At 37.5% G+C, this 144179-nt stretch overlaps 2 protein-coding genes and 1 non-coding gene across 3 annotated transcripts; 2 read left to right on the top strand and 1 right to left on the bottom strand.

Annotated features, from left to right (window-relative positions):
* The first annotated feature begins 41444 nt into the window (after positions 1 to 41444).
* On the top strand, positions 41445 to 53998 carry LOC132641456 (disease resistance protein RPV1-like). The gene is made up of 5 exons (XM_060358458.1): positions 41445 to 42316; positions 47784 to 48891; positions 49540 to 49917; positions 51684 to 53288; positions 53377 to 53998. The coding sequence occupies exons 1-5, from the start codon at positions 41847 to 41849 to the stop codon at positions 53893 to 53895; spliced, it is 4080 nt and encodes a 1359-aa protein (XP_060214441.1). The 5' UTR covers positions 41445 to 41846; the 3' UTR covers positions 53896 to 53998.
* Positions 53999 to 71327: 17329 nt separating this feature from the next.
* On the top strand, positions 71328 to 71433 carry LOC132643009 (small nucleolar RNA R71). Its single transcript, XR_009583470.1, has one exon. It is a non-coding gene; the product is annotated as a small nucleolar RNA R71 (small nucleolar RNA).
* A 14387-nt stretch (positions 71434 to 85820) lies between these two features.
* Positions 85821 to 91389, bottom strand: LOC132639760 (uncharacterized). Its single transcript, XM_060356183.1, has 4 exons — positions 90817 to 91389; positions 90606 to 90732; positions 90274 to 90491; positions 85821 to 86693 (listed from the first exon to the last, which is right to left on the bottom strand). The coding sequence occupies exons 1-4, from the start codon at positions 91387 to 91389 to the stop codon at positions 85821 to 85823; spliced, it is 1791 nt and encodes a 596-aa protein (XP_060212166.1).
* Positions 91390 to 144179: the final 52790 nt, after the last annotated feature.

The following is a 144179-nucleotide window of genomic DNA, read 5'->3' on the forward strand; positions in this document are numbered from 1 at the left end:
ACTCTCATTAGACGGAGATGGCAGTCGTACTTCCACAAACTCTTGAACGATGAAGGGGACAGAGATATTTTGTTGGGAGATTTGGAGTACTCCGAGAGGTGCCGTGATTTTGGATATTGTAGGAATATAAAGGTTGAAGAAGTTAAGGGTGCTATTCGTAAGATGAGTAGAGGAAGAGCGACCGGGCACGATGAGATTCTGGGGGAATTTTGGAAGACTGCAGGCAGGGCAGGTTTAGAATGGTTGACTCGACTCTTTAATGTCATCTTTAAGACGACTAAGATGCCCGAAGAATGGCGATGCAGTACAATGATTCCTTTGTACAAGAACAAGGGCGACATTCAAAGTTGCAACAACTACAGAGGGATCAAGCTGCTAAGCCACACTATGAAAGTGTGGGAAAGGGTGGTGGAGATGAGGGTGAGGAGAGGCGTGTCTATCTCAGAGAACCAGTTTGGATTCATGCCGGGGCGCTCAACTATAGAAGCTATTCATCTTGTACGGAGACTGATGGAGCAATACAGGGAGAGGAAGAGGGACTTGCACATGGTATTCAACGACCTAGAAAAAGCATACGACAAAGTGCCGAGAGAGGTTCTATGGAGATGCTTGGAGGCTAGAGGGGTACCTGTGGCGTACATTAGGGTGATCAAGGACATGTATGATGGGGCCAAGACCAGGGTAAGGACTTTGGGAGGAGACTCAGAGCACTTCCCAATGGTGATGGGGCTGCATCAGGGATCAACTCTTAGCCCATTTTTATTCTCCTTGGTGATCGATGGATTGACGCGACAAATTCAAGGTGAGGTGCCATGGTGTATGTTATTTGCAGATAACATAGTCCTGATTGACGAGTCTCGCAGCGGGGTTAACGCTAAGCTGGAGGTTTGGAGACAAACTCTGGAGTCTAAAGGGTTCAAGTTGATTAGGACCAAGACAAAGTACTTGGAGTGCAAGTTCAGTGATATAGTACATGAGGCTGACGTGGAAGTGAAGCTTGGCACCCAGGTTATATAGAAGAAAGATAGTTTCAAGTATCTTGGGTCTATTATACAAGGAAATGGGGAGATTGATGATGACGTCACACATCGTATTGGTGCAGGATGGATGAAATGGAGGCTTGCCTCCGGAGTGTTGTGTGACAAGAAGGTGCCACCGAAACTTAAAGGCAAGCTCTACAAAGTGGTGGTTAGACCAGCTATGTTGTATGAGGCGGAGTGTTGGCCAGTCAAGAAATCTCATGTTCAGAAGATGAAAGTGGCGGAAATGAGAATGCTGCGATAGATGTGTGGGCACACAAGGAGTGATAGGATTAGGAATGAAGTCATTCGAGACAAGGTTGGAATAGCCTCAGTGGAAGACAAGATGCGGGAAGCGAGGCTGAGATGGTTTGGGCATGTGATGCGGAGAGATGAAAATGCCCCAGTGCGGAGGTGCGAGAGGTTGGCCAGTGACGACTTCAGAAGAGGTAGAGGTAGGCCGAAGAAGTATTGGAGGGAAGTGATTAGACAGGACATGACACATTTCCTGCTTACGGAAGACATGACCTTAGATAGGAGGGTATGGAGGACTCATATTAGGGTAGACGGATAGTAGGTAGTCGCGTTTATCCTCCCTTGAGAGTAGTTATGTTGTGGTATAATTTCTTGTCTCTTGATTTCTGCGAGTATCTGTTGGTTCATAATGGCTTATTTACCTTCATTTACCTTCATTGTTTTCATTTTCATAGTTATTTATAGCAGTTAATTCTCCTTTTATCATAACTTTTTTGCTTTGTTATTCCTTGTTTCATAGTGTTTTCGATACGCTTGATCATATCTAACCTTTTGTCTTGTCTTTCTTTCTCTCCTCTCTTGAGTCGAGGGTCTTTCGGAAACAGCCGCCCTACCTTTCAAGGTGGGGGTTAGGTCTGCGTACACTCTACCCTCCCCAGACCCCACATAGTGGGATTATACTGGGCTTGTTGTTGTTGTTGTTGTTGTCACTATGCATCCATGTCTTGTTCCGCTTATGATACGTCCCATGATGATTCAGTAAGCTATGTGGTTCACTCGGTCACATGCAGTATGGCACCGAGTGTCGTATTACGCTCAGGCCATGGTTCGGGGCGTGACATTTGCCTCCTTTTTTCTCTGCCCCATCTTGTAGTTTGTGTCCTGATCTAAGCATGTTAAATCTTGGCTGAGATAGTGTTTGTGTTGAAATGGATTCATTAAGGATTGTAACATCCCGTAAATCCGAGTTAGGTGTGAATGTATGAAACTAGTATAAAGATTATATTTTAGCTATATAAATTCATTCGGGATGAACTCGAGTGATAGACAGTCGTTTTGAAGTCAAACCAAAAAGTGGAGTTCTTAAGGCCTTTTAAATTCATCTAAGTCTGAAATAGTCTGTACTTATGGCCAGTTTTTGGGTATTTTCGTTAGAAATTTGAGAAAACTCAAAACATGAAATTTGTAGGCCTTTAAAATACCTTTCCAATCATATATTACGCGAAGTGCCCTTCAGGTGCGCGATCGCGCACCAACGGCAATGTTCCTTCTGCGTGAAGTGGGCCTCCAGCTGTGCAACTGCGCATCAAACATGACATTTTAAAAGCTTAAATTCGTTATATTCATTCTCACTTCGTTTTAAACCAATTTTTCTAAGGAAAAGTACCCTAAAGAAGTCTCTCAAGCCCTAAGGACGAAGCTCTTATCTCCTAAATTTCAAGATACTTTAAGGTAAGCCTATTCCAATCCATTCTAAGTCAGTTCTAACATACGTTCATGATTATTAAGTAGAAATTCAATGTTCTTAACCTAGGGTTTTCAAGAAAACCCAATTAAATGGATTCAAGACTAAGGCTTTTGGAGTTCCTCTTCAAGTCCAAACCTTTACTACAAGATTGGAGCATTTCCAAGTATGTAGAGTTTCTATCTACGTATGGGAACATATTTGTTCTTTCTTACGCCACGTTCTTCCATGAAAGTATGAGATTATATCAAACTAGGGTTTTAATTCATGATAACCCTAAGTACATGTACCATGATATACTATGATTGTATGATTACTTCGTTATTGTGTTCTTAATAGTCCCTTTTGGTATCTGTCCGTAATCTATGAAAATCCATACTTTGTATTCCATGGGTTCTTACATGCAAGTTGTGAAATATTATGTTTATTTTCGTGAAAATCCTACATGTCTTCATGTTTTCATACAAGTTATATTATATATATAACCTTTATGTTATAATACAAAGCAAGAATCATGTTTATAAGCAAGTTATATCATTCATGGGCTACTAAGCCAATTATATCCATGTTCATGTAATTTGGAAGTTGCATAGAGTACCGAGAAGGTTTTATACCTGAAACTACGTATGCCAACGTAAAATAAGGATCGCTCCGCCCAGTAGGACGTTTCCATCATATATTCCCCATTGAGGGATTTGGATCCATTCATGTTCATATTCATGTCTTGTACCCAGGCAAGGTACATGATGGCTTGGCTGGTCGGGGAGAGATCAGACGCCACGTACTAATGTGGTGGTTACATGTCGGTTATACTAATGCTCTCCCGCAGATACTTTTCTCATATATACATATAAACATATATATACATACGTATATATACACATATATGTATATATATATATGTATTTATATGTATATATGTATATATATATGTATTTATATGTATATATGTATTTACGTTCATGCTCATGATCAGGTTTCAGTTTCAGCCCATATCATGTTATTTCATTGGCCATGTCTATTTCATTTAGCTGCTTTACATATCATTACATTTAATGTGTTGACGTCCCCTTTGTATTACCCGAGGGCCTGCATTTCACGATGTAGGTACGGACTTACAGAACGACGCTTCTGCTCAGTAGGATTTGCTCGTATCAGCTTGTTGGTGAGCTCCATCTTATTCGGGGTGTTATCCTTATTTATTTCCATGTCATGTTTAGCAAGTTAAAGTATGCTGGGGTCCTTGTTCCAGCAAGTATGTTTTACAGTTCAGATTCATGATACAGGTTTCATAGACTAGACAGTCAGTTACGTCAGATACTCGAAGTTGTGTAGCCATCTTTGGCTTAGTTTATGATATTTTTCGCATTCACGTTTATACAAGTACTTTATTAAATTTACGACTTCTCATGTTTCATTAAGCTCATCATGTTTCATGTTATATTCTGCTCATGTTACGCCTAATGATGATTCAACAAGCCATATTTATTGATCGGTCACATACAGTAAGGCACCGAGTGCCGTGTTACGTCCAAGCCATGGTTCAGAGTGTGACAAGGATATAGGTTAAGTTATATTGGTCTCTAAGCCTAAATTCCTATATATCCTATCCCCAGTTCCCCTTTAAATGCTATATATGAGAGGTTCAAATGACATGAAACTATTCCAAACAAAATTCAAACCCTATGTGTACTTTACCTTATTTTTCATCCATCCCCAGAATTGGAAATTTAAATTGACCTTAGGCTTGCTATAGTTAAGTTAAAGCTAAGCCAATAAGTAAGTTACAATATGTAGATTAGCTCATGTGCTTGTCTGTCTTTCCCTTCCTCGTCAACACCAACAGGGAATAACTTTAAACCAATTATGTTAATTGAAATCTGGATATGTTGTTTAAAAGATGTGGTATAAAACTGAGTATGTTGGCTTGTTAGGATTAGAAAAATGCTACATTTCTCTTCTTTGTCTTTCCAAAGATCATGTTTGCTTTTTGCTAATTCTTGTTTTGGAAATTTGTTTGCTATAGAAGGATATATATTAATATACTATATGTACACAATCTTGTGTGTTTATATTTATGGCATATACTGACCTGTATATTGACAATACTCTTAGCATATCTCACTTTAGGTTTTCTTGAATAGGAACCCTATTTACTAAGTATTGGGCTTTGATACGCTTAAATTACATCTTTAAATAGTGTAAAGTGGATGATGTCAAATATAATAACCCAACAAAGTTGGGGTTGAATCGCACAGGAAATATGATGTGAAAAGGTTACTAAACTCGTAGAATGCTTAATTTAGGTCTAATGTCTTCATGTAGTGATTTTGATAAAAGTTGGTGGTTTATGACTAATGGCTAACTAATTTCTTTAGATTGTAATTTATGGTAAAAGAAACCAAGGTTGTGTCCCCTTTAGATAAGGTGTGTGATCATGAGTATTGATCTTGATATACTTTTAGTGGATTGTTATATGAATCTCTATTATTTCTCAATAAATAAAGATTATCTCTTTCTATGATTTTTCCAAATATAAGAAAGGAAATATTGAAGAATGGTTAATTATGCCAAGTAAATTCTTCTTATTCCTAAGTGAATTTATTAAATAAAGTTTAAAGCTTTGAGTTCTTATTATTTATTCTTACCAAGCCCTAATTATTTTTCCAAATAAATCAAGGTTTATGGCTTTAATCAATGTTTGCAGCCATTAATTATGAATGAAGAATGAAGAATAAATAAACACTAATAATCTATTATGTGTATATCAATCACAAAACACCATCATTGGGTTCACAACCCTAAGAAGGAAATAGCTGCTCATGAACAAGTAATAAGAAGTTGAAGAATTCATAATTGCTTACTTTGGATAAAAAGTGGAATTGATAAAACTTGAATTGATGTTTTGAATCTCCAAAGTCAAGAGCGTATTTAATGTTCTAAACCAAAAATTAGAAATATAATAACTGGTACGAAATAAAACCCTACATTGGACTATTTATAGGTTTTGTAACACAAAAGTTACAGAATTACACTTTGGTCCCCGACGACATAAAATACGGTCCGTATTTCACATTACGGACCGTAAACTAGCTTACGCCTTGTTTTTCCTTCAAGATCTGGGAAACTGCAACATCATGGATTATGGACTGTATTTTGATTTACAGTCCGTATTCTGCTTGATCATATTTCAACTTGTAAAACTTCAACTTTCTGCCAAGTGTCTAAATGCTAAATACACTTTGAAATACGAACTGTAAAGTGGAATACGGTCCGTAAAAGTTATTTGTATTTCACCATCTTCTTAGCATGCCGTTCTGATTCTACTTATCTTTAATTATGCCTAAGGAATACGACCCGTAATTGAGAATACGGCCAATATTTTGTCATCAAGGCCAAATTCTGCACTTCAACAGTTTTTATCCCAAGATTTCTCCATTACCTGAAAAATACTAAAAACACATTAAATTGCCACTAACTTGCTTAAAAAAAAGTAAAACTTCTCGTAAAAAGACCTTAGATGTGCCATAATTTTCCGGCACATCAACACCCCCAACTTAAAGTCTTTGCTTGTCCTCAAGCAAGTTATACAACACAATTAATCGATCTAACATCTAGATATAACGTAGTACTAATGGCTACAATGGTTTTAACTTCGAACTACGGGCATGCATGTTTATCATAAATAACCACCTTAACTTTCAAAATCAGAACAAAACTCATACTCAGGATACTACAACTCACAGTGAAGTTTCAATGCATGTCATAATATTACCAGAAGCACCAATATACGCACAAACGTTGCTTTTTTTTTTGAATGCTCATAATTTCATCCGAATGCCCTCACATAGACCAAAGAGTTTCCCTCACACATACATACACCACAATAGGGACTAAGACAAAGGAGAAGAGAAGTCACTCACTCTCACAAACAAATTCACAGATTGCATTTACACATATTATAGGCTTGCCGTCGTTTTCAATATTCTCATATTTGGACATCTTAGTTATGATCACTCTAGGACTTTGTAGGGTTGTAATGTAGGCTGTGGGACGGGTAGGATACATATTTGGTCAATAGTGGCTCGCCCTCCTTGAACACTACACTTTTTTCTACTTTATTCACCCTTCTTACTTTGCTTCTTTACTTTATCCTGTTGGGTCAGTGTGACTTTATTAGACTAACACTAATAACCTTTTTTTTTTCTTTCAGATTTTCTAGTTTTTTTTTCCAACACTTTGCTTATCAACACCGAGCCCTACTCCATATAACTGTACTTCAACTTAGGCTTTTAGCCTCATTCTCCATAGAATTCACCTAACAACCCCAACTTATTCCTTTTTCACACTCATAATGTCAAGGAGGGATTTTGGTGCAAAAAATGGGATTATTCAAAGAAAGGGTAAAGGCTCATTAACGGCTAGTCAAAGAAAATAGGTCACATAGGCTCAAAATGGTTAACTAGGGATCATTGCTCATTCATGTATGGACAAAAAGCATTTAGAAAGGGTTTCCAATTACACAAGGACGACCTAGGATCATTTCACTACCAACACATCCTAAAATGCAAACACGACTACTCGGGCAAGTTCTAGATTTCAAGCACACTAAGTGAACGAAACTAAAACTCATAACACACAATGGCAACGAAATTCAGCTTAATACAACATCCCAAGTAATCATTTAGCATACTTAAAACTCTCATAATTATCATGTCATGAAAAGAACCAATCCTGTCAATTCATAGTTATTCCTAAGCATTCATCAAAATTTGAGGGGTTCCCTTTTTTCTTTAAGCATCTTTCAAAATAAACATGCCGTAAGTTACTAAAGTACTACCATATAAGTCAAAAATACTCTATTCTACCTAAAAAACCTAAACATGCCAGTTTCAATAACAAAAACCTCTCAGGAAAAGAACTCTGGCAAAGAAAAGCAGGGGGGGGGGGGGGGGGGGTTCCTAAACACATATTTACAATCCCATCCCCAACAGAAAAATCAAGCACTGTCCTCAGTGCGTCAATAATAAGATCAAGAAAAAAGGGAGTCAAATCTGTCACCCTAAGAACTGCGCGTATCTTAAGACTAGCCTGTCTCATTAGGCGGCTTACTACTGGGTTTGCCTGATCGCCGTTGTGGCTCAATTAAGGAATTATGGATGGCCTGTTACAACTACTTTTCCTCCTTATTCTTCAATCTCTTATCCAACTTCTCGGGATCCTCAAATGTCTCACAGACCCTCTTGCCTTTGTCCCGCTCAAGGGATGCAACATCCTCCTCTTCTTCAAACCCCATCAGATCCAACACCGGAATAATACTTGGAAAAGTGGCACGTGGTGATGGAACTGGTGTGGCTATTGGACCTTGCTTTTTAAGTACCTCAAGCTACTTCTTCAGACTCTCCAACTCACTTCTCAAGGAAACAGACTCCCCACTGGGTACGGTCTGCTCTCGAGTCACCAATTTAGACTCAAAGTTATCTAGTCTAGCCTGATATACCTCGTGCTTCTTCTGGAATTCCTCACGGATCTCTGTAGTAGCCTCTCTAATCAATTTTTCCACTATCTTCACCACCTTTGGTTTGAACTGTTGCAGGATTCTCCCTATCTGTCTTTCAGCCTTCACTGCCTTGAATGCAATCTGACTATAGTTATCATGGCTGAAATTTAGCAGCTTCTGGATCTTGAGGCTCAGTGGAAGCAGTTAAAGTGGCAGACCCTGAGGGAGGACCATGTATAGCAGCTGTAACACGGGCTGTCTCGGTTACGGAAGCCGGTGCATCTATCATCTCAGTCGTAGCCTCGATACTCGTGGCAACACTCTGTGGGACACCTGTAGTGGTAACAACAGGCTCACTAATAGTAGCATAAATGTTGGGCTTTACTGGATCTGTCCTAAAAGCATGGCTTGGACTTAATTCTAACGGAGTATTGTCGTCATTGCCGAACTAATCGGCCTCATTATTATCCTTGTCCGGAACCTTATTCTTCCTCTAATCTTCCATACGGATAGCTTTGATGGTGTTGTCCTATTCCTCGCCCTTCTACACAACTCCGTGATAAGACATGGGAATACCATGGATTGCTTGGCTTGTGTGCCCTCACATGCAGCTCCTTAGAAACTAGCTCTGCAACATCTATCAGATACTTTGACATAAACAAGGCAATAATGACTACCTAACTGGTCATAAACGTGTTGTCAGCGTGGGTTGGAGTGATCCGGTACCTAAGTAGCATCCACCAAAATATGGCTTCCGTCGACAAGCAACTTTTAGTAATCCTCACTCTCCCATTATCTGTTCATTTCTACTTGTGTGACTGAGATGTGATTGTGGCTACAGTCCATTCCCTCACAGACTTTTTGTCGTTCCTTGCTATCTTGTCTAGGAATATGCTCAAATCGGTAGTTGCAACATAGTCATTGCCAAATAGAACTCTGTTTATGGCCTTGGAGGAAATATCTACACAGGAGTTCCAGACGGTCATATTCTCCAACATAGGGACTTAATGCCAAGCGCGACTCGAATTTTTTAGATCATTCAACATAGCCCCATTTGCCGCATAAAATTCCCTCACCACGTGCAGAAAATACTCTCCTGGCTCATAAATGAAGGCATCCAACTAATACATCCTGAGGGTCTTGTCAATCTGCGGATATGTCGAAACACCCTCGAAAATCAACTGTCGCTATTTAAATATGCTCCTCTGTGGCTTGCCCCCGTTTTTTGTCCTGGCTATCCATTAGTCATGTAACTCTTTTGAACCTTTGAACGAAAACCTGAGTTTTTATTTCTCTAAACGTTTGGCCGGATGGCTAATTTTCGAGCCTCTGGTAGTGTATCGGCATCCTAAGCTTAGCTAGCACTTGGCTCCTCTGAGCCACTTTCTTGCTCAGTTTGTTGGGTCACTCCCCTGATTGCCGCTTTAGCGTCAGAATCCCTCTTCAAACTGGAGGCTTCCGACGCGAACTTGGACGGTGTCATGGTTGGAGGTGTAGATGTGCCTTGTGCGGGGGCCCCTCTGACCTTTGGTGGGCATATAACCTCTCTGTACTCGGACCCTGAATTTTCTCCTTCAGAATTAGAGGGCTCATCCATCAGTTTAAAGTCCGAGCCTACTTGCTTTCTTTTGCCCTTGCGTCGGGGCCTCGCTCTCCTTATAGCATTTCTTTTCTGACCCATTCCTGTAAAAGACACATCCCACTAGTGACTACGAAATAACTAAACAAAAGTAAAAAAAAAAAGAACTTTACACAGAAACTATGTTTTGTCTGTGACCATAAACATAAAATACATACCATAAAGTGAAATACGGTCCGTAACTCAGCTAATATTGTGCCATTTTTTTTACCTGATTGTTTTTATGGCTTTTCAATTTAATGACTAAATACTAATCGCAAAGTGAAATATGGCCCGTATCCTGAGTTCATCTTTTGCTTCCCACAGTCACTTAACAAAGTTTATTTTGGCTGTTCAAGAAAACATCAATTATCATGGTTTCACATTGTTTTCGGGGTTGGGTTACTCAGAATTCACCCAATTTCATACCAAAATTTTTTCAATTACTCATGGTTCATGCTATTGATGGGCATACCAAAACTTAAAATTTGAAATTCAAGGAATGGAATTCCCTCCAAACCATTTGGGTCCTATTAACAAACTTCCCATGAGAATTACAATCTTATAACATCATTATCCTAATACAAGATCATTAACTAAGACAAATTTCACAAAACCCTAGTGTAATCAACACCTACCAACTATTTCATACCCAAATTGAGTAAATTAAAAGTGGAGAATGTCAATCATACCTGAAATGATGAATACTAGATGACAACCTTGAAGAACTTTGAGAGAAAACTCAACAAGAACAGTTAAAACGCAGGACAGAGAGATTAGGGTTATTATTTGGTGAAGATGATGAATTTAAGATGGTACAATGATGTATTTATGGAGATGAGGGGTGGAAGATGATGGGTTTAGTGGTGGGAGGTCGTGGGTTTTGTGAATTAAGAGTGGAAGCTATGTTTGAAGTGGTGGGAATATGAAAAGATACGGTATATATTTTCCCCTCTGCCCGTTATTTAATTGACTGCCCGTCATTAATTTTTTTCGATCGTTAAATACGGTCCATAAAATGACATACGGGGCCGTATTTAATGATATTTGTTGAGACAATGCACTGTGTTGTGTCATGAAGGATTACGACCAGGTTTACGGGCAGTATTTTGAAATACAGTTAGTAAATATGGCCCATATACCATGGTCGTAATTTTTCATATTGCAATACAGTGCTACTGTTTTACGACATTGTCAAATACGCGTTGTTTTACGCCCCGTATTGTGAAATACGATCCGTAAATCAAAGACGTATTTTGTAATGTTGCAAAAAAGTCTATCTGATGCTTAACTTACCTATTACTCATCAATGTTTTCTGCAATATATCCCTGCACCAAAACAAACGTTACCCTATAAGCTTTTTTTTATAAGAACAAAAGAAAATAAACATTACTCTTGGATTGCCTCCTAAGAAGCGCTTGATTTAACGTCGTGGCACGACGGTGGTACCAGCTTACTCCTGGTTGGAATGCACTGGGTCAGCATTCGTTCCAAAGGTGCTTTAACCGATAGCGGTCAACATTTCTGTAACACCTCGTACTCTCATATTAAACCATAACGGTAACATCCCATAAGTTTGAGTTAGGTCCTAATGGTTAATATTGGTATTATAATGACATTTTAGTTATGTGAATCCTATCGGGATGATTTCGGGCGCTGGATAATCGTTTTGATGTCAAACCAAGAAGTGAAGTTCTTAAGGCCTTCTAAATCCGTCTAAATCTGAGACAGTCTTCATTCATTGCCAGTTTCCGAGCATTTGCGTTAGTTATGATTGAAAAATTCCTCTTTAAATTTTAAATCTTGTGAAATACCTTTCCAACGGTATATTATTGTGGCCAAATGAACATTTGTACAAAAAGTTATGCCCATTTTACTAAACAGTGTTCTGCCGACTTACGGTAGAATTTACGGGCTGTAAATTATTTACGAGCCATAAATTTGGTCTATAAAAATTATCCAGAAAACCCAAATCACTGTAATTGATTTACGGTAGGATTTACGAACAATAAATCTTTTACGAATCGTAAAAGTGAGCGTAAACAGGTCCGATAGCAACTTAAAACTTCGTTTTAAGGCTTTTTCACTTCATTCTTCACATGCCCGAGCCCTGGAACAACTATTCTCTCTTCTCCTCATCCTCATACATCAAGGAAACTCCCTCCCATGTATTCGCAATTTAATGATTTTACATGAATTCTAAGCAAAATCTCCTATGGTAACAACCTAAGGTTTTCAAGAAAACTCATCTCAAGGTTCAAGATTCAAGATTTTGGAATTCTTCTTGAAAGATTCAGACTTTTCTCAAGTTTCTGGAGTGATTAAGGTATGTAGATTTTCTATATACGTGTGGGAACATCTTTGTTCTTCCCCACGCTTCTTATTCCGTAAAGTAAGAAGCTTTACGAAAACTAGGGTTTTTAACCATGTTCATGATAACCCTAGGTACATGCCCCATGTTATATTATGTATTAAATTGTTATAAATTCTTCATTTTGTTCTTGATACATCATTATGATTATTGAGAATCTGTCCATAATTCATGAAACCCGTACTTTGCATCCCATGGGTTCCTACATGCAAGTTATAAATCATTATGTTATTTTCAAGAAAACACCCTACATGTTTTACACGTTTTCATGCAAGTATATTATGTAACTATATTGTTCAAATCCATGTTTTACAAACTATTTGATATGAAACCATGTTTATGTTATATCACTTCAGAACGTGTTTACAAATTATTTCATGAAACCATGTTTACAAGTTATTTCGTGAAATCATGATTACAAGTTAATTCACGAAAATCATGAGCTTGTTAGCCAACTATATCATGTTCATATTTTTGGGTGTTGCACAAGTTACCGAGAAGGCTCAGATAGCCTGAAACTACGTACCCACCGTAGGGAAAGAATCGTTTCGCCCAGTTAGGACAATTCTTTAATTTTACACTCAGTGGATCCATCAGACATGCTACACCTTATACCCTGGCAAGGTATGGGGCTCTGCGTGTCCGGGAGGTACCAGACTCCACGTACCCACGTGGTGATATCATGTTATCGGTTTATGAAATGCTATATATATATATATATATATATATATATATATATATATATTCATGCTCATGTTCAGGTTTTCAGATTTACTTATCATGTTATTTCATTTAGTTGCTTTACATACCAGTACTTTCAATGTACTGACGTCCCTTTTTATTGCCCCGGAACCTGCATTTCACGATGCAATTACGGATTTATAGGATGACGCATCTGCTTAGTAAGACAACATCTGTATCAGTTTATTGGTGAACCCCATCTCATTTGAGGTTTGGTCAACTCTTTATTTTATGATTAGCTACTGGAGGCTTTTTCCCAGCAAGTATGTTTTCTAGTCAAACTCATGATAGAGGTTCCATAGACTAGACAAGTCAGTTATGTTATGTCAGACTTTCAGAGTCGTATAGCCATTTTGGCTCATTCATGTTATTTCCGCACTCATATTTCAACAAGTATTTTTATTAAGTATTATGACTTATTACATTTTATAAAGGCTCATCATGCATTCACATTATATTTTCTCTCATGTTATGCCTCATGATGATTTAGCAAGCCATGTGGTTCGCTCGGTCACATGCAGTAAGGCACCGAGTGCCGTATTTTGCCTAGGCCATAGTTTGGGGCATGAGAAATCCTATCCCCATCAACCATTCTGTGACAGTGCTTCACCTTCTGCCCGTTCACCTTAAATGTCTGAGTTCCATCTCCGAACTTCTGTTCAATCACCCCATGGGGTGAACACCTAACACCTCAAATGGACCAGACCACCTTGATTTTAGCTTTCCCGGGAGTAATTTCAACTAAGAGTTTTCATGATTTTCTTATCATGATACTGCTTCATCCTCTCTTTATAAAGCACTGAACTTTTATACGCCTGGTACCAAAATTCATCCATCTCCTTTAGTTGAAACAACCTGAGTTTGGTCGCCTCTTCCCAATCCATATTCAATTTCTTCAAGGCCTATATAGCCTTTTGTTCATGTTCAACCGGCAGGTGACAAGCTTTTCTGAAAACGAGCTTGAAGGGTGAAGTCCCAATCGAAGTCTTAAAAGCAGCCTGATAAGCCAATAGAATATCATAAAGCTTGCGGGCCCAATCAGTTCTATTTGCATACCGTTTTAGCTAGAATACTCTTGATCTCCCGATTGGAGACTTTAAATTTCCCATTTTTCTGAGGATGACAGAGAGTTTCCACCCTATGTTTCACTCCATACTTCTCCATCAATCTCGTGAAGGCTCTATTGCAAAAGTGGGAACCACCATCACTGATTATAGCCCTCGGAGTACCAAAACAAGTAAATATGTTTTCCTTTAGGAACCCCATGACACTCTTGGCCTCATTGTTAGGTGAGGCCACCGCTTCTACCTATTTCGACACATTGTCCACAACAACCAAGATATACTTCATGCCACCAGAGCTCATAAAGGGCCCGTAAAATCAATCCCCCAGGCATCAAACACCTCCATCTCCACCACAAAATTCATAGGCATCTCTTGCCTTCTGGGTATGCTCCCTTGCCTCTGACATTGATCATAAGATCGCACCAATAGATTTGCATTATGAAATATAGTCGGCCAGTAATAACCGCATTCAAGAACTTTAGCAACAGTCCGGTTACTACTATGATGACCCCCAACAGGAGAGTCATGGCATGCCTTTAGAATCGCCATCACTTCACTTTCGAGAACGCAAAGCCGAATAATGTTGTCAGTGCATGTTATGAACAAGTAAGGCTCGTCCCAATAGTATTGACAAGAATCCCGCAAGGATTTCTTCTTTTAGGATGCTTTGATCTCTTCTGGAACTATGTCTATCACCAAATAATTAGCAATGTCTGCATACCATGGTGCCACCTCCATTGACACAGCCAACACCCTCTCATCTGGAAATGCATTATCGATATATAGCTCATCCAAAGGTCTCCCAGCTTCTTCAAGCCGAGAGACATGGTCAGCAACCTGATTCTCAGTTCCTTTGCGGTCTTTCACCTCAAAGCCAAACTCTTGTAGCAATAGCACACATCGGATCAATCACGGCTTAGCTTCCTTCTTCACCATCAAGTATCTCAGTGCAGCATGATCAGGCAAATAGGCCTAAAACTTCTCAATAGAAAAAACTATTGCAAGCAACTCTTGCTCCGTCACTGTGTAATTCATCTGAGCAACATTCAATGTTTTGCTTGCATAATATATCGGATGCATGATTTTTTTATGTCTCTGGCCAAGCACGACACCGATATCTAAGCCACTTGCATCACATATCAATTCGAATAGTAGAGAACGGTCAAGAGAAACAATAATAGGGGTTGTGGTCAACCGCTGCTTTAGTTCATCGTAACGCCTTTCGGCACTTCTCGTCAAATTCAAACTTAGCTTCTTTTTCAAAAAGCTTGCGCATCGGATTAGCCATTTTTGAGAAATCCTTGATGAAACGCCTATAGAAACCAGCGTGCCCTAAAAAGCTCCGGACACCCTTAACTGAGATAGGCGGAGGAAGCTTCGAAATCACATCAATCTTTGCTTGATCGACCTCAATCCCTTTTTTCGAGAATCTATGGGGAATCTGGTGTTTGGTGCCTGCAACGCGGCACCGTTATGGCGGTGTGATGACCGCTGGGGCGGTCATGAGTGATTTAGGCTTTACCGCTGCGGCGGTGACCCAGCCACCGTAGCGGCACCACTGTAGCAGCACTCCCTCCGCCGTGGTAGTTACCGGCTGTGACATATTATTAAATGTGTCTTAAATAAGTCTTAGACCCTCATTATTTCATATCTCGATATTGGAGCTTAGTGAAACTGTTCTTGGAGGCAAATTGAGGAGATTCTTAGAGGTAAAACTTTGTCTAATCCTTTACTCTTCCTTAATCATAATTATCTTAGAATTTCCCCTTTCCTTTTACAATCCCTTAGAGTTGGAATTTGAAGAAGGGTTTTGGGAAATTTTCCCTTAAGGTCCTATATTATAAATTGATGATGTTAATGAGAAAACTTGATGAATCTGAGCTTCGTAATCATATATCTTCCACTTTTAACGTTGAATTTCGAATTTGGAGAATTAGGGTTCATACCCAATTTAGGGGTTTTTACTAGAAATTAGATTTGGGGATAATTCTTCAGCTAAATCAATAATTAATTATTGAGTTATGATTACCTACGATTCAATTTGATATTTTACCCGTGAATTTTGTTTCGCCCTTGTGGGTCCGTTTCCCCAATTTCTTGGGTTAAAATGGACTTAATTGATATCATAGCAAAATTAGTATCATTATTCATGATTTCTAATTTAGAATTCGATTATGCTTAGACTACTTTATTTCTGAGCTTCAAAGGAAGGGCAAGGCGATAGAGTGACTTGTTGGTGTTGCGGTTCGGCAGTCTAGGTAGGTTATGGTTCACCTTTGGTGAGACTTAGTATAGTGAATCACATATTTAGATTATAATGTCGGAGACAACATATGAACCTTCGGGTATGAAGCTGGGATGGATATTGCCTTAGGTTGGGCCCTGATGTGTGTTGGGACTAGCCACCCCGTTATACGTGTTTGATTATTTAATTGTGTTGGCTTGGTGCCATGTGTAGTTGGTAGATAACGAATATCGCTTGTTGCCTGATTCAGATAGGATTGACATACCCGTTGTTGGTATTTGTACTTTTATATATTATTGGTGTACCCACTATTGGTACTTGAGGTTATTGATATATCATTAGCGTATCCGCTGTTGGTACTTGATTTATCTATGTTGGCATACCCACTGTTGGTATTGTGATGTGATGCATTGTTGGTGTACCCCGTTGAGGTACTTGTGATATTGATCTTGCTTGTTGATGATTGACATATGCATTGTACGCATTCTCTCATAATTATTATGCATGACCGATATCCGGTAATGATCCGGTATCATTGATTGAGCAAAACTCATATTTGATAAACTCTTTTAATTGAACGATTGTGAAAAAGGCCGATGTCCGAAGATCCATTCTGGAATCGTTGTTTATATGAAACTAATACTTGAAAAACTCTTTTACTTGAGTGATTGTGAGGAGGCCGATGTCTGAGGTTCAATTCTGAAATCATTGATTTATGAAACTAATATTTGACAACTCTTTTAAGTGATTGTGAGGAGGCCGATGTCCGATGGTTATATTCGGGCATCGTTGTTGCATGGCCGATTCCGATGTTATTCCGGAATCGATTGTAGTGCATGGCCTCCGCAGGTCCCCCAGAGTGGTGCCAGTGAGACTTCCCCTGTGAGCAATTAGCCAGAGTCCTGTCTGTCTGTTTGGCAAAGATCCGGGATGGGTGACACTTATACTTCGCGAGTCACACTGGGTTGTGCTGTCCAGACATCGATATTTCTGTCCGGAGTGCATGTGTACACCTCATTTACATAGCATGGCATGGCATCACATTCATACCATCATTTCATTGCATTGCATTATGATATGAGTGAGATGTGGTGATGACTGTAATGTGACAATTGTGTTGTTGATAATTGGACTGCGATGATTCTATTGTGGTGATTGTTTCAGGATCGGATATACTCAGACTTATTATATTGCAGTTTAGATACTTACATAGGTGTTGACGGCTACTCGGTTGCGATTATATTGTTTGAATTGTGTTAACTATGCTGAGTCAGCCTATGATGCCTACCAGTACTATTGTTTGTACTAACCTACACTTGCTGCATTCTTTTATGAGTGAAGAGTATCAGGCCGGATCTACTCCTCTGATTCATGGCTGATCGACCCCTCAACTTCTACTTGAGTTTTCTAGGGTGAGCATGGTATCCGCTGACCTCGAAGACTCTTCTATTGCTTATGTCTTACTTTTCTTTCAAGACATGATTTGAGACTATTTATGTATTATTATTCAGATCTCAGTATTCAAATTTAGATGCTCTTGTATGACCAGGCCAGATACTGGGGTGGATTCATTTGCTTCCGCACTTATCTATATTATATCATATTGTCAGACTTACGTCATTTTACTTCTTCCGCTATTATTTTGTTGATTGTGAACGTTGAGTTAAGGGTTCGCCTACCGAGGTGGGAAAGGTAGGTGCATTGTTGCCTTTTAGAGGTGAGTTATCTCCCTCGCAATGCTAGGGTTCCTTTTTTTTTTTTTCTCAAAGAGGTCTAGTTTTCTCTCTCTTAGTGGTTGTCCGCAACACAAGCTCCTTCCAGTCAATTTTTTAGATTTTTTTTCTTCCGTTGGAGTTACTGGAACACTCCAAGTTAGCCCTACCAGTTTTTGATTTTTTCCAATCACAAGAAATTAAGGTTCCAGCGTGGCAGCCATTTTTTCCAGCAAGATCTACTGGTTTTTAGAGATCTGCAGTTTTATTTTCCAGTGATATTTTGCACCTACAACCATTGTTTCAGATTTTTCTGGCGTGTTTTCCGGTGACTTTTCAGGTTCAGATTTTTTTTTACAGTATTTACACACGGCATCTGTTTGTGAGGTATTTCTTTCTTGGAACACATCTAAATTATTTAGATCTATGACTGTTCAAACTATGAGAGATACAAAAAGGAACAGATAATAGTTTTGTTTCATAAATTTGTGCTGGTCAGTCTAATATTGCAGAAAATGTGGAGACGTTTAGAGACACTACTTCTGGAGAGACTTTGTGTCCGGATGAAGTTCAATAACTTTGTCGTCTTTTGAACAAAGTTGACTCTTTAAATGCTGCTAGTTTAATTATGTGCAGTCAGGTATTGCCTTTAATGCTCAGCTTAATTCTTGGATTATTGATTTTGGTGCGAATAGACACATGACAAGCTCTTCTAAAGGTCTTCAAAATTACTCTCTTAGTTCCAAAGGGGATTATGTCTGAATAGCCAATGGCTCCCTAACCCTTGTCTCTGGAACAGGTTCACTCTTTTGTACCCCTGATATTACCTTATCATCCATTATTCATGTTCCTGACTTTCCTGTTAATCTATTATTTGTTAGCGCTATCACAAAAGCACTAAACTGTAGTGTAAAATTCTTTCCAGATCATATTGTTTTTAAGGACCTTCAAACAGGGACAAAAGATTGGCAGTGGTAGATTGTATGATGGCTTATATTTGATCAATGGAGCTCGAGATTCTGGTCAGGATTATTTAGGAACGAATAAGGATATCAACTAAAAAATAATACAGTGGCATAGACGGTTGGGACACCCTTCCTTTTGGCTTTAAAAAGGTTATTTCCTAGTGTATTTTCCAGAACTGAGTTTGAATCTTTGTCTTATGATGCTTGTGAATATGACAAGCACATTAAAAACTCTTATCCTTTGATTGACAATAATAGTACAATTCCTTTTTCGATCATTCATTCTGATGTATGGGGCCCTACTGATTGTTGCACTAGAATCACATGGGTATATCTGTTGAAAGCTAAAAGTGATGTTTTCACATGTTTTCATTCATTTCATAAAATGATTTGTGCTCAATTTGAGGCTAAGATAAAGATCTTTCGAACTGACAATGGTACAAAATACATGAATAAAACTTTTAGAGCTTACTTGGATTCTTTTGGGATAATCCACCAAACTAGTTGTCCTTATACTAGTGCAGAAAATGGGGTTACTGAAAGAAAAAATAGGTATTTGTTAGAAGTAGCAAGATCCCTTTTGTTTACCATGAATCTGCCAAAACTTTACTGGGGGGATGCCATTCTAGTAGCTTCCTACCTCATCAATAGAATGCCACTTAAAACTCTCAACTTTCAGAGTCCTTTGGAAGCTTTAAAGGGTAGAAATGACTATACTGTTCCACCCAAGATATTTGGATGTGTTTTCTTTGTTCACACTAGGAACTCCGGAAAACTTGATCTTAGAGCTCTTAAGTATGTCTTTATTGGGTATTCTCCAACACAGAAAGGGTACAAATGTTATCACCCTCCTTCCCGGAGAACCTTCGTCCGCATGGATGTTACCTTTCGCGAATCTGAGTCCTATTTCAGTATTACACCATCACCTTTTCACGAGGAGAATTATAAGTAAGAAGAGATGGTTTTTCCTAATTCCATTGTCGAAACAAGAGAAAATGAAATTGGAGAAAGAATTCAGGGTAAGACTGTTGGTCGTTTGGATAGGCTTGATTTGATAACTTATTCAAGGAGGAATAGAGCAGAAAAAACTATCATGCAATCTGCCGAAGACAAACCTTCTTCATATGGTGAGTTATCTATAGTTCCTAATGAGTTAGATTTGCCTATTGCTCACAAGAAAGGAATTAGATCTTGCACAAAACACACCTTATCTAACTTTATCTCTTCTAATTCTTTGTCTCCCTCCTATGGAGCTTTTGCCTTGTCTATTCCTTCTGTGTCTATTCCCCATAATTGGAGGGAAGTTTTTGCAGATTCCAATTGGAAACAAGCTATGCTTGTAGAAATGAAGGCTTTGTCAAAGAATGAGACTTGGGAACTTGTCACACCACCTCTAGACAAAAAACTATTTAGTTGTAAATGGGTCTTCACTGTAAAATATAAAGTTGATGGTTCTATTGAAAGATTCAAAGCGAGATTGGTGGCTAAGGTATTTAGTCAGACCCATGGAGTGGATTATCGAGAGACATTTGCCTCTGTTGCAAAAATGAACACCATTAGAATTCTTTTTCCTTATGCAGCTAATCTTAATTGAGACTTACAGCAGTTTGATGTGAAGAATGCATTTCTTCATGGAGACTTAGAAGAAGAAGTGTATATGGAGATTATTCATGGGTTTGGTAATAAACATAGTCAAGGAAAGGTATGCAGACTGAAGAAAGCCTTGTATGGCTTGAAGCAGTCTCCCAGAGCTTGGTTTGATAGATTCCGCAAAGCAATGATCTCTTTCGGTTACCAACAAAGCAGTGCTGATCACACTTTTTTTGTAAGACGTCAAAAGGGTAAACTCACTCTTCTCATAGTTTATGTTGATGACATAGTAATGACAGGAGATGACAAGGAGGAAATGACCCGATTGAAGAAGTTGTTGGCTCAAGAATTTGAGATCAAGGATCTTGGAAAATTGCAATACTTCTTGGGTATCGAGGTTGATAGATCAAATAGAGGAATCTTTATTTTCCAAAGAAAGTATATTCTATACCTCTTGAAAGAAATTGGTACGATAGGTTGCAAGCTATCAGAATCACCCATGGAAAGCGATCACAAACTATAAAGTGGAGTTTGAAAGTCAGTTGATAACGAGAGATATCAGAGGCTGGTTGGAAGACTCATTAATCTCTCTTACACTAGACCAGATATAGCTTATTCAGTCAGCCTGGTGAGTCAGTTCATGCATGATCCTCAAGATCCTCATATGGAAGCTGCCTTTCGCATTTTGCAGTATCTAAACTCTACGCCAGGAAAAGGTCTATTTTTCTCCAGACATGGTCACCTCAAAATAGAAGCCTTTACAGATGCGGATTGGGCAGGATCTCTAGATGACTGAAGATCTACGTCTGGTTACTATACACTCGTAGGAGGAAACCTGGTCACTTGGAGAAGCAAGAAGCAAAGTGTTGTAGCTAGATCAAGTGCGGAAGCAGAATATAGAGCTATAGCTCAGGGTGTTTGTGAACTTTTATGGTTACAGAAGCTATTAGAGGAGTTGATATTGTCTGAAAAGGGAAAGATGTCCTTGTATTGTGACAACAAAGCTGCAATCAGTATAGCTCATAATCCAATTCAGCATGACCGAACAAAGCATGTTGAAATTGATCGACACTTCATCAAAGAAAAAGTTACGGATGGTGTTTTGAGTTTGTTCCATGTGTCATCAAGAAAGCAGCTAGTTGATGTGTTTACCAAAGACCTCACCAAACAGACTTTCCATACACTAGTTTGCAAGTTGGGCATGTGCAACATCTTTGCCCCAACTTGAGGAGGAGTGTTGATTGATATGGATTTCCTAGCATAATTATAGAAGTAATTGATATAGATTGATAATGTAATGATTGTGTAATATTATCTTTGATTATGTAATATTCCCTTTCTTTATTTAATTATAAGGCTTATTGTATAAATACCCATTGTCATGGGATGTAAATTATCAAGAAATACAAAGAATACTTTCTCTTCTTCTTGAAATTCTACAATATCAATCACACAATCCAATCACAAAATACTCATCATTGGGTTCACAACCCTAGTAAGGAAATTTAGCTACTCATGACAAAGAACAAGAAACAAGAAGTTGAAGAATTCATAATTGCTTACTTTGGATGAAAAAAGGAATTGATAAGACTTGAATTGATGTTTTGAATCTCCAAAGTCAAGAGAGTATTTAATGTTCAAAGCCAAAAATTAGGTTTTGAAATAAAACCCTACATTGGACTATTTATAGGTTTTGAAACGTAAAAGTTACAGAATTATACTTTGGTCCCTGACGACATAAAATACGGTTCGTATTTCACATTATGGACTGTAAACTAGTTTACGCCTTGGTTTTCCTTCAAGATCTGGGCAACTGTAACATCATGGATTATGGACCATATTTTGATTTATAGTCTGTATTTTGCTTGATCGTATTTCAACTTGTAAAACTTCAACTTTCTGCCAAGTGTCTAAATGCTAGATACACTTTGAAATACGGACCGTAAAGTGGAATGCGGTTCGTAAAATTTGTTCTTATTTCACCATCTTCTCAGCATGCCTTTCTGGTTCTGCTTATCCTTAATTACGCCCAAGTAATACGCCCCGTATTTGAGAATACAATCAATATTTTGTCATTAAGGCCAAATTCTGCACTTCAACAGTTTTTATCCCAAAATTTCTCCATTACCTGAAAACCTCTAAAAAAAAATAAATTTCCACTAACTTTCTTAAAAACAAGTAAACTTCTCATAAAAAGGCCTTAGATGTGCCATAATTTCCCGGCACACAGCTTTGAACTCCTGAAAATTGCCTTTGATTGTCATGTTGGGCCTTCCCTTGACATTCATGTACTTGTGAGTTTTTGGGCCTATTGTCAATGTTGTTTCTTTATTTCAATTGGGCCTATTTCTTCTGTATTTTACACAATTTGGCTACACACGTGTATGAACTGAAACTGTCCCATGCGTATATGTATATATGATTATCGTGTATACATTTTTAGTTCATATTAAATGAGTTTATAAGTCTAGGTGTTGTCTAACTGTAATTTCCTTTTTTCTCCCCTTTGTGTTTGCATGGGATCAAATGTCGTGGGCCGTTTGAGCCAGTTTTCTCATTCAAAGCCTGTTGGGCCAAAAGTCCAAACCTTAAGGCAAATAAAAAATGGAAATACACTTAAATCGTTATTAGAGACATAAGATGTCTTTGGTTGTAGAATATGGTTGATTAAATGAGCTAGAATGGATTATAAATAAATGAAACCCTCTTTCTTATTCATATTTATATAAGCCCATACTATTTTATAAGGGAGATATACTCCATTTATTTTCTATATATATGTAACAAAACACATAAGGATTAAATCATGACATTTGACTAAACTAGTAGGAACTCTACTTAAGAAAAAATCTTAAGTAGGTTTTGTTTCAAAAATGAATTGAATTTAAACCCTTATAAACATTTTTCCGAAAAGAAACCAACACTTTTCCTTAAAGATATATTTTTGCCAAAATGATAGAGTTTATGATATTGACATGACAAGCTTTGCAAGAAAGAAAACATTTTAGCAAGTAACATAATTAATCACATATTAAAGCTCGTAGGTCAATCATATTCTACGGGTCCTTAATACTATGGTGCTTAAAACCTACCCTAGGGATCACCAGAACCCTTACTTCGAACTCTGGTTTTAAAGGATTTTTCTCTTATTTGAATAAACCCTTTAACTCGGTATTCCTAATTTTCCTTATAAATTAGGTGGCGACTCTAAAAAATAACAAAATCCTAATAAGGTCCACAACCTCTTAGTAGCTTTTATGCATCCGCATAAATGTGAACCGTAATAGCAAGCCCGACATTTCCATTTGCATACTTGCCCAGTTGAACCATTAGTTCTAATACCAATTGTCGAATTAATTCAACCTAACAAGATATTGAGAATCGCCGGGTACAATAGTCTAGCACAACTTGAATTTTATTGTTTCAAAGTAAGGATTAGCTTCGGTCTTACATTTCCTACACTCAATTTTTTTCTTTAGCACTCACACTCTAGCAATTCTTTTTGTTGTTCTCTACTATGTTTTCACTTGATCACTCACTTGTTGCTTGCTTCAGCAATACTCTTTACTTGAGCACACACTCCTTACTTGAGCACACCTTATTGCTCTCACCTCTTGAGTACTTTCTTACTCTCTCTTACTTACAACTCACATGGCCACCTCTATTTATAGGTGGAGATGGAATGATCTAGTAAGGGGTATTTAATACACTTTTCTAGAATATTCCTAACTACCTTTTTCCTTGAATCATACTTCTATTTATTTCTAGCGTTATCCTTTCTAGAATCTTTCTAGACTCCACTCTAGAACTTTCATTCTAGAGTTCTTCTTTTAATTCTCTAGAATTACTTGAACATTCTAGATTGATTATCTATTATCTTGGACATTAAGTTGGTGATGACAATTAACACTCTCCCTCGGCACCAACTTAATTTATTCTTTGCATCCATTGTGAGTGATTCCTAAAACTCTGTAAACATCATGATGTCCTTGCCCTTTGGGAATCTCTTTCTCTGTCGGATTACTCCAGTTTCTACCCTTTAAAGATTCTTCAAAGGTACTGATATCTTTGATATTGACCACCTCAACCGATGTTGCATCTATCTATTTGTTATTTAGGTGTTTCGATTATGTCGACCTTCTAAGTTAAAGTTGCAGAGCTTCTTGGACTCCTTCTTGCTCTTCTGGAATTTCATGTACTCCGGTTTTCCATGGACTCTTAATTTCTCCTTTCGATATCTCTTCTGCATGTGATTTATGATTTTCACATACCTCTAATTTTTCCTTTCTTGCTTGTCCTTCTTCTTTAAGTTTCTATTGTAGCTCTTGCTCAAATTCTCTTGAATTTGGCCGAGCTACTTCTTTGAACCACCATGTTGGTGCTTCATCAAGTACCAAATAAGTTGTCTCGGCTGACATGACATAAATTGACTCTAATTTTCTTCCCTTTATGGTTGAGAATCTTGTAACTTCTAAGATTCGATATACCTTTACGTCATCTGGCCCAAATACGACATAGTTGCTTGAGGCTGTTAGTTGTGATACTGACAATAAGTTCTTCTTCATACTCGGAACATGGTAGACATTTTAAAGTTGCACTTGTTTCGAGCTGTGTCGAGGCACGAACATCGTCTTGCCAATATGAGTTATTGGCATTCTAGAATTATTTGCCGTCACCACTACCCATCTGCCCTTATATTTACTCATGTTGATAAGCTTTTTTCTCATAACCGATCATGTGGTTGGAGCATCCCGAATCAACAATCTATTCATTTTCATAATCGACTAGTTTCTCACTTATAGTTGCAAGTGCTAACTCCTTTACTTCATCAGAGTAAGAAGTGACAAGCTCTTCCTGTTCAAGCTTCTTCTTCGTCTTGCTTGTTTAAGGTAGAAGTAGCTATGTTACCTTCGACTTTCTTGTACCAGTAATCTCTGTCGTAGTGTCTTTTCTTTCTGCAGTTGTAGCACTTGTCTCTTTGCCAGTTTTTGAAACCTCTGTTAGGTCACTGGCTTCTTTGATGCTTATTCTGGTCTCTCTCTGGCTGTGAGCTTCTTTCTTCATCCTTTTTTCGGTAATCTATCTTTTTGCTGAAGAGCACCTTATCTTCATCTGTTATAGAAAGACTTGATACTTATTCAAGTCTTCTTCATTTGCCAAAAGATTTTCCAACTCAGATAAAGTTGGTTTTGTGGCCCGTCCCAGTGTAGCCGCAATTATGCCTTTATACTCCGACCTTAGATTATGAACAATGATTCTTCTCATCCTTACCTCTGTGATAGCATTATCTGGATCTAGTTTTGATATTTCATCACATAAAGATTTTACCTTTGAAAAGTATCAGTGATCGTCATATTCTGCTGCAAGATCGATAAAAGCTCATTTTCAAGCCTTTGTAATCTTGCGACATTCTTCATTGTAAAAACCATCTCTAGCGTGTCCCAAGCTTCTTTGGGCGTCTTAGCATTCTTAATCCACTAAAGGAACTCATCTTCGACTGCTACAATGAGAGCATACATGGCCTTTCTAGCCTTAACCTTCCACCTTTTTGTTGCTTCAGCATCAGTTAGTGGTGTGGTCTCTGAACCACCAACAATATCCATAATTCATGGCCGATAAAATACTATTTCATTCTCATGCTCCACGATCCATAGTTTCTTGTGTTGAGCTTCTCAACGCTATTGAGAGTGCTTGAAAAAAATTCCATTGATTAGTGCCTTATGACTTTTAGCCTCCGACAGTAGCTTGTAAGATCTCCCTTGAGCTACTAACTCTCTTGATCGACCAGGATCTAAAACCACTTGTTGAAAATCAATGGGCGCAATTGGTTGCTCACAACTTGAATTCTATTATTACAAAGTAAGAACCAGCTTCAGTCTTATAATTCTTACACTCAATTCTTTTATTTAGCACTCACACTTAGCAAATCTCTATGTTGCTCTCTACCATTTGTCCCTTGATCACTCACTTGTTGCTTGCTTCAGCAACACTCTTTACTTGAGCACACCTTACTTGCTCTCATTTCTTGAGTACTTGCTTACTCTCTCTTACTTACAACTCAAATGACCACCTCTATTTATAGATGGAGATGGAATGATCTAGTAAGGGGTGTTTACTACTCTTTTCTAAAATATTCCTAACTACCTTTTTTTAGAATCACATTTCTATTTATTTCTAAAGTTATCCTTTCTAGAATATTTCTAGACTCCACTCTAGAACTTTCATTCTAGAATTCTTCTTTCAATTATCTAGAATTACTTGAACATTCTAGATTGATTATTCATTGTGTTGGAGATTAAGTTGGGGATGACATTTAAAACACTCCCTCAGCACTAACTTAATTTGTTTTTTGCATCTGTTGTGAGTGATTCCTAGAACTCTGCAAATATCATGATGTCCATGCTCTTATGAGATTTTGGCCTAGTCTATAGAGCTCTCATGAATAACCAGGCATACACATGGCCTGAGGCACAAAACCTCGTTGAACAGCAAAATCAGGGAGCCGAAATGTGATAAATAAGTTCTCTGACTTACAATAAGAATTATTGTCTCATAGAAATTTTTTACATTTCACTAGTAATTCTGTAAGTTAAATTTTATCGGTCTAAATTTGGTTCATAGCCCAAAAGGCATCAAACATACTGCATTTAGACATTCAAATCCAACAAGTTTTACATTTTTTATAAAACTATTTGAAATAGTGGGGGATCGTAGTATATTTCAAATATTTTTTATGCTTGGTATATTTAAAATATTTTGAGACTTGGTAGTGTTTACCCTAGAAAGAGAACAGTTAAATTTGTTTAGTGGTTTAAAGGATACATGATTTGATTTTGTTATAAGTAGTGAAAATAAGCTAATTAAAATGATAATAGATGATTTGATAGACTAAAAGAAATTAAATATAAACCAATTGATCCCGGGCTTGAATGATCCTGAAAGAAAATCGTTTGATAGATTTGCACCGGTGGAACTATAAATCCCTTAAACTTTCTAAGAACAAGTATACAAATCCGGAGCAAAAGAACAATTTAAAAGAATAAATGTGAACAATAAAACTTGTAAGAATAGTGTGTAATCGGTGTTATTCCATGATCCTTCTTTTGGGCTGTTAAGCTCCTCTTATAGTACAAATACATGGACCCTTTTAATCAGTAATTAAATCCTAATAATGACTAATAATGAGCAATTAATATTTCCTTTAATACTGAATCATAAGGTTCTCTTCAGATACCGTCCGGTCCTGTAATGTTATTCTGCTATTAATTATTTGGTGTGACTTTCCTTTGTAACTCGACTGCGAATGCAACTGGGGCATTTTGCTCGTATTAAATGCTGCAACTGGAAATGTTTCATCTTCCTCCGCTACGTGTCCTAATACTGTTTTGACACGTGCCAAGCTGTATTTTGCCATGTACACAGATAGCTCCCCCCACTCCCCGGTAAGACGAATGAATACTGGGGAGTGGATTTGAAATCATTCCAATTCTGCTACCATTTAATAGTAGGAAAATGAATTGTCCTATTGATTCATTCGAAAAAGAAACCGTCAACATTCGTAATTAATGCGACTATAGGGAAACGTCGACGACTCTTCAATCAAAATGATTGACATAAAACTGCAACCCTTTGGAAATTGTGACCTTTTGAATACCAAACACTTTATCTCTCCCATTCGAAATATAAATAAGGCAAGAAATAAATCCCAAACTAACCCAAATTTTCCCTTCCTTTCGGACGAACAAGACTTTTGCTTTTGCAACTCTTTCTTCTCTGCAAAATTTTAATAATGTTAGCTCCTTTTTCATTGCCCAACCACTCTTCTCATAACAATTAGCGTCGTTATGGGAAGGCTCCGATTTCTGCCACAAGTCAAGAAATTGATTTACAATCCCATGCTGCAAACATCCTACCTGTGGGTTTCAAATACTACGATAAGTTTTGGCATTGTTAGCCACCACCAATATGGTTCAAGGGGTTGAGTTGTTATCATCGCCGAGATTATCCCCAAAGTTCGTACTAACTGTAACTTTACTCCTGAAGTTACCATTGTTGTTGTCGATCTTGATGCTAGGATGAACCACCAATCAGAGGGCTTTTCCATGACTTACACCTATGCCTTCGTGATAGGTTTCAGGCTACCGGTTCCTCAAATAATCGAGAATTTTTACCGCTAATATCAAGTGTGTATCAGTAAAGTCGCTCCTTAAATCTGGCCTTTTTTTTTTTTTACTGTATCCAACTTCTAGCCGATCAGGCTGGTGTTCCGTTCACTCTTGACCACTTAATGCATCTTTACGCCCATAGAGTTTTTCGAGGAGGGTTAGTTCATCTTTACCCCCTCACGAAAATGCTGCCTTGTTAATCCGGAGGATGATTATGGCAAGTGATGGATGCACCAGTTTATTAAGATCCGGACCAGTCATCTTCACCGATTCGAACTTGAACAGTTTTTGAGGCATGAAATCAAACCCATAAGTTTTTTAACAAGCCTTGTTTTCTTTCTTGCGTTTCTCCTGTAGGTTATAATTTATTCACTTCTCTTGAAATCTTTCTTTTCCCTCAGCGGTCTCTATTGAACTTGAGCTCTTGGACGGGATCTTGGAGTAGGTGGTAGCACTACTGAGTGCTTCTCCCGACCTAACTCGATCCTGGAGGAGCATAACATCCCGCTGGTGGAGAGGTAAAAATCATGATAAGGCTTTCTCCTAATGATCTTAAAGATTTATTATTATATCCTTTTTAATATTGATAAAGCTTTCCTTTATCTTTATATAGGCCTTTCGGTGCGGAGGCCTATCCCCCGGAAGGTCTATATTTAGAAAGCCATTCTTTCCAGTATCATCAAGGCTGCTTCTTCTAGCCGGAAGGGCAAAACAAAAGATGCATCTGTCTCTCAGGAAGGAATTGGCTCCAGGGTATGCAATCGTCGCTTGCTCATGGAGGCTTGGGTTAAAGTTCAACAGGAGGCTGCTCTCAGGGTAGTTTTGATTGACGATGACGACGAGTAGGCTTAGGCTAATAGTGCGCGGATCCATTGCCTGATGATTCCAGCAAAGCGTCGGGCGAAGCCAAGACTCCTTCCACCAACCAGCGCCACAAAAGTCCAACTCATCTAGTATGCAAGTGTCACGCCCCGAACCATAGCCTGGGCATAACACGACACTCGGTGCCTGACTGCATGCGACCGAGTGAACCACATAACTTGCTGAATCAACATGGAGCATAAACATCAACAGAATATAACATGAAACATAATGAGCCTTAACAAAATATGAGAAGTCATAATATATATAATAAAATAATTGTATAAAAAGTAAATGCGGAAATATCATAAACTGAGCCAAAAGATGGCTACACAACTCTTAGTATTGACATAACTGACAGACTAGTCTATAAAAACTCTATCATGAATCTGAACTGTAAAACATACTTGCTGGGACAAGATGTAACACTCCGTATCTTGGAACTAAGTTTATACTCATATCATTAGAGTTTTAGTGGAAAAACTGAAGGTTTGAACGTTTTACGAAAATGGTTGATAGGCTTACTTCGGGCAGCCATAAATCTTTGATTAGTTGGGAATTTGGGAAAGTACCCTTAATGAAAGTTGTAGTATGTAGAAATACCTTTCCAACGATATTAGGACCAATCCAATCAGAGAATGGATCAAGGAGATATGATCGTCTCAATATGGCTAATATTAAGGCACTTAAAATTCTATAGAATCGGTTAAGTTTTTGATACGTCTGCCTTTCAGTCAAATTTTGTGAAAATACATTGGGAATTTGAGGAAACTTAAAACATGAAAGTTGTAGCACTTTGAAATATCTTTCCAACGGTATATTGTCGAGTCAAACAGAGTTGTACACAAGAAGTTATGTCCATTTTACCGAACACTATGCAGAACCGACACATGTCACTTTTTCAGGCGCGTGCAATGGCCCCGCATCACGGGCTAATCGCACAAATTTGAGTATCGACCTGTAGAATGTCGCGCGATGGCCCCGCATTGCGGACCGATGGCGTAACAGGTCGGGTTCGGGTCAAAAACTCAGGATTTCGTGTTTTAAGTTATATTTAAGCTTGGGGTTTATTTCCCTAGCACCCCTAGTCACGAAAAATTACCCTAAAGTCAGGAAGAACATGTCCCAAGCCTCAAGAACCCTACAAGATAAGTTTTATCATGATTCTAGGTTGAATTCAAGTCCCTAATCTCTTTCTAACTTAAGTAAACCCTTCTAATCATTCCAAGTTAATTCTAATATATATATCCTTGTAATCTAAGCAAGAAATCATTGTTCCTAATCTAGGGTTTTCAAGAAAACCCATCTCAAGGTTAAAAAATCAAGATTTAAGAAATTTTCTCTAAAACTCAAGTCTCTAATTCAAGTTTTGGAGCAATTAAGGTATGTGGAACTTCCATCCACACGTGGGAATCTCTACATTATTCCCCGTGCTCCGTTTCTTGATATTCATGAAGTTCAAATCCTAGGGCATTAAACCCAACATATTAGTAGCCTGTATTTATGTATTTATGTACATGAGTTTTATATCTATATTCGTTATTGTATTCCTAATCTTCTATTACGGTTATTAGGAACCCTAGCTTAATCCATGCATCATGAATTCTTCCTCATGTGTTCTCATTATGTTTATATGGAGCTTATGATTTTATGTAGCAAGTTACATGCATGTTTTTAAGTCAATTATATATATATATATATATATATATATATATATATATATATATATATATATTATGAACTATTGTTATTACTCATGAATCAAGAACATGTTTGCAAGACTATAACAAGTTATCTTATGAAACCATATTACAAGATATTTCATGAAACCATGTTACAAGTTATTTCGTGAAATCATGATTACAAGTTATTTCATGAAAATCATGGGCTTCTTAGATAACTATATCATGTTCATGTTTTGGGAATTGCTTAGTTAACTGAGAAGGCTCAGATAGCCTGAAACTACGTTGCCACCATAGGATAAGGGTTGTCAGCAAGGAGGCAACACCTTCATTATGTAGTTTAGATCCTTACATGCTTATTATCACTTAAATCTCATATCCCTGGCAAGGTGTGAGTGTTCTCCTGGTAGGACGCAAGTACCAGATCATGTTGTCGGTTATACTATAGCGTTCCCCATGTTATAAGCAATTTTACATACATGTATTTCCATTGATTTACTGTTTTCAGACTTTACTCACATTTCATACTCATGTTCAAGTAGCATTCAGTTTCAGTTCTTGTCCTATACCTATGTTGTGTCATGTTCTTCATCTCAGCAGGTTTTACATAATAGTACTATTCACCATATACTAACTTCCCTTTTGCCCGAGGCCTGCACTTCACGGTGCAGATACCGGTTTTCAGGAGCATACACCTGCGCAGTAGGATCACTTTAGTTATCAACTTATTGGTGAGCCCCACTCCTCTCGGGTTTCAACATAGAGTCTGCATCAGTATTCAGTTTATGGTAGTCCAGGGCCATGTCCTGGTAGTTAGTATTCGGATATGTTTTAGAGGTTTCATAGACAAATGTTAGCTCACAGAGTCAGTGGTGCTTTCATGTTCGCAGACTATTATGTTTTCATGATATTTTATGCTATGAAATAAATTCAAGACTTTATTTCACAAATTACATTTTCATGATCCATTTGAATTGCATCATATAGATTATATTGTTTTGATGCCCATGTTGACAAACAAGTCATGAGGTTCGCTCGGACACATGCAAGTAAGGCCCGAGTGTCGTGTTACGCCCAGGTCATGGTTCGGGGCGTGACACAAGACCCCCAGCATACCTTAACTTGCTATATAAAAATGAATATGGATAACACCTCGAATAAAATGGGGCTCACCAACAAGCTGATACGAGCAAATCCTACTAAACAGATGCGGCGTCCTGTAAATTCGTACCTGTATCGTAAAATGCAGGCCCCCGGGCAATAAAAAGGGGACGTTAGCACATTGAATGTATTGGTATGTAAAACAACTAAATGAAATAAGCAGGGTACATGAAATAACATGACAAGAGCTGTAACTGAAACTTAAACCTGTTCATGAGCATGAACATGAATACATATATATGAATAACATGAGAAAAATATCTTTTAGAGATATAACCAACATGTAACCACCACGTTAACACGTGGCGTCTGATCTCTGCACCATCAACTAGGCCATTTTGTACCTTCCTGGGGTGCAAGACATGAACATGACATGAATGGATCCATATCCCTCAATGGGGAATAAATGAAGGAATCATCCTACTGGACGGAGCGATCCTTATCCTATGTTGGCACACGTAGTTTCAGGTATAAAACCTTCTCGATAATCTGTACAACTCCATAAACATGAACATGATATAATTGGCTGAGAAGCCCATGATTTTGGTAATAAAAAAAAACTTGTAGTATAACATGGATATTTTGTTTAATAATCATGGATAAAGATTATATAATTTGTTTGCATGAAAATGTGTAGACATGCAAGATATTCATGAAAGTAAGCATAATATTTAATGACTTGCATGTAAGAACCCATGGAATGCAATATATGGGTTTTCATGGATTACAGACTGATTCCCAACGGCGAAAATGGAAGATTAGGAATACAACAACAGATATATATATATTTCAAACGTGGTAAATCATGGTGCATGGACTTAGGATTATCATGAACTTGGCTAAAAACCCTAGTTTAGTGAACTCTTGCATAATCATGGAAGAACGTGGTGTGGAAAAGAACAAAGATGTTTCCACATGTAGATAGAACCTTATATACCTGGTAATGCTCCAAAACTTGTATCAATAATCTGAACTTGAAGAAGTATCTCTAAAGCTTTAATCTTGAATCCTTTAAATGGGTTTTCTTGAAAATCCTTGGTTATGAATGATGAACTCTCATTAGATCACATAAATACATGTTAGAATTGACTTGGAATGATTGGAGTAGGCTTACCTTGGTGTATTGGATTGATGGGAGAAGAAAACCTTCGTTCTAGGGCTTGAAGAATGTGAAGAGTGGAAAAAGAACTGAACATGACGTCTTTATACTTAACTGAGTCGGGAAATTATACAGTCAACTTATACTGTCGATATAAAATGACCGTATTTAACAATAATTAAAATTCAAGAAACTGGGACTGCCCAAACGAGTTTCACAGACTGAAAATATGGTTCGTATAACATTATACGGTCCGTATCTAAGCATTTCAAAAACTTGACAGAAATTGGATTTTTACACCACTAAACACGGTCTAAAAGTATAGGCTGTATAATAATATAGGGTCCATGTAGATGGTTATGAAAATGGAATTTTGCTGAACAGCAGTAATTAAATCCCAACACTTCCTGTCTGATGTTCTAAGTCTTTAAACACGAATCATAGCTAGTTTAAAGGTACGAGGTGTTACAGCGAGACATCGCAAAGAAGCTATATTCCTCCAGTTGAAGCCAGAACCTCGGGTTCGTTTCCGCGTCCTAAGCCTTCGGTCACCAATCTGGAAGCCTCCCTTGCTCACCTTGACAATCTGTTCCTCTAGGTACTTACTTCATCATCTCTTATGAATTTTCCACTAGTCCCAGTATCTCTGAATAACCATAATAACAATCGTGTTTTCAAGGTCAAGTTGCTGCCACTTCCACTACTGAACTTGCAAGTTCCTTTGATTCTTCCTGCCGGGAAGTCAAACTTTAGGAGGATAATGATTGCCTTCGGGCAGAAGTGGAGAGGTTGCAGGCTAAGATCCAGGACTTAGATTCCTTCCAGGCTTCATTGATAATGCGTTTGGAGGACGCGGCCAACCCGCTACACGACCGGTAAAATTCTCTTCAAACTCAAACTTCCTTTTATGTAGGAATTTAGAACAAGCTGCTCGGCTTGAGAATAATTTGAATAATATCCCGGGTCAATTTCTCAGTGTGCAGGCTTCCCGGGACTGTCTTAGGGCCCGATGTCAGAAATTAGGGCTCCGACGCGAATTGGATATTATAGGGACTAGGAAAAATACGCTCAAAGATGTGAGTGCTCCTGATTTTGATCTTTCCATATCACTCCTTGAAGCAAAAAATAATTTGGAAGCTATAGAGATAGCTCTCGAGGACATCCAAGATCTTGATATGAATGAGCCGGAGAGTGAAGATTCTAGGTCACCGTCTGCATTTGGAACTGCTCCGGACAATTAGATTCCATATTTTCTCTTCACTTTCTTTTGTTTATTTTTAATTTCCTATTCACTTGCTTTAAACACTTACTAGCTTTAACTATGACCTTCTCACATCTTGAATAGCAATTACACTGGGATTTTTAATTGATTTCGAATTGCAATATGATCGAATTATTTTCAACAATCTGTCATTGGATACTTTTATATCATAACACTTTTTCTTGTTATCCCTTCTTTAAGACATACATACTCATGGATTTCTTGAAACACCATACCTTTAACCGTGACCTTCTTTGCCCTTCAGTTTTCTCAACAGAAAACTTAGGCGTGGTCACTAGACAACAACCAAAGAAGAGAACATTTATGAAGTTCAGTTTCTTGATGCTCTTCTTGATATGTCTACTGATGACCCCGTTAAATTGTTCCTTACTCATCCTCACAGAAGGTTCCATAGAGGTTTAAAGAGAAAGCATGTCTGAAGCCTCATCACAATCATGTCAAATTCGGAGAATAACCCGTAGGCTTTTATTTTACCAAATCCATGTCGAATTTCAGAGTACAAGTAACCCATAGGTTTTTTCATTTAACAAATCCATGCCGAATTCAGAGTACAAGTAACCCTTAGGTTTTGATTTTACCTTGACTGTGTATGAGGAACTTTTCTCTTATACCGGACACTTTTGAATAGGAATTCTGTTAGAAGTTAACCTTCCTTTGTATTTGCCTTGAAATTTTGCAGTACTCAGTAAGCTCATTCTTGGTTTAAATTTATATATGACTTTTTGCAAATTCTATTTATGGTGTCTTTTATGCACTATTCCAAAAATAAATCTAACATTCTAATGTAAAAAACTAAGACAGTGAACGATGTTGAAACTAAAAACATAAAGAATGTTGTCTGGGTTTCTCTTGGAATCACAAAAAATTCATCGAATACTGTCTCCTGTTTATTACGAGACATTTTATAAAAACTTTAATAATAAACAAGACTTTTCTTGGAAGTCCCCAGTGTAAAAACGAACTCTAAAGATGAATGCTTCTTTTCCTTAATAAAACTTTTTGCGAGCATCTAAACACTTACCCGGATAGGTTGCCTCTGAAAACATCCATTTCTCTGTTTCGTTTGTGCTATCACAATTTGAGCTTTTGGACGAACCTTTTGACTGAACCTCAGGCCAATCTTAAATCCCGATCCAAATAGCATTACTCAGACTAAGCTTTTTCCCTACTTACTGAATTTTACTTCAATTGACTATAAGTTCGGCCCCTTTGGATCTTGATTCCTTGGACCCTAATTTACTGGATTTTAATATGTCCAAATTTATTTTAATCAGGTTTTTATGTACCTTTATGTTTATGGGTTTAATTATCACCTCATTACATTCTTTGGATCAGGAACAATTAATCCGACCTCTTGTTTTTATTTATTTTAAAATGAAGCCTTATAATTATGCTGATGAATCTCTGATTCATTTGGGCATTATTTGTTGAGTGTAAATTTATAATTTTGTGTAAGACTTGAGCATGAATCATCATTTAGTCATAACTTTGATCGAAAGAGTCTATTTAACAATACAATTCTCTTACAATTGTATGTTAAGCTTTTGACGAACCAGTTTATTGTAATCGAACATATTTGATTGATTCACTTGGAATTTGGACCACAGTCCCCGGTCCTTACAATTCAGAGTTCAAAACTGCTATTATTACTTTAACTTAAATTTCAGGGAAAGCTTTCCTTGCAATCTTCCTTTAAAGTAACACATTTGTTGCTCGCTCATTAAAAACCTTTCCGGAAAAAAAATCCCTTTCTTTGTTTATAGGGACAAAAACCGGTCTACGGGAAAAAGAGTGCAGCTCGTGTTCTTTAAAATTTTTGGGCGCTTCAAATCTGTTGCTCCAGATTCTCTTTTTTCTGGGAACACATTCTGATTCCTCTCCTTCAATCCTGCACAAATAAAAAAAAAATCCGAGACAAATAATTGCTCCACTAATTTGAACTTTTTATTCTTGCCTGGTTCAAAGATTTTAACATTTCCCTGTGGTTTAATAAGCTATTCTTCGAACTTCTCCTTTCGTCCGTCTCTCCGGACTTCCTTATTATTTCATACCTCATTTTTTTTCACTTTACTTACTCCACTCACTAAATTTGTTAGCCGAGACATACTCCGCCCCTTCTATCGTTTGGAACTCCAGCCTTCTAAGGGGGTAGGCTGAAATTACAATGTTTGCATCATGAATCCAGGGTTTCCCCAACACAATTTTAAAATCCATATCTCCATCTACCACTTGAAACCTTGTACGCCCTTCACTCCATCCGGTAACAACGGACAGTTCCACAACTTCGTACCGGACTAACTTGACTTCATCACCGAAAAATCCACTTTCTCCCATTTCAGCCAAATGTTGAATGACTCCCCATTGAATAATGTTAATCGCGCTCCTTAGAATCACCGCTATTAATAAGACCACAATATTATTTATTAATGCATTAAACACCATATCATTAGGGTGAGGGGAAAGTTCCCTTATACTCTTGTCTCCCATCTCAATCCATTTTGACTCCTTTTATTTAGGAGCTCTTGCTGCTTCACTCCCTCTGTTTGAAATCACCTCCAGCAATGAAATCCCTGCTTTGTCCAGACGCGTCCAATCGAAGCAATCAACATGCTCTCTAAGAATTTTAATGACTTTGATCCTGAGTTCTGGGGCTAATCCAGTGCCGAGGTGTACTTACCAGTTGAAAATGTCACTTTGACACCCTTCCGTTTCCTCTGAGGTTGCCCTGCAATCATCAAATCATCAACTATTATGTTAATAACATGACGAGGATCAACCTGAGGTTACTTCTTAACTAAATCCCTGCGCTTCCCATAGTTATATTTAGCTCTATCACTCAAGAATTCTCTTAAATAACTATCCTTCAATAACCTAGCAACCTCGTCCCTGGGGTGTCGGTAATCAGCCGTTCTATGACGACGAGTTCCATGAAAATTTAAAAACAAATTCATATCCCTCTGGTTCGGATCCACTCTCGTCGGTCTGGGCCACTTCGACCTATCTACCTTTTCTCTAACCGCGATCAATTCCCCCAAATCAATGTTAAAATTGTATTCTGACAGCCTCAGATTTTCAGTTTCACTTGTAACCGAATCTAACGTAGTCGCCTTGGGTTGTAACCCTTGTCTGCTTTGACTAGAATCGTTCTTCCTATCGGGAAATGGCCTTTCGTATTGATTACCCTGACTCTATTCTGACCGGGACCAAAGCCTTTCTTAGTTTCCACACGGTTGATGCCTACCCTTTCCAAACCCGAAGTCTGACTCTGAGGTCCTTCTTGGCCTGTCATAATTCTAACTCCGCCAGTAGACCCAGCTGACAGTCCAAACTGATTATCTTCCACCTGAATTTTCGACTCATATCTATTATGAACGTCAGCCCATGTTGTGGCAGGAAATTCCAATAGGTTTTCTTTCGTCTTTAATGATGCATTCGAACTCACTGGGTTCAACTCTTTAGCAAATGCCTATGCTGCCTATTTGTCCTGAACAAGTAGAAGCAATATATGCTCCTTTTGAAATCAAATTATGAATTCTCTGAGCAACTCATCATCTCCCTGAGCAATTTTAAATATATTAGCCTTCCTAGCTGACATCTTTTTTTCTCCAGCATGTTCCTTGATAAAGGCATCCGTGAGCATCTCGAAAGAGAGAACGGAATGCTCCGGAAGCAACAATTACCAGGTCATTGCTCCTTTGGACAAAGTCTCTCCAAATTTCTTAAGCAGCACTGACTCAATTTCTTTCGGCTGCATATCATTTCCCTTGACAACACGTGTATGAAGTCACATGCTCCTGAGGATCAGTTGTCCCATCACTCTTAGGGTGGTCCAGCATTTTAAATCTCTTCGGGATTAAGTTAGGTGCAGCGCTTGGTGGATATGGCAACTGTACTTATCTTTTTGAATCCGGTCCCTTCGAAACCGGTGGTGCCCCAGGGATTTGATCTATATGAGAATTGAACGCCTTGAACTCCTTCTCGCTCTTATCCAATCGACTTTTTAATTCTTTATCTAACCGGCTTTTTAATTCTTTCTCATTTTTCTCTAACCAATTGGAAAGAGCTTCCAAGTACTGCATAACTTTGGGTGCTTCCCCACTGCCACGGGCTCCACTATTGCCTTCTCATTGTTGTACCTGTGTATTGGGTGGATTACTTCCAACATTGATGCCTCTTCCTGTTTGCAAGTCAATAATGGCTTTCTGTTGCTTTTCTAATATCTCTAATATTTTTGCTATCCCCAGATCCCCTTTCACAACCACTTCTTTTTTATTATCATCATTTGGAATGAAGTTTTCTCTAGTGTGCTTGGATCCTTGTGGTGAGATTGGAACTTGCTCATCCAGGTTCCGATCTTCAGCACTCGTTTGACCCCTTTCATGAGTGCTCGAGTTGTTTGAGACTCCATCAACTTGGTTCCCATTGTTAGCCATCTTTCAAGAATTATCTGGTGACAAAAAAATTAAGAACTGTAAGTTTGATAGTTAGAGCAAACAAAACAATATCACCTTTCTCCTAATCTCTATGGTAGGCGCCAAACTATTTACCCTAAAAAGAGAATAGTTAAATTTGTTTAGTGGTTTAAAGGATACGTGATTTGATTTTGTTATAAGCAGTGAAAATAAGCTAATTAAAATGATAATAGATGAATTAATTGACTAAAAGAAATTAAATATAAAGCAATTGAGTCTGGGCTTGAATGATCTTGAAAGCAGATCCTTTGATAGGTTTGCACCGGTAGAACTGTAAAGCCCTTAAACTTTCTAAGAACAAGTGTACAAATTCAGAGCAAAAGAACAATTTAAAAGAATAAATGTGAATAATAAAGCTTGTAAGAATAGTCTGCAATCGGTGTTATTCTATGATCCTTCTTCTAGCAGTTAAGCTCCTTTTATAGTACAGATACATGGACCCTTTAATCAGTAATTAAATCCTAATAATGAGCAATTAATATTGTCTTGAATACTAAATCGTATTTGCTTTAGATTCGGTTTGATCCTGTTACGTTATTCAACTATTAATTATCCGGTGTGACTTTCCTTTGTAATTCAACTCCGGATGCAACCGGGGCTTTTTGCTTGTATTAAATGCTGCAACTAGAAACATTTCATTTTCTTTCGCCACGTGTTCCAATACCGTTTCGACACATGCCAAGATGTATTTTGCCCTATAAAGGTATATATTTTAAATATTTGCCACTTGGCAATATGAACAAGTCTCAAAATGTGGACATTTGTCTCACCTTTCTCTCTCTGATTACCATGTGTCTATAAAGGTGTCACCATGCATTGATTTTATTGGACAAGTGTCCCACTTGTGATGGAAATAGGAAAATTCTGCAACTATAAGCTAGCGTTTGGCCATAGATTTTCAAAAAAAAATTGAAAAATTTAATTTGGGTAAAGTTTTTCAAGTTTTAAAAATGTGTTTGGCTTTAGTTTTTGAAAACATATTTCACTTTTTGTTTTGGAGAACATGAAACATTACTTATACCCGTAAGTTTTAAAAACTATCAAGAATACTCAATCATCTAAAGCATATATACTTGTTAATCCCAAATTATGCAGAACATGATATTTTAACAATAATTGCTAACAACACACCTACTACCTACAACAATTCAAATTACAATACAAAGATCCAGTTGTACAAGAAAAAAACAATTATAGTAACTAGCTATTCTTTAATATAATCTTCCACATTGTATGAATAATTTTCACTTTATAGAAGAGACAGTTCTAATTATGGAAACATGGTAGATATGACTTTAATAGAGGAACATGATAGACATGATTTTAATAGAGGAACATGGTAGATAAAATTAGTTGGGTCATAAATAGATAAGTTTTTCTTTTGTAAAATACACAAGTTTGAGATAGTTTAAGAAGTTTCGAAAAGGCCAAAACATAAATCTTGACCCAAAAATAGGTTTGAGTCAAAATTTGATAATTTGAAGATTTATTTTCAAAATCTATCAAAATTTTATGACCGAATAAAAATTTAAAAACAAATCTTCAAAAAATGCTCTCAAACTCTATGACCAAATGGGAGCTAAATAGTCTCTTCTTTGGCATCCGTAATGCACGAAGAGAGAGCTATTCATTTGCTCTATTTACTTTTCTCATGTCTTTTTATAAAATTCTTTGAATATTCTTCTTCTTTTATAAATCCTTTAGTTTTAGTTGTTTTCAGTAAAATTTGCTGGTATTAATTAAATTTTAATGATTCATGTATCCTTTAATTAAGTTTAGAGATGTGCTTGTTTAATTTTGAGAAAATATTTTACATTACTGAAATAATTTTTTAGGTCAGGCACAAGTCAAGTAAAACCATGTATTTACTAAAATAATATACGATATTATCGTCATACTATTTTATAATTTCAAATGTTGTTATATTATTTTACTAACTAAATAATAATATTATTACTGTGCTTTTGTTGGTCACTGTAGTATCGTAGTAATATTATATTTTCAGTACTGTTGTTTTGCTACGTAAATACTAGTAATATTTATTATTATTGTACTGGTTTTATTTTGTGGATTTTCCTACAAATACTTGTACACCAAACTTTATCAAAGTGTATCTAATATCACGCGCAAGTTATTATAAATCTAATCACACATAATTGTCTCCGACAAATGACCCCTAGCTATAGTAGGTAGGTTTGTTTTTCTTCTGCAATCATGAAACCTTGTCACGAACAGCAAAAGTAACTTTTGAAAAAGCAACTTATCCATCTGAGTCAAAAAAATATGAACGGTTGAAATTGCGCCATTCTCTTTCCCACTGTCACGTCCTTAGTTGACTTCCTCCCTTGCAAAGGATTCTCTTACTTACCTTAATAGTTTTTCTAAAAAAAATTGCCACATTCATTCACAATATATAGAAACAGTTTAATTGATATTACGTGCTGATTTATAGCCGCGTAGGGCTTATTTTGGATGCCATATTTCAAAGTCAAAGACAATCCTTCTGGACGGAAGGAATACATATACATACATGTATACCTAAAGTTCCACTGTGCCAAAATCAAAAGACGAATCGGCTATGGCGGACGAGACATGGTCCTTAACCTCAGGCCACAGGTTCTATTACGACATATTCCTCAGCTTCAGAGGAGAAGACACACGTCACAACTTCACCAACAAACTCTACAATGAACTCGTACGTAACGGCGTACGTACATTCATCGACGATGAAGGCTTAGATCGTGGTGAAGAGATCGCACCGAGTCTAGTCACCGCGATTGAAGACTCAGCGGCTTCAATCGCGGTGATATCGGAGAACTACTGTTCTTCAAAGTGGTGCTTAGAAGAACTGGCAAAGATCACGGAATGCAAAAGACTATTGCTGCCTGTTTTCTATGGGGTTGACCCGTCGGATGTAAGGAGACAGAAAGGTCCGTTTGAGGAGCATTTTAGAAATTACGATATTTTGGTGGAACCACAGAAGGTTTCTCGGTGGAGAGAAGCTATGAAGAAAGCTGGTAATACCTCCGGTTGGGATTCTAGGCTCTGGTATGTACTTTCATACCTTTATCTTTTCCTCTACTTCAAAATTTCAACCTATAAATTTCCCCTTCCGTCCATTTTAATTTGTCCTGTATATTAAAAATTGATGTCCACTTTTATACGTATAGTTAGAAAAGTTGATAGATAATTTATTATTACATACCCATTTTAACTTTAATTATCTATTTTAACTTTAATATTAATTATTGAGTTGAAAATTTTAAGAAATTATTAGAGGCTGCACGTCTTTCAAAGTATGTTTTATTAATTTCCTCCTTAAACTATATTCGAATTTACTGAAACACACCTTATCTTTTCCTGAATTTTATTAACCCTAAATTTATTTAAAATGGAATAATTACCCCTTAACATGATGACCACTCTCATATGGGAGATACACTCTCCTTACCACATGTGTATTTTTTTCAGCTTACGTGTCAATTTAAAAAAACAAATTGAATTTTCTTTAAAAAAATGATTTAAATAAACCCATTTTAAAAAAAATAATTGAAAATTTGATTTTTTTAAAAAACCCATTTGATTTTTTTTTGTTTTAAAAAAAACAACTGAAAACATGGATTTTTTTAAATTAAAAAACTGAATTTTCTTAAAAGAAGATGGTTTTTAAAACCCGTTTTTTAAAAATATTTTAAATATCGGAAACTTTGATTATTTTAAAACCCCATTTTTTCTTTTTTTTTTTAGAACAAAACTAAAAACATGAATTTTTTTTAAATATGGAAAAATGGATTTTTTTAAAATATGGAAAACTTGATTATTTTTTTAAAATGTCTTAAAAAATCTTGATTTTCATGATTTAATTTTCTTAGGACACTTTCATTTTTCAAATAAAATCCGAAAAAAGTATTTTTCTTGTGAAAATGTGAAAAAAACTGAATTTTTATAAAATTTTGGAAAAATTAATTATTGTTTTAAAATGTGGAAAACTTGTTTTTTTAAAACTAAATTTGGAAAACTAGATTTATTTTCATATATAGAAAAAAATAATTAGTTTTCCAGATTTAAAAAATGTCCAAATTTTTTTAATAAGAAGACTCAGTTTTCCAAATTTATTTTCTTAAAAAATGGATTTTCATATTTTTTTTAAAAACAATTCAATTTTTCATATTTTAAGAAAATACAGATTTTTAAGGAAAAAAAGTTAAGTTTTCCTGTTTTTTATTTTTCTCACTTTCCCAAAGAGAGTGAAAAGACACTCTCCTTGCCACGTCAACGCTTAGAGGGTAATTATTCTATTTTAAATAAGTTTAGGGGGTAATAGGGCTCAAGGAACTTAAGAGCATTATTGTGATACAATTAATCTAATATATATGTTTGTTGGATTATCTAAAAGATAATCATAAAATTATAAGTAATCGTTCATAAAAAGTGAGACTAATAATTTGAAATATCACTTTTCATATTTACCAAACACCAAAAGTTAAAAAGGAGGGATAATTACATATATAGTCATCCAAGTATCAACAAAGTCACCCAAGTTATTATACCACTTTTTCCACAAAGTCATTATAGCTAGAAAATAAAGGGAGAATCTCATAAACCTCTCTCAAGTTTGATTTCGTAACAAGAATAACTTCCTTTGTTATTTATAATATTACACTTACGTTCTTTATTTTAATTTTTTTTAACAACTATTTTAATTAACTTGATTATTACTAATATAAAAATATGTGTTTTGACAAATTTATCCTTTTATTTCTTTTGTTTAATTATTTTTTGTAAATTCATTTTTCAAATCACAATTCTTTAAAGTCCATTCACACGTTTTATAAATAAAAAATTTGTCAAATCATGCTATGGTGGTGAAATTGTCGAGGAGACACCGTAAGTTCTCTCACAGGAAGAGCACGTGCTAAATGTAGCTACCAAACCGGATGTTTTACGAGGAGTTAAAGTTAGTTATAGAGCCATTGGAGGATTCTTATCCAATGTAGTTGATAACTTAGATATACTCCAGACATGATCAACTTAATTATTAAAAGGGGTGGATCCAGAGGCGGACGAAGCACTATAACTTGGGGTTCAATTGAACCCTAAACTTTCGATGCGGTGTAAAAATTTACTAAATTTTCAATAAATAGTAGATATGAACTCATAACTTTAGAAATATAATGGTTCAATGCTAAAAAATTTAGAAGGTTGAACCCCTAGAATTTAAATCCTAGGGCGAATCTACGTAGAAGGGTGGTGATGTCACGCCACCCGGACGCTTCGATAGAAACTTCGTATGTATATGTGCATATGTATAAGAAATCGAATATATACGAGTCTTGCCACTCGGACTAACAACAGAATGAAAGGTGCTACAAGCAAAGGGCATAACAGACCAGACAAGTGATGCGAGTTCAAATCTCGTGAAGCACTTTTTTGGCTTGCTTTTTCGCTTGCTGAGTAACTACACGCTTTAGCTGATCAGCTCTATTCTTTTTCACTTTTTCTTTACTTGTTTTGGAGTTCGAATCTCGTGACGCACTTTTTATTTGGCTTGCTTTTTCACTTGCTGAGTAACTACACGCTTTAGCTGATCAGCTTTATTCTTTTTCACTTTTTCTTTAATTGTTCTTTACTTGTTTTGGAGTTCGAATCTCGTGAAGCACTTCTTTTTGGCTTGCTTTTTCGCTTGCTGAGTAAGTACACGCTTTAGCTGATCAGCTCTATTCCTTTTCACTTTTTCTTTAATTGTTCTTTACTTGTTTTCGCTTTGCTCTTTTGCTTGCTGCGAAAATACACACTTCAGCTCTTATCTTTGATTGTGTGTGATGAACCTAGTTGACAATTTGACATTAATGTTTTTATTCATCTACTGTCTCATTTAATATAACTAAAAAGTCTACGGAAGATAACTGTATAAGATAGAGCAAAAGAAAATGACAGGTAATGTGAAGTTATAAATTTCTACTTTTTGCGCTTACTAAATTTTGGTTACACCCACTTATTACTTATTCACATGCAGCAGGAAAACACCATAAAAGAAGGGTAAATAGAGGAATACCACTCAATAGTTGACTTAACCTGGTGAATTTATAAAGTTACTGAAGTGTCCTAATACTTTGCAAAGTTCAAAATGCTAATATGTTTTATATTACAATTTATATGTGTGATATTTTATACATATACTATTTAAGTATGTTTGGTTCGTCAAATTTTTCCCCCAAGGTTTATATGAAAATAAAAATCTACCCTAATTATTTAGTATGGTTATAGGTTCAAATAAAACCTAAGGTGCAGCTTGACTCGTTTCTCGATATTTTATGGCAACAAAACAAAACAAATAATAATTTTAAAAAAATAAGGGTTAAAAATACAATATTTTCTTGGAAGCTCCAATTGGGTAGGTCTAATTATTTTGTTGAGAAGAGGTTAAATGCGAACCATCATTTTTTTTTGCGAGTTTCACGCTCCAAAATAAGCCGTTCCTTTTTCCTACATGAACTATCATCATCTATGTATTAAAACATACTACCTCAATTATCAACTCTTTTTTTGTTTTTGATTAGCGCCGGGTGTCCGGGTCTCTTTGAGCCCCGACTAATCCCAGGGGTGCACAGGCCCTCGGCAAGGAGTTTCCCGCAAGTGCACCACGGGTAATTTAGGGTTTCCCCAGTCCGATGGCCCTCAGAAATTGTTTACACCCAGCGGGTTTCGAACTTGAGACCTTGAAAGGGAGCACCCCAAGGCTCAAGTCAATTGCCACCAGGCCAACCCTTGAGGGTTATTATCAGCTCTTTTCCTACCTGAAAATCCTAAATCATATCAATATCAGATAGAAAAAGGGAACAATCGATAATTGAGGTGTTTTCTAAGTACATAAATGGTGACAGTTTAGGTAAGAAAAAGGAACAACTAATAGTTCGAGGATGAAACTCGCAAAAAAAGTGATAATAATTCAACTGTGTTTCTGACCATTAACTTCTATAATTTGGGTAATGAGTTTGTAATAGTGTTACACACTTCAATGGTCAATATTGAGTAATAGTGATCACATTTTTTATTTTTGGAACAGGCATTGATAGGTTTTACTTATAGTATCAAGGATGGAATTATTTGAGAAAACTTGTTTGCGAAAAGTAATCACCGAGTCTCTATTAACCAGAAGTCTCGGGTTCGACCCCTAGGTATGAAAAAATTCTTGATAGGGAGCTCTCCCATTGAATGGGCCTTTCGCGGCCCAAATTCGGATAATCTGGCTCCAATGCGGGTATCGGACACGGGGGCGGAAAAAGGAAAAGAGAAAAGTAATTGCCGAGTGACTTATTTGTTGCTAATATTTTTGGTAGAAAAAAGGGTGAAGCCCATGAGGTCTTTGCGCTATAGGGGGTTTAAAAGATTTGAGTGCAGTAATAACCTCTGATTTTGTTAGAGGTGCTCTAAGTTGGGGCTATTCGGGGGGGGGGGGGGGGGGGGGTTGATGAAGGAGTAGGTTGAGACAATTTATACCAGATCAGCCTATAAAATTGATAAAATTACAACCAAATATCATTCGGCCATCTACTTTACAAAATATTTTATGCAGTGTATTGGTAGTATATAAAGTATACTAAATATACATATGCTATACATGCCTATATGTATATATATAATATACATATTATATACATGCCTATACAGCCGAAGCATATAGAGAGTGTGTACTGCAGTCATGTTTGGTAAACTCGATGGACGATGTATTACATTTAGGTAAGTTTCCCTATAAAATTCTGATGGAGAATAACCCGAAGGGCCAGAAATGGCCATTGAAACAAACCGACTTGGAAGGTAAACGCACCCTCAAAGTACTATGCTCTTCTATGGCTAGTGGCTAGAAAGGCTTGTCTGACTCATGAAACCTAAGGAAGAGGGGCTTTCAATTAAGTTCCACATGGCATCTATGTGAAAAGGAGGCTGAGGATACCTCTCGTTTATTCTTACACTCTTTTGTTATATCAACTTTTGAAATGTTCCTAATATGGTTCGTATGAGCTGAATTATGCTAAAAGTAACAATTGATCTTCTGATGCCAGTGTAGTTGGGGGGTGTGAGAAGAAACAATGGAGAAAGAATTTAGCATGCATTTGGTGGACTATGTTGAAGGAAAGAAATTTTAGATGTTTTGAGGATCAAAGAAATTCCATACAAAGAATAAAACTGCAATTTATATTGCTTTTTTATTTTTATTTTTTTAATTATTCTGGTGTAATAGCAACCGTGTAAGTTGTGAATCTATGCTCGAAATCATATAGTCCCTGCAAGCTTTGTCTAGGGGATCTCTTATACAGTCAATCTAGAGATGTATTTTGTTTATCAATACAACATTTATGCTGAAAACATTCTATATACATTAGACATTCTCAAAAAATAATTTGTCATAAATAAACATAAGATTGTATCATAAAATATGCCTACTATGCAACTTGCTTATTCTAGGTGTTGAAACTTGCTCCTCTGACTTTCATTATTATCATATTTGTGCCAGGGAAGAAGCAGAGTTAATTCAATCTCTAGTCAAGAAAGTTCTGGGAAAACTCGATAGTACACCTTTAGGTGTGGCAAAATACCCAGTAGGACTTCATTCTCGTCTTGATGAGTTGCTCAGGTTACTGAATGTTAAGGCAAATGGTGTGATAGTATTAGGATTATACGGAATGGGAGGAGTTGGCAAGACCACTCTTGCCAAGGCTTTGTACAATCAGTTAGTTGTGCATTTCAAGAAACGTAGCTTCATTTCAGATGTTAAAGAAATTGCAAGACGACAAAATGGTTTGGCCACTATTCAAAGCAAACTCATTGGTGATCTTAAATCAGGTGCTTCGCCAGACATAGATGGTACTGCTAAAGGTGTCCAATTAATGAAGGAATCTATGAATAATGAGGCAGTTGCTATTTTTCTAGATGATGTGGACAATGCAGACCAACTTCGTGTATTGGCTGGTGGGAGACACTGGTTTCGCCAAGGAAGTAGAGTCATCATCACCACTAGAGATAAAAATGTGTTACTCCCAAGTATTGTAAACGAAAATTTTGAGGTAAAAGAGCTCTCCTCATCCGAGTCACTTACGTTATTTAGTTATCATGCGTTTGGAAGAGAGCAGCCTCCTAAGAACTTTTTAGTTCTTGCTGAAGAAGTTGTAACACTCAGTGGGGGATTACCTCTAGCTCTGGAAGTTTTTGGATCTTTGTTGTTCTACAAGAAAAGAACGAAGGAGTGGCAAGACGTGGTGCAAAAACTGAGACAGATTCGTCCTGGTGATCTTCAAAACGTCCTGGAAATAAGTTTTGAAGCTCTAGATGAACAAGAAAAGTCCATCTTTCTTGATTTAGCGTGTCTTCTTCTCAATACAAGGCTTGACAGGAAAGATGCAATTGCAATATTTAAAGGTTGTGGTTTTGGCGCTGAAAGTGCAATAACAGAGCTCACAGCAAAATCGCTTCTTAAAATAGTTGATGGGAATGTTTTGTGGATGCATGATCAGCTCAAAGACATGGGAAGGCAAATTGTACAACGTGAGAATTTTGGAGATGTTGGTAAACGTAGTAGACTCTGGAATCGTGACGATATTACAGATGTCCTAAAGAACCATAAGGTATGGTTTTAAAATCTAGTTGACACCTTTTGTATTTGTTGTATTGTTTAACTTGAAGTTGGTACATACATGCACATTGAGATGAAATCTAGAGATTCCTGTTTTCTACATGGTGATTAAACGGCTAAACAAGTGTTCTACTTGCTCGTGTTACTTGCCTGGACACAAGTTTCAAAATATCTTTTTTTTTTAATAAAAGAAAATTATATTATCAGTGTAACTTAGTTGATTCTAGCAGGTAATTTGTCCTCTTTTACTAGGTTCTTACTCCATGTACAGTGCAAACACTTACTTATAATTGATTTTTTGATAGATCTATTTGTATAAAAACTTTTTATGCTTACTGAATAATTTCATTCTATGATCTTTCAAGTGAGCTAATCGTGGTACGCTTTGAAAGTATTGCCAAGTGTAATCTATTAGTAATAGGGGTTGAATGTACTTGTTTTACAAAATACTCCGTATATTACTAGTTTAGTATAAAGGGAAGCAAATGCAGCCAAAAGATACCTTCATTGGAACCAAGAAGCATTTTGAAGTTATTTGGCTTAATCACTCATTATTTAATTGAGCATTTAACTTTTTGTTATTTGTCTTCTAGCTTCCCCTCTTGACTTTTTTCCCTCCATCTAATTTGAACAATTCAAGGGCACAAGAAAAAATGAGGGTATTGTGCTTGACTTTGAGAAGAGGCAAGATCAGAACTCCAAGGAAGTATCTCGGATCTATTTGAAGAAAGTACTTAAAAAGTATATTGGCCAAGGTAGAAAGGAAAATAATGTAACATTTTGCACAAGAGCTTTTCAGTGCATGGTCAATCTGAGACTCCTTCAAATCAATCATGTCAAATTGGTTGGAAATTTCAAGCTATTACCTGCTGAACTGAAGTGGCTGCAGTGGAAAGGTTGCCCTTTACAAGTTATTCCTCCGGATTTATTGTCCCGAAAGATAGCGGTTCTTGATTTATCGGAGAGCATGATTACACACGTCTGGAAGAAGAAAAAGTGGAATTGCTACCAGAACAAGGTACGTGAATTAGCTCAACCAATCTCCTTTTTTACAACTTTGTTTGTTGGTAAGTAGGAAGAACAACAGGTCTCCTTTTTGAAAACTTTGTTTGGTTGGTTAATAAGTTGGAAGTACCACATGTCCCTTTAATCATCTATAGATGATTTTTAGGGTCTCTTTGATATGAAGGAAGATATTTTTCTGGAATATGTTCTTTTGGAAAATAAGAGGTTTTCTTGCTTATTTTCTGGTGTTTGATTAGTAAGCAAAAAAATTATCCCAAGAGCATTTATATAATCTAGGAAAACAATATGGGGGGTGGATATGGGTGGTCAGGGTGGCGGCTAGAGGCATTGGGTGGGGTGGGGTGGGGTGGGGTGGGGTGGGGTTGAGGTTGAGGAGGAGACAATAAACTATGAACATCAGTTATGGAACTTGTTTTCCTAGAGAAAATATTTTTCCAAAACGTTTAGATCAACCATCTATTTCAAAAAAAAAAAAAAAAAACGGTTAGACCAACCATATATGGAAAATTGGAAAACATTTTCCTCCATACCTGATGAGTTATAGCATTTTATAATTTTTGATGATTGACAAACGATCCAGGGACTAGGTCCTCCATTAGGTTCTATGAGAGTACTGCACGGTACAACTGCCTGCACTATTCAGGCAGAACTGCAGCAGCACGGCTGTATGTATGATGGAAATTAAAAGCCCTTGAGAAGTCACTATTCATCGTCACATGCTTTCTACCTTGGTCTAATATATATACAACATGTTGGGATTGGGTTAATCCAACACTTGAAAATCTAAAAAGACATATTTATCTCAAGTTTGGCAGCTACCTTCCACAAAGTGCCCACAAGAACAAGATCTCAACAATCCAAGGGACCAGTTCCTGTCACTGAAGACATCTAAAGTCCTAAGATAGTTGAGTCTTGTTTTATGCTCTTAATTTGTATACTCCTACACTGCTTGTCAAGAAGCACCATAGTAGGACAGATTTCAATCTTTGTAACTTTGTTTTCTTAGCTAGAGTTAGTTGAGTATCAGTTGGGTCGTTGGCTAAGGGTAGTCAAGACTTGGAGCTTTGCAATAGAATTGTTGTAAAGGTGCTTACAATATGTGTATTGTAAGGGTTGGGGATTAAGAGCTTAATTTCTAGGTTGCAATAGGTTGTAATCTGAAGTTGCTCAGTTAGTGAAGTTGAAAATCTTACTAGGGTAGCTCGTGATTTTTAGTCCCTTGAGCAAGGAGTTTTCCACGTAAATATCTTGTCTCATTTACTTCTTGCAACTATCAGTGAAAACAGGTTAGGGATCAGATCCCTTAGATTGTTCCAGTGAATTCTTAGGTTGTGAACTATTAAAGTGTGAACCCTTATAGGTTAGGGACCAGGTCCTTAGAATGGAATTCTAGTGAATTCTTAGGTCGTGAACTATTAAAGTGTGAACCCTTAGGTTCTATCAATACTAAACACACTTTTCGATTCACATGCTTTGTCAGGTAAGTGGCTAATTGTTTTTCAAGCTCTATAAAGCTGAGAGAAACAAAGGAAAGGCGTAGTTTTTATTCTTTTTAATTGAAATGTTTTTTGCTTCGTCTCCCCTTATCTAGCTAGGCGCTAAAATCTCCTTTTCCTTAATGTTTAATTTCTTGGCTTTACTATTTACTGATCTCAATGGGTTATTCTGCAAGTCTCTCTCTCTCTCTCTCTCTCTTTTTTTTTTTTTTTTTTTTTTTTTTTTTTTTTTTTGTGATGACTGAAAATCTTCACCTGATAGATGGCAAAGCAGCTGAAAGTTATGAATCTACATAGTTGTCGCCAACTTAAGGAAATCCCTGATTTATCTGGACTTCAATTGGAGAGGCTGATTCTTGAGCAATGCAAGGAACTGGTTATGATCCATCCATCAATTGGAGACTTGACTACGTTGACCCATCTAAACATGAAGGACTGTCAGAGCATTTTGGCATTTCCAGATGAGGTGTCCGGATTAAAACGTCTTGAAGTACTTATCCTATCTGGTTGCTCGAGTCTAAAAGAATTACCAGAGGACTTGAGTGGCTGGAAATCTTTGAGAGAGCTTCTTCTAGATGGTACAGCAATAACAAAGCTACCTAACTCTATCTTCCACCTGAAGAAGCTTCAGATATTGAATTTAAATGATTGCCGGCGTTTGGAGTTGTTGCCTAGAGCTATTGGGAATCTAAGTTCGCTTAGAGAGCTCTCTTTTAGTGGATCAGCTTTAAAGGAACTGCCTGATTCCATTGGAAATTTGAAAAATCTTGAAGAATTAAACTTGAGAATGTGCAAGGGGCTCATCTCACTTCCTGATTCCCTTGGCAATCTTAAATCTTTAATAGGACTTAATCTTAATAACAGCTCGATAAAAGAATTGCCACCTTCCATTGGTTTGTTATCTCATTTGAAGTTCCTTTGGGTCAACGATTGCAAGTACTTGAGCGAATTGCCCAATTCCATGAGTAGCTTATCGTCATTAGTTTGGCTTTGTCTAGAGTGGACCTCAGTTAGTGAACTAAGTTTCCAGTTAGGTAACTTAAAGTCCCTTGAGAAGCTTGAGATGGGAAACTGCGCGTCAATCAGATCTTTACCTAGCTCAACTGGAAATATGTCATGTTTAACTACTTTGGACCTACACAATACATCAATTACTGAGTTACCAGCCTCGATAGGCTTATTGGAAAGACTTTGGAAATTGAAACTGAATAACTGTTTGAATCTCCAACTACTCCCAGCTTCAATTGGAAGCCTTAAGAGTTTGTGTTACCTTTATATGGCCGAAACTGCTGTATCAGAATTACCCGATGAAATTGGAATGCTTTCAAACTTAAAACTACTGAAGATGAGAAAGAAACCACAGCCTAGAGAGGATGAACTGCTGGACATGGAAGACGCACATGTTGGAGGAAGCTCTAAACGCGTTACTCTGCCAGAATCATTTTCGAACCTCTCATGCTTGGAAGTCCTAGATGCTCATGCATGGAAATTCTCTGGCAAGATTTCTGATGATTTCCAGAAGTTGTCTGCTTTGGAAAAGCTCGACCTTGGACACAACGATTTTTGCAGCCTCCCTTCTAGCATGAAAGGACTTTGTGTTCTCAAGCGTTTGCTTATCCCGAACTGCAGAAAGCTCAAGTTTCTTCCCGAACTTCCCTCAAGTTTGCGATGGTTAAATGCTGCAAACTGCTCCGCTTTGGAACATATAGCTAGCATATCAAATTTGGAATATTTGGAAGAACTCCAATTAAGTAATTGCAAGAAGATAATAGATATTCCTGGCCTTGAAAACTTGAAATCTTTGGTAAGGTTGTATACAGTCGGTTGCAACGCGTGCCTACCTTCCATAAAAAGGAGGATTTCTAAGGTTTTTTCTCCTTTTCTCCTCTTTCTCTCTCATGTATCAAGATTATATATACACATTGATATCAAGTTGGCTAAGACTCTGAATGCAGGATTCTCTAAGACAGATAAAGTATCTTTGTGTTCCAGGGAGTGACATTCCGGATTGGTTTATTCAGGAAGTACCTAACGTCTCAACTCGCAAGCACCGTGATATCAAGGGTGTGATCATTGGAGTAGTTCTCTCTCTAGACCAACGAGTAGAGGACAATTTCAGACACAAAGTCCCAGCAATCATGGATATTCAAGCAATGATTACCACACCTGGTGATGCTGAGCCTAAACTTAGAAAAACTTTGAACTTGGAGGGGGTTCCTGACACAGATGAAGATCAGCTCTATTTATGTCGATTTCAAGAGCGCAGTGATTTTATGTTCGCGTTGAAAGAAGGTGACAGGGTGCAGGTTGCAATTACAGAGAGTCCACATTTTAATGGCCTCAAACTGAAGAAGCATGGGATGCACTTGGTTTTTGAAAATGAGGATGACTTTGATGATAATGATGAGGATCTGTTTGATGAATCTCAGCAGTCTGTTTCAAAGAAACTTGCTAACTTTTTTAATTCATTATGAAACGGTTCATAGCTGGAAATGAATTCAGCATACAGAGTGGAGTCCAAGAATTTGACTATATAAAGACATTTATAAATGTGTATCTACTAAATGATTCGTCTATGTTAGTGGCCTGGCAGCTTAATTAGAGTAAACATTGGCGCAGATGGATTGATTGTGATAACTTGTCCCTTTAACTAGCTAGTAGCAATTTATTTCATATTCCAACTCAGAAACTTAAGAGGTCGTTTAGTTGCTGGTTAGAGTTATGCAAGGATTAGTTATGGAGATTTAGTTATTTCGTCTTTTACCTTGCATAAAATAATACATAAATTGACTCATAACTTATAGTACATGTTTTAGTTATGCGAGATTGTAAACTGGTAACCAAACGCCGTATTTGGTGTGTTGAATTTTATCCACAACTAAAATTCTACCAAACATAGTACTAGTTGTGTTGGTTTTGATGTATAAATAATTCATTTCCTAACCAGCAACCAAATGACCCCTGAATGCTTGTGAGTGCAATATAGCCCAAGAGCACACACTAGACTTCTTGGAATCGTATCTTCCAATTTCAATATCCCAGCAATAGTTGCCTTGGTCATCTTTCAGCTGACTCTCTTTCTTCCCATAATTCTGATTTCTAGTCATGGAGAATTCTTCATCTTCATCTAATGACATTAATTTCTTTGGTACCACATTTTCGTCATAGTTAGTATTCCGATCTTCGAGACAAGTAAAAGAATTTCAATTTAGTTTATCAACTTTACCGGACATGGAAGCACTCAAGCTAAAGTAAATGCACATATAGAATGGCTGCGGGCAGGTGATCTTGGAAGACTCTAGACTCGCTCCAATCCCTTCCTCTCATGCCTTGATAATTTTTTAAGAATTTAATTAGTAGATACACATAATTTTTCATGACAAAAATACCAGAGAATAAGAACTCCTAGAAGGAAAAGGGATCTGCATGCCACCATTTCAAGTTTGAATTTTATGTAAAAGAAGATGAAGACTGCCCAAAGAAAATCTTCAATACCTGAAGATGTTTTCTATGATATATTTTCTTGTCTTCCAATCGAATCTTTAATGTTACACCCCAGATTTTTGCACGTTAAAGTCGCATCATGAGTTAGTCGATGCAAGTTGAAAAAGAAATTATCTTGAGGTTAAAAGGGATTGAGCTTATTAATATAAATGGTTACAACAATCTATAAATAATATTAGTAAGTGGCAGAAGGTTTGGAGGGTGAATGCATTAATAAATAACATGAGTTTCCTCAAAAGTCGGCAAGTTGGGAATATGATAACTTATACTTTTGGGTGTGAATAGGAGTGCTTCACATGCTAATAAAGTAATGATATGAAGTATTTGAATCGTATAATAGTCTCTTGTTAAGTTAGAAGTCAAACGAGTTGTAATATGAAAGTCGACAAAGGGCGTCACAAGTTAAGTTTGTAAATTACACTGAAATTTGGGTCAGATGTCGAAGAGCTTTTCTCTCAATATACCTGGAGTTACTGGGTGATCCATCTATCAAACCGAAGGTCTACGAGTCTAGTTTCCAGCACATTTTACCGTTCGTCGATACGACATCGGAGTAGAGAGATATTCACATTTCTGTCCAGGGACGCAAACTGCCGCGGGAACAGTGTGCTAAGTCGGTGGCTTTAAATTTGCCCAAGTATATATAGGCCCCTTGCACGAATTTTTCTTCCATTTTCTCACCATCCCCAACCTGGAAAACCCTCAAACTCTCTCCAATGAATCCTCCATCAATCTTAATCCAAACCAAGAGCAAATCTATCAACTTTAACATGAAGAACAACATGGCAACTTCGAAATTGTCATTTCTTCACTATTTCTCCTTTTGGGGAAAACCTTACTTTGAAGTAACTTGGGGTTTGAAGTGATTTTAATGATCTAAGGTATATTTTGACTTCCTTTTGATATCTTTGAACTTCTACAAGTAATTGATCACAGAAACTGGTAAAAACCCCATGGAACAAGCTCTTCTATGTCCTTATGAAACTTTCATGACTTAGCTTATTTGTTGGGCTATTTTATATGGTTTTGTTGTGTTGTTTGGAGTTGTGGTGATATGGATGGGATCATATTGAATAGGAGAAGTAGAAATGATAACAACACGGTTAGCGGAAGACTTTAGAATTGAAAATTAGAAAGGGGGAAGGATTGATTCTTGAGAAAGAAGAACACAAGTTCAAGTATTTGATACTTAAAACGATGTTTAATAGTGAAAGAAGGAGTTGAATCAATTAAGAAGAAGAAATGGAGGGAGGGAACTCAAACAAGAAATCTTACCATCGAAGAATGCGAGTTGTGGTTCAAAGTAGAACAAAAAGGGCATAACCCAAAAGAGAACCTCAAAGGTCTCCACGAGCACAAGGCTAATATTATTAATATTCAAACTTAGTTACAATGAAAAAGAAAACACCCCTTTATATAGGAGAAATGATGGCTGCCACCCTAAAGAAAATAAAGTTGGTCAAACTAAATTAATTAAGGTGCAATTTCCAAGCTGCATAGAAGACCACCAATTCTTTGTTCCAAAGTGCATAGAAGACTACCAAACATTTGTTCCAATGTGTATAGAAGATCACCAATACTTTGTTCAATAAAAACATTAAATGTAGTCAACATAGCATTAAATGATCTTCTAGAAACACAAGTATGAGCTGCTGAACTTGTTTCTTCTTTGGACATGTTTTGGGCCACAATCCAACTCATCTTGGTCTTCAATTTGGGCCTCCAATTAGTATTAAGACTTTCCCAAAAGATCTACTTTGGGCTGGAGCTATTCCTCCATTATAAGACATGTTTTCATTACCAAATGAAGCCCATTAAAACATCTTGATATTTTTTAGTCTTCAACGAAAATTAAGCTTTCTTGGTTGCTATCATTCTCCCCCTCTTATAGAAGATTCGTCCCGAATCTTGGTGGTGACCTTTTTTGCTCCTTAATGCATTTGAGCCTCCACGGTTGCTATCATTCTCCCCTTCTTAAAGAAGATTCGTCCTCGAATCTTGACATTGACCTGCAACCAACATGATGATCACAATAAGTAGGGAGAAAACAAAGGAAACAAAACAAGCATTTGGTAAAAACAACACAAGGTAGTGACCATGCAACCACTTAACCCACTTAGTTCTTTTATGCACAAACACCCCTTTTAAATATCCAAGCATTTCATCATCTAATAGAACAATGTAATTTCCAACACAAGAACTAAAAACACAATTCATAAGCACTTTAGAGGATCATTAGCCAGACCAAAAGCATATGAATACCAAGAAAACATACCATATTTGCTCTTTCTAAGCAACTTAACCTCACCATTCAATATACCATGGTCATGATATGGATCAAAAGTTATTTTCTTGTGAAGTGACTTGGAATGAGGCTGCAAAAAAAGAACTATGAAACAAGATAAAGATAGTGTGCAGTTAGCAACATGTGAGCACTTACCCTTCTCCACACTTGAGCTACTACATTCTGCACCTAGCTCAACTTTCTCAATATCTACGGCATCAAAAGCTTCACGTGTCTCAATGTCTTCATTGGAAACTTCATCACCTTTACTTCCTTCATTGGAATCCCAAAGTGAACAAAAATGTACCGTAAACTCATGTTTAGTATCATCCCACAATGGGTTATCCCACACTTTAAAACCTTGACCCATGAGATTGTCTTCTTCAAGTGAGCTGTCATCATCCTTTACACAAAGTTCATCCTCAATTTTCTGCATGAAAGGAGATAAAAGACTAAAAAAAGAAAGAGTTAGTTGATTAGCATATGAACAAGATTCACCCTCTCTCAAATTTTCTTGGATTTGTTCACTCAACTTATCTCGTCCCCCACTTTCACCACATTGTGGCAGACTGCTCATGTGAGACGAATAACAAAAGAAGTTAGGTTCACTCTCAATTTGAGTTATATCTTTACTTAAAACTCTTGATTCAACAAATTGTGTTACAAGTTCAGTTTTGTTTGCATCTACAAATAGATCATCGATAATGTCATACCACATGAGATCATCAAGCTCAACTTTGTCTTCTACTTGGAATTTTTTCCACGAATCATCAGACTTTGCTCCTTTCAAATCCCATTTGAAGCTAGATTCTTCCTTCAATTGTTGTTCCAACACTTCAATGGGTTCTTCTTCAATAACCTGCACATTTGGAGCACAAACACTAGAAAAAGAATGAGTTAATTGGTTAGAACTTGAACAAGAATCTTTCACACTTATGCACTCAATTCTTTTAATCTCTTCTTTTTCCTCATCTCTCAAGTGCACTTGTTCACTCTCTATTTTACCTCCTGAGCTCACTTCACTCAATTCTTTCCACTTATTTCTGCTTCTTAACAACTCACTCTTTTCACTCATCACTTCCTCTCTCGTGTTGTGAAGTTGCTCACCCTCACTTCTCTCTTTCTTTTGTCTCTCATCCTCACTTTTGTTTGGTGTAGAAAAGGTTGTCAATACGGTATCATCCCTTTCTATCCCCGGGCAAGGTATGCTGCAATAAGTATCACAAGTTCCCATATACTTGCCTAGAATCCCTCTTTTATCCCTTGGAGGACTTCTAACATCAATTCTAATTTTAGGCTTCCCAATCCCACTATTGTTTCCCCTCTTGTAGACCTTTTCCTTTTCAAACACCTCTATTGATCTCCTTACCTTTAATTGATCTTCTTGAATTTCTATAGGTGACAAAGATACAAGGGCAGTTCTTTTTCCATTATCTTTCACCAAGGAATACCTATTTTTTTCTAGATCATATAAAACTTTCTTATAGAGATACCACGGCTTTCCCAATAAGACATGACATGTGAATAAGGGAATTACGTCACACCAAACCTCATCCTTGTATCTCCCAAGAGTTAATGACACCAACACCCTTTTCTCTACCTTCACTCCTTTTAAGGTGTAGGGTGAAGCATGCTTAACACAAGATAAACCTACTTTTTCAACAAAGTAAGCACTAACTAAGTTATGACAAACATTCTTGTCAATCTTAGTAGCACACACCTTAGACAATACCTCCATTCTAGTTTGAAAAACCTTGTTAACTCTAGTAAGCTCATGGCCTCTTCTAAAACTCTTTCCCAAACTAGATCTTACCGGAGTAGGTTTAATAGGATTCAAACACCCAACTTCAACATAATCAGCACATTCATCATCATAACTAATGTCATCATAATCAAAAGATTCATCACTACTATAATCCTCACAAATGTTATTACCTTCACTCGAATCACAAATCTGTTGTGACTCATCATAGGTTTGGCTATTTGACTCATCGTAGCCACCATACTCTTCACAAGAATCACTGTATGCCCTTCTATCATCTTTTGCATCTGATTCCCACTCTTCTTCACTAGAATAATCCATCCCTTCACTCCAAATGCTTTCAGAATCTGTAGAAAACATGCTTTAGAAAAAGAGAAAACATTTAGTAGTAAAATGATCTCACATACACTCCCTTACGTGTATCACTCAAGTTGTGGCTCTCAACACTCGCATTTCACACTATTAGGCTTTTACCCTCAAATAATCTCACCACTCTTGCCTTTTACCACTCAAGGGTTGCGCCTCGAAGTTCTTCAATAAACCAACAACTCAAACACTTCAAAGTAAGTTCCAAAGCTTGATTCAAGAATGGAGTTTATGACAAACAAATAAAGGACAATAAAAACTTAAACAGACATGAAACAAGAAATACACAATAAAAATAGAGAGAGAGAAAAAACACGGAACAAATTGGCACGAAACAAAGAAATAGACACAAAATTACTAGACAACTCTAAGTATGGACAAATACTTCAAGTATCTAGTAAGAGAACATAAAGAAAACTAAATGCAAGAAACAAACACTTTCAAGAAAAGATTTAGAACATATCAATGAGTTTGGATACAAATGTATTGTAATGATCTTGCACTCCTCAATGTGACTTTTGAGTTCCTTGATGAGTTTTAGTCAAAGAATCTTTAAAACTAAGGGGATTTTCAAGAGATAACAACCACAATGGATTTCCCAATAATTTAAAGTCAACAAATCACAAGATAAAGGATTGAAGAAATCAAGAATAAGTAAAGAAAACTTAGAGAGTACTGTTCACGGCACTGTCCACTTGAGCAGTTTTTTTTCTAACTTTTTTTTCCACTGTTCACGTGCTACAGTACTTTTTTTTAAAAAGTTTGTTTTTTGGTATTTAGTATTCAAATCAATAGATCGGGTGAGTATAGGAATACTCAACCATCCAAAGCTCTGATACCACTTGATAACAACACGGTTAACGGAAGACTTTAGAATTGAAAATTAGAAAGGGGGAAGGATTGATTCTCGAGAAAGAAGAACACAAGTTCAAGTATTTGATACTTAAAACGTTGTTTAATAGTGAAAGAAGGAGTTGAATCAATTAAGAAGAAGAAATAGAGGGAGAGAACTCAAACAAGGAATCTTACCATCGAAGAATCCGAATTGTGGTTCAAAGTAGAACAAAAAGGGCATAACCCAAAAGAGAACCTCAAAGGTCTCCACGAGCACAAGGCTAATATTATTAATATTCAAACACTATGAAAAAGAAAACACCCCTTTATATAGGATAAATGGTGGCTGTCACCCTAAAGAAAATAAAGTTGGTCAAACTAAATTAATTAAGGTGCAATTTCCAAGTTGCATAGAAGACCACCAATTCTTTGTTCCAAAGTGCATAAAAGACCACCAAACATTTGTTCCAATGTGCATAGAAGACCACCAAACATTTGTTCCAATGTGCATAGAAGACATGTGCATAGAAAACCACAAACACTTTGTTCAATAAAAACATTAAATATAGTCAACATAGCATTAAATGATCTTCTAGAAACACAAGTATGGGCTGCTGAACTTGTTCCTTCTTTGGACATGTTTTGGGCCATAATCCAACTCATCTTGGTCTTCAATTTGGGCCTCCAATTAGTATTAAGACTTTCCCAAAAGATCTACTTTGGGCTGGAGCTATTCCTCCATTACAAGACATGTTTTCATTACCAAATGAAGCCCATTAAAGCATCTTGATATTTTTTAGTCTTCAACAAAAATTAAGCTTCCTTGGTTGCTATCAAGAAAAGTAGAATTTGGTAGCGTTTTACAGGAAAATTATGGTACAAAATGGCCTATAAATTCACGCCCATGAGTTGCTCAATTAAATGTCTAAATGAAGATTTCTATAAGCTATGACCTTGGTTTTGATCTTGAATAGTCCGTATTATGTAGGAAATCGTTCGTAAGGCGTTCTAGGACTCGGGAAACATGGCATCAGGTAACCATACATGAAGGGGGAATTGGGCGGATTTAGCAACTGCACCGGCAAATAAGAGAACAACGTATAAAGTAACAAATAAAAAATTGACCTCATTATTATAAATCAAGTTATTGAATATTTCGAATAAATCCCTAAATTCGAAACTCCCTGTTATCCAATAAAAACCTAAAATTCCTAATAATAAACCAAAATCCCCTACACGATTAGTTACAAACGCTTTTTGAGACATAATTGACTGCATTGATCTCGGTAGCTACACCACCCACGGAATTTAAAGAACCTAAAGGAGCATGAGTCATATATTCCACAGAACGTCGTTCCTGCCCAACCCTAGACACTCTAAGATCCTTTTTCAAACCTGCTCCCATTTCGAGTCAAGAAATAAATGGCTCGAATGGTACGATCCCTCCGTCACCCCAGAATGAAAGGGGTGATCTCATAGTTCTTGGTTTGTGAAGTTGCGTTGTTAGGTGCTCCATTTTATTTTCCCATTGAGGCCGTCGATGGTATGTAGGGCTTTCTTTTCTCTTTTGTGGCATGACTAGAACTCGACGAACGTTTCATTGATACATTCATTCCGTGAAAACATAAGTCGATTATGTTCTTATACTTGAGCAGCCCTCTACTTCATACATGACTTATATTAAAGTACTGTCCATATTTCCATGTTTCTTTGGTTATTGATTGAAACGTTATCGTAAAACTTGAGTCGGCCGTATCCCGAAATGGTTAAGCTTACCTTTTCTCTAAAATAGCTTGTATTAAAGTGTATTCTCGCATTCTTATCTTTATTGTCCATCACTTAAAGATGACGGACCTTCCATTGATATATGTTTCCACTAAATATGAGATGAATATGCTTCCTTGTGATTGACTAATCTCTATTTCATATATGATTGCATCAAACGCCTTTCATGCTTCCATATCTCTTTTGGCCACCGAATTGGAATGTTTCTGCTAAACTTGGATTGATCATATGCCATCCGAATGAGTTGAACTCTACTTCATGTGTAACTCATACCAAGTATCTTACATGTTCTCCATGTTGTTGTTTCTTGAATTGAAAGGTAAAGAATGTAGCGACAATAACGATAATCGGAGGGGAATGACGATAGGTCACTCTGACTCTTCTTATGATATCTCTTCTGAGGTCAGTCTTGCATTGCACTTATATATATGTATTTATTTTCATTACCGAGTCGCGCTATAGTCGGCCCGGGTAGGCACTTATATGTGCACCTAGACATGTTTCTTTCTTTACCGAACTGTGTTGTAGGCGGCCGGGTAGGCACGTAGTGGTGCACGTAGATGTATTTCTTTCTTTACCGAGTCGTGTTGTAGGCGGCCGGGTAGGCACGTAGCTGTGCATTGCCACTGATCAGTTGGGCAGAGATGATGATATGATGATGAGCTTACCACACAGAGGGATATATATATTATTATATGATATGATATGATATGTTATAAGCCTCCACCGTGAGGAATGATTTTTACGAGCATACAGTTATATTCCTGTCATGATTATGGTCGCCCTCAGTGGCCTCGTTCAGAATTTCAAGTTGTCTCTACATTTTCCTATGTTATCTATATCTCTTATGGTTATGTTATGTTTACACTTACCACCTTACATAGTCGGTACATATTTCGTACTAACGCATTTTGTGTGCTGTGATCATGCCTACAGGTACGGTAGACGGATTGGTGTACATTTCTCAGTAGGATACCAGAGTTCAGCAGGGATGTTTGCACTCCATTCTCCGGAGTTGCTGGTCAGAGTCATCAAATAGAATGCATGCATGCGTATGTGTGTGTGTGTGTCTATATATATATTACGAGTATAGCTATGGCTACGTCGGGGCCGCTGTCCCGACCAATTGATGCATATTAGTGCTCTTAGAGGCTTACAGACTATCAGTCAGTGTACAAGTATTGTGTTTGGCCTTGCCGGCCTTCTAACTAGTTATTTTTCTTGGTTATGGCCTTGTCGGCCCTAGTTATGCATATATGTGTTGTTGGGCCTTTTCTGCTTGCAGGTTGTCATGATATACTTCCTACAATTGTTATTCAGCGACCTTGTCGGCCTTTGATTCATGTTACAGAGTTCAGATATCACAGTTGGTTCGCTCGGCCCTTCCGGTGCCGGGTACCGGCCACACCCCCAAGGTTAGGGTGGACATTTAATGCGTTCTAAGTATATTTTTTAGATTTTGTAACTCTGTTGAATTAGATTAATCTTTTGTGAACGCAATCAGAATCACGCTATATATCACCAAGATAAAAATCAAATTCCTTGCACCCTCAAGGGATGAAGATTTTTTTTCACACCATAGTGGAATATAGAAAATCCTCACTTTTCATATAGAGGATTAGATGGTTTTATAAAGGCCGAATACTTAGAAAACCTTTCTAAATTTGGGTATTTTATTTAAACTCCTCTTAAATTATGTCTGGTCCCAATTCATATTTTTGCGCGGATTTCCCTTCTTTTGGGGTGGTCTTTAATTTTCGCCCCTCAAATTGGTGATCTTTAATTTTTGCTCTTCGCCTAATACTCCGAGGTTCTGGATTTGAACCCCAGCTCAGTAAAAAAATAAAAATAAAAAAAAAAAAAAAAATCGCAAGGCGGAGGTTTGAATTCGCAAGGCAGAGTTTCGTCCAAAACTCTACTTTAAGTTAGAGTTTGCTAAGCCATGGTTTGCCTACAAAACTCTACCTTAAGGCATAGTTTGCTGGCAAATTCCGCCCCATCGGGCATAATTTGCCTGCAAACCTACCTTAAGGGAGAGTTTGTAGGCATCATCTGCCAAGGTGTTTTTTTTTTTTTTTTTTTTAATTTTCTCCTAAGCAGGGCTTCGACCCGAAAACCTGAGGTTTTAGGGAAAGGCAAAAGTTAATTAATTTAATTTTGATGGGCAAAAATTAAAGACCAGCCCAAAATAAGGGCACTACTGCGAATTGCCCGCCCCAATTACCCCTTGTATGTATATATATAAAATCTTTACCCCCTCAAATAACCACTTGTCCTAATTACTCTTTGTACTTGACTTTCCTATAATCTAAATGATTTCAAATAACATTTGGCGTGTGAGGTTGTAACTAGTTACATCATATTATAATCTGATTTGTGAAAAAGAATCTAAAATACCATTTCCTTTATATTTAGCCATTGCAATTACTATTTCCTTATCTCCTTCCATATACATCCATTAAAATACAACCCAGTTTTTTCTTCTTTTACCATTTTTCTTTCGAGGGGTAACGATTATAGAAACGTCAAGTATAGAGGGGTAATGGTTATAGAAAATCCAAGTACATGAGGGTAATTAGGACCAAGTATAGTTTAAGGACGATTTGAATCAGGAGCAGAGCCTATCAGATACGACGTCAGCTGAACCCAGTCATGACTTTTTTCTTAAATTCTTTATTCTATTAAGAAATCTAGTAAATATATAGAAATATTTAATTGTGAACTCACTAACTAAGACAGGCTTCGAGTTTTGTGGCAAATTCAGAAGCCACAAACATTAAATCTTGACTCCGCCTACAAATTTTAAATAAAACGAAACAAATTTAGAGAGGTTTTAGGTATTCTGCCTTTTATAAATTATCCTAGATTTGATTATTTTAAAGGATTTTTATGCTTGTGCAGTAGAAGGATGCAATCCCTGTTATTCATAATTAATATGGAAAGTAAGATTTCTTTCTTGCCTAAATTCCCTTGACAACGAAACCTTTTGTTACTATACATTAGGTTTAGAACCAAATACAAAGAAGTATAAAATGTACCTTATTTTTTGTTCGTATACCCCTATGATATTGAGTTTTCACTATAATCACAATCATGGCAAAAAATGTACCTTATTTTTTCCCATAACTGCAGGAGGAGTTTGGATTGATGGAGATATCTATTTTTTTTTAATTATTACAACAATAACCTAGGAATTTAATGTTCGAATCTAAGATTTCAAAATTATCTCATTGTGGAAGTTAGATGTATGTAATACTGAAGATAAGGTTTTAGGACTTGATAGGAAAAAATGGGGAAAATTAGCAGCTATATATATTTACTGTTATTTATTTTGACTAATTCTATTTTGTTTGGAACGTAATATATAGTTGGACACATCTTGGTTTTCTTTATTTCAATCATAACTTGTGGGTAAAGACTTACCCTGACCTGTGTTTACATCAAGTGTAGTTAAATTTGTTAGGTCCAAGGTTTCACCTATTAATTTTGATGATAACAAATCAATATAATTATTAATAAAAGAACTTTTACTTGTGGAAAATTTATTTTTGGTATAGGTTTATTTGATGAAGAAGGATTTGGTGAAGATCTAATCAAATATGGAAAAGAAGATATTACGAGATGGAATTACAGAAGAAGATGTGGAAGAAAAATAAGATATGCCAGAAGATTCAAGTTCACAAAAGAGTCCATATTCAGAGTGATCAAACTCCTAATTCAAGAAGATGGATGTGACCACATTCAAATTAGGTGAAATGAAGAGGATCTTGAAATTCTCTTGGGTTGATTAAATAAAAGCTCATATTTGTACAAGCCAGAAAATAAAAGAAATATTTGAATTTGCATTTCAAATATGAATATACATCTACTACAAGTTGGAAGGAAAGAAAGATCTCTACTACAAGTCTACAGTTGCAAATCTCGTGAAGACCATGGAGATTTAGTTTATTGTGAAGATTTGTTGACTATGGAAGGAGGATATTGAGTGAATATCAGTTATTGAAAAAGATTCTATTTTCCATAATCAAGAATGGAAGATTCAGGGTGTTCAAATTACTACCATCATTTATGAAAAGAATATTTTATTATATTCTATATCTTGGAAAATACATGTGTTCAAGGAAAGTAAATAAGAGTTGTGACTTGATACGCTCAAATTACACCTATTAATGGTATAACGCGGACGTTGTCAAATATAGTAACCAACAAGGTTGGGGTCGAGTGAAAAGGTTACTAAAGTCGTAGGATGCTAAGCTTAGGTCTAATGTCTTAATCCGATGGTTTTGGTAATAGCTGGTTTTTCTATGACTAATTGTTATCTAGTTGCTTTGGTGGAAATTTATGGTAAAAGAAATTAAGGTTGTGTCCCTGTTAGATAGAGTGTATGATCATGGGTATTGATCTTGATATACTTCTAATGGATCATTATATGAATGCACTTAATCACTACATGAATCTCTACTATTTCCAAATAAATAAAGATTATCTCTTTCTATGATTTTCCCAAATATAAGAGAGTAACTATGAAGAACGATTAATCATGCCAAGTAAATTCTTCTTATTCCTAAGTGAATTTATTAAACAAAGTTTAAAGCTTTGAGTCCTTGTTATTTATTCTTACCAACCCTAATTATTTTCCCAAATAAATCGAGGTTTATGGCTTTAATCAATGTTTGTAACCATTAATTATGAATGAAGAATGAAGAATAAATAAACCCTAATAATCCATTATGTGTATATCAATCACAACCCAATCACACAACACCCATCATTGGGTTCACAACCCTAGTAAGGGAATTTAGCTACTCATGACAAAGAACAAGAAATAAGAAATTGAAGAATTCATAATTGCTTACTTTGGAAGAAAAGAGAAATTGATAAGACTTGAATTGATGTTTGAACCTTAAAAAACTAGAGAGTATTTAATGTTCAAAATCAAAAGTCAAAAAATAATAACTGATAACTATTAAAACCCTACAATGACTATTTATAGGTTTTGAAAACGTGAAAGTTGTAAATTTGCACTTTGGTCCTCGTCGATATGAAATACGGTCCTTAAAGTGAAATACGGACCGTAAACCAATTTACGACCAAGTCTTCCTTCCAGTTTTGAGCAACTTCAATCTCTTGAGATACGAATCGTAAATTAGTTCACGGTCCGTAAACTGCCCACTCGTCTTTCAACTTCCAAAACTTCGACTTTCTGCCAGATGATCGCATGGTTAAATACGCTTTGAAATACGGACCGTAAAGTGGAATACGGTCCATAAAAGTTGTTCATAAATCACCATTTTCTCAGCCTGCCTTTCTAGTTCTTTTTATTCTTTAATACGCCCATGGAATACCACCTGTGTTTGAGAATACGGACCGTAAACTGAGTTTACGAACACTTCTGCACTTTCAACTGTTTTCATTTCGAATCTGTTCCATTTTCCGAAAAACACTAAAAACCACGTAAAATCACATAGACTTGCTTAAAAACAAGTAAAACTTATAGCAGAACAACATCGATTGTGGCGTAAAATCACGCCACATCAACACCCCCAACTTAAAGTATTTGCTTGTCCTCAAGCAAGCCATATAAAACAATGTCCTCAAGCAAGCCATACAAAACAATGACTCAATCTATCATCTAGATATCATAGAATAACAATGTCTACATTGGTTTTGACTCTGAACTACCGGCATGCATGTTTTTCTTCAAAGGACCACCCCAATTTTCTATTTTAAAGCAATATACATAACTCAAGAACGCTATGACTAACAATGAAGCTTCAATGCATAACATTACATTATCGAACACATTATGATGCACACAAACGCTACTTTAGGCGGTCACTTTATTTTGCTCAATTCTCATCCTTATGCCCTCACATAGACCAAAGAATGTCCCAACACACATATATATAGCAAGAATGGGACGAAGACGAAAGAGAGGAGAAAAACACTCACACTCACAAAGAAATTCATATCTACACATTCAAATACCATAGGCTTGCCCTTATTTTCTATGTTTTCATCCTAGGCTTGTTCGGTTGTGATCACATTAGGACTTGTTTCGGCTTGTAATGTAGGCTTAGGGACAGGTAGGATACTTTTTGGATATTAGTGACTTCCCCCTCCTTGAACACTACAACATCTCTTCACCTTAATTCACCCATTTTCTTTCCAACCCCTTTTATTTTCTTTCAAGTTGTCGACCTCGATGTGGTTTTATTCCTATCTAACTTGCAAATCTTTTTGTGTTACAATTGTCTGACTTTTTTTCTTCTTATATATATATATATATATATATATATATGCAACTACCACATCGAATTCCCGCTAGCAAACTCCACCACCCCCGACTTATGTTTTTAACATCTACTCCACATTTAATTCACCCCTAACTGAGGCATTTTGCCTCATCTATCTAGTAGCATCAATGAGGGAATGGGTGCGAAGATGGATTAATTGCACAAAGGGTAAGGTTTCATAATTGGCTAGCCAAGTAAAAAAAATCAACAGGCTCAAAAAGAGAAACTAGGGATAGTTGAAACTTTTGGTAAGGCTTATTTAGGCAAAGTGACTATTTACACAAAGAAAGCCTAAGATCATCTCACAACCAAACTAACTTCCGGATTTCAAACAAGATCAACTGGGCAAGTTCTAGATTATACATGCATAAACAGAACCAAACTAACAACTCACACACACATTGGCATAAGGACAATTATTTTTACACTTGTGGCCTCCTAAGTAGTCATTTATCACACACAATACCCAATAATCATAATGTCATCTAAAGAATCAATCATGTCAACCAATAACTGTTCTAAGTATGCATTTTTCAAAATTTTGAGGGGTCCAAAATTTCCAACAAACCATAACAACATGCCATCAGTTACAGAGTAACACCAAATAAGTCACAACTACTCTATTCAACCTAAGAAACAACTTAGACATGCCAGTTTCAACCAAAAAATAAAAATAAAACCCCTCAGGAAAAGAACCCTGACAAAGAAAAGCCGAGGGGGTTCCTAAACATATATCTACACTACATTAGTGCCAACACTCCCACTCCCAACAAAAAAATTGAGCACTGTCTCAGTGCATCTCTTTCTTGACGACCTCTTGCATATTCTCGTTCAGTCACCTGTGATGCTCTACACTCGGTTTGCTATCTTCCTCCAACTGGATTTTGTGCTCACAGATCCCAGATGGAATACCTCGAATGTCTGCTATGGTCCAACCAATAGCACGCCTATACTCCCTCAACACCTCCAAAAGTTGTAAAATCTGCTCCTCAGTCAATAGGGCTGAAACAATCACCGGTAATGTATTGCCTGGACCAAGGAGATCATATTTCAGATGTGATGGGAGCTGCTTAAGCTCCAACTTAGGTGGCTCAATGATCGAAGGCTTTGCTGGAGGAGTTGTTCTAATTTCCAGATCAAGATTTAGCTTTTTTGGGTGGTATGAATATGAACCCAACCCAACAAGTGAATTAACTGTCTCCACATAGCCTTCCATGTCCTCAGCATCGAAATTGATGAGAATACCAGCTAGAGCTGCACCCAAACTTTCTTCTTCCATTTTGAACTCCACTGCTTCATCAACAACATCAAACGAATCAATTACCGAAATACTTTCGTAAGCACTTGGTAACTTCATCCATTTGCTAACCTGAAAAGTCACTTCTTCATCATTGACTCGGAACTTGATTTCATTTTTCTCCGAATCCATCAGAGCTCTCCATGTAGCAAGGAAAGGTCTCCCCAAAATAATAGGAATGTCCCGATCAACAGCACAGTCAAGAATAACAAAATCAGCGGGCAACATAAAATCACCAACCCGCACAAGTACATCATTAACCACCCCAACAGGTCTTTTGATAGACCTATTAGCCATTTGTAACCTCATAGTAGTCGGCCTTGGCATCCCAAAACCTGATTGTTTATATATAGAAAGGGGCATCAAATTAATACTCGCCCCATTATCACACAAAGCACGAGCAAAATCATGGTGCCCAACAGAACAAGGAATGGTGAACGCCACAGGATCTCCTTTTTTCTGAACAGTTGTAGTTGAAATGATAGAACTCACAGTATGAGTCAAACTCACGGTTTTATGTTGAACTGTTTTCTTCTTGGTCAGCAGATCCTTCAAATATTTTGCAAAACCGGGCATCTCCTTGACAGCTTCTAAGAAGGGAAAATTTAGAGATAACTGCTTCAACTGATCATAAAACTTCTCAAACTTAGCATTTTCCTTCTTCTTTACCAACCTCTGAGGAAAGGGAGGTTTAGATTTGAAAAGCTACGTCAAAGGGCGGATAGCCCCTTTTACAGTCTGCTTGCTTGTGTTATTAGCTTCTTCACCATCTCTGGAATATCAGCAACTTTCTTGTCATGGGATTCTCATCAACAATAATGGGTGCTTCAGACTGCACCTCATCCTCTTCATCTATCGGCTCAAGATCAATCACCTTCTCATCAGCCCCCTGGAGTATTATACCACTCCTAGTAGTGATGGTAAACACACGGTCTACACCGCTTCCCCCATTCTTTGGATTTAGAATAGTGTTTCGGAAGTCCTCTCTTTTTAGGAGGGAGCTGCTCTATAGAAATATCTCTCATCTGTGACTCAAGCTTCTGAATAGCCGTTGTATGGGAACCCACAGTTTCTGTCAGCCCAGCTAAAGTCCTTTCAGACTTAGATTGATTGACCAGAGTCTTCTTAAGCATTGATTTAACCTTCGAACTACCTTGCTCTGTTGACTGCCCTTTCGGTGGTATATAAGGATTGGAGCTCTTGTTTTCGAATTTGTTACTGTTCTCCCTTGGTTCACACCACCATAATTATTGTTGTAGTTCCCAGAGTTGTTATAAGCACCTTGACCTTGCTGAGTTCTCCATTGATTCTGATTCTGATAACCACTTTGGTAATTCTGTCTTTGGTAACCCCCTTGAGAGTTATTAACATAATTAGCATCTTCAACCTGCATAGGTGGCCCATCATAGAACGAACCATCTTGAGTATGGTACATCCCTTTTGGCAAAACTGTATCATCCTCACAAACATTTACCTTCTTGATCTGGGATTTATCAAACTTTTTCGTTAGCAAAGAAATATTTGTTGCAAGTTCTGTCAACGTTTGCTGGGTGTCTTGATTCTCCTTTACTATATTCTGGATCATAGCACTACCATACGGTACCACATCAGCATTGTTAAAGTGCCAAGCCTGCTTATGAGTCGTCAGCTTGTTAAGTATGTTGGTCACTCATCGATAAGTTTTGTTCATGAAATAACCATCAGCTGCATTATTATCAACTAACTATGTCACTGGATCTAGCCCTCGGTAGAACTTCTCCATTAATATGTGTTCCGGAAAACCATGATCCGGGCTCTTCTGCAAATACTCCTTGAATCTCTCCCAGGCTTCATATAGTTGTTCCCCCGGTCGCTGCTTAAATTCATATATCTTGTCACGAATTTCAGCCTTCTTGCTAGGGGGGTACCATTTTGTGAGAAAAGCAGTCACCATCTTTGCCCATGAAGTAATCGAATTTCGGGGCAGCTTCTCAAACCATGTTCTTGCCTCCCCAGTTAAGGAATATTTAAATAACCTCAACCGAATAGCATATTGTGGAACGTTGTTCTGGATGTGATTAGCACACACATCCACAAGATTCTACAAATGACGTTGAAGGTCATTTTCGGTAGAGTTCCGAAAGTATCCCTCAAGCTTCAACAACTGGTATAGAGAGGAGTCAATTTTCACGCTAGCTGCTGCAACTCGAGGCTGAACAATAGCAGATGCATAGTCTTCCTCTGCAACAGGATCAGCGAAAATATTCTCATCATCTGATTCATTCGCCTGATTGTTCAACCGGTTCCCCTGGTTGCCAGCACGCTGATTTTGCTGATTCTGATTCATGTTCACCTGGTTTACACAGAATAGCAAACAAGATGTGATGGAATAAGCAAAAGACTTCAATCAAAGCAAACACTATTTAGTAATTTCAAAACCGTATTCCCCAGCAACAGCGCTAAAATTTGATACGCTCAAATTACACCTATTAATGGTATAACGCGGACATTGTCAAATATAGTAACCCAATAAGGTTGGGGTCGAATTCCATAGGGAATATGGTGTGAAAAGGTTACTAAAGTCGTAGGATGCTAAGATTAGGTCTATTGTCTTAATCCAATGGTTTTGGTAATAGTTGGTTTTTCTATGACTAAATTGCTATCTACTTGCTTTGGTGGAAATTTATGGAAAAAGAAACTAAGGTTGTGTCCCCGTTAGATATAGTGTATGATCATGGGTATTGATCTTGATATACTTCTAATGGATCATTATATGAATGCACTTAATCTGTATATGAATCTCTACTATTTCCCAATAAATAAAGATTATCTCTTTCTATGATTTTCCCAAATATAAGAAAGTAACTATGAAGAACGATTAATCATGCCAAGTAAATTCTTCTTATTCCTAAGTGAATTTATTAAACAAAGTTTAAAGCTTTGAGTCCTTGTTATTTATTTTTACGAACCCTAATTATTTTCCCAAATAAATCGAGGTTTATGGCTTTAATCAATGTTTGCAACCATTAATTATGAATGAAGAATGAAAAATAAATAAACCCTAATAATCCATTATGTGTATATCAATCACAACCCAATCACACAACACCCATCATTGGGTTCACAGCCCTAGTAAGGGAATTTAGCTACCCATGACAAAGAACAAGAAATAAGAAATTGAAGAATTCATAATTGCTTACTTTGGAAGAAAAGAGGAATTGATAATACTTGAATTGATGTTTGAACCTTAAAAAACTAGAGAGTATTTAATGTTCTAAGCCAAAATTCAAAAAATAATAATTGATAACTATTAAAACCCTACAATGACTATTTATAGGTTCTGAAAACATGAAAGTTGCAGATTTGCACTTTGGTCCCCGTCGATACGAAATATGGTCCGTAAAGTGAAATACGGACCGTAAACCAGTTTATGACCAAGTCTTCCTTCCAGTTTTGAGCAACTTCAATCTCTTGAGATACGGACTATAAATTGGTTTACGGTCCGTAAACTGTCCAGTCGTCTTTCAACTTCCAAAACTTCAACTTTCTGCCAGATGCTCGAATGGTTAAATACGCTTTGAAATGCGGACCGTAAAGTGGAATACGGTCCGTAAAAGTTGTTCGTAAATCACCATTTCCTCATCCTGCTTTTCTGGTTCTTCTTATTCTTTAATACGCCCATGGAATACGGCATGTGTTTGAGAATACGGACCGTAAACTGAGTTTACAACCACTTCTGCACTTTCAACTGTTTTCATTCCGAATCTGTTATGTTTCCTGAAAAACACTAAAAACCACGTAAAATCACAGACTTGCTTAAAAACAAGAAAAACTTATAGCAGAAAAGCATCGATTGTGGCGTAAAATCACGCCACATCATGGCTCAAGGTAGAGGCAAACGGAAATAAACTATTGCCGGCATCTATTTAAGAAGAAGTGGACAAAAAGGGAAAGTTTGATACTAAATTATTGCTGGCATCTATTCTGCTTGGAATATTCTACAATTCAACATAAGGCAATCAAAGAAGGGCAATGCAGCACAATACTAAATTATTAAAGGAATGAGTACAATTATCACTCCTTAAATAAAGATTCTCTCTTAATGAAACAAGGATGTCTAAGTTCAAGCCCTTAGAAGCTATTCAAGTAAGCAATCAATTTTATGAAAAGAGATTTGGTGGATCGTATCACTGCTACAGAAAGAGATTCTTACATCGGTCAAATTCAAATGAACCAGTATAAATAGGAGCAAGCGAAGCGAGATGAGATATGCAGCCACTTATACTTTCGTCTCAACCTTCTCAAGTTCTTTGCTCTACTTTTCATAAGCATTGTAATCCTGAGTGACTTACTGTGTAAACAAAAAAAAGAGGAGATATATAGTATAGTTGATGAGGCTTTGTATTGAAAGGTTGTGTCATTATTCGTTTCTTTGGTGAGCGAGTGAAAACTAAAGAGTCGTTATTGGTGAGTGAGTGAAAAACCAACTTTGTGCGTTGTTGGTGAGCGTGTCAAAACCAACCCTTGTTCGTTGTTGGTGAGCGAGTGAAAACCCACCTTGTAAACGTTGGTGGTGAACGAGGAAAACCACAAAGGCTGTATTCAACTAAAACTGCAAAGAGCTTAAAGAGATAACCTCCTTGCAACCCAAGGGGACTGGATTAGGATACCACATTGGTTCTGAACCAGTATAAAAATTCCTGGTGTCATTTATTTTACTACTCTCATATTATATTCTGCACCCGTACTATTTATTGTGGTTAATACTTGTGCAAATCGAAGGACTAATTATTTTGTGCAGGCTGTCTCGCTATCAGTCGACTGGCACCAAACAGTTGTCGACTAGAATTTTTAACAGGCTTACAGTTCAACCCCCCCCCCCCCTCCCCCTCTTGTACTTTCAAAATTAACTATAGGAGATAAAGATAATGGTCTTCCAAGAGTATTATTATCTATATCTATTCTTCTATACTATTTTAAAAGCACGAATATAAATTTGGTTGACCAAAATATCCTTTAAATATTGAACGATTTTTATATCCTTTTAAGTTAAAATGTTTTCTAAAAAATAATATCATATTGGATAAAATTATAATATTAACTTTTTTCCCTACTATTTAGGACTTCGAACCCAACTGGAAAACTACAATCTTAAAACCCACGTAATTATATTAGGATTTTACTAAATATTTTTGACTTTAATTTTCCGTAAAGAATTGTTATTTCACCACAATTGTGAAACTATAATTCTAAATACCTACGCTGTCAAGAACAGAGATAACATTATTATCATCTTAAATCTAAGCATAAGATGCACAAATTAAATAAGAATCGGTAGTAGATTGGTTTTATATATAAACATAAATTGTAATGTAATTATAAGTAATATTATTCAATTACTTTTTTGTGACAATTGACAAGGAATAACGTGCAAACGCACGTTCGTGAGACTAGTCTATATCTATCTATCTATCTATCTATCTATCTATCTATCTATCTATCTATCTATCTGTCTGTCTATATTTATTATGAAAACATGAATATAAATGTTGGTTGACCAAAATATCCTTCAAATATTGAATGACTTTTATACTCTTAATAAAGTCTAATCCTATTTCTTATTCAACTACCTAACAGAACTAAAGATTATTGAAGACTGATTCAAAGTATGACTTAGTCAAATTGAATCTGTTAGTAGTGTCCTATATTCCTGGACAGTTAGCAGTAATGGTGCACTTTTCTAGTTTACTGATAGTGGATAGTTGTTGCTTAGTTAGTGGTAGTAGTGATCAACTTAGTGGATTAGTGGTTAGTTTATTTGTAAGCCTATATAAAGGCTGTACTTTGCTTTGATTTAATACACAGAAAAACAAGCTTCCAGCACATATTCAGTATTCTTAACTTTGAGCATTTGTTTTTAAGTTTGCTGTCTATTTTCTTCAACATCTTTGGTATCAAAGCTATTTTTACTGAACTTGATGAGACACACAAGATGAAAGTGCAGCTTGGCGATGGCAAAGAAATTCAAGTTGAAGGTAAAGGCACAGTAAGCATTGAAACAACCCATGGTAAGGTTAAGCTTCTGCATAATGTTCAGTTTGTACCTGATTTGGGGTATAATTTGCTAAGTGTTGGACAATTAATGGCTAGTGGATATTCGATATTATTTGATAATTATTCATGTGTTATCAAAGATAAGAACTCAGGCCATACATTGATTAGTATCAACATGACTCACAACAAAATGTTCCCGCTGGAAGTTTCAACCATGGGGAATATTGTTCTTGCTGCTAAAGGAAAGGATGAATCGAAGCTATGGCATTTACGATACGGACACTTAAATGTCAAGGGTCTGAAATTGCTAAGTGAGAAAGGTATGGTTCTTGGACTGCCTAAAATTGATTCTATTGAATTGTGTGAAGGGTGTATTTATGGGAAACAAACCAGAAAGTCCTTTCCTGTTGGAAAGGCTTGGAGGGCTTCAAATTGTCTTGAATTAATACATGCTGATTTATGTGGACCTATGCATACTACTTCTTTTGGTGGGAGTCATTATTTTCTACTCTTTACTGACGATTGTAGTCGCATGAGTTGGGTATATTTTTTGGAAAGCAAGTCAGAGACATTTCAAAAATTCAAGCACTTTAAAGCCAAGGTTGAGAAGCAAAGTGGTCTGTGCATCAAAATTCTTCGCACTGATAGAGGCGGTGAATTTCTGTCCAAGGAATTTAATCTTTTTTGTGAAGAAAATGGCATTCACAGGGAGTTGACAACACCTTATACTCCAGAGCAAAATGGCGTCGCTGAGCGGAAAAATCGCACTGTTGTGGAGATGGCAAGAAGCATGTTACAAGCGAAGGGACTTCCGAATGAATTTTGGGCTGAAGCTGTGGCAACGTCAATCTATTTATTGAATATCTCTCCCACAAAGGCCGTCATGAATCAAACTCCATTTGAAGCTTGGCATGGTAGAAAACCTTCTGTAAGCTACTTAAGAATTTTTGGGTGTATTGCTTATGCTTTGGTAAATTCTCAATTTCGTCATAAGTTGGATGAAAAATCTGAAAAATGCATTTTTATTGGTTATTGTCCACAATCCAAAGCATACAGATTGTATAACCCTCTTAGTAGCAAGATTTTAATTAGAAGGGATGTAGTATTTGATAAAAATGCAAGCTGGAAATGGAGTGGCAGCGAGGAGAAGATGCAAGAACTGATTCATATGCCCACCGGAATCACTTTTGATGGAATTCAACAACCAACTCCTACAGCTGCACCAACTGGTTCTTCTTCAACTTCTCTAGATTCATCTGCTTCAACATCACCAAGCAGAAACTCTTCATCTACTACTCTTGAAGAGTCTCAAGATGAGCCAATTACATTAAGAAGATCGACAAGGCTTACAAAGCCGAATCCCAAGTATGTTAATGACATATATGCAACTTGTCAATTTTCATTTGCTGTTTCAGATCCTACGTATTATGGAGAAGCAGCTGAAATGGAAGAGTGGCGGAGAGCAATGTTAGAAGAGATGAAATCTATCGAAAGGAATGGCACATGGGAGATGGTGAAATTACCAGAAGGCAAAAATGCAATTGGCTTGAAGTGGGTGTTCAAGACAAAGTTTGCAGCAGATGGGAGCCTACAAAAGCATAAAGCTCGTCTTGTGGCAAAAGGATATGCACAGCAATATGGTGTAGACTTCGAAGAAACATTTTCTCCAGTAGCTCGGTTTGAAACTGTGAGACTTGTTCTAGCATTGGCTGCACAGTCGCAATGGCTAGTTTATCAATTTGACGTCAAGTCGGCATTTCTCAATGGAGACTTACAAGAAGAGGTGTATGTAGCCCAACCAGAAGGTTTCATAAAGAAGGGCGATGAAACAAAGGTGTACAAGCTAAAAAAGGCATTGTATGGTTTGAAGCAAGCTCCTCGAGCGTGGTATAGCAAAATCGATGGGTATTTTCAGAAAAAGGGATACACGAGAAGTGAGAATGAACCCACATTGTATGTGAAGAAGGAAGGTAATGATTTCATCATTGTTTGTCTTTATGTTGATGATATCATTTACACTAGCTCTTCTACTTATCTTGTGGATGAATTTAAGTCTCAAATGATGAATGAGTTTGAGATGTCGGATATGGGTTTATTACACTATTTCCTTGGCCTTGAAGTTCATCAAGCTGAAGATGGAATATTTATTTCACAAAGGAAATATGGCAGGGACCTTCTCGTTAAATTTGGTATGCTTAATTGCAAGCCGGCAACTACTCCTATGAATGTTAGCGAAAAATTGCAGCTTAGTGATGGAGCAGAGATAGCTGATCCTAAAACTTTCAGAAGCCTGGTCGGAGGTTTAATTTATCTAACTCACACTCGCCCCGATATTGCATTCTTTGTTGGTGTTATTTCCAGGTTTATGCAACAACCTTCAAAGGTTCATTTTGGAGCAGCAAAAAGAGTTTTACGTTATATTGCTGGAACTATGGACTATGGGATTTGGTACTCAAAAGTGTCCAATTTCAGATTATATGGGTTCACTGATAGTGACTATGCTGGTTCGTTGGATGATAGGTGGAGCGTTTCAGCTCATGTTTTTACTCTTGGATCGGGAGTAATAAATTGGAGCTCAAAGAAGCAAGCTACAACAACCTTGTCCACCTCTGAAGCTGAGTACATTGCAGCTACTTCAGCTGCTTGCCAAGCCATCTGGCTAAGAAGGATGTTAGCAGAACTTCAACAGAAGCAAGAAAATGCAACAGAGATATATTGTGACAACAAAGCATCGATCTCCATGACAAAGAATCCAACTTTTCACAGCAGAACAAAGCACATTGATGTTCGCTTCCATTTCATCCGTGATTTGGTTGCGAAGGAGGAGATAATACTGAAGCATTGCAGCACTCATAAGCAATTAGCTGATATACTGACGAAGTCTTTGGCAGCAGACAAGTTTGTCTATTTGAGGGCTTTGCTTGGTGTCTGTAACTTTGAATCAAGGAGGAGTATTGAAGACTGATTCAAAGTATGACTTAGTCAAATTGAATCTGTTAGTAGTGTCCTATATTCCTGGACAGTTAGCAGTAATGGTGCACTTTTCTAGTTTACTGATAGTGGATAGTTGTTGCTTAGTTAGTGGTAGTAGTGATCAACTTAGTGGATTAGTGGTTAGTTTATTTGTAAGCCTATATAAAGGCTGTACTTTGCTTTGATTTAATACACAGAAAAACAAGCTTCCAGCACATATTCAGTATTCTTAACTTTGAGCATTTGTTTTTAAGTTTGCTGTCTATTTTCTTCAACAAGGATTATCCTATTACCACTAACGTTACTAATCCTATGTATATTAAATGTCATTAATTATAAGGTTAACATTATTGATATGCCCTAAATAACAAAAGCTTCTTCTCCTTCTTATAGTGCACAACCAACGGGAAGCAAGTATTGATGGTCCAATCTGCCAATATTCTCTATGCTCACAATAGTCTTCCTTACCACTACTAGAAAAACAAGAATTAGCGATGGACAAATTTTATAGTTAAGCAATAAAATTTATAGCTAATCCAATTTAGCGATAGATTATCGAAAAAATTCTATTAGCTACGAGCAATTTAGAGACGGATCAGCGACGAAGTTCATAGCAAATTAGAGATTACGTTGGATAGTATTGTTAATGTTAGGTTTTGACTATTAGAGGTTACGTTGAACAAGGTCAATTAATTGTTTGGAAAATAAATTCTATTAAGTATTTTCTAAAATTTTAGTCAATATATTAAGTTAGTTGTTTAATTAAACGAAGACTTGCTGACCATGTGGTGCGAGAACTCATTCAGAACATTTGTTTAGAGGAAGGCTAAAGGACAAGCTCGTGAGGAAACTGGATAGTATGAACTTCTATCCTTGAGATGATGTTGAATTGATGCTATGATGATTTTGTGCATTACTTTGTTAGATGGAGAACTGGTGACCAGAAAGAGTGAGATGATTTTTTTTTTTTTTTTGGCTGTAACCATCTACTCTTTGATAATAACATCCGTTTATTGGCCAAAAAAATATTATAAAAAGGAATTATGATGACCAAAGAGCTAATTAATGTGTCATACAATACAGCTTCATCCTCTAAATTCGTCTTTCCCCACTAAAAGAATCAAAGATATCATTTTGAATTCGATTGAAAGAATTATTTGGATAAAAGTAATTTTATAATTTATTCAAATAAATTAAACTTATATGAGGCAGTAGAGAATATATTAATAGAGAAACTAAAACTTTTTATACCTTCAATCAAGAAAGTAAAATAAATAAATAAAAAAAGAAAAAGACCCAAAAATTCATTATTAATACATACGCATCGACACATAAACATAATGTTTGCATGATATTAATATCATTTTAAAAAACTGAATTATTACTTAAAATACATGATAAATGAATTATTCGTTCTCTATGATAGTAAGTAATTGGTTCATTATGAAATATTAACCGGCACTTTACTCACAAAAGGATATGCAATTGTGGAAGCAGGGGGAAGGGGGAGGGGGGAGAACATAGTTAATATTGATCGTTTGAATATCTACGTGCTATTATTAATGTGCGAGACACGTTTATAGAGACTAGTTATTTTAAAAGCACGAATATAAATGTTGGTTGACCAAAATATCCGTAAAATATTAAACGACTTATATACCCTTTTAAATTAGATTATGTCTTCACAAAAAAATCGAATGTTGGATAAAATTGTAATGTTTAGTGCCTAAAATAAAGTAGCTTGAAACCAACTCAAGAAAGTAATAGTCTAATAGGATGTTGCAGTAGAATTTTAAAACGTTACAGCTTTAAAAAAAAAAAAATTGAAATCAACTAAAATTCATAATAGAATTCATAAAATTATGCCTAAAATATAGGAATCAAATACTACCACTATAGATAGCAACTATACGGATATACCTAATGGGTAATTGGATTTAATTAGGTGATAATATTATGTCCTCTGAAAATAAAAACATTGCCACTGAATATAAAGGTTTATGTGATTACATTAGCCTCATTTGTTTTCATTAAGATTAAGACGTCTGAATCTGAATGCACATCTTAATGATTAAGATATTGTCTCTAGATCTGAACACTGAATGATTAAGACCGTTTGTTTTTTCAGCATCTGAATGTGCATAATGTATTTATTTAAACATAATAAATATACAATTCAAATAAAAAGGTAACTAATTATATGAAAATAAATACAAATTAATAAAATAAAAATATTATTTGATAAAAAAATGAAACATTTACGTTTGCTAGTAATGATGGAGATGTTTATAGTGGTGGTGGGGTTTTTAGGGGGTGGGGTGGTTGGTAGGTTGGGTGGGAGGGTTTTGGGGGGGGGTGCAACATTTTTGGGGGTAGGGTGGGGGGTTGGGGTTAAGGTAGGTGGATGGTCGGGGTTGGGTGGGTTTGTAGGGGTGTGGTGGGTAGGTGGGGAGGGGGGGCAGGATTAGAGGGTGGATACTGGGGGGTGAGGGTGGGTGGGTTGTGGGGTAGGTAGTAGTGGGGGTGAGTTTGTGGGGGTGGGGTGGGATAGTTGGTGGGTAGGTGGGGTTGAGGGGGTTGGGGTGATGTTGGTGGTGAGTGGGTGTGGGTAGGGGTTGGGGTTGGGGTGGGTGGTGGAGGATAGTGGGAGTAGGGGGTGGAGCCGGTGGTGAAAATTATCCATATAAAATACCTCGTAATGATATTAAGACTTTGTTTAAAATCTTAATGATTAAGACCTTAGACTATTAAGTGCATAGATCTTAATGTAAACAAATGCACTTAATAGTCTAAGGTTTGAACCATTCAGATTCAGACCTCCATTAAGTCCAAACACATGAATGTGTATCTTGTTTGTTTGCATCTCTCTAATAGCTAAATATTTTTAAAGATATCAAATAATTAAAAGTAACAAATTTAAGATGTACGCTTATTAAATGGGGTGCTATGTTTATGAGATATTTTACACTTTTTGCCGTGCATTCTTAGTAGTGGTTTTCAACTAATTCAAATGCTTGCTATCTAGTTGAATGTTGGAATAAAAACTGGGTGAAAAAGGTAAAGTCGAAAGTTAAAAACTTCTTAGCATGTCGGTTTCTAGACAAGTAAAATATTACCAAAACATAAATGTTAATTGACCAAAATAGCCTTCAAATATTAAATGACTTTATACTCTTAATAAGCTCTAATCATTTTTTTTTTTTAATATGATTCTTAAACCTAAAAAGCTAGAAGAACGTTATGAATAATATTCTAGGGGCCTAAGTAATCCTATTAGTACAAGAACTTAACCCGCATAATAATTAAGGCCTAATCTTATGTCTTTACGTCTTTAACATACCAATTTTCATATAAATTTGAGTAAACTGATCTTCTTTTCTATCCTTAACTATGTATATTTTCTTAATTCTATTCCTTTTACTATAGTCCTACACGGAGCTTTAGTATCAATTACTTATTACATAAGGCAACGAGCATGAACTGTGTATGGCGACTAATTAATTCAGCATTCCATTAGTAAAATAACATTAATTAATTTTCCAATTCTAAAATCGAATATTAAGTTGTCGATTTCATACTTTAATTTTTGTTTGTCAAATACCTAGCAGTCTTATTTATAACTGGCTAAACATCTACGTGCAATAGAAAAGTTGATAGACCCATGCAATTAATTTATTAAAAATTTAAAATTTTCATCTACAGAGTAGTCTTAGATAAGATATGCTCAAAATGATATATTTTAGACTTTCAGTATGTATACAGTTATACTTCTCTATAGCAACCACCCTATAAAACAACATTTTACTATAATAAAAGTCAAGTTCTCTTCAGAACCGTTTTTTGTGTTATATTTTACTTTTTTATACTAATTATTTCTACTTGTAATAGCAGTAACAATCTTATAACAGTACGCTCTTTGTAGAATTATCTGTCTATGACAATTGCTTCTATAGAAACAAATTTTTTAAGAATACTAACAGTAACAGGTCTTAGATTCGACCAAATATTTTAAAATGTTAATTTGCTATTAAGAGATTGGAATAAATGAGACAAGCTACAAATGCTGATTTCCTCCGTCACTCTTGAAAGAATATAATTCACGTAGCTTTAAAATGTTTGCGTTAGATTTTAAATCTTTGTACATATATATAGTTATGAATTTACTAATAATGTATTTTCTTTAACTTTTAATTAGTGAAATATACATATATTTTGAGACTTTTTAATTTAAATATTTTTTAAAACTTTTATAACATTAAAATTTTAATGTTGTTAACATTGATTTTCAACATTTAAATGATTGTTGCATTTGTACATCAACATTAATTTTCAGTATATCATGAAAATAAATAATATATGGTCACTAGCTCAATTCCTAATGTTGGATTATTTTAGTCATAACACATTATTTCACGATGGTAAAAATATAAAGGATGTATACCAAAAATAACATTTTAATGAAAACTATACGATCAAATAATATTTTTGTTCCTATGAAATAAATAATATGTAATTTCAAATAACATTACCTGACATTTATTATGATTGATAGGGGATAATGTGTCAAGCACGTTTATAGAGACTTGTTATTTTAAAGGCGAACTTAGAGATATAATTACCTTCTATGAGGATCTTATCATTAGTACCTACCATTTTTCAAATTACAATTCGTAGCTTACGTTTAAGCAAAAGTTATTTATTTCGCGTGTATTTAGACGAGACTCTCCCCTTGCCCGCCCAGGTTCGAACCTAGCCAACAACATTACTTTTCTTACATATTTTTCCTAGCTTCTTCTCCTTATATTTTGAATGTATTTTCGTCATATGTATTTGGCTCATATTGTATTTCATATGTATTTGATGTAACATGTATCTGATGTCACGTGTAATTAAACTTTATTTGAATGTATGTCATATGTATTTGGCTCATATGTCTTGTATCCCATATGTATTTGAGCTTCTTGTCTTGCATCTGAATGTATTTGGCTTCATATACACTCATCTCATATGTATTTGTGCTTCTTGTCTTGTATATGAAATGTATATGAAGACAAATACATTAATTCGTCAATTTTTTCCCCCAAGGTTTATATGAAAATAAAAATCTACCCATATTATTTAGTATGGTTATAGGTTCATATAAAACCCATGCATTTATAGGAAAAAAAAATACAAATATTCGATTCAGTTTGACTCGTTTCTCGATATTTTATGGCCAAAAAAAATGTTCATCAAAAATAAAATATTTTCTTGGAAGCTCCAATTGGGTAAGTCTAATTATTTTGTCGAGAAGAGGTTAAATGGAAATTACCGTTGTTGTTGTTGTTTTTTTTTTTTGAGTTTCACACTCCAATATTATCTGTTCCTTTTTCCTACCTAAACTATCATCATCTATGTATTAAAACATACTACCTCAATTATCAGTTGTTCCCTTTTCCTACCTGAAAATCCTAAATCCTATCAATATCAAATTGGAAAAGAGAACAACCGATAATTGAGGTGTTTTTTAAGCACATAAATGGTGATAGTTTAGGTAAGAAAAAGGAACAATTGATAGTTCAGGTGTGAAACTCGCAAAAAAGTGATAATAATTCAACAGTGTTTTTGACCATTAACTCCTACTCCTTCCGTCCCAAAAAGATTATCTTACTTTCCTTATTAGTTTGTCCCAAAAAGATTGACACCTTTCTATATTTAGAAACAATTTAACTTTGTAGGATGATTTACAACGACAGAAATATTTAAGGCTTGTTTTGGACCACACATTTCAAAAGTCCTCCTTTATTCTTAAACTCCATGCCAAGTCATACTAAGACAATCTTTTTTGGACGGAGGGAGTATAATTTTGGTAATGAGTTTGTAATAGTGTTACACACTTCAATGGTCAATATTGAGTAATAGTGATCACATTTTTTATTTTTGGAACAGGCATTGATAGGTTATATTTATAGCATTGGGGATGGAGTTATTTGAGAAAACTTGTTCGCGAAAAGTAATCACCCAGTCTCTCTTAAACAGAGGTCTCGGGTTCGAGCTTTGGGTATGAAATTTTTTTTGGTAGGGAGTGCTCCCCCTGAATGGGGCCTTACGCAGCACAAATCCGGATATAATCGGGCTCCAATGCTGGTATCGGACACCGGGTGAAAAATTAAAAAAAAAAAAAAGTAATTGCCGAGCGGCTTATTTATTTCTAATATTTTTGGTAGAAAAAAGAGTGAAGCCCATGAGGTCTTTGCGCTATACGGGGTTTAAAAGATTGGAGTGCAGTAATAACCTCTGATTTTGTTAGAGGTGGTGTAAGTTGGGGCTATTCAAGGAGGAGGTGTGTGTGATGAAGGAGAAGGTTGAGACAATTTATGCCAAGTCGGCCTATAAAAATGAGAAAATTACAACCAAATACCATTCGGCCATCTACTTTACAAAGTATTTTACGCAGTGTATAGGTAGATATAAAGTATACTAAATATACATATGTTGTACACACCAATATATACAATATACATATTATATACATACCTATACAATCGAAGCGTATAGGCAATGTGTACTTTGGTCATGTTTGGTAAACTAGATGGATGGTGATTACATTTAGGTAAGTTTCCCTATAAATATCTGATGGAGAATAACCGGGAGAGCCAGAAATGGCCATTGAAACAAACAGACTTGGAAGGTAAACGCACCCTCAAAGTCAGTGGCGGACCCAGGATTTCAGGGTCGTGGGTCACTCATTTTCTTTAACATGAGTTGCTAATGATGACATAATATAAATTCACAACTATTTGAATGCAACACTAAAAGAAAACTGCAACTAATATTATTATTACCAAAAGAGGCTTTTAATCACAAGTTTCATACAAAAGAAAGATTTCTAGTCAATAGTCACAAGTCCGATCCCAAAAAAAAAAAAGACTTAGTCTCAAGTTTGATCCAAAAAAAAAATGATTTCTAGTCAGTAGTCACAAGTCTGATCCCAAAATAAAAGACTTAGTCTCAAGTCTGATCCAAAAAAAAGGACTTGCAGTCACAAATCACAACTGCGCTCGACGACTTTTCATTTTCTGAAAATGATGAATAATATCATCATTACTTATAGTTGCAAATATCCCACGCTCTACATAGTAGACTAAACAACCATTTAATAATTCATCACTCATACTGTTGCGGAGTTCATTTTTGATGTACTTCATTGATGAGAAAGCTCGTTCCACAGAAGTAGTAGCAACAGGAAGAATAAGAGTCAACTTGATAAGCAAATAAACAAGTGGTCAGGTCTGGTGCAATTCTGATTGAACCAGTACTTTAGCAAGATCAGTAATCCCCTTCATATTGAAAAATCTCTTATCAGAACCTCGAACATACACTATGAAATCATCAAGCTGGAAGCTGAGATCTCGAAGCTTGTTGCTATCAAACTCATTCGGATAATATTCAGCCAACCTCATTACCTTTTTCTTATCAAAATTACCAAATGACTTAGCTAGATGTAAACAAGCCATACCAAGAAGTAAATCAGTACTAACAGTGTCGAAACAATTATTAAGCTCCTGAAGCAGCAAATCAATAACAGAATAAAAAATTCCAACACGAAAATGATGAGAATATATAACATCAAGAGCTCTACATTTCGACTTCCCAGGAATGTAGTTAGCATCCATCTTCGGAATAAATATCTCATGCTTATTACAAAAAGAAAGGGCATCATCCAGTAATGATTTCCATCCCCTATCCCTCATCATTTGCAATTCTTGCTTTGCAGTATTGAGCAGCCCCATAGCATTGATAATATCTTGATCCATCTTCTGTAACGAGCAGTTCAAATAATTTGTCTTCTTCAGAACTTTCAACATCAAGTGCAACATAAAAACAAAATCAAACCCCTTAATCTTATCCACAAGACTTTCAGCTGTAAGTCTATCGATATAATTTGGACACTCACATGCAGCAAATTCAAGAACATAAAGAATGGGTGGAAATATATCAATGAAGTTCTGTAATGTTTTATAATGAGAACCCCAACGAGTGTCACCTGGTCGTTGAAGCCCACATTCTTGATTTAGTCCCCGTCCTGTGTGCACTTCACCAGAAATGAGCAACTCTTCTAACTTTGCAGCTTGATGTTGTCTGAGCAAATCCCTACACTTATAAGATGCTCCAACAATATTCAAACATTAGTAACTGTACAAAAAAAATCATCCACATCTGAATTTTTCTTCACAAAAGCCACAAGTGTCAACTGCAATTGGTGAGCAAAACAATGAGTGGAATATGCAGATGGAGTATCACGCAAAATTAAACTTTTAAGACAATTTAGTTCTCCTTGCATGTTACTAGCGCCATCATAACCTTGTCCACGTATTTGGGATGGACTTAATGAGTGATCCGAAAGAAAAGAATAGATTGTTTCTGTCACGACCCGACTAGGGGCCGTGACGGGTACCCAGGTTAACCACCGAGCACCACTCATTCCCTTACTTATCAGGCTCATATCATAAGAAAATCATTTCTCATTTGAAAACATAATTACCTTTATATACATAAGCCCTTCGGCTATCAAAATAATACACACATACATATATACATATATACACTTATCAAATATGTGAGACCATACTATCCACACATACGTATCTACGAGCCTCTACTAGAATACTAGATATATGGACAGGACAGGACCCCGTCGTGCCCCAAAACATACATGTACATAAAATGGTAAATCAATGGCACCTCCGGACTAATGGAGTGCTTTCAAAACTCTACTTTTCGGCTTCTATAAATTTGGGTCGCCTCCCTGTCTATCTGTGGGCATGAACACAACGTCCAAGGAAAACGGATGTCAGTATGAATATTGTATTGAGTATGTAAGGCATGAATAAAATGAACATATTAGAAAAATCATAAGACATAAGATGTAGACATAACCTGCGTAACTTTTAAGGGAGGATACCTTTCATGCCTATATCATATATAATCACAGCACATGTATCATCATAGCGCATACATCATCGTATCATACATGTATCATAATACCGTATCTGCTCATACATATTAAACGTTATCTGCATTCGGCCACGTAGTGGCTCGACAATATCACATACATATTTTTCGGGCTTTTCCTACATATATCATGTACATATCTATATCATGTACATATCCATATCATATACATATTCATATCGTATATATGTTTATATCATATACATATTTATATCATATACATGTTTATATCATATACATACCTGGCCAACCAAGGCTTCAGGGTTACACATACCTGGCCCTACCAAGGCTTCAGGGTTATGTCTACCTAGCCTTACCAAGGCTTCAGGGTTATATCTACCTGGCCCTACCAAGGCTTCAGGGTTATATCTACCTGGCCCTACCAAGGCTTCCGTACCCAACTGCAGAGGTGCTCGCGCGTTACATATATATATATATATATATATATATATATATATATATATATATATATATATATATATATATATATATACATTCTACCTGGCCATATAAGCTCGAGGTTTCATAATAGCCATACATAGGCACATATATACATAAAAGCCCATAAATATCTTTAGCGTCGTCACTATTATCATCGTCACTATCAACATCGTCATTATTATCATCACATATATCTCATAAACTTATCATAACCTTTCATAGAGCATACATTTGGATTTAAAGACAATCTATGAGAATCGCATCGTATTCGTTGCATGAATTTCGTAATAATATCACATAATAGACTTTATAATCTCTAACTTAGGCTCATCATTATCATCATCGTATTCATGGTATATCTCCTACCTTAATCTCATATGGAACCCCTTATGAACATAGACTCGTAAGTTTTCGAAACATTGGTCATAGGATATGCATTAGAGCTTATAGACAATCTATAACAATGTAGGGTGACATAAGGTCGAGAACCCCCGATTCCTTTATGGAGCATTCATAAGCATTCTGCTCACCTTGAAGGAATTAGCATATAAGGTGAGTGTATTCAATGAACAACATCAATGGATCATAATATGGATCATTAGCCTTGTAGAACCATAATATTATAGGCCTTAGAATCTTTAGACTTAGACTCATCATCTTCATTATCGCATGCGTAACATACCTCTTATCTTATCCCATATGGCTGTTCATGAACATAGGCTCTTAGTTTTCCGGAAGGTAAGAAAGTCATGGAGAGGTAAGGGAATAATATTATAGGAATCATATAGGGATCATTAGCTTCGTAGGAATATCATATCACGAGCTTTATGACTTCTAGACTTAGATTCATAATCGGTATTGTCATGTTCGTAACGTATCTCTTTTCTTTATCTCATATGAAACTCTTTATACTCGTAGACTCGTCATTCCCGTTATGTAGGAAAATCATAGAAAAATAGGAGGATTCATGTCATATGAGTCATGCCTTAGAAATAAAGGACTAGCCTTACATACCTCTTTCGTTTAACAATTTCCATCGCTTGATTGTTCTCCTTCAATGCTCACGTTTCTACCTTCAAGAGAATTCGCATTCGCATTAGCTAATCGATTATATGAACGTGCTTACCAAAGCTAGAGAAAATTGGGCAGCATTTCCTTTGCTTATACAACCTCCCCCATATTGTATATCAACTCCCAAACATTTATAATAGCGTTCACAATATCATAACCAACAATATTCGTTCATCTACATTACCCTCATTTCACAATTCCACTTCAATTCATCCATAATCATGGTCATAGTATACTAGTATGTTTTGTTGCATATAACGCTTATCCCATGCCCTTAATAGCATTTATAACATAACCATGTCAAAACACATCAATAATCATGACTCAATTCAAGTTATCACCCAAAATGACACTATTCACGCTTTCATGACCCATTTTCTATACCCTTTTACAATCCAAGTGTTTCAACTTTCAAATACCTTAAACAACATGTAAATATCATAAAACTTACCTTAGATGGTGTAGGAATGAACCTTGGGTGGAAACTCCTCACTTGAGCAAAACCCTAGTTTCACCTTCACTTGGATTCCTTGTCTTGGATGAACTTTAATGAGTTTCATACACTTGATTCGCTTGGTTTTGATGTAGTTGATCACAAATATCCCTTGAATTCTTGTTGGAGAAGTGTAGAGAGATGTTTTAGACAGAAGGGGTGTGAAGGGGAAAATGAAATGAAATGAACTTGGATCCCTTATTAATATACAAAATCTGACCCGTTACGGATATACGGACCAACATACGGTCCGTATCTTTTATACAGGCCGTATGTCTTGCCATATGTTTGGTCCAGTGAGGGTTGCCCATCTTGGCTAAATATACCGCCTAACATATGGCCAGTATAATTTATACGGCCAATATATTGGGCCGTATAATGCCTAGCTGTTCCGATTTCGTTCTCGTCGACTCGTTTGATCTCCAACCTTATGGAACCTTCTTGACACTTGTTTATCACTTCATTAACAATCTAGGAGACGTTGTGACTCTTCTCAAAAGCATCATTAAGTCATCGTTAATTTGTTCTTTGTAAATCCTTTCTGATACATCTCGTATGTCTTGCCTCCTCTTGGCAAACTTTCTTTTCTTACTTTGAATGTCTTTGAAATCTCATTTAGAATCATCAAATGTTATTTATTAATCATCAAAACATCGCATACGTCGCGCCTTCGTTAGTCTATTCACTAAGCATGAACGAAAATTTTTTCGAGGTGTAACAGTTTCCTTCATTGATCGTGCAGATGTATCATTAACATGGACAATACCAACAAATCGCTCTATCACTTCGCCTTTTTTGTCAACATATCGTAGAACAAGTGCCATTTGCTCCTTGTGTGATATATCCTTCGATTCATCAACCATTATTCCGAAATAATCACCATCCAAGTCTTCAATAATAGCTTTGATTGTTTCTTTTGCACAAGCATCAACAATATCTTTTTAAATTTTTGGACAACACATCATTTCATTTTTTGGAGCATTTTGTAATATAATTCTTCCAACTTCCTGATCCATGGCTCCATACCATTGCAAAAGTTCAAGAAATATACCTCTATTTGTAGATGATATGCTATCATCATGACCACGAAACGGAAATCCTAATCTTAAGAGAAACCTTGCCACATCAATTGAAGCACCAAAGTAATGTCGAGATTCATTTTTGTCTTTCTCGTTACGCTTGTTAAAAGAAGTGTTAATTGATTGTTATTGATTTATCAAATCAATCATCATGTTGAAACACTTGTTGTGGATGCTATTTACCTCTGCAATTTGAGTTTTGAATCTTTCCTTAGCCTTGTTCCAACCCTTATAACCCTTTTTCGTAAAAGCATCTCCCATATTTCCATGAACATCATGCTCATTTTTAAACAAATAGCAACACAAACAATAAGCAGCATCTTTTGATATACTGTACTCTAACCTCTTGGAATGTCGACCTTTGAACCAACCAGGATGAAACTGACGCATTGTTTTTTTTTTCTTCCCAAACTGAGTTTTAGGAAAATCATGATTCATAGGCTGACAAGGTCCTTTTTTAATATAATATCTTCTAACTTCAACACGTATATTAGGGTCATATTCTGCAATAGGCCTTCTGTTTGCCGGGTCTGCTTTCAAATAATTGAAATTGATATTTGAAGGATTTGTATCCCTCTGAACTTCCGAAGGTATGGATGAAGCAACAGGTGGAATAGTAGAACTAGAGCTTGGTTGTCCACGTTTTAACCTGGTGACAAACTTATCCATCCGATTCACAAGATTTAAGACAATTCCTGCAAAACAAGATTCAATTAATACTCCTTTTAAATGTTGCATACAGAAAGAAAGAACCATTTCCAAATTTAGAAAGGAAAGAAACAAATATGCTCAGTTCCAGACAACAAAGAACACTAGTATTACAATTTTGCAAGTTCTATTATCAATTTATGCTCACGTTCGCTCTATTTTGTACTACAAAGCAATAGATTATGGATAGAGTATACTTTTTATTCTGCTTATTAAGAAAAAAATAGCACCAAGTGCTTGAAACAAGCTTTGGCTTTAATCCAATATCTATGTATTCTGTTATTCCAATGCAATTATTTAACATTCTTAGTTAATAATGGTTTATGTAAGTTGTATTTTTGTTGTTTGTAAATTCAGTGAAATGCTTAGTTAAAGTCTACTACTTAATTTGATCTCTCCTTGGATAGATATATCAAATGAGAACCACCATGAATGAAAATACAATTGCCTCATGGCAGACATGTTGAAATAGCTTTTCTGAAGTTATTTCATCCATCGTTCCAAGCTAAATTTATATGTAGCTTGGGATGAGTTTTCCCTCGTTCTCCCCAAAAGCCTCTCTTTGTTCATAAAATAGCTGGCCAAAAGCAATGCTTGTGAATCCATTAGCCTAGCGCTATTTTTATTCAGACCACTAGAAATGCACATGAGAAAAATTCAAAATCATGAGCCAAAAGTTCTTAGCCAAAAAACTAACAAACGAAAAAACACAAATTACACTATCCACAATTTGGTATTCAAATCAACAATATATGATTAGAAACGAGCCAACGATGAACCATTAGACGGAAGATTGGTGAGAAAATATAGAAGCCCTTAACTTGTAATGTGTAAGAACTAAGAAATAAACAAACATCATTAGAAAAATTAAATCGCCCAAAACCTTAATTCAAATTTTTAGCTCTTAAAAAATTAAAATACCTGTGTTCTGAGATTAGTGGACGACGATAATGAAAATAAAAAAACGAAATTGGAAAGAATAGGAGAAGAACTGAAGAAGATTGAAATTTGGTTTTGGGGATAAGGGTTTTAGTTGCGGTGTCTCTTGTTTGATTTTTGGGAAAGGTATAACCCTTTTACCTTTAATTTGATAAACTAAAAAGTAGGAAAAGTAAAATATTAAAATATACAAAGTCAACAAAAAAAGCAGTTTTATACTCCGTATATACTAACTCACAACGGCACAAGAAGAAAAGGAAGTAAAATCTCTAATTATGATTAGCTAAAAAATTAAATTGCTGGCACGGAGGTTCCAACATAGAACCTATGTGACCCGCCGAAACACTTAAGTTGGACCTGGAAACCAAAGCACCCACTAAACCTTTTGGTTTCCAGGGTGCTTTTTCAAATATTTATACCCATTTTTCATATAAGGACCAAAGCCCTTGACACCGAGTCTGAGGATTCTGAGAGAACGGTATCCGAGCACTCCAGCTCCAGCTGCACTGGGTAGACCAGGGCCTGCACTAGCCTTTATTTTTCTTTTGCCTTTTTGGCATGTTTTTATTTTTTAACTTTGTAGAAGTTTCGGATGTAAAAACCCTTCGTATATGGAATGTGCATTTTTCCTTCTGATTCTCTTTATTCTTTTATCGGAATGCTTGTTATGAATTTTTCTCTAATCGCTAATCCCTTTAAAGAACAATCAAAGGCTCGGTGTCATTTTTTCCAGATTGTGCCTAAATGTTAGGCTTTTCTCTTAGTCCGGTACATTTTGTCCGGGAATTTGATCGAGTGGTTTGCCCGTGGGACTTATTTATGCTCTGTGAATTCAGACATCTCCGAATCACATTAGGCATTTTAGGACCGATGGTTTTTGACCGCTTACTTGTCATAGATTAGGTTCGGACACCTGAATCCCTGCCTTATCAAATTTTGATATAGCAATCCCCATTCGAGGGTGTTATAAGATTTTGGCTCAGTTCAATGCGACCTTGATGCCTTTGTCGAGTTTCGACTATAGTCCATGGTGTAGGGTATTTAGTTAAAATGATGCCGAATTTCAGTGGTAATCACCGGTGTAGGGTGTTTAACGAGAAGACACATCCGAAATGAATTTTTAATAATCTTTATATTGCAAGTATTTGCATGTTCATGATATGAAGACTTCGTCCGTTTCCTTCTGTTTTTGCCGTAGCAAATACTAAGTGGTAAACGATTAGTTCTGATCATTTGGTCCTTACATCGAAACCTAATACAGAAGGTCCGATTTTGGACGAAGGTGAGAAATACAAAATTTCGAGGACTTCTCCGGGGTGGTACCCAACAGCGTTCACTTGCTTTGTTGAGCTGCTTCGTTTGCTATTTACCGGGATAAGCTTTGATGTGGGTATAGTAGTCCCCTAGCGTTTATCCGAGTTACATGATCGGGTAAGCACTATCAAGTCCCCACTCGTAGGATATACCCCCGAGTTTCCAGATACTTATCCTCGTTTTCATCAAGTAACACGTTGTACTTGTTGCCTCATTAAAAATCATGTCGGAAAACCCACTTCGGGACAAAACCATACTAGGGAAAAGAGTGCAACACAAGTTTTCAGACCTAACTTCATCCGGTATTCGAATTCCTGCAAAAAAGGAAAGATTAACAAAAAATAATCACAAGGGTAGGTGTACATACCTTAGCAGTAGTATCTCTTCAAATGAGCCACATTCCAGTTGTTGCACAATCGTTGTCCGTCCATGGATTCCAGCTAGTACGACCCTTTACCCGTTATTCTTGTTATCTTGTGCAGCCCTTCCCAGTTCGGACCCAACTTTCCGTTGTTGGGATTCTTGGTGTTCAAAGTAACTGTCCGAAGCACCAAGTCCCCAACTTGGAAATGTTGAAAATTGGTCCTCCGGTTGTAGTACCTTTTCATTCTCTGTTTCTGGGCTGCAATACGGACCAATGCATTTTCGCGGAGTTCGTCCGTGAGGTCGAGTTTTATGGCCATGGCCTCCTCGTTTGACCCACCGGTGGCATATCTGAATCGGAGGCCCGGTTCACCGGCTTCTACTGGGATGAGGGCTTTGGCCCCGTAGACCAATGAGAAAGGCGTTTCTCCCGTACTTGATTTTGATGTGGTTCTGTAAGTGATGTTTCAACGTTTCAATTCTTTTGCTTAAATTTTGAATTATTGTTTTATTGGTGGATTTCTCCTGTCCGTTTGCACTTGGGTGATACGGAGTTGATACAATCTCTTGATCTTCAACCCTCCGAGAAAATTACTGACCTTGCTACCAACGAATTGAGGACCCTTATCACAAGTTATTTCAGCCGGGATGCCGAAACGACAAATAATGTGGTCCCATATGAAGTCAATAACCTCCTTTTCTCTAATCTTTTTAAAAGCCTGCGCTTCAACCCATTTGGAGAAATAGTCACTCATAAATAAAATAAAACAGGTTTTACCTGGTGCCATGGCAAAGGACCAACAATGTCCATCCCTCACTTCATGAAAGGCCAAGGTGATATCACCGGGTGTAGCAACTCCCCGGGTTGATGGATCATCGGGGCATGCCTTTGACACCCATCACATTTCCAGACAAAATTCTTCGAGTCCTCCTCCATCCGGTTCCAGTAATAACCGGCTCTGATAATTTTTCGAACTAAGCCATCTGCATCGGAGTGATTACCGTAGGTACCCTCATGGACCTCTCTCATCACATAATCAGTTTCTCTAGGACCCAAACACTTAGCCAGGGGTCCGAAGAAATACCATCGATACAATTGATCATCTATTAAACAAAATCGTGCTGCTTTTGTCCTTAGTGACCGTGATTCTTTTGGGTCCCTCGGGAGCTTTCCATCTTGCAAGTAGTCGATATATTTGTTGTGCCAAACCTAAGTTAGACCCATTGCGTTTATTTCAACATGCCCGTTTTCTACCGCCGAATTCAATAACCGCACTATGGTTCCGGGGTTGATTTCCTCCCCTTCGACCAAAGAGTCCAAATTGGCCAATGTGACGACTTTGTTGTTCTGCTCCCTGGGTACATGCTACACTGTCCACTCTTTAATCCGGTGTAGTATCACTTGAGTTTTCTCCAAATACCTTTGCATTCGTTCATCCTTAACCTCAAAGACACCATTCACTTGGTTAACGACCAAGAGAGAGTCGCATTTTGGTTCTATTATTTCGGCCCCCATACTCCGAGCTAATTCCAAACCTGCAATCATAGCCTTATACTCGACTTCATTATTAGTCAATTTAATAGTTCTAATCGACTGTCTAATGGCATCCCCGGCGGGGGTTTTAAGGACGATGCCTAGCCCGGAACCTTTTAGGTTGGAGGTTTCGTCTGTGTGTAAAGACCAAATACCCGAAGCCTTTCCCGAGGTGAGCAGAAGCTCTTTCTCAACCTCGGGGATCATAGCAGGGGTAAAATCTTCCACAAAATCGGCCAAGATTTGAGACTTAATGGCCATCTGGGGTTTATATTCGATATCATATCCGCTAATCTCTACGGCCCATTTAGTCAGTTTACCCGACAATTCCGGCTTATGCTTGATATTCTTTAGAGGATAAGTAGTCATTACGCATATCGGATGGCATTGAAAGTAAGGTTTGAGCTTCCTTGAAGCACTTACCGAAAGTAAGGTTTGAGCTTCCTTGAAGCACTTACCAATGTCAAAGCTAACTTTTCAAGGTGGAGATAACGGGTCTCCGCATCCCCAAAAGTTCTACTCACATAATATATAGGAAATTGCGTACCTGATTCTTCTTGGACCAAAACACCACTTACCGCTACGTCGGATACGACAAGGTAGAGAAACAACAGTTCATCTGCCTTCGGTGTGTGCAACAGAGACGGGCTGGACAAGTATCTTTTTAATTCCTGTGTTGCACCCCGGAAAAAAATATTCTATTAGCATATAAATGAATAGACTAACAAAGGGAATGACGTATACGATGTTTTAGTAAGTAAGAAATAACATTTGATGATTCTAAATGAGATTTCAAAGATGTTTGAGGTAGGAGACGAAAGTTGTTAAGGAAAGTAAGGTATATGTTGCGTGTCGGGCAAGATTTATAAGTATCGAATTAATGATGGTTTAATGATGTTTGGGAGAAGAGTTATAATGCCCCTTAGATTGTTAATGAAGTGTTAAACAAGTGTTAAGAAGGTTCCATAAGGATTTGAGATCAAACAAAGTGACGAGAACAAAATCAGAGAAAAGATACATTATACGACCAATTATACGGTCCGTATAATGGTCCGCAGAATCGTCACAGTGAAGGCCCCTCACTGATGGGATTATACGGACCGTATAAAATTATACGGACCGTATAATATGCCGTATAATGGTCACAGAAGCGAAATGTTGATGGGGTGATTTCACGGTCACTTATACGGATCGTATAAGTTTATACGGACCGTATAAGTGTCCGTATAATTTCCCGACGGGTCAGATTTTCCAAATATAAATATAAGACCCCATGTTATTATTTTCATTTCCCTAACTTCTCCACTTCTCTCTAACCCTCTAGAATATTCCACACACTTCTTTTACAAGAATCTAAGACTAAACAAGAATCAACTTCTTCAAACCAACAAAATCAAGTGTATGAGACACATTAAAGTTCATCCAAGCCAAGGAATTCCAATGGAAGTGAACTAGAGTTTTGGTGCAAGAGAAGTATTTTCACTCAAGGCTTATTCCTACACTATCTAAGGTAAGTTTTATGATCTTTTCATGTTGTTTAAGGTATTGAGAAGTTGAAACACTTAGATTGTAGAATGATATAGAAAATGAGCCACAAAGATAGGAATAATGAGATTTTGAGTAGTAGTTTGGAGTGAATCATGAATATTGATATGTTGTAATTGTAAGCATGTTATGAATGACATTTAGAACATGCGATAAGCATTATATGTGAGAAAATGCAATAGTGAACTATGACCACGATTATGGAGGAATTGAAGTGAAATTGTGAAATATGGATAATGTTGATGAATGATGATTGTTGTTTATAATATTGTGAATGTTGTTATGGACATTTGGGAGTAGATATGAGGAATGAGAAAAGTTGTACACACAAAGGAAATGCTGTCCAATCTTCTCCAGCTTTAGTAAGCACGTTTATATAATCGATTGGCTAATATTGATGTGAATTATCTTGAAGGTAGAAACGTGAGTGATAACGTCCAAATACACTCCTCAAAGAGAAAGTGTACACGGTCGTATGCAATATATTTACCCAACTATGAGTCGGGGTCGATCCCACAGGGAACAATATGCTAGGCGATTAAGAAAGTAAGGAACTTTCACCAACTACGCTAAAGCCAAACGATGGATAATATTTAGGTTTTTGAGAAATATTATAACTAATGCGGAAATGTAAACTAACCTAGAAAGCGAGTAAAATGATCAATGGCCACAAGTTTGGATACAAAGGAAATTACACTCAAGTAACGATCCAATGTATTTCACGATTTTACAACTAAGAACGGGTTTGTGTCAATAGATAATGATATCTAAAATCTCATTGAAAGTCTTCCAACCAAATCAATGAATTTCACTCTAAGCTTTTCCAAGCCTTAGAGTGTGATATTAGGCACAATCAATCTAACCTCAAGTAACTATCCTCTTCCGAGCTCAAGTTATTAGATGAGTTTAATGACCCAAATTCTTGTTAATTAATCTTTCCCAACCTAGATTTCCTTTTCCAAGCTCAATCTAAGTAAATGGGTGAGTCCTAGGGTTAGCTAATCCCTTTGGAAACATTCAAGAACGAGATTAATTAAATCAACAAAGACCCACTTCAATAGCAATAAGAACCATTCAATACATAAGCACAACAAGAGTTTCAAACCAAACTTTAATCAAGAATACTTACATAAACGAGATTCAAGTTATGGAATAGAAAGCTACACACTTAGATATACAATACAAAGCAAGGAATTGAAGAAATGAATTAAAGGCTTAAGAAATACTCAACCAAATCTTCAAATCTTCAACCCCAAAGTGTGGTGTAAATACTAGTCTCCAAACTTGATGAAAAACTGCCAAAGATGAACTGAAAATTTGCCCTAGTTTTCTATTTATATGAACTGGAATGGAAGAAATCGGCGAATCCCAGGTTCTGGTCGAAAACGCTCATAATTACTTCAGTGCGATCGCGCCACGAGACAGCGCGATCGCGTTCATGACGTCAGCGTCCCCTGTCCCTCAATCGCGATCGCGGTTTGAGTCGACGCGATAGCGTGTCATTTAAATAGCGCGTGGGCGCGGTCGCGTGAAGTCTCGGCGCGGTCGCGTGGAATTAATTTCGTGCTATGGCGCGATCGCGTGAGTACACGGCGCGATCGCGCAGAGTAATTTTCCGCGAAATTTTCCAGAACTTCCAGTTATCCCCAGTTTTGCAACTTTTTTGCTTGTTTTCCACACTTAGGCTCTAGGGACCTCATATAACCTGAAACATGACAAAAACCACGTAAAATAACACAGACTTGCTCAAAAACAAGTAAAACTTATAGTTAAAAAGCATCGATTATGGTGTAAATTCACGCCACATCAGTGAGCGTTGAAGAAGAACCATCAAGCGATTGAATTGTTAAACAAAAGAGGTATGTAAGGCTAATCCTTTCCTTCTAAGGCATGACTCCTATGACATGAATCTTCCTATTTTTCCCATTATCTTCCTAAATAACGGAAATTATGAGTCCACAATTATAAAGAGCTACATACACATATGATGAAGAAAAGAGATACGATACGAGCATGATAATGACGATGATGAGTCTAAGTATAAATAATCCTACAGTAAAATAAGATGTCCATGAAGCTAATGATCCTAAGTATGGATCCATTGATGCTTTTCTTTGTGTGCACTCACCTTAAAATGTTAGTCCCTCAAGGTGAGATCTGATGATTATGATTACTCAATAATATAATTGGGGGTTCACGACCTTATGTCACCTCGATATAGCCATAGTTGCCTTCAAGCTCTAATGTATGTTTTGATGATAAATGTATAATGATGCTAAGTTATGATAAGGTCATGATGTGCCTATGAGATGTCTAATAATAATAAGTTTATGTTGACTATATGACGATACGATTCCACCGCGCCTAGTTGGCCGGGCATGTCACCGCGAAGGCGGGCTGCTATGTTACACCGAGCCTAGAGGGTCGGGCATGAAACCACTAGTGGGCGACATATGATGGTTACCCGGATGAGGGTTAACGATGATGAAATATATGCTACGATGATGTATGCGCTATGATGATACATGTACTAAGATTATATATGATATATGTATGAAATGTATCCGTCCCTAAAAGTTACGCAGCTTATATCTTTATCTTATGTTTTATGATTTCTCTATTATATTCATTTCGTTTATGTCTTACATACTCAGTACAATGTTCGTACTGACGTCCGTTTTCTTTGGACGCTGTGTTCATGCCCACAAGTAGACAGGGAGATGATCCAGACTCGTAGGAGCTGTTAGCTGACTTGAGAGCACTCCATTGTTCCGGAGGTGCCATTGACTAATTCTTTTGTGTATATATATCTATTTTGGGCACGAGGGGCCCCTGTCCCGTCCATATATCTAGTACTCTAGTAGAGGCTCGTAGATACGCATGTGTGGGTAGTATGGTCTCATGATTTTTCCCGCGTGTATATATATATATATATATATTGATAGCCGAAGGGCTTATGTATATAAAAGTAATTATGTTTCAAAGTGAAAAATGATTTTCCTATGATTTGAGTATAAGATTAATGAATGGACGCTTGATGTGTACGATGGGTAATGTTATGAGCGGTGCTCGGTGGTTAGCCCCGGGTACCCGTCATGGCCCGTAGTCGAGTTATGACAAAAGTGGTATTAGAGCAGTTCATCCTAGGAAGTGTCTACAAGCCGTGTTTAGTAGAGTTTTTTTTATGGTGTGTTGTGCGCCACACTAATAAACAGGAGGCTACAGGGCATTTAGGAAAAATGACCATCTTTCATCTTAAGAAATCATGCGATAGAGCTGTATTATAAGATTTTCTCCTCCTTAATAGTGTGCTATGATTTCAGAAATGCCGCCAAAGGAAAAAGTTACAGCTTCCCAGAAAGGCAAGACTACGATGAAAAGGCGGGTAGAAAGAGAGCCGCCAACGAATGTAGAAGAGGGCGAATCACATAATGAGGCTCCATCTAATACTTCCTCCACTTAGCCCAATTTAGAAGAACAAGAGGGAGCTTCAGCTCCAGCTCCTATGCCTCCAGTTCCTCCACCGGCTACTTCGGGTCAACAAGTGACCGAGGCTATTCATCTGTTGACGCAGTTAGTTGCCGCCCAGGCATAGCGGCAGAATACGGGTCCAAGTGATCGAGCAGCTAGTACTAGAGCCCGTGATTTCATGAGTTTGAATCCTCCGGAATTTTTCGGGTTAAAGTCGAATGAATAACTGCAAAGTTTTATTGATGAAATGTTGAGAACATTGAAGATTATTCATGCCTCCGAAACTGAATCTATGGAGTTGGCATCTTATAGACTCTGAGATGTGGCGGTATTATGGTACAATAATTTGATATTATCAAGAAAAGAGAATGCGCCTCCCCCCGTTTGGCAAGAATTTGTAGATGCCTTCATCCGCCACTATTTTCCACCCGAGGTCCGTCGAGCTAGAGCGGATAGGTTCTTAAATCTAAAACCAGGAAATATGAGTGCCCGAGAGTATAACCTTTAGTTTAATTCATTGGCTAGATAAGCCCCGACTACGGTGGCCAACATGGGGGATAGAGTGCACAGATTCGTGAGTGGATTAGGGCCACATTTGTTCAAGGACTGCTTGACGGCTTCATTGCAAGATGGGATGGATATTTCCCGTATTCAATCCCATGCCCAGAATTTAGAATGACAACAATATCCGCAAAGGGGTGATCATGATATTGATAGAGAGAAAAGCAAGAGGGTCAGATCTATGGGGGCAGGTAGTGATTATAGAGGGAGATCAAGGTAGGCATATTCTAGACACTCAGGCCAGTCGGCGACTAGTGCACCTCTAAGATTTGCAGGTAGGAGATTTGAACGCTCCATTCCTTCAGGAGAGGGTCAGAGTTCGAGAGCTTTAGGTTCTCAGTTTGGGGTGATCATAGTCAGAGAAGACCACCAGTGTCGCGATATAGTCAGTGTGATAAATTACATTCGAGGCCATGTCGTTAGGGCACAGATGCTTGCTATGTTTGTGGACAGACTGGGCACTTGATGCGTGATTGTCCCACGAGGTATGGTAGAGGTGGGGTTCAGCCCACAGGATCAGCAACTGGTCCCTCTTCGGTGCGCCTGGTGGGGCAGACTCCCCAGATCCCAGCAGGTCGAGGTAGAGGCAGAGGGGGAGCATCTACTTCAGGTGCCACTTAGCCCCGTATGTATGCTTTAGCCGGACGACAGGATCTTGAGTCCTCCCCGGATGTGGTTACAAGTACATTATTCGTATTTTCTCATGATGTGTATGCATTGATAGATCCGGGTTCTACCCTATCTTATATTACTATGTATGTTACTGGTCGTATTGGGGTGAAATCTGATCCAATTAAACCTTTTGAGGTATCTACTCCGGTTGGTGATCCCGTGATAGATAGACAAGTGTATAATAATTGTGTAATTGTGATATGCGACCGCCAGACTAAAGCTGATTTAGTTGAGCTAGAGATGTTAGATTTTGATGTGACTATGGATATGGATTGCTTGGCCTCATGTTATGCTAATGTTGACTGCCGAATGAAAGTAGTTCGATTTCAATTTCCGGGAGAGCCCGTGCTTGAATGGAAGGGTAATACAGCATCTCCAAGAGGTAGGTTTATTTCCTACCTTAAGGCAAGAAAGACGATAGCTAAGGGCTATATTTATCACTTAGTCCGAGTTCATGATACCGAAGCAAAGTCGTCAACTTTTCAATCCGTTCCGGTAGTGAATGAATTTCCGGATGTATTTTCAGATGAACTTCCAGGTCTCCCACCGGAAAGAGAGATTGATTTTTCCATTGATGTGTTGCCGGACACCAAGCCTATTTCTATTCCTCCTTACCGAATGGCTCCAGCAGAATTGAAAAAGCTAAAGGCACAGTTGAAAGATTTGCTTGAGAAGGGGTTTATTAGACCCAGTTCATCACTGTGGGGAGCACCAGTCCTATTCGTGAGAAAGAAAGATGGTTCCCTATGAATGTGCATCGATTGTAGGCAGTTGAATAAGGTGACGATAAAGAACAAATATCCTCTTCCGAGAATTGATGATTTGTTTGATCAACTACAGGGTGCCAAGTGGTTTTTCAAAATAGACTTGAGGTCAGGTTATCACCAAGTGAGAGTTAAAAAATAAGATATTCCCAAAACAGCTTTCAGAACGAGATATGGCCATTATGAATTCCGGGTGATGTCGTTTGGGTTAAATAATGCTCCGACAGTGTTCATGAATTTGATGAATAATGTATTCAGGCCTCTCTTAGATTTATTAGTAATAGTATTCATTGACGATATTCTGGTATACTCTCGCACAGAATCAGAACATGCTGACCATTTACGTATTGTTTTTGGAATTCTTTGAACTCGAGAATTATATGCTAAATTTTCAAAGTGCGAGTTTTGGCTGAATTCTGTGACATTCTTAGGTCATGTTATTCAGATGATGGAATTCGAGTTGATACTCAGAAAATTGAAGCCGTAAAGACTTGGCTAAGGCCTACGACGCCCACAGAAGTCCGTAGTTTTTTGGGATTGGCAGGTTACTATAGAAGATTCGTAGAAGGATTTTACTCTATTTCACCCCCATTGACGAAGCTAACCCGAAAGTCAGCTAAGTTTTAGTGGAATGATGCTTGTGAACGCAGCTTCCAAGAGTTGAAAGACAGATTAACCTCAGCCCCAGTCTTGACACTCCCAGAAGGGCCAGATGGCTATGTTGTACATTGTGATGCTTCCGGTGTTGGGTTAGGATGTGTGTTAATGCAGCACGGTAAAGTCATTGCTTATGCTTCGAGGAAGTTGCGGAAACATGAAAAGAACTACCCAACTCATGATCTCGAATTGGCTGCAGTTATTTATGCATTAAAATGTGGAGACATTACTTTTATGGCGTGCATGTTTATATCTATACAGATCACAAGAGTCTTCAATACATTTTCAAACAGAAGGAGTTGAATCTGCGGCAGAGGCGGTGGTTAGAATTATTGAAAGATTATGCTGTGAGTATTTTATACCACCCAAGAAAGGCAAATGTAGTAGCTGATGCGCTTAGCCGCCGATCGATGGGCAGCCTATGTGAAGTTCCTACGGAAAAGAAAGAATTAATTCGTGAGCTCCACCAACTAGCTAATCTTGGAGTACGTCTAATTGATTCAGGTAGTGCAAGAATTGGCATTAATAATCCCACAATTTCGTTCTTGAATATGGAAGTGAAAGAGCATCAATATGAAGATCCTCAGTTGAGCCGCTACAGAGACACATTTCATGAAAAAGAGAAGTCTCCATTTGAAACTTCTATATATGGAATTCTTAGATACCGAGGCAGGCTATGTGTTCCGAATGTTGCAGAATTGCGCCGTCAAATTCTAGAAGAAGCTCATTATTCTCGGTATTCTATTCACCCAGGTGCAACAAAGATGTATCATGATCTCAAGTTGAAATATTGGTGGGATGACATGAAGAGAGACATAGCAAAATTTGTAACTCAATGTCCAAATTGCCAGCAAGTGAAAATCGAACATCAAAAGCCAGGAGGATTATTGCAAGTAATAGAAATCCCTACTTGGAAATGGGAAGTAATCAACATGGATATTATTGTGGGGTTATCTCGTTCCCGAGGCAAGTATGATTCCATATGGGTGATCGTGGACAGACTCACGAAAGCAGCTCATTTTCTTCCTGTTAGAACCACATACTCAGCAGAAGATTATGCAAGGTTGTATCTCAAGGAGATTGTGCGACTCCATGGTAGTCCGATATCCATTATCACAGATAGAGGAGCACAATTTACAGCCAAGTTATGAAAATCTTTCCAAGAAGGTCTAGGTACTCAAGTAAAGCTTAGCATGGCATTTCATCAACAAACTGATGGGCAGGCCGAACGTACTATTCAGACCTTGGAGGATATGCTGAGAGCATGTGTTTTAGATTTTGGTGGTAGTTGGGATGGCCACTTACCTCTAATCGAGTTTGCATACAACAATAGCTATCATTCCAGTATCCAAATGACTCTGTATGAAGCTTTATATGAAAGGAAGTGTAGATCCCCAATTGGATGGTTTGAAATAGGAGAAGTACAGCTAATAGGCCCTGAGTTAATTCAACAAGCAGTAGAAAAAGTCAAGGTGATCCGAGATCAATTATTGACAGCCCATAGTCGCCAAAAATATTATGCGGACAACCGCCGGCGAGACTTAGAATTTCAGGTTGATGATTGGGTATTCATAAAGGTGTCACTAATGAAAGGAGTGATGAGATTTGGTAATAAAGGAAAGTTAAGTCCTCGATACATTGGACCCTATAAGATTATCCGCAAGGTGGGTCAAGTAGCATATGAATTGGACTTGCCTCTAGAACTTGAATTAGTCCATCCAGTTTTCCATGTCTCAATGCTCCGCAAGTGTGTTGGAGATCCTACGAGGATTGTTCTAATAGACGATTTTCAAGTGACAGAAAAGCTAGTCTATGAAGAAGTGCCCATTGCTATATTAGACAGGCAGGTACGGAGACTTCGGAATAAGGAAATAGCCTCAGTTAAAGTCCTATGGCGAAATAACAACCAAGAAGAACTGACTTGGGAAGCAGAAAAGAGTATGAAATCCAAATACCCGCACTTATTTCAGCCCCCAGAAGAGATCCACGATGAAACATCGAGATTGTGAGGTATGTATGTTTTTTTTATGCATATGGGTCGTGTTGTGGCCCTGTGAAGCAATGTTATTATAGGATATTGTGACAGGATGGTAGTGTCATATTACAGGAAAAACTCTGGCGAAATTTTCGTAGAATTCCCGAGTGCTTAACATTCGAGGACGAATGTTCCAAAAGGGGGAAGAATGTTACACCCCGAAAAAAAATCGTTAACATATAGTGAATAGACTAACGAAGGGCATGACGTATACGATATTTTAGTAAGTAAGAAATAAAATTTGATGATTCTAAATGGGATTTCAAAGACGTTTGAAGTAGGAGATGAAAGTTGTTAAGGAAAGTAAGATATATGTTGTGTGTCGGGCAAGATTTATGAGTATCGAATTAATGATGGCTTAATGATGTTTTGGAGAAGAGTTATAATGCCCCTTAGATTGTTAATGAAGTGTTAAACAAGTGCTAAGAAGGCTCCATAAGGATTTGAGATCAAACGAAGTGACGAGAACAAAATCGGAGAAGAGATAGATTATACGACCAATTATACACTACTACAAAAATGGTCTTTAGCGGCAATATATTTCCCCTTTAGCGGGAATAAATATTGCCACTATCACCTTTACCGATAATTTTTTATTTGCCGCTGTATCCAGCGTCGCTAAAAGCTTTAGCGGCAATTCTGCTGAATGCTGGTAAAGACACAAATTATTGCCGCTAAAGGGCGTTACTTTTAGTGGCATTGATTTACCGGCAATTACAATAGCCACTATATCACTTATAGAAATGTGCTTAGCTTATACATACTACAGCCTTTACTATTGCCGGTAAAGACCCATTATTTGCCAGTGATGGAGACCTCTTTTAGCGGCAAATGTAATGACTACTAAAACTATTCTTGCATTAGCTTTTATTTATGTCTTAAATGGCTTTTGTTATAGCAGAACAAATTTAAACACAAATATATAAAAGTTCGTAATAAAGCATGCACCATTCTTGAAATAAAAATATATTTTATTAAATTCATAGAAAAAAAAAACAACTTCCAATCCACAGTTTCAACGTTTCAACAACATAAGAGGAAAAATAAATCATTTGAATCTAATGTCATTTCAAGCCCTGCAAATATATCGCTGTAGCTCGTGATCATACTGAATGTCTCCCACCTGAAATTCCAGCTTGAAGATTCATTTGCGCACCAAAAAGATGGACTAAATTGCATCAGATTAAGTTGCAACCAAGAACTCATTCAACTTACAACTCCAATCTTCCCTAAATATTGTAACTTTCAACCAACCTTTGAAGAGTCTCATCAAACTAAAGTTGTACTCCAAAAGCTGTCAAAAAGAGCTTCGCAGAATGAACACATCCACTTTCATTGCAGAACTACCAGTTGTCCTCACAGAACCAACCATGTTTGAAGCTAAAAGATTCCAGAAGCAGCCATAGACCAAAGAAAGCAACATCCCTGATTCTTGTTAATGGAACAGTTGTATGGAATTTTTCTTTGAAAAAGAAGGCAGGCACAGATGCATCCTGCGGATTACAAGTACTTCGTCACATAATAAAAACAAAACTTTTCTAAGTAACTCAAAATAATACTAAGTGCCGAGTTATAGACCAAGACAATGATGGACTCATACGCATAAAGTACATCACAAGAATTTTTTTACAATGCCGAGAAGCCAGGAGATAGTCTACTGCTTTTGTGTGACTTAATACTTGAAAACTTCACGGTGAGGATGAAAACAATAGTGCTTGTGTACAAACTTAGAGAAATGGAAATATGCTATCAAAACAAGTACTAATTTAATTGATGTAGCATGCTAAATCTATTGTGATCAAGCTGGCATTTAGTGCTTTAAATCAACAAGTAAAGGAAAAAAGAAATTAGTTAGTACTTACTTTTGATACTAATTCAAATTGCCTTGCTTTGTCAGAACATTGCCACAATGGAAGTCTGTATCTAGATAAAAGATATTGCAGCGTAATTAACCTTATCATTTCTGTGCTAGTTGAGAGAAAAATGAACAAATCAGAGTTAAATCAAAATTTAAAAGTATTAACTCATTTGATGATATAAAAGGGCATGAAACATGTTAGCACAAGATCAAAGCATCAATAACTGAAAAAGCAAAAGATCATTAATATTTTCTGCCTGAATATGCCAATATGTCTGTACTAGTGAAGGAAAAAGGATTAAGAGAAAATCTGACATAAGAGAATATGGAATCAAACTTCAGTTTCAAAGGGAATCACAATCCATAAGACACGTGTGAGAATTAGTGGACTCTATTCAGCACCTTTGTGTTTCAAATCAAAATTAATTATTTATCCAAAAGCCTCATTAAACGAAGAACATATAAGCATTAATGGACGCAACACATGAATCTGACCAGATATTTAGAGAAAAGGCACAAAATTCTATGGAATACCATTGTATTTTATTAGCGAGTGAGACCACTTGAGAATAAGGTATTATAGACAAGATGGAATACTCTAGCAATATTGGACTTCTAGGCTTGAGTGCTTACGTATCAAACACATGAATTTCGTTACATAGATTCTCCTAATCTCCGTATCATTGTTTCCCTATCTTTTAAAATGAGATGGAGATTAAGAGTAGAGCTGAAACATGGAAGTTTTATAGGTATACATTAAAAAGGTCAGATGGGTGATTCAGGGGTCTCACCAAAGTTGAAATGAAAGGAAATCTGAGAGGAACTTTCAAGTAATTAAGAAATTGTAGCTCTGAAACTATGATGAAGTTTATCAAACGCAACATGAAGTGGTCAGTTCAGTCAAAGAAAATTGCTCAATATGTGTAATTCAATCTCGTCAAGCTCTACAAAGCGCGCACTCCCTACAACAGACAACATAAGAGCTGTTGGATATACAGAATGAGGTGCGCGCTAAATGGTGAGCTCGTGCCAAATCAGCGGTAGCCAATTATTTTTTTGGTTTCCGTTTTGTTGAAAAGTGAAGTATGTATTATTCTATACATTCTACTCAGTGGTGTTCCACCATTTTATGGGGGTAACTTCATTTGCTACCTCTCAAATTTTACCATCGTATTTTCCTAAAGCTCCCTCATCATCATTGATTTCCCTTTTCATTTCAGCACATATAGAACTATAGTTGATTCTTTCATGTACCATATAACAACTTGTTTTTGTTGCCCTTGCACTCAAATATGAGGAAAAAATTGAAGAAGCATGGCCATTTAGGAATTGTAGCAGAATACACTGCAATTACTAGGAAACTCGACGAAATGGCATAAAAAGTTAGAAGAATTTTATACTTTTATGGCAGATATATTTGACCAGCATTATTTGTGTTCCTCTTATAATTGCCATAATGTAACAATATAGACTAATTTATCTTACTGATTGTATGGTATCTTGCATTAGTTAGTGTTTTCCGTAGTATCTGGAGCGTTGTAGTTTTCTGACCCCAAATTTCCAACTGGTTTCCTGTAAAATTAGCAAAGGGATATCTGTTCCAATTATTTAAAACCATTTGCCAATTGTCAGTATCAAACTTGGGGAAGCATATCCTTTTTTTTAGGCAAATGAATTTGTAAGATGTTTTACTAAATTCTGCGGTCCGTATAATGGTCCACAGAATCGTCACAATGAAGGTCCCTCACTGATGGGATTATACGGTCACTTATACGGACCGTATAAAATTATATGAACCGTATAATGTGTCGTATAATGGTCACAGAAGCGAAATGTTGATGGGGTGATTTCACGGTCACTTATACGGACCGTATAAGTGTCCGTATAATTTCCCGACGGGTCAAATTTTCCAAATATAAATATAAGACCCTATGTTATTATTTTCATTTCCCTCACTTTTCCACTTCTCTCTAACCCTCTAGAATATTCCACACACTTGTTTTACAAGAATCTAAGACTAAACAAGAATCAATTTCTTCAAACCAACAAAATCAAGTGTATGAGACATATTAAAGTTCATCCAAGCCAAGGAATTCCAATGGAAGTGAACTAGAGTTTTGGTGCAAGAGAAGCATTTTCACTGAAGGCTTATTCCTACACTATCTAAGGTAAGTTTTATGATCTTTTCATGTTGTTTAAGGTATTGAGAAGTTGAAACACTTGGATTGTAGAAGGATATAGAAAATGGGCCACAAAGATAGGAATAATGAGATTTTGAGTAGTAGTTTGGAGTGAATCATGAATATTGATATGTTGTAATTGTAAGCATGTTATGAATGACATTTAGAACATGGGATAATCATTATATGTGAGAAAACGCAATAGTGAACTATGACCACGATTATGGAGGAATTGAAGTGAAATTGTGAAATGTGGATAATGTAGATGAATGATGATTGTTGTTTATAATATTGTGAATGTTGTTATGGACGTTTGGGAGTTGATATGAGGAATGAGGAAAGTTGTACAGACAAAGAAAATGATGCCCAATCTTCTCTAGCTTTAGTAAGCACGTTCATATAATCGATTGGCTAATGTTGATGCGAATTCTCTTGAAGGTAGAAACGTGGGCATTGAAGAAGAGCTATCAAGCGATAGAATGGTTAAACAAAAGAGGTATGTAAGGCTAATCCTTTCCTTCTAAGGCATGACTTCTATGACATGAATCTTCCTATTTTTCCCATGATTTTCCTAAATAACGGAAATTATGAGTCCATGACTATAAAGAGCTACATACGCATATGATGAAGAAAAGAGATACGATACGAGCATGATAATGACGATGATGAGTTTAAGTTTAAAGAATCCTAGAGTAAAATAAGATGTCCATGAAGCTAATGATCCTAAGTATGGTTCCATTGATGCTTTTCTTTGTGTGCACTCACCTTAAAATGTTAGTCCCTTCAAGGTGAGATCTGATGATTATGATTACTCCATAATATAATCGGGGATTCACAACCTTATGTCACCCCCGATATAGCCATAGTTTCCTTCAAGCTCTAATGTATGTTTTGATAATAAATGTATAATGATACTAAGTTACGATAAGGTCATGATGTGCCTATGAGATGTATAATAATAATAAGTTTATGTTGACTATATGACGATACGATTCCACCGCGCCTAGTTGGCCGGGCATGTCACTGCGAAGGCCGGCTGCATACGATTCCACCATGCCTAAATGGTCGGGCATGTCACCGCTAAGGCGGGCTGCTATGTTTACACAGAGCCTAGAGGGTCGGGCATGAAACCACTAGTGGGCGGCATAAGATGCTTACCCGGACGTGGGTTAACGATGATGAAATATATGATACGATGATGTATGCGCTATGATGATACATGTACTATGATTATATATGATATATGTATGAAACGTATCCGTCCTTAAAAGTTACGCAGGTTATATCTTTATCTTATGTTTTATGATTTCTCTATTATATTCATTTCATTCATGTCTTACATACTCAGTACAATGTTCATTGCCCACAGGTAGACAGGGAGATGATCCAGACTCGTAGGAGCTGTTAGCTGACTTGAGAGCACTCCATTATTCCGGAGGTGCCATTGACTCATTCTTTTGTGTATATATATGTATTTTGGGCATGACGGGGCCCTGTCCCGTCCATATGTCTAGTACTCTAGTCGAGGCTCGTAGATACGCATGTGTGGGTAGTATGATCTTACGATTTTTCTTACGTGTATATAAATAAATATATATATATATATATATATATATATATATATATATATATATTTGATAGCCGAAGGGCTTATGTATATAAAAGTAATTATGTTTTAAAGTGAAAAATGGTTTTCCTATGGTTTGAGTATAAGATTAATGAATGGACGCTTGATGTGTACGATGGGTAATGGTATGAGCGATGCTCAGTAGTTAGCCCGGTTACCCGTCATGGCCCCTAGTCGGGTCGTGACATCCTGCAAGGCTCTTTGGCATTCCGGTGTCCAAACGAAGTCATTCATCTTCCTTAATAATGAGAATAAACGGTGACTTTTATCCGAAGACCTCGAAATAAAACGACTCAGTGCTGCTATCCTTCCGGTGAGCCTCTGCACTCCTTTGACGTTATTCACTACCTCAATATCCTCGATGGCTTTGATCTTATTTGGGTTGATTTCAATCCCCGGTTGGATACCATGAAACCCAAGAACTTGCCAGATCGGACACCGAAGGCACATTTCTCCAGGTTAAGCTTCATGTTGTATTTACGGAGTACGTCAAAGGTTCCCTGCAATTGTTTTAAATGGTCCTCTGTTTCCAAGGACTTGACTACCACGTCATCAATATAAATTTCCATTGTTTGGCGCCCCCCACGGTGGGTGCCAAACTGTTTTCCCTAACTGTTCTTCGACCATCCCATTAACTAGGTGTTGGTAAGTTGCACTAGCATTTTTTAACCCGACGGGCATGACACTGTAACAGTAAGTCCCATACCAGGTAATAAAGGATGTTTTAATCCTCCAGGTGCATCCGAATTTGGTTATACCCGAAGTAAGCATCGAGAAAACTTAACATCTCATGCCCGGTCGTCGCATCGATGATTCTATCGATATAAGACATCGAAAATTCCTTTGGGCATGCTTTGTTTAAATCCTTATAATCAACACACATTCTAAACTTATTACCTTTCTTTGGTACCACCACTACGTTAGCTAGCCAATCCGGGTATTTTACCTCCCGAATAGAGCCTATTTTCAAAAGCTTTGTTACCTCACCTTTTACGAAGGCGTGTTTCGGCTCTGCCATGGGCCTCCTTTTTTGTTCACCAGTGGAAATCTCCCGTCAAGGCTGAGCTTGTGAGTTGTCACTTCTGGTGGCACACCTGTCATAGCTATATGGGACTATGCAAAACAATCGGCATTAGCTTGAAGAAATTTAATTAACTTGTTCCTGAGCTCCGAGGTTAACCCCGTGCCCAGGTATACCTTTCTATCTGATAGATATTCGAACAAGATGACTTGCTCCAGCTCCTCTACGGTAAATTTGGTTGCATCCGAGTCATCTGGTAAGACGAACGATCTGGGTATCCGAAATCATCCTTTTCATTCCCCAGGTCCGACCCCTTCTGCTCTGCTGTCAAACCCATACCCTTTAATTGCTATTGAGCGTCCTTGCCTCCGACTGATTCATCATCCTTCAGATCCGATTTTTTGGGAAAGAGTGACGTTTTCTCGACTGCGAACATCTCCCTAGCAGCGGGCTGTTCACCTCGGATGGTTTTTATCCCCTCCGGGGTCGGGAATTTCAGCAGCTGATGTAGTGTAGATGGCACCGCCGTCATGCTACGAATCCATGGTCTTCCAAGCAAAGCGTTATACTTCATATCCCCTTCGATGACATAGAACACCGTCTGCTAAATGGAGCCGTCAATGTTGACCGGCAAAGAAATCTCCCCCTTCGTGGTTTCACTTTGTCATATTGAACCCACTGAGTACTCGGGAAACCGATACAATCTGATCGAGTAGCCTTAGCTGTTCGACCACTCTCCACCGGATGATGTTGGCCGAGCTACCTAGGTCAATCAAAATACGTTTAACTTATGATTTAAAAATAAGAATAGAAATTACCAATGCATCATTATGCGGTTGAATGATGCCTTCTGCATCCTCATTGCTGAAAGAGATGGAACCCTCGGGTATGTAATCTCGGCTGCGCTTCTCACGCACAATGGAAACCTTTGTTCGTTTCATCACCGGTCCTCGAGGAGCATTTGTGCCTCCTATTATCATATTGATTATATGCTGAGGTTCCACTGGTTCAGCCCATTTGTGAGATTCCCTTTCCTTCTAGTGGCTTTTAGCTCGTTCACTCAGGAATTCTCGAAGGTGGCCATTCTTCAGTAACCGAGCCACCTCCTCTCTTAGTTGGCGATAGTCCTCAGTTCTGTGCCCATGGGTTCCATGATATTCACACATCATGCTAGGGTCCCGTTGACCCGGGTCTGATCTTAGTGGTCTCAGCCATCTTGCTTCTGCGATACGGCTAATAGCCGAGACGAGGTCCGAAGTGTTTATATTGAAGTTGTACTCCGATATCCTTGGCAAGTCTTTGTTGCTAGCCAAGCTTCCGGCATCACTCCTAAATGAGAGGCCTCGACGGTTTGTCGGGCGTTCGGCCCGTTTATTGCCCCTACTCTAGAAGTGACTGGGACCAACCCTTGATTCCTTTCCCTCGATGGTCTTGACTCCGGCTCGTAATTTTTCCTCGATCTCTCAGAGCTTTTACTCATGTTTATGAGCCCCGGGGAAAGTTCGAGTTAGTCATCCTTTACCTAAATCTTTGATTCGTATATGTTATGGACATCTACCCAGGTCACAGCCTCGTATTCCAGCAAGTTCTCTTTTAGTTTGAACGAGGCCGTCGAGCTCCGAGGATTAAACCCTTTGATAAAAGATTATGCATCCCATTCCTCCGGAATCGGAGGGAGCTCCATCCGTTCCCTTTGGAACCGGTTGACAAATTCACTTAACAACTCATCATCCCTTTGGGCTATACGAAAAATATCCGCCTTCTGAGCCTGCACATTTTTAGCTCCAGCATGGGCTTTATGAACGCCTCCGCGAGCATTTCGAAAGAAGTGATTGAATGCTCGGGCAGATGGTCATACCAAGTCAATGCTCCCTTCGATAGAGTTTCCCCAAACCTTTTCAACAACACGGACTCAATTTCATCCTCTTCGACGTCATTGCCTTTTATGGCACAGCTATATGAAGTCACTGCCCCTGTGGGTCCACTGTGTCGTCATATTTCTGGATATCCGGCATTTTGAACCTCTTCGGGATCAACTTCGGAGCCGAACTTGGAGGAAAAGGACTTTGAATGTACCTCTTTGAATCTGGCCCTTTTAAAATAGGCGGAGCCCCCGGGATTTGATCCACCCTCGAGTTATACGTCTCCACCCTCTTCTCTGTTGAATCTACCCGCTTTTCCAAGGTCTCGAGCATCTTCAGAACTTCGGTGGATGAACCGGCTCCCGATCCATTACTTTCGACCCTCCGTGTTTCATCCCTCCTCGGTTCGGTTTTGACCTCTCCGGAGCTGCCTTGTCATTTTTGCTCTGCAGCTGAGCTATTACAATTCCTTGCTCGACTATAACAGTCCCCTGTTCCTGCAACATTTCAAAAATTAAACGTAAGTTAATCTCATCCGGAGCATCGGGTACTTTCCAGCCTTGAGCCCGAGATAAAGTAATTGAGTTGTGAGTATTCAAGGGATCAGTGGCCGATAAGGTGGCGCTCTCCTGGTTCACGGTGTTCTTCCGGTTGAGGCCTTCCCTCGAATCAACAGGGTTTGGATCGACCGGATCTGTTGGTAGGCTTCATAACCCATTGTTCTCGTTTTCGGCCACAATCTCGTTATTGTTGACATGACCAGACTGTCCGCTGCTTGCAATTTGTCCCTTTTTTGGTAGAAATTAGTAGACAATCCCTTACTCAAACGGGTAAAAGGAGGTAGAGGCTAAAATTAAAAAACCACTATTATCCTAGCCCCACGGTGGGCGCCAAACTGTTTTCCCAGAATTTAGGTAATCAATTAAATTTATAAGTGAGGTATAGGATATGTGGATAAACTTTAGTCTACTTTGGGTTGATATGGAAAATGTATGAACTCGTATGTGATGATATGTATATATGAGTATATATACTAATGCCTTGAAATAATATGTAGATATTGATGATTAAGTTAAACTAATGTTGAATGAATAAGCAAGATCAAAACACCACTGATTCGGACCAAAAAAGAGAGAGAGAGAGAGCTTCAATAATATTTTCTTACAATGTTCTAGATCTCAAAGAGCTAACCCCTAAAAGTAGGGAAATGTCATCTATTTATAGTTTTGCCTCATGGGCCTTACATACAACACAAAGCCTTTTTAGAATAAAGAAACCCTAAAAGGATAAAGTTGGACCGTACGGTCTGACACCCGTACGGTTGTCAGTACAAAATGACAGAACGGTTTTGACGTGTGGTGGTTCCGCAACAGATTAACCGGACCAACGGCCACGTCCAATTCGGACATGGAGAAACCGGACCAACGGCCACGAGAACTTGACTTGGAGAAACCGGACTAACGACAACGCTGAGCTTGGTCCGGAGACGCCGGACCAATTGATTTACTTATCTTTTCTCGAATCAGCCACATCTGGTGCAATCCCCCGGTCTGAAGAAAAGACTGATCATACTCGTGCTCATCTGATCTTACCCTCGGCCCCGGTGTCACCGGTCTTGCATATATCCGATTTTTACCGTATACAAATAATAGCTCGATGAAAGAATTGCCACCTTCCGTTGGTCTGTTATCTCATTTGAAGTTCCTTTGGCTCAACAATTGCAAGTACTTGAGCGAATTGCCCAATTCAATGAGTAGCTTATCGTCATTAGTTTGGCTTTGTCTAGAGTGGACCTCAGTTAGTGAACTAAGTTTCCCGTTAGGTAACTAAAAGCCCCTTCAGAAGCTTGAGATGGGAAACTGCGCCTCAATCAGATTTTTACCTAGCTCAACTGGAAATATGTCATGTTTAACTACTTTGGACTTACGCAATACATCAATTACTGAGTTACCAGACTCGATAAGCTTATTGGAAAGTCTTTGGAAATTGAACCTGAATAACTGTTTGAGTCTCCAACAACTCCCGGCTTCAATTGGAAGCCTTAAGAGTTTGTGTTACCTTTATATGGCTGAAACTGCTGTATCAGAATTACCCGATGAAATTGGAATGCTTTCAAACTTAAAACTACTGAAGATGAGAAAGAAACCACAGCCTAGAGAGAATGAACTGCTGGACATGGAAGACGCGCATGTTGGAGAAAGCTCTAAACGCGTTAATCTTCCAGAATCATTTTCGAACCTGTCATCCTTGGAAGTCCGAGATCCTCATACATGGAGATTCTCTGGCAAGATTTCTGATGATATCCAGAAGTTGTCTGTTTTGGAAAAGCTCGACCTTGGACACAACGATTTTTGCAGCCTCCCTTCTAGCATGAAAGGACTTTATGTTCTCAAGCGTTTGCTTATCCCGAACTGCAGAAAGCTCAAGTTTCTTCCCGAAATTCCCTCAAGTTTGGAATGGTTAAATGCTGCAAACTGCTCCGCTTTGGAACATATAGCTAGCATATCAAATCTGGAATATTTGGAAGAACTCCAATTCAGTAATTGCAAGAAGATAATAGATATTCCTGGCCTTGAAAGCTTGAAATCTTTGGTAAGGTTGTATACAGTCGGTTGCAACTCGTGCCTACCTTCCATAAAAAGGAGAGGTTCTTTCTCCTTTTCTCCTCCCTCTCTCTCATACGTCAAGAGTATATATACACATTGATATCAAGTTGACTAAGACTCTGAATGCAGGATTCTCTAAGGCATATAAAGTATCTCTGTGTTCCAGGTAGTGACATTCCGGATTGGTTTATTCAGGAAGTACCTAACGTCTCAAGTTGCAAGCACCGTGATATCAAGGGTGTGATCATTGGAGTAGTTCTCTCTCTAGACCAACAAGTAGAGGACAATTTCAGACACAAAGTCCCAGCAATCATGGATATTCAAGCTACGATTACCACACCTGGTGATGCTGAACCTAAACTTAGAAAAACTTTGAACTTGGAGGGGGTTCCTGATACAGATGAAGATCAGCTCTATTTATGTCGATTTCAAGAGCGCAGTGATTTTATGTTCGTGTTGGAAGAAGGCGACAGGGTGCAGCCGTGCAGGTTGCAATTAGAGAGAGTCCACACTTTAATGCCCTCAAACTGAAGAAGCATGGGATGCACTTTGTTTTCGAAAATCGAGGATGATTTGGATGATAATGATGAGGATCTTTTTGATGAATCTCAGCAGTCTGTTTCAAAGAAACTTGCTAACTTTTTTAATTCATTATGAAACGGTTCATAGCTGGAAATGAATTCAGCATACAGAGTGGAGTCCGAGAATTTGACTATATAAAGCCATTTATAAATGTGTATATACTAAATGATTCGTCTATGTTAGTGGCCTGGCAAACTTAATCAGAGTAAACATTGGCGCAGATGGATTGATTGTGATAACTTGTCTCTTTAACTAGCTAGTAGCAATTTATTTCATATTCCAACTCAGAAACTTAACAGGTCGTTTGGTTGCTAGTTAGAGTTATGCAAGAATTAGTTATGGAGATTTAGTTATTTCATCTTTTACGCTGCATAAAATAATACATAAATTGACTCATAACTTAAAGTACATGTTTTAGTTATGCGAGATTATAAATGGGTAACCAAACACCGTAATTGGTGTGGGGAATTTTATCCACAACAACTCAAATTCTACCAAACATAGTATTAGTTATCCTGATTTTGATATACAAATAATTCATTTCCTAATTAGCAACCAAACGACCCCTAAATGTGTGTGAGTGCAATATAGCACAAGAGCACATATTGAGACTTCTTTGAATCTTATCTTCCAATTTCAATATCCCAGCAATAGTTGCCTTGTTCATCTTTCAGCTGACTCTCTTTCTTCCCATAATTCAGATTTCTAGTCATTGAGAATTCTTCATCTTCATTTCATGACATTAATTTCTTTGGTACCGCACTTTCCTCATAATTAGCATTCTGATCTTCGAGCCAAGTAAAAGGATTTCAGTTTAGTTTATCAACTTTATCGGGCATGGAAGCACTCAAGCTAAAGTACATGCACCTAAAGAATGGCTATGGGCAAATGGTCCTGGAAGACCCTAGAATTGCTCTGATGCCTTGACAAGTTTTTAAGAATTTAATTAGCACATACACATAATTCCTGACAAAAATACCACAGAATAAGAAGTCCTAGAAGGAAAAAGGATCTGCATGCCACCATTTCAAGTTTGAATTTTATGTAAAAGAAGATGAAGACTGCCCAAAAAAAATCTTCAATACCTGAAGATGTTTTCTATGATATATTCTCTTAGCTTCCAGTCAAATTTTTAATGCGTTGTGAGTGCATTTTTTAGATTTTGTAACTTTGTTGAATTAGATTAATCTTTTTGTGAACAACATCGGAATCACGCTATGTATCACCTTTATAAAAATCAAATCCCTTGCACGCTCAAGGGATGAAGATTTGTTTTTCACCATAATGGAATATAGAAAAGCCTCACTTTTCGTATAGAGGAATTAGATGGTTTTATAAAGGCAGAATATCTAAAAGACCCTTCTAAGTTTGGGTATTTTATTTAAACTTCTCCTAAATTATGTCGGTCCCAATTACCCCCTTGTACTTGTCTTTTATATATACTAGTTCTCAGACACATGTGCGTTGCACGTGTATCCCATGTTAATTAGTAAAGCTTTTTAAATAATACAAATATTGTTAAATGTGTTTGACGATTAACATGAACTTATTAGTGACAAATAAGAGCTCAAAATGATAAATGAAGAGCCAATTCTACCAACTTGACAAATTAATATAAAATAATTAGTTGTTCAACTCGCGTGTACCATATGTAATGAGATTGATTAAGATGTGAACCTTCGTGAAAATCAAATTGAGACTACGGGCCATAGTTTATATATCAGTAAAACTTGAATAAAGAGTTTTTATTGACAATCTTTGAAAACTTTCATTTATGTTTAAAATTTAAAATTTTTGTGCAAGAGGAATGTTGATTGGTCTTAAAGAAAAGATAAATACACATTTGATTAGGTTAACATTTTAGAAAAATGTACTTTTATGATTAACTATGATGAAATTTGAGTCAATTCATTTTTAATTTCGTTTTATTCAATCAATTATTGTTGGCAAGATTATTCATCTTCTCAAATGTTCTGATGGCAAACTGCTTTAAACTTTTCTTTTTGTTTAACATTTTCATGTTTGCTAAAAATAAATCATCCCTGTGATACTAATTACTTTATGAAAAGCAATAACAAATACCTCAGTAAATAGAAAATGAATAATATATCAGGACTTTCTTAAATAAATAGAAACCATTTAACTGAAATACAATGGCTATATTAGAAAGATAAAATTGAAAAACTATGCTTAAATAATGAAATATGTTAACATCAAAATAATATTGACAGTGTAATATACAAAAATTCGCTGCCTTAGAAACTAATGATATGCTAGATTTCATAAGTTCTAGCAAGAAACAATATAAAATATGATATGATCACCTTTTCACCAAAATAACTAATGCTGCTCGTACTAAAAAAATAAATTCTTTGATGAACGACATTTTAAGAGCTTGTTTCAATAACTTTAACTTTGACGGAACTCCAATATTTCTAGAAAGAACGGCTTGAGATGTATGAATTTGGAAGAATATCTTGAAAACACTTGTTAACCTGCAAAGAAAATTTAGAGTTTAAAGTCATCCCTTGAAGATTTAGATTAATTGAGGATGATGACAAAGAACAATATGATGAAGATAGTTAAATAAAAATAACCAAAATAGAAAAGTCATAATTTGATAAGACCTCCAAGTGTACAAAAATACAAAAGAGAAGACAAAAGTGAAATAAAATAACATTTAGCATAACTCACTTGAATGAAACTTCTAAACTGTAATGAAGAGAATGTACCAAGTAGCACAAATTTATATATATTGCGGAACCGATATTTAAATTACTATTTTCTTATACTAAAAAATTTAGTAATTCGGCTAAAAGCTTAGCCCAACTTTTTTCCAGATTTTCTAATGGCAATATTAAAAGGATGATTGATTAATCTTTCTTCTAGTCATTCGGTCTAAACAAATTATTCCGACTTTGAGTTTTTTGTATCCAAAAATATTGTCCAAACTTAACATGTTCGTACGTTGAAATATTAAAATTTATGTAACTAACGTGTATAAATGATTAGAGATGATAAAATTAAGGTATAGAATTAATAAAATTGTCACGACCCGACTAGAGCCATGACGGGTACCCGAAGCTACCCTACCGAGCACCACCCATCATACCTACCACCAGACTCATATCAAATGCATTTATTACTCTCAACACAACTAGCCATAAGAAAACCATTATCACTTCCAAAACATATCTACATTCATGTGTATAAGCCCCTCGGCTATCAAAATGCTATACAAATATACAATGTAGTCATCATGGAATATCTACTACCCACACATACGTATCTACGAGCCTCTATTAGAGTACTAAGACATAGGGACGGAACAGGACCCTGTCGTTCCCAAATATATACACAAAATAATATCTCAAAAATGGCACCTCCGGAATAGTGGAGTGCTCCTGTAAATCTGCTGAGTAGCACCTAGGAATCTGGGTCACCTCCCTGTCTACCTGTGGGCATGAACACAGCGTCCAAAAAGAAAGGACGTCAGTACGAACATTGTACTGAGTATGTAAGACATGAACAATAATAGCATATCAAAGAGATAAGGGAACATCAAGTAAGGAAACAACCTATAACTGAATGTCACTTGAGACGGAATAATGCATGCTAGCTTACATCATAAACAACATCATATCAAGTATGTATATATATAAGCTGCCCGACATCATTAGCCCGCGTCCAGGCCTCTCGCGTCCGGGGTAACCATCTCATGCCGCCCACTAGTGGTGTCTGCACATGTCATCTAGACATGGTGTATATGCCTCCCGCCTTAGCGGTGTCTTACCGGTCATATAGGCACGGTGTAATCTCATTATCATATACTTATCACAAAGCATGCATAAGAACTCAAAGACAAGCTATCACTCTATCGAGGTGACGTAAGGTCGAGAACCCCCAATTTCATTATGGAGTAGTCACGATACCATGCCTCACCTTGAAGGAACTAGCATTATAAGGTGAGTCTAACAATGATGAATAACATCAAGGAATCATTAGCTTCATAAGAATATCATATCATAAGCTTTGGAATATCTAGACTTAAACTCATCATCATCATTGCCATATTCATAACGCATCTCTTATCTTCATTTTATGAGAAACTCTTAATAATCATAGACTTATAGTATCTGGAACGTAAGAGAGTCATGGAAAGATATATGAAGTCATGTTGTAGGAAACATGTCTTAGAAAAGAAGGGACTAGCCTTACATACCTTTTCGCCTTTCTAAATTGCCGACTAAACGCTTCCTTCCAAGTTCGAAATTCTACATTCAAGGGAATTCAAGCTAAGATTAGATAATCGGAAACATACTTGAAGCTAAGCTAAAGCTAATGAAAATTGGGCAGCATCTTCTTTGTTTCTACAACTTTCTCCATATGATATAACAACTCCTAAACATCCATAATAGCATTCATAATATCGTAATCAATAACTTCTTCCAGTTCAACGTTATTCAACTCCCACAATTCCTTACCAACATGATTCATGACCATAACTATGGCACAACACTGTATTCGTTCTCAAACTATACTTCCTTAATGTCATTTGTATCATTTACAACAAGATTTTACTCACAATATATCAAGAGTCATGATTCATGTCAAACTACTATTCAAGAATACCATTATTTTTCACATTTGAGCTCCATATTCTACCTTCTTCCATAATCCAAGTTTTTCAACCCCTCAATATTCTTAATAACATGAAATGATCATAAAACTCACCTTTGATTATAAAGGAACGAGTTTTGGATAGAAATGCTTTACTTGGAGAAAACCTTAGCTCCACTTCCAAAGAAATTTCTTGCTTCCATCAACCCTAGGTAGCATTCTTGCACTTGATTCTACTAATTTTGGTATTTGATCTCTGATTTTCCTTGAATTCATGTAATTGAAGTGTGTGGAATGTTCTAGAGGTTTAGAGAGAAGTTGGAAGAATGAGAAATTAGAAGTGGGAATATATTATTATACTTAGAAAATACTCAGCCCGTCGGTAGTTATACGGACCCTTATACAGTCTGTATAAGTGGCCGTATTTCACCATCAGGAAAATCCCTTTCTTGTTAGGGTTATACGGACCCTAATACGGACCGTATAAATGGTCGTATAACTCCCTTTTTCCGAAGTTACTCTCGTCATTTCGTTTATTCTCCAATTCTTATGGAATCTTCTTAGCACTTGTTTAACACTTCATTAACAACCTAAGAAGCGTTATAACTTTTCCTCAAGGAACTATTAAGTCCAAATTATTTCGCTACTTGTAAACCCCTTTCAAAACACGACTTATACTTTACATTCTTCGACGAACTTTATTCTCTTGCGTCGAATGTCTTTGGAATCTTAATTAGAACTGTTAAGTACTGCTTCTTGCCTATAGAAACACCATATACTTCTTACCCTGCGTTAGTCTATCGACCATATGACGACATGAAATTTTTCATGGTGTAACACTTTTCCCTCCCTTTAATAACATCTGTCCTTGAATGTTAAGTTCTCGGGAATTCTACAAAAATTTCTTCAGAGTTTTCCCAGTAATATGGCGTTACCATCTTGTCACAACAGCCCACAATAACATTGCCTCATAGGGCTACAACACAATAGCAAGAAATTGTGGCCACACACGACCAAAAGCATTAAAAAGAAAGCATTACATACCTCATAATATTGATGTCCCATCTCGAATCTCTCCCGGGGGTGAAAACAATTGCGGATATTTGGACCTCATGTTTTCTTCTGCTTCCCAGGTTATTTCTTCTCGGTTATTATTTCACCGCAAGACTTTGACCAAAGCCACTTCTTTGTTTCTGAGTTTCCGCACTTGCCTATCTAGTATGGCAATGGGCACCTCTTTATAAGCCAACTTCTCATTAATCTGAACATCATCTATCGGCATGATTCTAGTTGGATCTCTAACACATTTGCGGAGTATTGACACATGAAAGACTGGATAGACTGATTCAAGTTTTAGAGGTAAGTCTAGTTCATAAGCCACTTGGCCTATCTTGCAGACAATTTTATAAGGTCCAATGTATCGAGGACTTAATTTTCCCTTCTTGCCAAATCTCATCACGCCTTTCATCGGTGATACCTTCAGGAATACCCAATCATCAACTTGGAATTCTAAGTCTCGCCGACGGTTGTCCGCATAAGATTTTTGGCGACTCCGGGCTGTTAACAATCGATCTAGGATAACCTTGATATTTTCCACCGCTTGTTGAATCAATTTCGGACCTATTAGTTATATCTCTCCTACTTCAAACCTCCCAATTGGGGATCTAGACTTTCTTCCATATAGAGCTTCATACGGGGCTATCTGAATACTGGAATGATAACTGTTGTTGTATGCAAACTCAATAAGAGGCAAGTGATCATCCCAGCTACCTCCGAAATCTAGCACACATGCCCGCAACATATCTTCCAAGGTCTGAATGGTGCGTTCAGCCTGTCCATCAGTTTGTGGATGAAACACTGTGTTAAGCCTTACCTGAGTACCCAAACCTTCTTGAAAGTACTTCCAGAATTTAGCAGTAAATTGTGCTCCTCTATATGTGATAGTAGATATCGGGACACCATGAAGTCGCACTATCTCCTTAAGATATAACCTTGCATAATCTTCTGCTGAATATGTGGTTCTGACTGGAAGAAAATGAGCTGATTTCGTGAGTCTGTCCACGATCACCCATATAGAGTCATACTTGCATCGAGAACGAGGCAACCCTACAATGAAATCCATGTTAATAACTTCCCATTTCCAGGATGGAATTTTCATGGCTTGTAACAATTCTCTTGGCTTTTGATGCTCGATTTTCACTTGTTGGCAGTTTGGACACTGAACTACAAATTCTGCTATATCCTTCTTCATTCCATCCCACCAATACATTAACTTGAGATCATGGTACGTTTTTGTCGCTCCTAGGTGAATAGAATAACGGGGGTGATGAGCTTTTTCCAAAATTCGATGACATAGCCCTGGAACATTTGGAACATATAGCCTGTCCCAGTACCTAAGAACTCCATCTGTAAAAACTTCAAATGGTGACTTCTCTTTCTCAGGAGATGTATCTCTGTAGTGACTCAACTGAGGGTCTTCATATTAGCGCTCTCTCACCTCCATATCTAAGGATGAAACAAATAGGTTGCGAATATCAATTCTTGCATCGCCTGAATCAATTAGACGAACTCCGAGGCTGGCTAGCTGGTGAAGCTCACGGATTAATTCTTTCTTCTCCGGAGGGACCTCACATAGACTACCCATTGATTTGTGGCTAAGTGCATCAGCTACTAAATTCGCCTTTCCGGGGTGGTATAAAATACTCACATCCTAATCTTTTAATGATTCTAACCACTGCTTCTGCCAAAGATTCAACTCCTTCTATTTAAAAATATATTGGAGGCTCTTGTGATCTGTATAAATATCAACATGAACGTCATACAAATAGTGTCTCCACATATTTAGTGCATGAATACCCGCAGCCAATTTGAGGTCATGAGTTGGATAATTTTTCTCATGTTTCCGCAACTGCCTTGAAGCATAGGCAATGACTTTACTGTGTTGCATCAACACACAGCCTAACCCAACACCAGAGGCATCACAATACACAACATAACCATCTGGTCCTTCTAGAAATGTCAAGACTGGGGCTGAGGTTAATCTATCCTTCAATTCCTGGAAGCTGCGTTCACAAGCATCGGTCTACTGGAATTTTGCCAATTTCTGAGTTAGCTTCATTAATGTTGCTGAAATAGAAGAGAATCTTTCCACAAATCTTCTATAATATACTGCTAATCCCAAGAAGTTATGGACCTCTGTAGGTGTTGTAGGCCTTGGCCAAGTCTTCACAACCTCAATTTTCTGAGTATCAACTCGAATGCCATCAGCTGAAATGATATGGCCCAGAAAAGTTACAGAATTTAGCCAAAACTCGCATTTTGAGAATTTTTCATACAACTCTCGAGTCCGAAGAATTCCAAGGACAATACGTAGATGGTCTGCATGCTTTGCTTCCGTCCGAGAGTCTACTAAAATATCATCAATGAACACGATCACAAACAAATCTAAGAGAGGCCTGAATACATTATTCATCAGATTCATAAACACCGCCGGAGCATTAGTCAACCCAAATGACATCGCCCGAAACTCATAATGGTCGTATCTTTTTCTGAAAGCCGTTTTGGGAATATCTTCTTCTCTAACTCTTACTTGGTGATACCCCGATCTCAGGTCAATTTTGAAAAACCATTTGGCACCCTGTAATTGGTCAAACAAATCATCAATTCTTGGGAGCGGATATTTATTCTTTATCGTCACCTTGTTCAGTTGCCTATAGTCAATGCACATCCATAGGGAACCATCTTTCTTTCTCACAAATAAGACAGGCGCTCCCCACGGTGATGAACTGGGCCAAATGAATCCCTTCTCAAGCAAATATTTCAATTGTGCCTTCAACTCTTTCAATTCTACAGGAGCCATTCGGTAAGGAGTGATAGATATAGGCTTAGTGTCCGGCAATACATCAATAGAAAAATTAATCTCTCGCTCCGGTGGGAGGCCTAGAAGTTCATCTGGAAATACATTCGGAAATTCATTTACTACCGGGACAGATTGAAAAGTCGGCAGCTTTGCTTCGGTATCATGAATTCTGACCAGATGATAAATATATCCTTTAGCTATCATCTTCCTCGCCCTAAGGTACGAAATAAACTACCTCTTAGGAATGCTGTATTACCTTTCCATTCAAGCATAGGCTCTCCCGGGAATTGGAATCGGACTATTTTTGTTCTGCAATCCACATTGTCATAACAAGAAGCCAACCAATCCATGCTCATAATCACATCAAAATCTATCATTTCCAGCTCAATTAAATCAGCAATAGTCTGATGATTATATACCACAATCACACAATTTTTATACACTTGTCTAGCTACTACGGGGTCACCAACCGGAGTGGATACCTCAAAAGGTTTAATTGGCTCAGGTTTCACCCCAATACAGTCAGCAATATAAGGAGTAATATAAGACAGCGTAGAACCCGGATCAATCAATGCACAAACGTCATGAGAGAATATGGATAGTTTACTTGTAACTACATCTGGGGAGGACTCAAGATCTTGACATCCGGCTAGAGCATAAATACGGGGCTGGGTGCCACCTGAACTAGACACTCTCTCTCTCTGCCCCTACCGCGGCCTGCGGAAATCTGGGGAGTCTGCCCTATCGGGCGCATAGACGAGGAAGAACCGATTGCGGATCCTGTTGGCTGATCCCTAACTCTACCACTCATCGATGGATAATATCGCATCATATGCCCAACCTGACCACAGGCATAGCAAGCATCTGAACCTCAGCGACACTGACCGGAATGTAATCTACCGCACTGGCTACACCGCGGCAACAGTGGTCTCCGCTGGCTAGGATCACCTCCAAACTGAGAACCTGAGACTCTCGAACTCTGACTCGGACCGGAGTAAATAGGGCGATGAAATCTCCTACCCGCAAATCGAGGAAGTACACTCGTTGTGGACTGGCCCGAATACCTGGAATACTGTTGCTGACTCCCTTTATACTCACCGCTAGCAGATCTGGCCCTCTTGCTCTGTCCTTTATTAACATCACGCTCGCCTCGGCGCGGTTGATGTTGCTCCTCTAAGTTCTGGGCATAGGCCTGAATAAGGGAAATATCCATCCCCCCTTACAATAAAGCTGCCAAGCGATCCTTGAACAAATGTGGCCCTAAGACACTCACAAATCTGTGTACTCTATCTCCCATGTCAGCCATCATAGTTGGAGCATACCTAGCCAGTGAATTAAAGTGAAGGCTATACTCCCGGGAACTCATATTCCTTTGTTTTAGATTTAGAAACCTGTTAGATCGGGCCCTTCAAACCTCAGGTGGCAAATATTGGTGGGTGAAAGCATCTACGAATTCTTGCCAAACTGGGAGAGGTGATTTTCCTTTCTTGAAGATATCCAGTTATTATACCAAAGAACTCCTACATCCCGGAGTCTATAAGATGCCAACTCCACAGATTCAGTATCGGAGGCATGGATGATTCTCAACGTTCTCAGAATCTCATCAACAAAACCTTGCATGTCTTCATCCGGCTTTGAACCGAAAAATTCTAGAGGATTTAAACTCATGAAATCACGGGCTCTAGCACTAGTAGCCATGTCACCTGGACCCGTACTCTGTCGCTGAGCCTGAGCGAAAAATAGCTGGGTCAATAACTGAATAGCCTCGGTCATCTGTTGACCCGAAGCACCCGGTGGAGGAACTGGAGGCATAGAAGCCGGAACTGAAGCCCCTTATTGTTCTTCTAGGATAGGCGGGGTGTGAGAAGTACTGGATGGAAATGGGATTCAACTTCTTCTATATCCGTTGATGGCTCCCTTTCCATTCGTCGTGCTGTAGTAGCCTCGCCCTTCTGGGCGGCTGCGGCTTTTCTCTTTACCGGCATCGCTGAAATCATAATGTACAATTAGGGAGGAGAAAATCTTATAACATGGCTCTATGGCACGATCTAATAAGAAGAAGAATGTTCATTTTCCCTAAATGCCTCGCAGCCTCTTGTTTATAAGTGTGGCGCGCTTCACACCCATAAACGAGACTCTGCTGGACACGGCTCATAGACACATCCTAGGACGAAACTGATCTGATACCACTTTTATCACGACCCGACTAGGGCCATGACGGGCACCCGGAGCTACCCTACCGAGCACCACCTATCATACTTACCACCAGGCTCATATCAAATGCATTTATTACTCTCAACATAACTATCCATAAGGAAACCATTATCACTTCCAAAACATATATACATTCATATGTACAAGCCCCTCGGCTATCAAAATGCTATACAAATATACAATGTAGTCATCATGGAATATCTACTACCCACACATACGTATCTACGAGCCTCTACTAGAGTACTAAGATATAGGGACAGGACAGGACCCCGTCGTGCCCAAATATATACACAAAACAATCTCTCAAAAATGGCACCTCCGGAATAGTGGAGTGCTCCTGTAAATCTGTTGAGTAGCACCTAGGAATCTGGGTTACCTCCCTGTCTACCTGTGGGCATGAACACAGCGTCCAAAAAGAAAGGACGTTAGTACGAACATTGTACTGAGTATATAAGACATGAACAATAATAGCATATCAAAGAGATAAGGGAACATCAAGTACGGAAACAACCTGTAACTGAATGTCACTTGAGACGGAATAATGCATGCTAGCTTACATCATAAACAACATCATATCAAGTATGTATATATATATAAGCTGCCCGACCATATAGGTACGGTGTGATCATCATTAGCCCGCGTCCAGGGATTGTCACACCCCATTTTGACCCGGAGTGTCATTAGAAGTACGACATATTGGTGATTCCTGTTTTTTGTTTATGTTAAGGAGTCGCCACCTAATTATTTATGGTGAATTAGGGCACCTAAAGTTTATTAAAGTAATTATCTAAAGTTGATATTATTGTAAAAAGTCTACGAAACCAAAAGATTCTAGGTCAGGGTTCAATTAGTCTAAAGGGAAGGTATTAGGCATCCTTTAAGACCCATTAACAATGGTTAACCGACCGGGCCTATAAAATGTAAGCATTATCCTATAAGGTAGTTGATTTAAACTAAGAAAAGTAGAAATTAGTGTTTAAAGTGAAAGGTAATGACTAAAAATGTGTCGTGGGATTTTAACCAAACCTCTTTCTTCATTAGGTCTAATAATCAATCTAAGTCTTCGTAAATTATAGCCAAGCATTAAGCAAGTCCTAACCGAGTTTGAACTCTCTTTAGTTTCTAATTTCTCTTTTAATCTCTTCTTCTCCTTTGCTTCAAAACTGGGCAGTGTTTATTCTGATCCTTCATCATTTTTTATACCTATATCCTTATTAAACTTAAGTTCCCTGAATTCCTAGTTATGGATGACAATAGTATGACTAAGTAGAATTGATTATAGTGTTATTGTTCAACAAATATCACACCAGCAAACGAAAGGCAAATGAACCAACAAAATGAAACACATCAGTGGCGTCTTGACCACGGAAAATCGTGACACCACAGCAGCTTGTGGCAAGCAGTGGGCATAGTCCCTAAATATATCCAGTGTTGCCTAAGAGACGCGGCAATTCGTCACAGAGAAACAGCAGCGATTATCTCGTGAATGTGGCAGCAAGATTGTCGTTCAGTGGTGGTGTAGTCGAGTCTCAAAAATGAGACTCTTAGACTCCGGAGTTCATGCAATAAAGGAGGAAGAAAATGAAAGGATTAGTAAAAGGAAATCTAATCTCTCAACAAAGTAAAATAGATGCCAACACACCATTAATTCCAAATTAATGTCCATCATGTCTAGAATATTTTTGTACAAAGTGAACACCATATACGTTTTAAAAGATCGGTACAATTTATGAATCTGATACAAGTGATATACATGATATTCAGAATCTAGGAATTAATAAACCATCGCATCTAGAGACAATCATCCTTGTTTGCCTTTAAACCATCTCGAGTGGATCATATAATTTTAATGGCATAGCGGGTAAGGACATTACACTCAAAATTAACAGAGAAAAAAAATGGAATGCACATCGGCCAAGTTCAGATACATGTAGCCTATACAGCCTCAATTAAGCAAGTGCAGCAGGATCATTTAAGCAGATGGACCCTTGTAAACAAAGTATGCAAGCAAGTTTAACAGTACACTCATTAGTGCAAAACACCACCCTTTCGACTAGATTTTAATCCGTTTTAAGACTGTACTTAGGTCCGATGTCAAACTAATACTTCAATGGACATTTAAGCACAACAGACAGGATTGAATTAAACTTTCAGTTATTTAACGTAATTTCAGAACTCAACTGACGCATGCTAGTTCAAGAAACAAGCACCTACCATGATTGAGGGAACAACAGTAAAAATGCAGTGGACTGTGAACCAAAGTAATAAAGCAACCGCAAAGAGAAGAGCAACGATGCAGAAAATGATGATTAACAAGAGAACACAAGCGAGGAACAACAGGCAGATTTAAAAGGAAAATCCTACAGTAATATAAAGGAAACAGGCAATAAATACGCAGAACATTGAGTATCAAAGGGAAGCATTTCATATCCGGAAAATGGTAGTTAATCCCAATTAATTAAAACAAATGTAACTGGACTTAGGCAGATATATAGCTATTAGTTCAAATGCAAATTCAGTCCCAAGAAACACACGCAATAAGAGAGAAACATTAATGACCAGGGCAGGACTAAGCACTTTCGCCAATTAAACAAACTGCTAGATCATGCAATAGATAGAAGGAGCCAAGATGAGTTAATTAAAGTGAAATTACTACTTAGTTGCTATCAGACATACACTGGTGATTAGGTGAATCCAAAAAACGATATTCGATTCAGGGACGAACATGTTTGAATATAAAGGAAGGAAGCAGGTTATTCATTCAATTAAAGGGGCTAGAAACAGAGGAATCATGCAAGGTTCAGATGTCACTTTCAGAAGGAACATGCATATAATTAACACGTCGCATTAGAGAGAATAGAAGAGGAGACACCCTTGAACATGAAGGAAAACAGAGCACTTATTTGGAACAATATGATTGCTAATAGAGCTGAGCATAGAACACTGATTTGAGACCAAATTAAATCAACAAACAACATCGACGTGTCATACGATCATTTCATCGTGTCTACCCAAACAGATTATATTCATGACAGGATATCTTATTTTTTTTTTTAAACTAGAGTAAAAGAGAAACAATGCTGGCCTGTTCTAATCGTATATGTAATATAGCTAAGATATACACACCATGGTGTATATATCAGATGTATATCGAATGCATATCTTTTCCTTATCTTCATAATCCACTGTATATCATGTGTATATTCTGTTTTAAAGGTGTCCTAAGTCCTGGAAATTCGGTCTTAAGCATCCAAACTACAATAGGCATCTTTCCAATTCGAATAATGATTAATATCCTGTCCTAACAGCTCCCAAACATCAAACAAATAACGCGACGACAGCGAAACTACATAACCACTGAACATACAGCAGAGTGAACTAAAAATCTCGACCAAAACAGAAATTAAAGCTTACGAGTGATAAGGTATCGAAGTTTACCTCTTTTGTGTGCAATGAACTGAGGCGTCGGGGTCTCGAATCTATGCTCGAACTCGACGAGCTCAAAATCGATTAAAGTAACTAAAGCTTCAAATTGGAAAGTGAAAATAGAGTAATATGTGGCTATTTTCAGAACGAGGCTATCCTTCGATGAGGATTTCAGTCCCAAATCTTATATTTTCAACAGAAGGTTTTCTCATTTTAAAGGAAAATCAAGACTAGAGTAGAAACGAAGCTTAAGACTTGAGGATGAGGGACTTGTCTATCCTCCCAAAAATCCCCGAATTTTCATGTACTCGACTTCGACATAATAAAGAGCAAATAGAATAAGATGTTTGAAATTTCAAATTGAAGTCCCGCAACAACGGAATTCACCCCAAAAACACTCCATCCTCTCCCCTCAAGATACTCCCTCCCCTTTATAGGATTGCGAGTGGGGAGAACGTGAGGAGAGAGGAGATGAGTGGAGAGAACGTGAGGGAGACAGGGGTAAGTGGAGCAGGTGTGGTGGAAGTGGCAGGTGGCGGAGAAGGTGGGGAACAGGGGAGTATGGAGGTGGTGTGAGGAAGAGAGAGAAGGAGAAAGGGAGCGGAGGAAATGGGGGAAAAGAAAGAGGGATTAGGGATTTAAGATTTGGGCCGGACCGGATCCATTTCGTTTGGGCTGGTCCGTTAGGATAGAAAATGGGCTGGTCCGTTTGGGTATTTTAGTTGGGTTGACGATATGGGTTGGGTATTAAAATGTGGGTTGTTTAATTGGGTAGGGAAATAATATTGCATTGGTATTTTGGGCCATTAATTTGGCTGAAAATTGTTGATCCTTCCTCCGCTATTTAATTATTTTGGGCTTCCAAATTAATAACTGGTATAATATATGTTATGTAAAGATAATAAATAATTAATATGTAGAAAAATAAATATTTTGCAAAGTGTTGTCTTGTATTAAATTTAACAAGTCCAAACCCGAAAAAATGAAATGATGACGAATCATCTGAAATTTGTAGGAAAGTGATACTTGTAATGTCAAAAATAAAAGTAATGATATTAGTAGTAGTGGAAATAAAGTATTTAGCTCGTCAATAAATTTAGACGCCCGAGTGAATAAAATTAAATAAAGGAGGGACAAAATTGGGTGTCAACAGATGCCCCTCTTCGACCGGAGATGATGTAAGAACCTTCGGGCGAAGAAGTTGACGTGGTAGCCAATTTTATTTGGACAGACGAATATGAGTTTGTAAGAAAGTACGGTTTAGGAAAATTGATGGAAAATATGATGAGGTCCGAAGGAATTATGGAAAATTATGGCTGAATCTTAGTTTTGAGTTGCCTACATATCTAGGGTTGCACTAAGGCCATGTCTAGTTCGAAAGTTTTTGTGGATTCATAATCTAGCGGGGGGGGGGGGGGGGGTGGGTGGGTTGTAGACAGGTGACGAGAACGTTCAAGAATAGAACATATGCTTATAGCCTCCTAATTATAAATGTGGCGCGCAACACACCTTTAAGTAGGACTCCACTAGGCACGATGTAAATTTTTCAAAGATGCCCCAGTGTTGAGTTATGGAGACACTGGGGGATGTAGAAAGAAATATGAGACTGTGAAAAGAGTTGACTGAAATAGAGTTTTAGTGAGGAATATGAAAGACAAATTAACCTACGTATCACGTGTTTGTGGACATGGGCGGAATTGAGTTCGAGAGTAGATTCGTGACCTTTGCTTGTGAGTTTGGTATTCCTCTTCAGCAAATTTTCCCCAGTTCACTGCGTAAGATAAAGTTCCACGTTGTGTTGCGTCCCTGCAGGTTGTACTTTCTGCCAAAACTGAAATTCACGTCAAAATTAGTAATAAAGCTGAAAGTGTAAAATAATAGTAAATATGAGTGTGGGAATGAAGATGAAGCCGTGTGGCCAATGCTGTCTCTGGTTGTCAGCAGGGACTTGAATGAATGTGTGATGTGTATGCCGAGGATGTGATAAGGTCTCTGGTTGCAGTTGAAGATGATAGTGATAAGGCCTCCGGTTGTCTTCCGAGACTTGTTGATGTCTGCGGATTTCAAGGTAAAATTGTGAAAGTAGGAAGAGTAGATGATAAAATAAAGAAATGAAGTAAGGAGTAAAATAAGTGTATAGCCGTTTGGCTTATGCAGGTGAGGCCGTGTGGCCATGCGATGTCTCCGGTTGTCTTCGGGGACTTGATGATATGTCTCCGGTCGTCTTCGGGGATTTGATGATAAATGATGTAGCCGTTTGGCTTATGCGGGTGAGGCTGTGTAGCCATGTGATGTCTCCGGTTGTCTTCGGGACTCAACGATATGCTAATGAGGTCGTACAGCCAAATGATGTCTCTGGTTGTCTTCAGAGACTTAATGATAATTCCTGTAAAATCATTAGAATTGGTAAAGCGAATGATAAGGTAGAGAGTAGTGTCACAGTGTAGCCGTCTGGCTTATGCGTATGTACAGCCGAATGATGCCCCCGGTTGTCTTCAGAGACTCGATGCTAATCCTGTAAAATTCAAGATAAATATGTGAATTCTTATTTTAGGGTAGAATGACCCAATATGTCCTATTTTAGGGTGGACGAACCCAAGTATCCTATTTTAGGGTGGATGAACCCAAGTATCCTATTTTAGGGTGGAAGAACCCAATATGTCCTATTTTAGGGTGGACGAGCCCAAGTATGTCTCCGGTTGTTTTCGAGGACATGATGCATATGCCGTGTGAGGCATTTAAAGAAATGATATCCTATTCAGGGCGGACGAGCCTAAAATGTCCTATTAAAGGCGGACAATCCTAAAGTGTCCTATTAAAGGCGGACGAGCCTAAATGTCCTATTAAAGGCGGACGATCCTAACTGTCCTATTAAAGGCGGACGAGCCTAAAGTGTCCTATTAAAGGCGGACAATCCTAAAGTGTCTTATTAAAGGCGGACGAGCCTAAAGTGTCTTATTAAAGGCGGACGAGCCTAAAGCATGTCTCCGGCTGTTTTCGAGGACATGATGCATATGTCTCCGGTTGTCTTCGGGGACTTGATGATGTGTCTCTGGTTGTCTTCGGGGACTTGATGAGAGTTCGTAAGAGTGTAGCTGTATGGCTTATGCATGTGATGCCATATAGCCAGGTGATGCCCCCGGTTGTGTTCGGAGATGCCTCCAGTTGTCTTTGGAGATGCCTCCAGCTGTCTTCGGAGACTTAACAATGATTCCTGCAAAGTTCAGAGTAAAATAGTTAAAGCTGGTAAAGCATAGGATAAAATAATTGATAAAGTATGGAGTAAAGTGGTGGAATAGCCATCTGGCTCATGATGTTGATGGTATCGTGACAGGCCAAATTGAGGACACATAATCCTGATTTAATTCGCCTTCAATCTCGTCAACCTACAAAACAGGTGTATAAAGTTATAAAATTATTTTGATAAAAAATAAATTAAAATATAAGGTTGGAAGTAAAGCCGTATGGCTTTTGATGCGAGGCCACAATGTCCAAGCGATGCTTTTAGTTGTGATCGATAGACTTGACTGTTGATGTCGCGGCCTTTTGATTCCTGCGCTCAAAGAAAAATTCTTAGTTTGGGAGGGGAAGTTGACTCGTGTTGACTCGAAGCTTGACGTTGTTGGCGTTCTATTTGTCTTGTTTGTTTGGATCTTGTGATCTCCGTACAGATCTCGGTAGATGACCAGTAGTGAAAATGATTGAAAGAAAGTATTTCATTCGAAAGGTGGGTATGTAAGTATATGTATAAGGAAATGTATGTATATAAGTTGTGAAATATGTATATGTAAATGTATGTATGTAAGGAAAGATATATATATATGTAAATATATGTATGTAAGTTGTAAAATATTCTGTCAACTTCGGATTGTGACACTTCCAAAGTAATTGGTTTATAATACTTCCGGTCTGGTAGACTTTAATCTTATCGATGCACAACTATTTTTTGTCTATATCTTTCAAAATATGCCCCAGTTTTGGGTTCAGAAGGGTATGCTAAAATTACGTTGTGGCGTGACCGAACCTTATACAGGTTGCCTACGTATCCTTCCAGGGAATCAGGTCAGAACGTAGTTCATAAGATATATAAGAACGGTTCAAAATTTCCTAATAAGGGACCGAACCCGATCTGGATTGCCTACGTATCCCACCATGGGAATCAGGTCAGCGTAGTTCTGTTATATAAATGGTAAAAGATTTGTTTAATTTTATATCTAGGTGTGACGGATCTGTATGTTAATAGTCTACGAATCCCGCCGAGGGAATCAGGCTAAGCATAGTTCTCCTTGTATAAGGATTTTTTTTTTGTTATAGCACAACCGAACCCTATGTGGGCTGCCTACGTATCTCACCATGAGAATCAGGTCAGAACGTAGTTCGTACGCATGTAAATGGCAAAAATTCTAACCTAGTATGACTGAGTCCCTATGTGGGCTGCCTACGTATCCACCGAGGAATCAGGTCAAGCGTAGTTCGCAACTAAAGGAAAGGTTGCAAACTAGGTTGTCTAACCTAATGTCGTACTTTGATCTCTTCTTGAATTGCTAGCTTTTAGGCTTATGTTATCACCTATTGGCTATTTCAATTTCTCGAGTGGAATCTTGTCTCGTCCCCTAGTTTTGTTGTTACTCTCTCGGGATGTATGTTGTCTATTCGTTCATGTCACAATCGTAAAGTTGACAGTTTTGATAAATAAAGTAGAAAATAGATGATTAAGGAGAATCAGAAATGCATTCATAGTTTTTGCAATTCAAACTTCCACAAGATGAAGCAAACCAAATAAAATTTTGGGTACGGTTCAAGCATCAATAAAAGAAAACAAATTCACTACATGTTCATGCTACCAAGACTCCCGGCGAATCGGGGACGGAGTACGAGTCCAATTCTTCAGAGTCTCCCCTGGTTCGGCATCTCGTGTGGTAGGTGTCTCGATGTTGTGAGTAGTTGTAGCAGTAATCTTCATGTGTGTTTGTCTTTGGATTGTTCACGGGAACGACAAAAGTTGATGACATGTCCCTTTCCGCACTGGACTCCTTCAAATCTTGGCACCTCCGTGAGCAGGCAAAGGATTGTTGACCACATTGGGCTTAGCTTCAGCGAGCTGGATTACTCCTTCCTTAATCAGGTCTTCGATTTTGTTTTTAAGTCCATAGCAATCTTCAGTGGCGTGCCCAACAACTCCAGAGTGGTATGCACAGCGTTTGGAACCATCAAACCATTTTGGGATAGGTTCGGGAATTTTTCCTTCAATCGGTTGTATTATGCCTGCTGCTTTCATTCTTTCGAATAGTTGAGCCAAGGGTTCAGCGATCTGAGTGTAATTACGGGTGTTTTTGGTGTCAGGGCTTGGACGGGCTCTAGGTATAGTATGTGGCCGATTTTGGTAAGCTGGAGCTTGGTTGGGTTTATACGGACGTGGGTTTTGATGTGGAGACGCTCGGGGTTGGTAGTAGTTTGCTTGGGCGTTGTAGACAGGGTAAGGAGATAGTGGAGCTTGGTAGGGTTCAGGGTAGTGGTAAGGGTAAAAAGGTTGTTGTGGGTGGTTAAAGTATGGAACGGCTTGGCTCGGCTCATGCCCTCGGGCGTTCATAACTGCAGCGACATCCTCTTTCTTCTTTTTAACCCCGTTGATAGAACCAGATTAAATAGCTTTGTTTATTGCTTGTAAAGCAATAAGATCCTGAATTTTCCCCGATTTGATTCCTTCTTCTAAGGCTTCTCCCATTCGGACAACTTCTGTGAATTTTTGTCCCATCATACCTATCATTTTCTCGTAAAATATGCCAGCCTGGCATTCAATGAAGGTAGCAGTCATTTCTCTATCATTCATCGGAGGTTGAACCCTGGCCGCTTCTGATCTCCAACGTAACGCATACTCGCGGAATGTCTCAGCTACTTTCTTGGTTAACTTAGTCATGTAGACTCTATCCGGCGTGATATCGGTGTTAAAACTGAACCTGTCCATAAAGTCTTGCGCCATGTCACTCCAACCACGCCATTTACGGACATCCTGTTGTGTATACCAAGTAAGTGCTTCGCCAGATAAGCTTCTTATGAAGAGTTTCATTCTTATGTTCTGGTCTCTACCTACTCCAACCAGTTTGTCACAATAAGCCCTTAAATGCGTATGAGGGTCGCCTGTTCCATTGAATGTATCAAATTTCGGTGGTTTGTAGCCTACGGGTAAATCAACGTCAGGTTGAACACAGATATCTTCGTATTCTACACTCTTAGTTCCTCTAGCAACTTGAAGGTTTCTCATTGCTTCTTTGAGACTGTGGATCTCTTTTAGCAATATGTTTTCTGCCCCTGCCTTTGCATCCCTTTCCATTTCTTCGTATTGATCTACCTCGGGTTGGAACCTGACCGCTACTGGGTTGGTAAAGGCTTGTGTTTCTGTGGCATATACCAGAGGAACATATTGTGCATTTGGGGTGACAAAGTGTGCCCCTTGTAGATGCTGGCTTGGATAAGTTTGGACGGTGGGGGTGTTTTGGACTGGAGGTGGCGTGTTATAAATGGTGTTTATAGGTGGTTAATCTGGTGGGTTTAGAGGAGTAGTTGTAGGTGGATTAATGTTGGTGGGTAAAGGAACATAGGGAGTGTGAACTAGCGATTGACTTGGTGGGTTGACGAGTGGTGGATTTTGAGTATCATAGGTAGTGTAGGTGGGTGGTTGATTTTGTAGAGGAGTATAGCTAGTGTAAGTGGGTGGTTGACTTTGTGGGGGAGTGTAGGCGGATGATGGATTTCGTGGATTTGCGGGGGTGATCGGAGGTAAGTTGTTGTTGGTAGGTGCATTGTTTTGGGGAGGAAAATGCTCAGGAACTGGGGATTCGAGTGATGGGAAACGAGGTGGTTCTGGTGCAGTATTGCTAGGTTCAGAAGGTGAATTTTGGAGTGTGATGGATAAATTGGTCAAGTCCCTAACCCGATTTAGTTCTCCACGCAGATTCTCAATTTCTTGAGTCAGGCGGGCGATATGTTCATCATGTTGAATAGTAGTCCTGTGTTCAGAAGTCTCGGGCGGATCGCTAGAGATCACGATGTTTTCCACACCAGTTGAAATAGATGCGGTAGGATCAGACATAATAACTTCTTTTCCTTGAATAGCCCAACTACGTCGCGGTAATGATGATGTCTTTGACCTTGTGAGGTAAGGATGGTCAGCCAGCTCAAGTGTCAACACGAATCAACTCTTTCGGGAATAAGATAAAAGAAACATAAAGTATAAATGATGTTAATTTCATGAACATATCTAGATAAAGTCATGGTCACGTAAAGTCGAGTAAGGCATGTAGCACATAATCCATCAAGTAGAGTCAAACAAGTTGTCAAACAAATGTAAACGATTATATTAAAACAAATAACGCGTCCTAATATGCATTTGGCCTCTTTGTGCCAAAGGTGGGCCTAACGTCGTTTGAAGGGTAAAGTGTGCCATAATATGTCATCCCGTTGCTTTGATTAATTAAACAGATTCTATTTCTCAAAAATAAAGTACAAAATAATGTAATATTTATTACATGTCAAATGAATACAACATAAAGTGTTTCCTAATCTAAATGAAGTGAACACAATTTCCTATGTCTAAATCTCAGCTCCGTTTTTGTGATGTCATTGATCTTCGTCATTCATTGTACTCCAATGCAAATCCATACCTGTCATAGAAACTTTAATCATCCTTCCCTCCTAAAGTTTAATTAATTAAAGCAAATAGTCAATATTTAGGCACAGTTATCCTTCAAACATGCACATAAAGTATGATTGGTGTCACTTGGGGTCGTGAACCCGCTTGGACGTTTGGGTAAAGTCATCTAATGGATTTAATACACCAAGGGTATTAAACCTCCTAGGTCATGAAATGTATGCTCTTAATAAAGGGTGTTGGTTTAGCTCTATCTTAGGCTGACTAAGAGTTGGCTTTCTATGACACAAGGTTCTCCCAAGCGGACAACTTGGGAGTGGAAAGTCCGTGGCCGTCGACTGCACCGCTGATAGACTAAATCCACAAGATCAATCCAACTAAAGGGGTAATTTAGTAGTGAACGGGCGCGAACCGAGAAACCGTTTCAAGTGTGTGAATATGTGTGAGTTTTCCAGAAGTGGAGGAAATATGAACGGAATGACAGTTTATCAAAGCAGTAACACATAAATAGTTTATATCAAACAAACAGTTTATATCAAACAAACAGTTTATATCAAGCAAACAATTAATAGCATGTAAAAATAGTTAACAAACAAATAAAGTAATTAAAATAAGCACACAAAACCTATTTAAACTAAGTCCGTTATGGTTAGAACCTAAGTAATTCCCCAGCGGAGTCGCCAAGCTGTCACACCCCATTTTGACCCGGAGTGTCATTAGAAGTACGACATATTGGTGATTCCTGTTTTTTGTTTATGTTAAGGAGTCGCCACCTAATTATTTATGGTGAATTAGGGCACCTAAAGTTTATTAAAGTAATTATCTAAAGTTGATATTATTGTAAAAAGTCTACGAAACCAAAAGATTCTAGGTCAGGGTTCAATTAGTCTAAAGGGAAGGTATTAGGCATCCTTTAAGACCCATTAACAATGATTAACCGACCGGACCTATAAAATGTAAGCATTGTCCTATAAGGTAGTTGATTTAAACTAAGAAAAGTAGAAATTAGTGTTTAAAGTGAAAGGTAATGACTAAAAATGTGTCGTGGGATTTTAACCAAACCTCTTTCTTCATTAGGTCTAATAATCAATCTAAGTCTTCGTAAATTATAGCCAAGCATTAAGCAAGTCCTAACCGAGTTTGAACTCTCTTTAGTTTCTAATTTCTCTTTTAATCTCTTCTTCTCCTTTGCTTCAAAACTGGGCAGTGTTTATTCTGATCCTTCTTCATCTTTTATACCTATATCCTTATTAAACTTAAGTTCCCTGAATTCCTAGTTATGGATGAGAATAGTATGACTAAGTAGAATTGATTATAGTGTTATTGTTCAACAAATATCACACCAGCAAACGAAAGGCAAATGAACCAACAAAATGAAACACATCAGTGGCGTCTTGACCACGGAAATCGTGACACCACAGCAGCTTGTGGCAAGCAGTGGGCATAGTCCCTAAATATATCCAGTGTTGCCTAAGAGACGCGGCAATTCGTCACAGAGAAACAGCAGCGATTATCTCGTGAATGTGGCAGCAAGATTGTCGTTCAGTGGTGGTGTAGTCGAGTCTCAAAAATGAGACTCTTAGACTCCGGAGTTCATGCAATAAAGGAGGAAGAAAATGAAAGGATTAGTAAAAGGAAATCTAATCTCTCAACAAAGTAAAATAGATGCCAACACACCATTAATTCCAAATTAATGTCCACCAAGTCCATCATGTCTAGAATATTTTTGTACAAAGTGAACACCATATACGTTTTAAGAGATCGGTACAATTTATGAATCTGATACAAGTGATATACATGATATTCAGAATCTAGGAATTAATAAACCATCGCATCTAGAGACAATCATCCTTGTTTGCCTTTAAACCATCTCGAGTGGATCATATAATTTTAATGGCATAGCGGGTAAGGACATTACACTCAAAATTAACAGAGAAAAAAAATGGAATGCACATCGGCCAAGTTCAGATACATGTAGCCTATACAGCCTCAATTAAGCAAGTGCAGCAGGATCATTTAAGCAGATGGACCCTTGTAAACAAAGTATGCAAGCAAGTTTAACAGTACACTCATTAGTGCAAAACACCACCCTTTCGACTAGATTTTAATCCGTTTTAAGACTGTACTTAGGTCCGATGTCAAACTAATACTTCAATGGACATTTAAGCACAACAGACAGGATTGAATTAAACTTTCAGTTATTTAACGTAATTTCAGAACTCAACTGACGCATGCTAGTTCAAGAAACAAGCACCTACCATGATTGAGGGAACAACAGTAAAAATGCAGTGGACTGTGAACCAAAGTAATAAAGCAACAGCAAAGAGAAGAGCAACGATGCAGAAAATGATGATTAACAAGAGAACACAAGCGAGGAACAACAGGCAGATTTAAAAGGAAAATCCTACAGTAATATAAAGGAAACAGGCAATAAATACGCAGAACATTGAGTATCAAAGGGAAGCATTTCATATCCGGAAAATGGTAGTTAATCCCAATTAATTAAAACAAATGTAACTGGACTTAGGCAGATATATAGCTATTAGTTCAAATGCAAATTCAGTCCCAAGAAACACACGCAATAAGAGAGAAACATTAATGACCAGGGCAGGACTAAGCACTTTCGCCAATTAAACAAACTGCTAGATCATGCAATAGATAGAAGGAGCCAAGATGAGTTAATTAAAGTGACATTACTACTTAGTTGCTATCAGACATACACTGGTGATTAGGTGAATCCAAAAAACGATATTCGATTCAGGGACGAACATGTTTGAATATAAAGGAAGGAAGCAGGTTATTCATTCAATTAAAGGGGCTAGAAACAGAGGAATCATGCAAGGTTCAGATGTCACTTTCAGAAGGAACATGCATATAATTAACACGTCGCATTAGAGAGAATAGAAGAGGAGACACCCTTGAACATGAAGGAAAACAGAGCACTTATTTGGAACAATATGATTGCTAATAGAGCTGAGCATAGAACACTGATTTGAGACCAAATTAAATCAACAAACAACATCGACGTGTCATACGATCATTTCATCGTGTCTACCCAAACAGGTTATATTCATGACAGGATATCTTATTTTTTTTTTAAACTAGAGTAAAAGAGAAACAATGCTGGCCTGTTCTAATCGTATATGTAATATACCTAAGATATACACACCATGGTGTATATATCAGATGTATATCGAATGCATATCTTTTCCTTATCTTCATAATCCACTGTATATCATGTGTATATTCTGTTTTAAAGGTGTCCTAAGTCCTGGAAATTCGGTCTTAAGCATCCAAACTACAATAGGCATCTTTCCAATTCGAATAATGATTAATATCCTGTCCTAACAGCTCCCAAACATCAAACAAATAACGCGACGACAGCGAAACTACATAACCACTGAACATACAGCAGAGTGAACTAAAAATCTCGACCAAAACAGAAATTAAAGCTTACGAGTGATAAGGTATCGAAGTTTACCTCTTTTGTGTGCAATGAACTGAGGCGTCGGGGTCTCGAATCTATGCTCGAACTCGACGAGCTCAAAATCGATTAAAGTAACTAAAGCTTCAAATTGGAAAGTGAAAATAGAGTAATATGTGGCTATTTTCAGAACGAGGCTATCCTTCGATGAGGATTTCAGTCCCAAATCTTATATTTTCAACAGAAGGTTTTCTCATTTTAAAGGAAAATCAAGACTAGAGTAGAAACGAAGCTTAAGACTTGAGGATGAGGGACTTGTCTATCCTCCCAAAAATCCCCGAATTTTCATGTACTCGACTTCGACATAATAAAGAGCAAACAGAATAAGATGTTTGAAATTTCAAATTGAAGTCCCGCAACAACGGAATTCACCCCAAAAACACTCCATCCTCTCCCCTCAAGATACTCCCTCCCCTTTATAGGATTGCGAGTGGGGAGAACGTGAGGAGAGAGGAGATGAGTGGAGAGAACGTGAGGGAGACAGGGGTAAGTGGAGCAGGTGTGGTGGAAGTGGCAGGTGGCGGAGAAGGTGGGGAACAGGGGAGTATGGAGGTGGTGTGAGGAAGAGAGAAAAGGAGAAAGGGAGCGGAGGAAATGAGGGAAAAGAAAGAGGGATTAGGGATTTAAGATTTGGGCCGGACCGGATCCATTTCGTTTGGGCTGGTCCGTTAGGATAGAAAATGGGCTGGTCCGTTTGGGTATTTTAGTTGGGTTGACGATATGGGTTGGGTATTAAAATGTGGGTTGTTTAATTGGGTAGGGAAATAATATTGCATTGGTATTTTGGGCCATTAATTTGGCTGAAAATTGTTGATCCTTCCTCCGCTATTTAATTATTTTGGGCTTCCAAATTAATAACTGGTATAATATATGTTATGTAAAGATAATAAATAATTAATATGTAGAAAAATAAACATTTTGCAAAGTGTTGTCTTGTAATAAATTTAACGAGTCCAAACCCGAAAAAATGAAATGATGACGAATCATCTGAAATTTGTAGGAAAGTGATACTTGTAATGTCAAAAATAAAAGTAATGATATTAGTAGTAGTGGAAATAAAGTATTTAGCTCGTCAATAAATTTAGACGCCCGAGTGAATAAAATTAAATAAAGGAGGGATAAAATTGGGTGTCAACAGGGATCCCGCGTCCGGGGTAACCATCTCATGCCGCCCACTAGTGGTGTCTGCCCATGCCATCTAGACATGGTGTATATGTCGCCTGCCTTAGCGGTGTCTGCTCGGCCATATAGGCACGGTGTAATCTCATTATCATATACTTATCATAAAGAATGCATAAGAACTAAAAGACAAGCTATCACTCTATCGAGGTGACGTAAGGTCGAGAACCCCCGATTCCATTATAGAATAGTCACGATCATCATGCCTCACCTTGAAGGAACTAGCATTATAAGGTGAGCCTAACAACGATGAATAACATCAAGGAATCATTAGCTTCATAAGAATATCATATCATAAGCTTTGGAATCTCTAGACTTAAACTCATCATCATCATTGCCATATTCATAACACATCTCTTATCTTCATTTCATGAGAACCTCTTAACAATCATAGACTTACAGTTTCCGGAACGTTTAAGAGAGTCATGGAAAGATAAAGGAAGTCATGTCGTAGGAAACATGCCTTAGAAAAGAAGGGACTAGCCTTACATACATTTTCGTCTTTCTAACTTGCCGACTAAACGCTTCCTTCCAAGTTCGAAATTCTGCATTCGAGGGAATTCGGGCTAAGATTAGATAATCGGAAACATAGTTGAAGCTAAGCTAAAGCTAATGAAAATTGGGCAGCATCTCCTTTGTTTCTACAAATTTCTCCATATGATATAACAACTCCCCAACATCCATAACAATATTCATAGTGCCGTGATCAATAACTTCTTCCAGTTCAACGTTATTCAACTCCCACAATTCCTTACCAACATGATTCATGACCATAACTATGGCACAACACTGTATTCGTTCTCATACTATACTTCCT

The sequence above is a fragment of the Lycium barbarum genome, chromosome 5 (assembly GCF_019175385.1).
Source record: "Lycium barbarum isolate Lr01 chromosome 5, ASM1917538v2, whole genome shotgun sequence".
Classification (NCBI taxonomy): Eukaryota; Viridiplantae; Streptophyta; class Magnoliopsida; order Solanales; family Solanaceae; genus Lycium; species Lycium barbarum.

Excerpts from the sequence above, each read along its gene's own strand:
- LOC132641456 (XM_060358458.1), top strand. The coding sequence starts at position 41,847 with ATGGCGGACGAGACATGGTCCTTAACCTCAGGCCACAGGTTCTATTAC. Across the intron at positions 48,892-49,539 it reads ATGTCCTAAAGAACCATAAG|GGCACAAGAAAAAATGAGGG; the intron begins GTATGGTTTTAA and ends GAACAATTCAAG. Across the intron at positions 49,918-51,683 it reads GGAATTGCTACCAGAACAAG|ATGGCAAAGCAGCTGAAAGT; the intron begins GTACGTGAATTA and ends TTCACCTGATAG.
- LOC132639760 (XM_060356183.1), bottom strand. The coding sequence starts at position 91,389 with ATGGTTCTTTCTTTCTGTATGCAACATTTAAAAGGAGTATTAATTGAA. Across the intron at positions 90,733-90,816 it reads TCAAAACTCAAATTGCAGAG|CGTAACGAGAAAGACAAAAA; the intron begins GTAAATAGCATC and ends TCTTTTAACAAG. Across the intron at positions 90,492-90,605 it reads CATATCATCTACAAATAGAG|ATATTGTTGATGCTTGTGCA; the intron begins GTATATTTCTTG and ends AAATTTAAAAAG.